Here is a 111,305-nt window from a genome sequence, read left to right as displayed (position 1 = left end):
TTCACTTTGACCCGTGAGTGCACCTTATTCCCAAAGTGATTCTCCCAAATCAGAGTTAATTATGGGCCTATTTGTGTCTGGCCTTCGCAGCATGGGGCTGGCACCCACACTGCGAGAGAGCTGCAGCCGATGCGTGAGGCCCTGTGGTACTGTGATTAAACCGATAAAGAAGAGCAAAATCAAACAGCTTGACCTTTTGGTCCTGACAATCTTTTACTTTCCATTGAGGGAGGAAACAATAGCAGGTCCAGAGACCTTTGACTTCATGGTCACCTGGTCACTGGAAGTCTTCATAGACCAGTATTGTTTATCTCATGGCCAGGAACAAAAGAGGTGGACTGATAAGGGTTTAGGATTCAGGACTTCATTAAGATGTGCCTCTACTGATCCGTAACTGTTATTTTAATCGTTCAATTGACACCCAAAAGGATGGTTAAAAGATCAGAGTGCTCCATCTACACTGGTCTAAAATCGATGTGACCTCCGTGGGGAAAATGTTGATCTAACGGGAGGATCCCGGATTAGCCCGTCTGGAAGCAGGACAGATGCTGAGAGAGAGCCATGACACAACCACAGAGCGCACATTGGAAGTTGTGTAAGCACACATTCTTGTCTAAATACTGCAAGTTATCTTTTGAAATCTGTCATTTAAAGACTTGAATACCTACACGCACAGACACAGGGAAAACGTAAACTCCACACAGGCCCCAGTCATCTACTCTGATCAGTTATCTAGTTCTTTGCTTACCTTGCATTATATCCTGTAAAGGGGGGAAGTCCCGTCCCTTCACATGTGTCCCATGGACCTTATTTCTAAAATCATTTGCAGAGCAGTCAATAGTGAGAGACAATTCCACTTTTTGATTTCATGTAGGTGCCATGAATTACACCCCCTTAGCAAAAAGTAGTATACTTGAAGTTCATTTTATTAAGTATGCTTGAGTATAAGTATAAGTATAGCAAGTATACTATGGACCATGTACTTGTAGCATACTAGAAAGTATACTAATTTAATACTTCTTCGGACTAAATTGGAACATTTCAAGTTTATAAAAGTATAGTTTAAGTATACTTTATAAGGTCATTTTAAGTTTACAGAAGTACACTTTCAAGTATACAACGAGTACACTCATCCATATACTACTAGTGTACTAAGTATATATTTCTAGTCCACATTTTAATTTAGTAACATGTAAGTTTATAACAGTGGTAATACCTTAATGCAAATGTGTGTAGTGAAAAACATTTTTATTCTGCTAAATAAAATGTATGCACAAGTCAATGACTTGATCTTAATCTGTACTTAAATCAAGATATACTAAGTATTAGTACTTGTAATTTGGCAAACTCTAGTCAGGGACTTACCATTTATTACCACACACACCCACAGCTTAACAGACTGGAAGTCTCTCCCAGAGTCACTCACGGTGCCAATATTTTTATCATCTTTGTTAAGGTGACACAATTTAACCACAGAACAAGGATGTGAAATAACCCGGAACTGTCTTTACACATCATCTTATTCACAACCACATTCATAAACCATAATTACACCAACAACAGAATACCCAAGAGTGTTTGCGCCACAGTCAACAAAGGGCGTTACAGTATACAGTATAAGTGTAAGTCTAAGTATTAATGTACTTAGTCTTAGACTATTCTTTAAACTTTTCAGTATAAGCCAAGTATACTTCACTATACTTTAAGTATATAAAATATAGTAGATAACAAGTACACTTCAAGTATACTGCCTCAGTTTTAGTATAAAATAAGTGTACTTGTAGTACACTTGAATAAACTACTTTTTGCTAAGGGCCATGATGTCAAATGCCAATTTAAAAGATCATTTTGCCAGTCAAGAAAGCCTCAGCTTCTTGTAAAGAAAGTGTAATACTTTGTAGTACAGTGCACTACATCATCTTGCTCAATATACGCCACCAACGCCAACATACACAGAAAAATGTGTGAAAGGAGAGTCAGCCGGTTTTGTGAGCTGGCAACGCAGTCGAGTGTTAAACAAGATGACGCTTTGTTGCGTGTGTGTAATTCATGGCACAATTCAAACAGGATAAAAACAATTATTCCTCTCTCTCAGGTATGTTTCATTTAAAATGGTCTCTCCATTCTCTGCTGAACATATATTTTTTTTAAATAAGTTCCCATGGGTGGTACACCTGAAGGGACGTGCCTTTAGCTCTCTATCAAATATATCTGATGCTTTCAAGTGAGACAAATCCAAGATGGCAGCATCACATCACGTTACGGTGCATTTCACCGTAGCTAAACAATGAAAACAACTGTGAATGTACAAATGTGAGTCTACATCCATGCTAGTTGCTCTGTGATGCTGCACTTAAGCTAAATGCTAACATGATAGCACTGTGAAGTGCCACCAGCGCTGATGTTCATCAGTTACAATGTTTATCATTTTCACGTTTGTTAAGCTTGTTGGCAAGCTAACATTTGCTGATTAGCTAAAATGGCTGAAAAACTGTAACGAAATTAGCAACTTCTCTTTTAGCAAAATCTTAATGTGGAGGCATAATGCTCATTATCACATCTCTAATGGCTGTAATTATAAAAGGTTTTGAATATCTGTCCAATCTGTAGCGTTTACGGTCATATAATCTCTTCAGCTGATTGATTGAAGTGAAAATGGAGTCAAGGTTTAAGACGTAATTATTTACTGTGCCATGTAATGGTTTAGAATCTGGGTCAACGAGGGCTGCACTTTGATCCGCTGAGGTTTTAAGGGCAGCCTGATCGGGCAATATGGGCACCTGATCATATAAAGGAGGACAGGACAATGGCTTAACCTGTTTAACAGTATGTAGGCTGGAGATAGGAAGGAGCTGGCCTCTTTAATAAAGCAGTAAATCGGTATGGCTCAGCATAGGCTGGCAAACACCGCGAGCCTCAGACCTGTGTGATTAAGGTCATCACATCACAGACCTACTAACACTGAGCCGTGCTGAAACCTGATCCGGACGGTGTGTGTACATACTGTATGTGTGCCTATTCGTGGGGGAAATGTTGGGTCTTTGTAAATAAATGAATTAGAGTATGGCGTAGACTTGCTCCAATTGTAGAGTGGAATGATGGGACTTTTATTGTGAATTGGCGCTAAACAAATAAAGATTGATTGATACTATGTTGTATTACCGTAATACGGTGCACTACACTGAACTGTACAGCATTACGGCTGAAATCTCAGGGTTGTAGGTCAATATGTTAATCCCAAATTGTCAACACCTTCCACTGTCTGCGCATAACACGCTAACACCCGGGCTGATTAGATTAACAATTGGCCTGGAAAATGGCACTGGGGCAGCAATGTGACGCAAGGAGCACCGTACAGTATATGCATATATTTACAGTGTACGTTTTCACAGCACCGCCAGCATTTTGCAGCCTGTCAGATTCCTGTAAACACTCGGCATGATTTCACCTGACAGATCTTCATTCATGCAGCTCATGAATTCCTGTGTGTGTGTTCAGACGAAACCAGACTCTTTTTACGTCCGAGCTCCCCCCCGAGCTAGAGGACCGCCACATACAGTGCAGGCATACATTACGCATGACATGTGGGATGTATGGAGGTTTGCTCCCCACCCTGCAAAAAGCTCAAAGAGACCATGATCGACTATTCTCAGCACGTGAACACACCATCTGTTTGTTTTTTTTTCAATCAAAAAGGGTCTAGACAGGTCCGGACCACAGTCTCTGGTGTCACTTTGGACATCAAATGTCCAAGACATATTTATATGTTTTAAGTTCCAAGCCCTCTAGCCAAATATAGGAAAACGTGACCATGAGGACAAACAGATTTATTTAAAGGTAGTATTAGGGTGCGCCAAATACATTAACGATCATCCAGCATCCATCCATCCATCCATCTGTTCTTGATTGTGCTTTGAATCCACTCAGGGTGAAATTTAAGCTTTGTATGGCTAAGTAATGCCACATCTACAGTGTGGTCTAAGCCTGTGGTTGCATTGGGACACAGGAAATGGTCTTAATATAGATATTTCTACTAAATTATGGGTGGAAATAGAATGTTCGTTTCAAACACACAGACACAGTTTGAGCACTGAGAAGGAGCCTAACACAGACGAAAGGTTTTTAGCCATATTTAAGAAGATGGCATTGTGATAGGACAGCAACAAAGTGTATTATACTGTAGGAGTGATACAAGACATTTTATTGGCTGTTTTGATACTTCTAACATGAAGTTTCATTGGAAGATTTTCAAAAACAGAAACTACAGCGTTTCAAGGGGGAGCTGTGTAGTAGTGGAGTTGAAAGTCACAATTGTAATATTTACAATGATAATGAGGCAATAATTTGAACTCAAAAAATGTAGCTGTTCAGTGACTGAGTGAACAAGCTGTCAGCGTAAGATATCGATGTATCTTATCTGTGTCCAATGTAGAACGCACAACATGTCTGCCTCATGTATGAATAGGGTCACAGAGCTCAGACTGTCTGGTGAGCTGCTGAATATGAGGTAAGGGAGACCAGTATTGGTCTTGACAGTTGTAGAGCGCGCTCAGAGATCAATGCACAGCAGATCACATCCAGCCTACTCAAAACACGGGACACTTCCTAATCCCATTTGAGCACTTGCTGACGCTGGGCACTGACGGCAGTATCGACGTCTGCACTCTACTGCACACTCAGGCACTAAGTGAGTGGTTCCCAATCCTCATATTTCTCCCAGACGTACCCCGGCCTGATGAACTACTGCATAACTATCAGCTGACTAGGCTTTTCATACCATATTATCTTACTTTAAGCTAATATTTTGATAATTTATTCATTATCTTAGCCTACTTTGAGCTGCCTATTTCCAGACTCTATCCATTAGCCTACTTTAAGCTAACATTTCCACCATTTTTCCACAAGGTTTTTAGCCATTTATCCGGAGCATACTTTTAGCGAGGTATTTACAGACGCTACCTATCACTTAATATTTTAATAATTCGTCCTTTAAACTAACTCTATACATTAGCCTTCTTTAAGCATGGCTGCTATTTTTATCCATTACTTATAGTTAAATATTTTCACCATTTATCCATTTGATTTTTAGCTAATATCTAGAGAATTCATCCTTTACTTTTAGCTATTTATTTAAACTTCATCCATTATGTTTAGCGAATGTTTGAATCATTTATTTATTTTCCTAGCCTATTTGGATTTTTTTTAAATTATTCCAGACTTTATACATTAACCTACCTTTAGCTAACTGTTTCCACAATTTTTCCACTAAGTTTTAGCTAACCATATAATCATTTATCCAAAGCCTACTATTAGTAAAGTATTTCCATCATTTACCCATTACTTTAAGGTAATTATTTCATTCTTTCATTACTTCTGGCTAACCATGTATCCATTAGCCTCTTAATCTTTGGCTTACATTTGAATCATTTAGTCTATTCATTACTTTTAAGAAGAGTCCATTTTATTTACATCCGTGTCTTTTAGCTGAAGTCTTTCTCCCATTCATCCATTAATTTTAACTTGCTGTTTGAGCTTCTCTGCCAGTGTTACAGTAATGTGGGAAACTAGATGGGGAGGCAGGATTGGAGGGGAAAGGATCCCTTAAGGGTCTTCTCTCAAGCCCTACAAGTTTTTTTATGTACCTCTGTATCATTATTATTTCATCCCTGTGTTGCCATGTCCCCTATTCTGTTCGATACTTTATTTGTTATGGCCTTGATGTTGCCATCTTCCATTATTCTTCTTTATGTCGCTGTATCGTCGTTCTCTGGATCTCTGACATCTCTTTTATGTGTCTTGGTTAAGAGCTCATTTGTAGCTGCTTTCCGACGTGCCACGCAAATAAATTATTCATAAAGATATCACCGTTGTTTGTGTTGCGAGTCAGATATTAAAATCCGAACATCTCTGCTTTGTATTTCACATCAGCCGTATAAGTGCAAACTCGGTGAGCACTCACTGGCCTCTCCTCTCCCCCTCCGATTGAAATTCCCTGGCACGGCTTACAGAAATTCACTTCAAATGCAACTAATGATTTTTCTCATTCATGCAAACACATTATGCATTTCCATTTCCTATCTGCTCCGCTTCTTTGAGCTTTGAAGTGCAAAATCCCCTCAGTTTTAGCCTAAAACATTTACTTTCATGGCAGCTGGCAAATTTCTTTCATATATGGATTAGCCTGTAGTAAATATATTCATTTTCATTCTATTTGATTAACGGGGCTTTCCTTTTTTTTTCATGAATGTTATATTTCCATTTAAAAGCATTCCGATTTCTTTGCATTGCTCTGCTGCTAATTAAGAATGTGCTGCTTCTGCTGTTTACGTAAGTCATCACATCACACTGTTGACTTGTTGGCATGTTGACGGAGGTGCTTTCACTGACTTCTTCTCCTGGCTTTTCTAACAAAATGGTTAACATGATCAGTGTCACCTTCATCAGAAGTTATTCTCAGGAAAGAAGAGCTAATCCACTTAAATGTTTTCCTTCTGTTTTTTTGTTTTGTTTGTTTTTTCGTTTTCTAGTTCACACTTTCTCATTACAGCAATAAATGGGCAATTTGTCCTTTTCATTGTTGTTTGCAAAAACCTATTTCTGTGTTTGGTATCTTACCAGGGGTGCTGGGCATTTGCCTTTGTGTGCCAGTGTTATGTAAGACTTTAAGAAGCCAGCGTGCTGAACTAATTGGACACCAGGAAGGATTTTCTAAAGGGCAAATCGACCTGAATCTCATTGTGCAGGCGTTTGTCGTCATGAGGCGTTTCTCGAAAACATTTTGAAGAACTCTTTAAGTCTTGTGCTCCTCCGTCGTAGAGGACAGACGCTTAAGGGAGAGGCACTTTTTTGTATTCCTTCCTATGCATCGTTTTTTTCTGCAGTTCTGTTACGCGAAAATCATATTCATGACATTTATCAGGTTATTTAACTAAATCCACAGTCTCTAAGATTATTGATTATCCAGATACAAAATCGATTATACATGTAAAAAGAGCTGAAAGGAAATTATTCTATAAAACTTGGATCCTCCACAGCAGAGGATTCCAGGGATTTCTGCTCTGAGGTGTCACATCAGAACACCATTGCCTCATCCATCCACCTATTGAAACGTGTCATTTAAGATTTCTCACACTTCCATCCACATGTGGAAAAAAAACAATTTCCCCTTTTGACTCTCACTATGGGCCAGTGCACTGTAGGTGTGTGGTAGAGTGTTATTCTCTGCTTGCAAACGCTTTAGCAAACTGTCCCCCGTTTCCTCTGATACTCCTCAGCGAGTCTTTAAAAAAATTGGGATTGCAGTGCATGGATGCAGAACTTTTCACAGAAGAGTCCCAGCCATAAAATCCTGTTATTTTTCGCCTCGCAGACTGACGCGAGCTGTGAGCTACATGCGCAGCAGCAAGTATGTGGGTGTGCAATTATTAATATGCCATATTTCATCCAGGCAGGAATGAAAACACTGTGCGAAAGGAAAAGGAAGGAGGCAGTGGACAACTCCTGCAGCCATTACAGGAGTGTCCGAATATAAAACAGGAGAATAAACATTGAGATTCATGTCGCAGAGTGTATGCCGAATGCTATTTGTTGAAAGCCGACCTCAGCTTTGAAGTTGTATGAGTCGGAATTGGAAGCAAGGACAAAATGAGAAATGGTTGATTCCACTGTTATTTTCTAAATGTGAAAACTTGTGTTTGTCCGGTTGAACAATGTTGCATCAAAATCCATCCACACAACGGCTGTTTGTAACAACCACTGTGTGCGTAGGCCTGACAGGGAGGATGATTGGTTTCAATATGAAAGGAAAGAAAAGGAGAGAATATCATTGGCTGAAATTTAACACAGGAATATCACATAACCTTGAAGAAACATGGAGACTGAATGGAGAGAGGAGGAAAATGAGTGCAGATGTGACCCCGGCTTTGATATTAGATGACTCAGATGAGTTGGATCAATCAGTGATGGAGAAGAGGAACAGCCGGATATGGTAAGTTTTTACTTTTTAACAGGGAAAAGCATCTTGCATTTAATCATGTGTTTGTGATTGAGTACATTTAAAGGTTCCACAATCCAGATTACAGGCATGGATGTAATAATAAGCACCTGGTCTTAAAGGAATAGTTCAACATTTTGGGAGCGGGGAGTTAGATATTATACCTGCCCATTGAATATAAACATTTTGCTTAGCTTAGCACGAATTCTGTAAACTTTAGCCTCACCGGAAACTTTAAAGGTGCTATATGTAAGAATTAGCTACCTGTTTAATTCATTCCTCAAACATACCAGAGTAATCACTTACTGCTGGGACTGGGAGTTGAAAGCACTAGGGAAATGATGGTGTTTACTGGGCTTCCACAAGAGTTTTGGACCAGGCCGAGGCCAGCTGGTCAGCATTCTAACTTCAGTATATCTCTGCAAAACTAGCATGATGTCAAAACTGACATTCCTTCACACTCTGTGGATAATTTCAGTAAAAACATTTTTTTTTTTTTAACTAAAACTCTTAAAAAAATTGTATCTTTAAGGTTGAGTGATAAACATCTTATATCTTGTTTGTTAAATCCATGCAAAAATTTTAATCTTTTTTTTAGCTGGGGATTGTGCATGCAAACGACAAGGTGTTCAGAATCTAATGTGAGCTTTAGAGGTGCTGGAAGGTGGCCACTGGTCAGTGCCGTACTAGCCATTTCCCCCAGTTTTCAGTGTTTCTGTCAAGTGAAGCTAACTGGCTGCTGGCCTCCTACACATGGGAGTTTTTTTTTAGTTTCTCGTCTGACTCCAGTCCAATAGAAAAAAGAAATCAAACAGTGAAGAGATAAAAAAAAAATTGCTGGTGTACAACAGGCAGAGAAACAAAACCTTTTCGCTGATTTTTTTTTTTGGCCACATCAAATTTCAAACACACGATCTGAAACACAGTTTACAACAGCATGAGACTGAGGAGTGAAGAGTCTCGCTGAGGAGGCAATCAGGCCGGCTGAGGGGATGAAAACAGAAAGTCTCGGAAAGTTCCAGAAAAGATGGACTTACAGAGAGGACAGGAAGAGGCTTACCCTCCTGCCCTCCTCTTTACTTGGAGATGAAATAACACACAGAGCAGAGAGGAAGACATGTTGGAGGTGTGGACTGATTATCACGCAGGCTTAATAAATATAATTACATGGATGTTCCAGTTGTCTTCCTCCTTCTTTCCAGCCTACTGTGTATTTTGCACGAATTAAACGCACCTGCCTTCACTCATGACTTGAATTTGAATTGAGTAGTCCCTGAGCAGACTGTGACTTAGCTGCAGTGAGGTGTATAAAGAACCAGTTAATGCTTGTGGTGTGGGAATCAAAAGGAGACACATTTTCTTGCTTAGAAAAAAGAGCGATAATCACACAGACTCAGAATAAACTTGACCTGACAGGGGAAGCGTTTGGTTTTTCATCCTCCTGAAAAGCGAAAAACTCTCCCTTCACACTTTGGGATGCCCACGTAGTGATAGTAGTTGAGCCAAGAGCTCGGAGTGGGTGTAGAAAGACCGAGAGCACAGGAGACCGAAGCAGTGAAAGTGATGTACAGTAGATCTGAAAACAGAGACGCTGCTGGATTGGGTGAGGGAGCCGGAGCTGTAATCTGGGCTTTAAGGCTTTCACTGGCATTAAGGAAGGACGGTTATTAGATTGGAGCGGTGAGCGTTTTCTCCTCGGAGGAGAGAGACTAATTGGATATCACCAAATCAGAGAGCCTGACGTTGTCATGACACAGGACGAGATGGCGGAGGTGGATGATGCTCACACGGGCTCTGAAGCAGTGGAAAAACAGCCTTAATGGCAATTAACTGATGATGCCGAGGCAAGCCAGAGACAGAAACACACACTAACAGACACGCAAACACACGTAAATCACAAGTGCCTGACACATTCAGCATGCCTGCACGTTAACATATATCTAGGGAAGGAAGAAAGAGGGAAGGAAGGAAAGAAGGAAGGAGGAATAAATAGCAGGTACATTTCAGGGTTTCATGTATACCTTTGTGTTGGCATGCACAACACGTCAAAAGAATGAATCCCTTTTCCTGTAATTAGATTCTTCAATGGCTCCATATCACACAGATCTCAGGCGAGGAGCCTCGCCGCCTGCAGATCAGTGCTGCAAACAACTGTGAGGCAACCAAAGGTGGGAGCAAAAGTGCAAAACAGGTAGAGGATGGATAATGAGTGTCGGGCTGCAGAAAAAAGCAATAAAAGATTAAAGCAAGAGGGTTGAATGGAGGAGAAATGAGGAAGCAAAAGGTTATTCAGTGTAGCAAGTGCTCGGAGGCATCCCTGAGAGGCTTCGCACATGATAAAACACAGTCCCGCTGAGGGGAAATTAGTCCTTGGAGTTGATGTGATGTGATTCTACACTCTGCAGTGTCACGCGGTCTTGTCTCAGTCTTGTATCGCTCGCAGTGTGACTGGAGCTTTCCTGCAGCTTTCCCGCATCTCCGCTCGCTTTAATTTATACATTGTGCTCAGGTTTCCTGTGATTTCTCTCTTCGCCCGCAGACCTGATAAATGCTGCATTCATTTTCTGGATGGAAATGAAAGGGAATGAGACATAAAAGGGGGAAAGAGCTTCTTTTTGACTCTTCTTTCAAATTTCAACAGGCACATATTTAACAAACTGGAAAAAAAAAATGAATGGCCTGTTTGATTACTGACCTTTCAATGTCATATTAACAATAAATGTACTAATAAGGTACTCGCGATGTATTGCTATACACATGCTACTTTTAACAGGAACATCTGTTTTACAGAAATAGCATTTTGCTCAAGGACACACAAATTTCATTGCACGGAGTCTCTCCACTCTCTGTTTCTGTCACACACAAATACACTCCAACAAACACATGTTTGGATGGCTTACAGTGCCTGTTTATGCCACATAACCTGATATATGGCTAATGAACAAGATGAATGCTTATTTATTTGTTGACGTCTTCCGTCGTAGCCCCCCATAAATTCACATTCTGCTCAGCTTCATTATTTAGCACCATGTGTTTACCAGGCAGGAGACGCCCTTGGCTAGCTAAACATCCATTTCCAGCCCACAGTGTAGTAATGTACTCATTAATACTTAACAAAGTCTATAACAATGTGATGCCGCCATCGCCGCTTACAGGCAGTCATTAAACAGCAGGAAGCCGAGGAGCTCACATTATGGATCTTATATGTTATGAGTTTTGAGCTAGGAGATAATAAAACCGACAACACGCTGAGCATTTTAAATTACAAAACAAACCCTGTGACCTTGACTCAACTAAAAGTAGTTGTGTCTGCCAACCAAATTCACCCCAAAAATTTGTTTTTGTTGAGTTTCTTCCTTCATATAACAGTTGCACAGCATACTAAGGATATAATAATATATTAAAATAAAAATAGGATTAGTGAATCACCTTGCTGAGAAAATAGGCCCTGCATCCCTGTCCTGCTCAGGATCCCCATTAGCCAACACCATTACAGCTAGTCTCCCTGGGGTCCAACACAGAAATCACATTTTTCTGTAATATTGTGCATAGTGTGTTACAGTATTTAGTTTAATATCTGTATGGGCAAGTTTATATGAGGATCAGAAAGACATAAGATAACAAAACATTGAAGAAAAGTTACAACAAAGAAGATGCAAAGTGACTACAAAGAGACACAAACGACTATAGACCCACAACACGACAAAAAAGACAAAATAACTCTAAAGAGACTAAATGACTATAAAGCCACAAAACAACAACAAAAAGAGGCAAAATTACTATAAAGAGACACAAGTAACTACAAAGAGACACAAAACAACTATACAGCACCAAAAAACAACAAAAAGAAGAAAAATTACTACAAAGAGACTCAAACGACTGTAGAGCCACAAAACAACAATAAAAAGAGGCAAAATAACTATAAAGAGACACAAAATAGCTACAAAGAGACACATAATTGCAGTAAAGCCAAAAAATAAAAACAAAAACAACTTTAAAGAGACACAAAGTATCTACAAAGATACAGAGAATTATCACAGACAACAAAAAGGAAAACTGGCTGCAAAGGAAGGCAAAATGACAATGAAGAGAAATGGAGCAGCTACTCCACAAATAGACTACAGACGTTGTTATTTTTTTTTGTGTCTGCTGCTTTATGACCGAGCAGCCTTTTAATACCTGTGCTCAGGGGCCCATTGTCTCATGATCTGTCCATGGTTTTGCTAAAAACGTGCTAAAAAATCTGCTCCTGCACACTCCCCACAGAGCCCTTTTTGGCTATTGAAACTGCTTAATATGCCCCAAACGTTTTGCATCAGGTCATCCATCCTGTGCTATCTCTCTTTCTTTTTTTTTCTTTTTTTTAAACCGCAGCAAGAATTTCGAGATCAGCGTTTCCACTCAGTTGTATAATTGTACAGTTTTGTCAAATGGCTTAGAAACAGCTCTGCTACGGTAAAACTGTATGCTGTACACCGCGGTGAACTACGACATCCTCCTCTGCACCTGAATCCCAGCTGTGGGCATGCAGAGCCAAGGTGGAAGCTTCACTTTAGTTCCTCACCCACTCGCACTGTTTCACTGTGCAGACACACGGCAGCAAAGAGAGATGGTGTCAGGACCGGGCCTCAGACCAGAGAGAGAAAGAAGAGGAGGAAGAGGCAAAGAGAGAAAAACAGCGAAGAGGAGGAGGACAGACAAAGGGGAATAAAGAAGAGGTGCTACAGTAAATGTTCAGACGGTGCTGGGAGAGAGGAGAGATTAGGGAATAGCACGTTCCACCCCTCCCCAGCTACCACTGTCAGGGCTAATATCTCATTACTAGTCTTAGCTGGCAGCTCTCAGGCAGTCAGGGAGAGGTCAGGAAAGCTCCAGAGAGACAGACTAACAGTGAGGCTCTCATTGAGCTTAATAGCATAAAAGTCTTGAGACACGGAAAGACTCTGAGGAACGGTCTCAAAAGAGGATCCAGGCGGAGATGCTTTCATGTTGCTAATTGTGGGAACGAAGGTAGATGTAACACTCGCATGAGGACTGCATATTCATACGTTTTGAAAAAGAGCAGAGTAGCCAAGAGTTCGTCAAAAATGAAGACTCCTCCTGCTCATTTGTGTTTCGTCTGTTTTATTTCACGGGGAATGTTTGGTATTTCATTTGCTTTGGCTGCAGAGGAGAACAGATATGGGGGGGCGGTGCAAGTTTACTGGAAATGAAGCTCCCAGTGAAGAATTACACTATTGGCAACAGATTTTGGACCACAAGCAGGAAAAGGAGACAAAGAGACACACAGAGAAAACCAGAAAATGAAAATAAATGAGCGGTCCTCATCAAGAATGAACTCACTCCTCCTGGTTAACAGCTACAACCTCCAAATATGTCACATCTATTCTTTTTTCTAAACATTTCATGAATACATGTTCCAAAAAAGGGACCATTGCCATATGGTAATAGCCCTTTTCCACCTGCAGGGGGCAGATGAGTCTCACTCAGCAGGCTCAGTGTTGCAGCCATCTGCAGGAGGCAACTTGAGTTTTGGTTTTCAGTCAGCATCTGCTCTCTGAGGGGGTGAAAGAGGACAGATAACTGTGGTTTCACACGGCTGTATATGTGACCACAGCTCAGCATCACACACACTTTGTGCATACCATGGTCACCTATGAATAAAAAAAAGTGGGTTTTGCGGGTGGTGTTGTTAGTGTGGACCTCCAATCCTTTGCACAATATCATGTGTGCTGTAGATGTTGTGGACGGAGGCAGTTCTGCTGATGATAATTTATCTATAAATCTATACATCACCTTTCTTAACAGGGTTACAATGTGCTCAAATAAACAAATAAAATAGATCACTATACAAAAGAGTTCAAATGCAAACACACACAGCACCAGAACCTGTAAAATGAAATACAGAGTGAAGTTAAAAGTGCACTTCGTAGTTTTGGGGAAGAAATTTTAATCCGGAGAAAAAGATCATTCATCGGCTGTTATTTTTCATGCCTTAACAAACTAAATACACACACTCTCTTTGTTTTCATGACTGAATAAACTGAATAAACACACTGACCTCCAACACAGTTTCATACCGATTTACTTTGTTTACATGTGGCGGACCCTGCCACCTTTCTAGCTCCAAACACTGTTCTAGGGACTCTCTTTTCCTCTGAGAACAGCTTGTTTGTTCAGTTATGGAGAAAATAAGTATTTCTGAGTTTGTAATTTTACCTCATTATATTTTAAATATAAAAATTCATTGTGTGAGTTTTAATTATTTGTCCAAAGCTACAAAGCGCCCCTTTGGAAATAAACCACACCAAAGCCAGTCATACCAGAACAATGAGAGAAAACATTTACACAAGCATTATCCTCGAAGAAACTGTATTCCAACGTAGCTGCTGCCCCGAGAATGAAAAAAAAAAGCTTTTTTTATAAAAATGTAAAATCAGGAACACAGATCAGATGAATACATGTTATATTTCACTGTGCAAACCTCTAATTAGTTTTCTGGTATACACTGTATACAATCTATGATTGATCAATACCAGTTTTCTATCTTTAGCTCTACTGAAAGTCCGATGTTTATCTATGTTTTTAACTTGAACGGTTCGCTCAAGACAGAAATATCAATTTCTCTGCTTGCTGCTGCAGATGTTCCAAACTGAACACTGTATAAACTTACCAGCTGGTTTCAAGATACAGTATGTAACACTTGTGCTTGAAAATATCTAAAAACTACCTGACCCTGCCCCTTAAAAATCCTGACTAAATGTAACATGTATAAAACTTCTAACCGCTAGTTTGGTCGCGAACGTTTCTGGTTGAGTCACGTCATTAGCGGTGGTCGTTGTTTAACACATAAGACGACAGCTCCTGCATTCGGCTTTCCAAAACGACGAGTGTACAGCCATGTAGCAGCTTTGTGATGCTGAACTTGAGCTATACACTTAAATTAGCATGCTCATGTGCTCTTAATGACATGGCTAGCTTGCTCATGTTTTGTACTATGAATATGCTATGTAGCATATTCCCAATCATGTTTATATTATGAGAGGAGCAGGGACATAATCATCATTCTGGTTGGCATAGCTTTCATTACTATCAGAACAAACAACCATAGCTAGCTTGAAATGTATTAAAGCTGCAATTGTTGATTTGCATTCTAAGGTCATTAAATACCAATCTGTATCTTTTTATCTTCTGTTACCACCGACACAAAACATCTGTATTTGACGACCTCGGAATGAGACTCAACAATCGACCATCTTGACTGTGTTATTGCACCTTTGAAGTACACACAGACAGTTTCCTTCAAACCACAGACGAAGAAGGTTCTCTGGATAGTTAACTCTGAAAAAGTGTGTTTCTTTAGAAACTTAATTTTAAGGGTCCGGTGAGCAGACGAGTTCTGAAATGAAAACTAGGAATTTAAAGTTTGATCTTTAAACTGATAAAGCCTTTCATCTCATCTCCAATTTACAGGGAAGAAACAGGCCACTCAGCACTCACGATTGTGGAAATCTTTCATGGCGCGTCCTGCCTCGGTCATTCAGGGATACGGCTCCTCCACCGAGGTCGTACCTTTTTTCTAGGAATGTGCCTCCCTAAAATAAAATGACAGCTGAGGGGAATATGAGTCTGAATGGAGCTGAAGGGGTTGTTGGGTGCAGTCGCCCGGGCCCCGTGGCTCCCCGTCACTGAACCACTGGCTGCCTGCGTGTCACTAGTCGGTTGCAGACGATGTGTTGGGTCACTGCTTGGCCTGTTGTGTTTGTGGCTGCGTACATGTGATTATGCTGACCGCTTTTGACAACCAAAAAGGCAGAGAAAAGATAGATGGCCTGGGAAGGGAAAGCCGGAGAAAAGAAAAACCAGCAGATAACGAGAGGGCCACGAACAAAAAGTGACGAGATGTTTTATTGTCAAGTCGATGATGAGCGAGAAGGAGGAAATGAACAAAAGAAAAGGTCAGCAAATGCGGGACACAGGAAAGAAAAGGACTGAAAAAGAAAAGTGAGAGGTGCCACTTCACCTCCTAGGCACTGCCCGGGCACCGAACCCCTAACTGCTTGGAGCGCTGACTATGTGGCGGCCTTACTGCTCTGACGTCTCACCACGACTGATACATGTCTGCAGTGGATATGTGTGTATGTGTGTGCATTGTGGTTCCATGTGTACAACAACAAAATTCAGAAGACTGATGTTCCCCAAGTCCATCTTCTTCAGGTTCTCTGCTAGACACATCTGTAGTGACGGGGCTCTCTCTCAATACAGAAAAAAGATGGCCAGAGCCACTGCTCATCTGCTCAGAGCCGGCTAGAGATTCCAGATTAGAGCCAGACCCTGGAGAATAAACACCTGGAGACACTTCGGATTCTGCTCTGAGACGGAGCTGTTTACCGACGGGAGGAGAGCTCGGAGATTACTTTCCACTTTAGGGATTTCTAAGTGTATTTATCTTCACTCCTGTTTATCAACCTGACTGCAGCAGCGATCCGAGGAGCTGAACTCTGTTTCAGTTATTAATGTTTTCGTGACCGGGGACTGGCGCCGAAGGGGAAATGTACTTCACTTAGTCGAACGTGACGTCACAGAGAGGAGAGAACACATGAAACGCATCGTAGCCTTGAGTGAACTTGTCGATTTCTCTGGGTTTGAACATTGCTGAAAACATCTGGGATAATGTAAGTCCATGACTCAACGAAATATATAGCAAAGGTCTTGTAGTTTTACAAGATTTTAATGCAGAATTGCTACGTATTATACTTCATATCCTTAACTCGTAGTACTTCAAGATAAACATTTCATGCTAGCTAGCTAATTCTTGTCTCATTTGCAGTAAATCCGTCAAATTGAGTGCAACAGTATTGCAGAGTTTCCTGCTAGCTAGCATATCTCCCATGTGGGAGGGGTTTCCATAGTCTTTCATAGTACATAAGAAGACGTTTTTTGATCTAAAGTAGAAAAACGTCACGTGAAATCGGGTTAGCGCAAGTCAGCTACAGTCAAGCTTCTCTCTCTTTGTTTTATCTGTAGAGGGAAATTCACCAGGCATTTCTGCGCCAATGCACACCATCTAATTAGATAAAAATGCATTGTAGAGGAAAATAATGAGGGAAATTGAAGCTTGTTAGCATGTGTGCTTAGCTTGGTTGCTAATAGGCTACTAAGTTCACAGTTTATTGTAAAGGGACATTTGCACCTTTGATTTAGGTTAGGGGAACTGTCTGCAACCATTCCTCTTTTATGGAGCCATTAATAATCCAATAGAGGAGGTTAAATAAAAGTGTGTGAGTAAAACTCAGCTAATAAGATAGCCTTCTCCATTGTCTCTGATTCCCCATTTCATCAAAGGTCAGCATTGTCGGCACAGCTTGCCATGTTCAAAGGCACAGATATGCCAAGTTCACTCGAGTTGAACTTAACAAGAAAACTGTCAGCAAATCCACTAATTGCGGCGATTTCGATGGAATAGTTTGCAAAATGTCACTGTTTAAAATGCCGCTGTGTCCTGGCCTTTAAACCGAAGCTCCCGGAATAGCCATATCTTATGTATACATATCCATACAGTTTGCAGCCATATGTACTAGTTTAAATACTTCAGCTGTGCTAGTTCAGCTGTAAAGTTTAAGTTTAGAATCCCCAAAAAGAGACGATATCAAGTCCAAGACTCTGGGCTTTGTATAATGAGCAGGAGCACATGGCCAACAGGAAACGATGCAGAGCAACAGTGGAGAGACACACGGCTTGGTTTTAACAAATGCAGTGATGGAGATGGGTGATAAGGGAGATAGAAAAGGGAAAAGGAATGAGAGATTTTCTAAAAAAGGAAATTAGAAGGCAAAGAGAAACCTTACATAACATTCTTATTCATAGATGAGCAGATTGTTGCAGTTACCGTGTTAGCGGTCATGCATAACAATCATCGCGGGGATCTTGGTCGAGGAAATTCCTCCACAGCAGACTGCACGGAGCAGAGCAATCTGCCGTGCTTTAATACGTCGCCCTGCATTTTACAAACCCAGCCGCTGCCTGCGATCGCTTGTTTGTGCTGTCGCAGTGCATTTACCTATGTATGTTTGTGTGTGTGTGTGTGTGTGTGTGTGTGTGTGTGAGATTCCTGACAGGGGTAGGTGGGTGCTGGTCGCATGCCCTGAAGGTCAGTTTGTTAGAGTTGGCACCACAGAAGAGCAGTGGGGCACCAAGGTAAACAGCACATAAAACGAAAAAAGTTGGATGGTGCTGCGATGAGAAATACAAGCAGATTATACTGAGCCATGCAGCAAGACACACATGTACAAACACACACACATACATACTTACTCTCGCACATGTGCAGCATCTCCTGAATTAACCCCAATTATCGACACACTGCTGACATACTTAAATCATTTAGTGTGTGTTTCAAATTTAACAGCACACACGCTGCGGCTTTGGCCGAGCACATCTTTCCTCACACACAAACCCAAAAAAAAAACAACCACTCTCCACCGAAGTTTATTTGTCTGCTAGCGTCTAGAGAAACCTATCACTGAAGATTAAACCCAAAATTATGCAGGACTCAACCTGGTGCGGTTCTCTCGTACTCTCGAGGCGACGCTTTCCTAATTGGACTTCGATGTACTTATGTGATCTCTCTGTAATAACAGGTTGGCTGCAGGAGCGAGAGATTACAGGAGATGGAGGGATGGAGGCGAGACACAATGCAGCTGTTTGTCTTCGATGGCGTTCAGCCAGCTGTCTCTCCTCACCGCATCACCGCTCAGTTTGACAGTTTGAAGATCTGTTTGTGTGAATGTGAGGGGTTATTTGAACAGGATCTGGCTTGGAACCGTGAGTGGAACGCAATCCTCGCAGAGTTTTGAGGGAAGGATAGTCTCGATGATAAGACTGTTCTAAATATTATGAATCAGTTGATTCCGCCAAACATATTTCTCCTCAGTCATGCAACACCAGATATTACATTAAATAAAATGATCACTAGCAGCTGGTCTTTATCACCAGCAATGGTCAGCATCCAAACCTGCACTGGTTAGCACTGCATGTACTATGGAAAAAATATGGATTATGGGCTGATGAGTAGAAAGAGATTCATTGGATACATCCAACATTTTGGGAAATGTGCCCATTTTCAGTACAGTATGGTGAATGTGAAGCTATAGCTGGTTAGCTTAGCTTAATTTTTAAGACACCCAATTATTCCGAACGCACAAAAGTCAGAAAAATGACCCACTGGACCAACATAGTCCATTATTCCACAAAAATGGCAGTTGCTCTATTGTTACTAAAATACACACTCTGGTAGCAGCAACTTTAATTTTGTATTGTACGGTGTGATTATCTGGAGTACAGAGAGGGAGTTTAATTCACTGTAATGTTGAGAAATCTTGTGGGATATTTGATGCGACTTGTGTTCATTGGGACTTCTTTGGATCTTTTTTTGTCAGCCTCTGCGGCTTCCGTAGCCTACTCACGTGAGAAAATGAACAGGAAGCGAGATTTTATTGTGAATTGCTCAGTTGAGTAAATAGACGAGTGGACGGCGGAGCTGGGGATGCTACAGCGCCAACTCAATATGTAAAGTGAAGCGGTGTCACGTTGTCCATTTAACGTTGTTATTGAAAAAAGTAGGTCGAGAAAAAGATGAAAAAAAAATGACTGACTGAAGACGTTCTGTAACTAATGTACTCACTTTAACCTAACTTGCGACTGTTTCACAATGCTCTTATAATTTTTACCAATGATGTTGAAGGTCACTGAAATGACTTTGTCCTTTCCTGCACATCCAAATACACTAGGATAAGTTGAGGTAAAGAAACTCAAGAGAAAGTGTGTATTTTCAAGATAACAGGTAAGTGGGACACTTTTTTTAAACTTTTGGGGTTTCACAATAAAAGGGCTGTTGGGAAAATGGGAAGTCCCCAACATAGCATCTGTTCAAAGGTCCCATATCCACCCACCAGAGGGGATAGTCTTGTTTTTTTGTTTTTTTTAAGTATAATGTAAGACACAGCTTCCCTCACCTCCTGAACAATGTTTGTACAATCCCTAACCAGCCACCGGCTCCAGCTTCGTATTTACCTACAAACATGAAAAAGATATTGATCTTCGAAACTCCAGGACAGAGAGCACAAAGCGTTTTATTCCAAAATGTCAAAACTACTCCCACAATGCATTAGTGTTCTGGGTTTCCTCCCGTCTAGATGAAGGTTACAAAGCCAACCGCCTGAAACAAAGTTCAAATCAAAACAGAATCAAAATGCTTTAGTGACGACCTCTCCTGGCCTCCCCATTTGTTCAGCACAGTGAGCGTGGAGGTGGGGTTGAGGGACGGTGGAGAGGTGACGACTGGACTGCAAAGGGCTACACGGCCCTTGTTCACCACATGCTCAGTCTGCCTGTGTTCCCCCGGATTTTGTTATCAGATGATGAGGCCAAGGAGGGAAGCCAGGGCAAATAAGAACCGACGGGAAAAACTCCTCCTCGGCCTTTCATCTCATCTGACTTCCCGAAAATGAAAGATAACACCAAAAAAAATGTTTCTAATCTTTTGAAATCGCGCATATGTAGATTTCAATCAACAACAAATACGCAGACATGAAGCTGCATGTGTCCTGCAGGTTGACGGTGTTATACAACACACATAAATCCGCGTGAAGCTTCGGTTGGCACGAATACGGCAGAATTCACAGCCGCAGGACGACAGGAGCATCAGAGGCTGAGAGGAGGAGGAGGAGGAGGAGGACAGTCCTGAGTAATGTCTGTCCTTCATCCAGTCTGGCCGGAAACACCCTCCGTCCCACAGATGGAGCGGCGAGGGAAGCAGCTTTCAGCATCACATGATGTTTTCTATCTGAGTCACTCACTCCTTCATGTGTCTGCTGTTTTGCACATAGAATTTTAAAAAGGGGAATCACAGCAATGGCCATTAAGAAAATAAGACCGAAATAGCGTGATTACTGTCTGAACCCTTTTTCGGGGAGTTTTTGTTGGATCAGTGTTCGTTTGCGCTCTGTCCACCCTGACCGACAGAGCCACAGAGCAGCCCGAGGTGCACCTACTCAACCGCTGGAGGGAATACGAGCCTGCCCAGACAGGTTAAAGAATCTGTTTTTGCAGACGTTATTGGGATAGTTTACACACCTGTAGCCATGCCCTATTCAAGCCTCAATTCATGCACTTTACTTGATTTATATATTTATTTTATTAATTCTGTTTGCCAGACACTCATTCTTTCCATGCATGTTTCTTGCAATCAGCCCGAACAGAGCCAGCCTGAACGCAGACCGATCCAGGAAACTTTCCACTCTGTGTTCGTATCACGTCCATCTCTTCCTCCTACCTGCCTCCCTTGAATTGGCCCTTTATCGCCTCCTGCTCCTGTCGTGACCTTTCTCTTCAGTTTGAGCCCAGATGTACCCTGCAGGTGCGCTCTGTTAGTCCACCACGCTCGGCTCCGCCGGGCGTTTCACATCCTGTTTTTCACCTCCCTCTGTTTTTCATTTCTCATTTATCTGGGCCTCTGGCACACTCCACTGCTCGCAAAAAAGATGTTTCTGGCCCACTTACGTGCATTCATTGCATTTCTCAAGAGAGAGATATTTTGTTACACCGCAAAAAGACACGGAGAGGCTGAGGGGGTGGCTGGTCAGAACAGGATATTAACTGCATAAGAGGGAGTAAGAAAAGGGAAATGTACTTAAGTAGCACGGAGGTGAAGAGACGGGGAAGCCCACGAGGAGAACAGAAGAAGTATGACTTAAAAGATGGGCAGAGAGAGGGCATAAATAAGAGAGAACGTTGGGAGGGGAAGGGTGAAGAAAAACACTGTTTGACGGTTTGTTTCCATGCAATCACCCTCTCCATCTTTTCCCATTCACCCACTCCTCCCGCCAGTCTCTAAGTTTAGATCCCAGCTGCTTAACTTAAGTGAAAAATCCCTGCCACCAGTGTAAACATCAGTAAAATCTAAAGAGAAAACAGCCCCCTTGTGTTGGTATCTGCCTGTGGAACTTGCGCATCGAATATCTGCGTTAAAGACCCGAACCGCTGCTTAGTGGTTCCCCAGTTAACAGGCTTATATGACCACATCACTGAATAAGTCTGCGGCTCCAGCGCCAAAAACATTAAGACGCCAACAACATGTGCTTTCTCTCTCTCTGACTCCAGCTGACTTCATCTCTCTGACTTGTATCCCTGTATCTGATCTGTCAGCGGGTTTATCTCGATCGTTATGTCTGACTTTATGTTTATCTGTCTGTCTGAGTCCTGCTGATTTCTGGCAAAGCCTGTCTACCTATTCTGGTTTGTTTGCTGTTGGTGAGGGTCTGCTTTCACACAGCTATTCCCAGAGTGTTTCGACGGAGCCAAATGTGATGCGGTGTTACATAACTCTCAGATATACACCAGGGGGTGTTCTGAGCGACTACAGCATTGACTTTAATATACAGTAGGGGTTCTAAATACTTTGTTTAAATAACTTGTACCTCAGAAACTTTCACAAATATATGTGCTCCTAAAGGGATAGTTACTCCAAAACACAAAAATACAAATTTTCCCTCGTATCCATATTTTTTTTATACATTCAGAAAGAGAACTAGAACTGGATGGCACCTGAAAAATTTATTTCTTTTAAATGTATGTTTTAAAATGAAATCATGACCCAGTTACTTAATAATGATAATAATAATTATAAGATAATCCACACCGACACCCTCTAACCACATTGCAGAAAAGAAGTTAGCAGGCATCTACTCATGGATTGGAGGCTTGTTTTCGTGACCATTACCGACTGCCTCCGTTTGCTAAATAGCTTAGTTATTTAGCTAGTTAGCTTAGTTAGTTAGCTAGTTAGCTCTATGTGTACTTTTCCTTTTAGTAAATACCAGAAAGAAAAGTTTCTGTCTTCTGTTGCTAGAATACCGGCAGTGACAGGGTGCCGCAGGGATGATGAAATTCTTGTTTGCTAACCTGGAAGTTAGCGTCGCTCTGTTTCCCTGAACAAAAAGCCTACGGGGTTTTTCAATTGGATTTTGGGTTATTGAAGAACATTATGCTCTGTGGCGAACACAAGTCATTTTCAGAAAGATAATCATCACAAATGAATACAACTTTTATGATTTTTAAGCATAATTGCAACCGCCCGACGTAAGACGCTAACATCAACGTAAAAGTAGCCACCGCTAAGCTTCCTACGACACTATCCAACAAACAGTTTACTATATATGAATCAATATACAAATTGTATAGTAAGCATGACTTTGTGAGTCTCTGTTTTCGCTGTGGGGCATCAACTGATGTATTTCTTGACGTAGAGTAAGTAGTATTCAAAATCTTTTAAGCCTGTGTTAAAGCGCAAACCTTATTTCGGCATATAACCGAAAACCCATTGAGAAATCCCGTTGACTACCAGACCAGGGAACCGGAAGTGCAAAGACACTAACTTATTTCTACAATTTCTACCTCTATTTGCACTGTTTCACTTTCATTTGCACTGTCTACCATTTTGCACTGTTTACTGCAGCTACTGTTCATTTTATATATATATATATATATATATATATATATATATATATAATACTTTATATTTTATCTTTTATTCTATTTTCTATTCTATTCTTAAGGTTAGGGTTTTTAATTTTAGTTTAATGTATGTTTAATGTATTTCTAATGTATGTTTTGTATTTTGTATGCTACTGGACACTTGAATTTCCCTCGGGATAAATAAAGTACCCATCTATCTACCCACTCCTGCGGCACTCTGGACAGACGACTGACATGGTGTTTTATACTCAGAATCATAGAGTTTATGGTCTGTGCAGTATGAGATCACCGCTTCCATTCATGAAAGTTAAAGGGATAGTCCCTCCTTTAAACAATGATCAGTGGAGTCTGCTCTCCGAAACAACAAACAAAATACCTAACCATGTATCACTGCACATGTTTTCCAAAAGACATGAGGGCCAAAAGGTGGAGTCACTCCATGTTTTGTCTGTTTGCTGGATGGTCTTTTCGTATTGCAAACAGCAGTGAATATTATCATGTACCTGCTACGAAGCAGGTTTGTCGTCCCCTTGCCAGCCTCCCCTCAACTCCCCTCTCTCTCTCTCTGTTTACCTCCCGCTTGTTTTTCGTCTGTTCCCTCTGTATGAAGGCGTGGGAGACGGGGGAGAGAGTGAGCTAATACCCTGGTCCGATTAAATGGTGGAAAAGAGGACTGATAGTATGAGGAGGGAGGAGATGAGGGCGAGGGCTGAGGGGAGGTGGTGGGTAGAAATGAAGGGGTGGGGGGCGGAGAGGTGAGTATATAAAAGCCTTGCTGTGAGGAATTAGGAAATATTCCTCGGGAGAGAATACACACAGATATTTTTTTCAAGACTTCTCGCTCCATAATTGTCTTTTACGGTGAGTACATGGAAGCAGATAATCTCTTTTAACTAACAACAGCTGAAATGTAGACGTAGCTTACATCGTATGAACAAGCCAAACGAGTGGAAAACTGCTGATTTGATGCATTAGCTGATGCTCTAGAGATGCATTTTTGTCATTTTTTTTTAGTATAATGCTGCAGTGTTTAATCCTTACAGCACAATAGGCCTACAGTACTTGTCTGTGTGTATAAAGAGTACTTCATATGTAACCTCTGTGCTTGTCGAGCATCATGCCTGTGGCTTTTTCCAATGAGGTGGGCACTTTCTGCCTGCAGGGAACATGAACCCAGCAGGACCCCTGCTGAGAGTCAGACAGACATTAACTTCATAGACACTTTTGTCAGCACCTCTCTCTCTCTCTCTCTCTCTCTCTCTCTCTCTCTCTCTCTCACACACACACACACACACACACACACACACACACACACACGTCTTAAAGTCATCGCCAGCCTTTGGAAGTTGCTTTTCTGAACCTCAGGCCTGAGGCTTGCTGTTTCTGTGCCCAAGTCTGAGTTCGACTAAAGCCAAGATGTGCCTGAGGGGATGATATTATGAGCTCTGTGTGTGCATGTGTGTTTGTATTTAAGCATAGGCCAGTAAGTTGTATGTGTATGTGTGTGCGCGTGCACGTGTGTGCGTGTGTTTATGTATAATGAAAGCTGCTATTGATGGGGAAGAGGAGGGCTGCCGAAACAGAATCTCGTCCAAATCCCACAAACAGAACTCGGGGATGAAAGCTGTTCTGCAGCGCAGCCATGCAAACACAGCGCGCACGTGTGTGTGTGTGTGTGTGTGTGTGTGTGTGTGTGTGTGTGTGCTCGTGTGTGTCGGGGCTCTGAAGACATCTGGGACTGCTGTTTGTACAGGTGTCACACACCTTACCGTGGGCCACATGTGTGAGTGATTGAGAGCAGATGTGTTTATGCAGAGCCACCTATACAGAATACCTGTATCTTTATAATCACCACTTATCATCCTGCATAAGTCTATGAGTTAGGCAGATATCCTCCTATACTACAAACTGAGCCTCCAGCTGCCGGAAGGTGTTTGTGGACCGGCTCTGACTTGCATCCAGTGCACTGAAAATACCTTTAGACATTTATATCAATACATCCATATATATGTTAATGAATATATATAACTTTGGCTTGTGTTTGTTCCCCCGTCCAATGTACAGATGTATGTATACAGGACAGCTCATTATAGAGCAGTCCTGGCCTTCATATGCACAAAACCACAGGAAACAGATTTAGAAAGTTTGCCACTCACAGCGTGTGGTTCTTTCCTGTTTGCCCACGGTTTCACAATCTCAGCCACTTGCCCTCTCTGTCTTCCCCTCTCGTTTTTCTTCCTCTCTTAACTGCGCGCTGACATGACTCACTAAAGCACCTTTCTCCTGTTTTTCCAGCCCCAGGATGAGGAGCCTTCTTCAGTTTCTGGCACTCTTTGCTGCGGTCTCGGTCTGCCTCTGCTATGGTACGGACCCTCCCCGACATCCTCACTTCTAGATCATCACCATTATCCGTTCATAACATGTAATATATCCGGTTCGCACATTTATGATTAACCCGGTTCCATGTTTTTCCCGTAGAATCTCATGAAAGCACAGAATCCATTGAAGGTGATTAAAAGTTGTCTCTCGTTCAAGGAAAAACATGCATGCACTCCTAACAAATATGACTCAGCTTCAGTCGAACGTGTGTTTAATCCTCGTTTTTTTACCCTCCGCTAACATAACCCCCCCCCCCTTGATTTCACCTGACTCAAATCAGTTGCACGATGGGCATGCCTGACTTGATTCAAATAAGGGCTTTTGTCTAGTAAAGTTCTGTGGTTCCAGATCTGTTTGTGCCCCCGAACCAAGCCAACTCGTTCATCACGCCGCAGAGGGGCAACGTATACAGCCCACCCAGAGGGAATGGCCTCAACAATTACAACCTCATGAGGTGAAAGACACATCCGCAGACGCGCACACACAGCACATTCCTCTATCTTGTCCATGTGTAAGACCACAGAAACAGGCAGGGAAATGCACACTCAGGACAGAAGATAATTAAGACAAGACTTAATTAGACTATTAAACATCCGCATACGCTCGCAGAGCCTGAAGCTGGGGGAAAATGCAGCGAAACAAAGACAAAAAGTCTGCGTTTGATTACATTTTGTCTTCCTTGTCCTCACCATCCTCCCCTCTAACTATCTCTGTCTGCCTGAATATCCGCCCTCCCCTCCACTCTTCTTCCCCAGGAAGGTGAAGTCTCCGGCGGAGAGGCGTGCAGAGACCTGTGAGGACTACTCGCCCTGCCGCTTCTACGCCTATCGCCACGGCTTCCAGCAGGCCTACCAGAGATACTTTGGCGCCCGAAATACACCTCAGAGACCAGCCGCGACTCGCCGATACTAGACTCCTAGTATCCGTCCGTCGAATGCAGAGTTATCTGCAAATGAATGTGCCCTCCTTCATTCCACATATTGCAACTTTTGTGTAATTTATGTAGTTGTTTCTGTGGCATCTCCCGGATGTAAAAAAACCCATTTTATAATCAAAGAGGCATCCAACGTGGCTCATATGTTACAGCAGCCCGTCATTATACACACGTATAACTTCTTGGCTCATCTCTTGTGTAATCTCAGGATAACTTTTATCCACTATTATCACACCTGCCCGGCATTTATCAGCTTGATGGGATGTTTTCCCCTTCTATCCACTAACCATTTTTCACACTATCCGCCCGTTTATCTAGGCCAACAGCGCTGTCAGTGATTATTTCCATTGCTTTGATTTGAAAAAATAAATTTCCCTTAATTGGGTTTTGTCTTAATCCTGTTTGTGCCATCTGTTTACCACATGGGTGTGTGAGAACATGTGGTATTCAGCGCCACTGCCAATTTCACACTTAAAGGCTAGACTGACGTGGTGTACCAGCTAGACAAATATGTAGTCCTTATTTGTTTTCAGGGATTTACACAAAGGCTTGTGAGTTTATACTGATGCATCAAAGCATAAGCAACATTTTTCATACTTCATATAGCATTAGTTAGTGGTGAAATGCAACAAAGCACATTTACACATTTTCTGTCAAAACAAAAAAACAAACTGAGTTTGTAAATAGTTGACTTTTTAGACATACAGGACACATACAGGACCACGGTGCTACAAACATATGATGTTCCCACAGAATAGAATGTGTTAATGTACATTAAACTTCCCAGCAGTATGTTAAGCAGTTAAAATTAACCAGTGTTGTAAAAGAACCCAAAAGTCATACTTGAGTAAATGTAAAGATAGTTCAAATATTACTTTGGTAAAAGTGAAAGTCACCCGTATGAATAGCACTAGAGTGCATATTTGATAGTAAATGTACACAAGAATCAAAAGTACAAGTACAATTATACACATGTTTACATATATTATTATCAATATCCGATTAGATATTCACTATTAGATAAATTCTGAATCAGTTTTCATTTTTAAGATCAAATAAATTCCTCTAAAAATATGCTACTCTGATGGAGCGGACCATCTGCAAAGTAACTAGCAATGTCGTAATCGTATTTGCCTTAAAATTTAAGTAGCATAAAGTAGCAGAAAATGGAAATACTTAAGTAAACTATTCACAATTGGACTTACGTACAAGATTTACAGTAAATGTATTTAGTTACATTCTATAACTGAAATTAGCTCAACTTCAAACATCTACAGCAGCGAAATGTAACATACACATTAGCGCAGCAATATTACTGATCCAAAAACAGGGAACACTTTATTGCCCAGTGAGTACTTTTACTTTTGTTACTGATTACTGATACTGATTATATATATACTTTTACTTTAGAAGGGTGTCAAATGCAGGACTTGTGCTGGAGTATTTAATAGAATTTAAAAAGGGACACAATATTTTGAGAAGTTACAAGGGGACAAACTAGTAACCAATGAGGAACTACTTGCTAGTAAACTATTAACCAATTATATACTGCAAATTTTGATTTTATAGACTTACTTGTGACTAGTTAAAAAACGAGTGAGGAAAGATTTAGAAATGAAAGGGAAAAGAAGACTCGTTCTCTCATGTACAAGTACTCATGAAGTAATGATTCAGACCTCAATAACCACTAGAGACCACTTTACTAGAAGGGAAACAAGTAATGGTACGATAATGATGAGGTAATGAGGGACGACTTAGTATTTACTCAGTATTATGCATGACCACTTGGGGTGCACACAAACAGTAACTAATCTTTAAGTAATGAGTAATGAATAAGTTGTTACTGGTTTTGTGCTGTTCACCAGCTGGTCAGAGTAAATCACGACCACTGCTGAAGAAAGTGGTCAGTATGATCAATTCACTGATATTCATGACTTAATAATGAACTAATGATTCATTAATATAGGATCTCCAGCTCTGCTCTCCAGTTATTAATTATTATCTATGATCAAAGGAAAATAGGAAAGATCAGGGAAGTACTCGTTAATTATTCACTAATTATCATGTTGCTCTTGTTTTGTTTCTCACTCAGTTATTAATAACTTATCATTAACTAATCATTATCTACTCATTAACTAATGCTAACCAGCAGCTAGCAGTCATTCCTCAAATAAAGTAAGAAATCTTTATACTTCTTCCACCACTGCCGTTGGCTATGGTAGCATGGTCCAGCAGTTGTCGGTGGATGATAGATGGTTTGAGAACGTTTTTTTTTTATATGTGATACTTTTACTTTTTGAGACCCAAAGAGACTGAGGAAGAGATGTCTCTTGGGTGGAGCTGCTGACAACATTGGAAACAGCCCGAGGTAAACGCACCTGTAAGCCAGACACGCTGGTTTCAAGATGTGTTTGACTTTATAAGTCTATCATCTGTGTTACATTTGAAATCTGTATGTGCAAAACAACTAGGAACTATATTTGTCAAATACATAGCAGAGTAAAAAGTACAATATCTCTCTGAAAAGTAACATGAAAATACCTCAACTCTGCACGTAGGTAGAATACTGAAGTGAATGAATTGAGCTCTTATCAACCCCTGTCCTGTTGAGGGGTTAAACAACAACACTGATTACTGGAAGCACACAACTGCTGCTGATTTCAATATGCAGTCAAGAGCTTGTTTCCTCTAATGTGTGAAGGAATCTGAGCGATGCACCACACATCTGTGTATCAGTGTCCTCGCTGCTGCAGACAGTCACACAGAAAAGGACAGGTCAGCACATTGTAGATGTCAGCATGGCACAGTGCTCATGTTGGATGCTTGTTTTCCTATGCAGCCACAAGGCCGCAAATGTGCACAATTAAAGTTGTCCTGAGGTTGGATCCATGAAGTCTGTCCTTGAAATAAGACAAGGCACCAGCATTGACCCAGACGGTGAAATTACATACCATATAATACCGTCAGGACCCGTCCAGAATCTAAATGTCCAGTCGGAAAAAACAACATGAAGAGCAGGAGACATTTTCATATCATAAATTAAACAAGATTAAAGGATGGGTTTAGGAAATTTAACAGCACAGTTAAACTGTAATTTGGTATCAACATTAGGAGAATCTACCCCTTACTAATAAACCAAGCAAATACGAAATGATTAAAAAAGATTACACAAACACAGTCTTTAGTGGTGAGTTGTGTTTTAATTAAAATGAAATGACATGTTCCACTCTGCTCTGGTAGCTTTCCGCCACTTTATAGGCAAACCACCCACTTGTTTTGGTAAAAATATCGTCCCACATTTCAAAATTGCCCTCCTACTAATCTTCAAACACTCTGTGTTTGTTTCTAAATGTTGCTTCCTTTATGAAGGAAATCACTGCGGCCTGCAATAAAGGAGAGAGGCCTCGGATTAGAATCATGTCACATGCTGTGGGACGGTGGTTTTTCCCTTTCAGTTTGCATTACACGGTTTTCTCCACCTCATATTCTTACAGACCTACAAGTAAAAAGTCTGTGGTTGCGCTGTAAAACTCTGACCTCTCCAGGCTGCCAGCTGGCATTGCATTCCTAAGGTTTCATCTCACTTTTTATTTGTATCACTTAAATCTCACAGGAAGTATTCTGGTGGTGTTTTAGTGTTGCACGCATGTCTTTACACAAGATGTAGGGGACAGAACATGCAAGCAGCGATTCACAAGGACAATCTGGTGTCGGGTGTAAAACAGTTTTCATTGAAACGCATTCCAGTCTCTGATATTTATGGCTGCGAGTCGCCCAATTTTGTTGTCTCACCACCTGTGCTTTAAGACAAATACCCTCCTTTTGGAAGCGTTCTGTGTTTGTGTGTGTTTGTGTGTGTCCAATGATGCAAACACACATATAAAATCAGCAGTTGCATACATGATGTTTTATGGAGGTGTGTATCTCTGCATCCATGTGGGAGTGTGATACACGATTCCTTAACCAATCACATGCCCATGTCACAGTGAGGGCCACATCTATAAAGCCACTGTGTATTTATGTATATATTTGTGTAAGAGAAAGAGAAAGAGAGGAGTGACAGAGCTGGAAGTCTCCGGTCCGACTTGTTGCTTGGTATAATACAGACGGTGAAGAAAGAAGCTGAAAGATGAAGACTCTGGCCTTCCTGGTTCTCTGCTCTCTGGCAGCCATCTGTCTGACTTCAGGTAGGAGCTGTGTGCATATACAGCAGTGTGTATACAAAAAGCTCTTTATTAAAACAATGTATGATTTGTTGCTTTGCATGCAAACTACAACTTAAGACCCAGCGAAATGACTTTGATTTGTACTGATGTAAATAAAGTCGGTAAGTTGCATCAAACGGAAAAAAAGCAATCATCATTATTCATATGTTTTCCCTCAGATGCCTCCACTGGCTCCCAGCCTGCCAGTGACAACCCTGCTGATGAGGGTAAGACCATGACTTTTGACTTCATCGTCAATGTTACATTAAAGGGGCATTGTGTAGTTTTGGGAATTTTAATATTTACAAAATAAATGAGGTAATAATACAAACTCAGAAATATTTATTTTCTCCATAATTGAATAAACAAGCTGTTCTCAGGGGAAGAAAAGGTTCTCCGGAACACTGTTTGAAGCGAGAAAGGTGGCGGGGTCCGCCACATATAAATCAAGTGAAGCAGTATGAAACCGTGTCGTCCTTTAAGGTCAGATTGATCATTCAGTTTGTTCAGTCACGAAAACTGTTTTTTTTTATTTGGTTTGTCTAGGCATACAAAATCAGTTAATAAAGATCTTTCTCCTCTGATTTAAGTTGCTTCCCCCAAACTACATAGTGCACCTTTGATCAGAGTCAATTCAACACGACTTTAAATACTGAACTTGAAGATTAGGTAAGAAGGTTAGAGATTTTCCAAAGGTTTTCAGATGCCGCCTTTATCAAATATACCACAAGTAACTTTTAAGACTTTCTGAAACAGCCCCACCTAAAATCTGATCCTTCTGTTTGACCTACATAAGCAAAGGAGACCGTCGGCGAGAACACTGGCTGTTTCTGTAGAATTGTTAGAGATATTCCTGCTACTTTTATGGCTGAGTGCAGAGGATGAATCGAGGGCTCTCACAGTCATCTGGTAGTACTGCACCTAACAAAGTTCACTATCGTATTATTATGTCCAAAGATGTCGCCAAAACCAAAAAAGGAAAGTTCCTGATCATTAGATTCTAAACACTAACCCAATATTTTTGTTTAATACCAATCTGATTTGTTATAAATAATAAAAACTGTTATGCACACTGCAACATCTTGATTTCAGCTGATTTGCTTTTCATTACTGTACTTACTGACTTTACTTGAGTATCTATTTTGCTCATAGCTTTTTACTTGTATTCCCTTCATCTTAACACAAATAGCTGTGCTCAGTTGTACTCTGTAACATTTTCGAAACAGGCTTGTTCTTACTTTAGTTATTTTGATGCATCTCAGTGATCATCTTTATTTTGAGTCATTGCAGGCCGCCTTCCCAGCAACACCTGACTGATTTTAACAGTGCAGGTGACGTACGGCAGGTGTAGCCAGACGAAACAACGCAAAGGTTAAGTTAGTTTTGTACAGAAAATGGCCGATAGAAACGTCTTTCAGGGGGGCGCTTCTTAGTTTTATACATTTGGGTCTGTACTTCTTCCTTACTTTTACTTGGGTAAAGAAGTTGAATCAGTTCTTGTACCTCAGTGTGTACTTTTTCCACATCTGCTAATTAAAACTGGAATTTCGTTTGACAGACATCTTGTGTGTTGCCATGATGAGACAAAGTTGAGTTAACTGTGCATGATGTGCAGGTATGTTCGTGGAGAGGGACCAGGCCTCCGCAGTGGTGAGACAGAAGAGAGCGGCTGGACAGCTGTCCCTCACTCAGCTGGAGAGGTATTTTCAAATCCCCTTTGTATTCACATCACTTATAAGATTAAACACACAAGTGCACTCACATATCAGAACATGAAACAGCATGTACAGCAGAGTCCCCTGATGTCCTCATAGTGTTGCCGGGTGATCTCTTGAGACGAACATCAGATTATACACGACTTAAAGCGGTACCAAGTGGAATAACGTGATTAACGTCTACCTCTTCCTCTCTCTCCACTCAGCCTGAGAGAAGTGTGTGAGCTCAACCTGGCTTGCGAGCACATGATGGACACTGAGGGAATCATCGCTGCCTACACGGCCTACTACGGACCGATCCCCTACTAGAAGCCTTACTACTTTTTTTATTATCATTATTATTAGAATTATCACCTTTGAGCTCTACTTTTTCCTTTATAGTCAAGCCCAAAGCACGTAAGCAAGCTAAAAAGTGTGTGATGTGGAGCAGGAGGAATAATATCTTCATGTGAATTTATTTTCCACCCACTGTGATTCGATCATTTCCCCTAACCCGTAGAGTAGCGTGATGAAACTGAATAAAGACAAATGAACCTGTGCTGTGTGTTTGCTCATTCTGATCCCGAATGACTGAGCACTATATTTACTCTCTAACTTACTGCTTTGACGAGTTGTGGCCACTGGGTGTCCCTGTTGTGACATCCAGTGATATGAAGAGTCCTTCGGCTGTTTCATTGAATGAGTGTGCCATGCATACAGCCATGGGCTGACAAGACACCACAGTTCATACAGTAAATGGCCAATCCATAGTGTATTATATACATTTTCAAACAATGCAGCTTTCACCCCCCACAGCTCACATAATCTGTTTCCCCCCTGATTATTATACCACTTCTCAACCATGCAACTTACTGTAGGATCTTTGGCTTCCAGATGAAATTGATGTGAGATTCCGGGCACACGTGTCTCTAATTTCCATGTTTTCCAAAAATCAATGAAAGCTCATTTTTTAACAGTCGCGTTTCTCTGCACCGCTCACCACTGAAGTCACGGGATGGATTAAGAGCGACTTGGCAATGTCAGTCTAGCTGATGTTCAAAGAAGTGGATTAGTCATAGTTGGATGTGTGTCACAGACATAGCTGGAGAAGGCCCTATGAATAACTGTGTGTTGAAATGAAGTGAATGAAATATGGCCGGAGCTTACTGGTCTGGAAAAATGAAGCCAGTGCTGAAGTGTAGGGAGGTGCATCTCTTCCTTGTATGACCATTCGATGTGCGTCTAGATACAAATGCTCCGATACCATTCAGGGATGATAGATTCTTAATAGGGGCCGATTCAGTGCGATCCAGTCTAATACAGTTCTTAACATGGATGAAGGATAGAGAAACATGTGGAACAACATCTGTTCTGTTCCTCTTTTAATCAGAGCTCCTGCCTGACAAAGTGTTCCTGGTTCATCAGTTACCATATTTGTGCTACATGTGGTAAATGTGGCGAAAGATTTTTCTTTCCTGACACTGTTTACTGACCTGTATTTGTGACAGCATGACTCTGTGCCCACTTAGCCTTGATGTTTACAGTGCTGTCAAACAAGTCTATTATGAACTTAGTCTCAGGTGAAGCTACTTCCTCGTCCCACGTCACTTTATCTGCGGCCTCTTTACCAGTGCAATCTGACAGATAACGGAGAAAAAGAAATAAGAGATAAGATTAACAAACTATAACAACTGTCAACAAAACATAAACTAATGAGACCACCCTGCTGAAAAAAACAGCATGGACCAGCACTAACCAGCAACAAAACACAACGTATGCTGGTCTTGATGGGAACCAGTCACTAGCAAGACCAGCATATGTTGTGTTTTGGTGCTGGTCCATGCTGTCTTTTTAGCAGGGTAGTTACAGCTTGCAGCCTGTTAGTTTAGCTTAGCACACACAAACGCTGAACACAGGCGGAAACAGCAGGCCTAACTTGCTGTTTCACTTGAAACCCCCAGTAAAACGGTGACGTGTAGTTCATGCCAGATGAAAGCCAACAACCTGGAGCCTCCACTGGTTTACACACTTTAGTTTGCCACACATGTTAATTAGTCCGCGTTAGATGGGCTGGTTGGTTCATTTTGTCACAGAGCCAGGCTAGCAGTTTGCACCTGTTTCCAGTCCTTAAACTACTTAATCAGTTTCTATAACTTAGACCAGATGAAATTCTAGACTGTGAACCAGCGCCTGTGTTCAGCCCGCATAACCCCTTTGGAGTTCCCCTTACATTATGACATGGGCATGTTTGCCAGACATTGTATAATAGTCCCACAGATGAGCAGGAAATGATGATGACAGAAGGCATGCGGCTGTTTTAAGGCTGGTTTCACACTGTGCTTCTGCTCCGGTTAGGTTTACACACACACACACACACACACACACACACACACACACACACACACACACACACAAACACGGTGAGGGTCAGGAAAACATCATAGTTTGGCCCAAAATACCAGTTTTGGTCGCCATAAAAGCAGCTGCAAATGTCTCCTTATATCCTTAAATATCCAGTGATGTGGCCGTTCTGTCAGTCATCCCCTCCACCTTCTGATGTGAATGGTGGCTAATAAGCATATATTGTGAGCTTGATATGCCACGTTTGGTACAAACATCCACCTGGGACGTATCTCTGGTTCGCCGAAAACTGCTCACACTGTATCCTGGCAACTGGCCATCATAACCCCATTGGTCCAGATGGAAGTAGGCAATTTCAGTAACTTCTGGACTTGAACTTTGGTACTGACATTCATGTTCCCTTCAGGATGGATTGTTATAGCTTTGGTCATCGTCTGACTTTTCATGTTGACATGATCTTCCCATAAGCCTCAGCTGTAATTTAACGTTGTGTTAATTGCTAAACTACTTTTGTAAGCATGATAAACATTCTCCCTGCTAAATATGAACATGTAAGCATTGACATGTCTAGTTAGCACTGAGCTCAATGTCCCACTGTAGCTATAAGTATGGGCTCACAGCTGCTAGTCTAACTTTTGAGTCTTATAGGAGTGGTAAGTATTTCATAAATAGCAGCGTGCAAGATTCAACATTTTACAAATAAAGTGAACTTCAAGCATCAAAAAGTTCTCATGAAAGTCATCTTTTGAATATTATTTATGGTTTAGGAGATGCTTCATACGCTGCTGGTTGTTTAATCTACAACAATGTACTGTATAATACAAGTTGATATGCTTTGTATGCAAATACATTTTCCAAAAAGTAACTAGCAGCTGTATCTGATAATAGAGACAAAAATGCAGGGTTTGCCTCTGAAATGTAGCACAGTAGAAGCATAAAGTAGTCGGCTATAAAAATGCCAATGCTCAAGTGAAGCCCAAGTATCTCCAAAAAGTACCCAAGTAAGCTTTGCTTTCATTGCTTTCTCTGAATTTCCAAGGGGAGCCTTTTATTTTGAACAAAAACAAAAAAATCGAATTGTGCTTCCACATGCCTCTCCCTCTCTCTCACTTCTTGTACAACGTGTTTGTCATCAGTCTATATTTGGAAAGTCCCACTTTGCGTCATCGGACAAAAAGGCCTTATATAAATCCACTCCGCCTTCTGCAGAGGGCACTTTGTTCAGGTATCAGGTCACCGTGATGGACCTGTCGACATTTAACAAGGAGAACTATGAGCGGATCAAGGCGGTGGAGAGTTCGTTTGGTGCATCCGGGAGGCCTCTGTCCAAACCAGGTCGGGTTTTGATAGGACGGGGCCGTCTGATGAAGCAGGGCCGTCGGAAGCCACAGCCGAAGGTTTTCTTCCTCTTCAACGATGTGCTGGTGTACGGCAGCATCATTGTGAACGGCCGCTGGTACAAAAAAATGAAGATCATCCCTTTAGGTAAGCAACTCATATACCTAATTACTTCAAACCACCGTTTCTTCATAAAATATGATCCAATGTTATTGGTAAAATGGTTGCTTAAAGTTGCTGTTGTAGGAAAACACAGAAATTTGACTCATTGGACGTGCCATTGGACGATCCATAAGCTTTTTTGCATTGTTTTCATTATGCCATCCTCACTGTCTTTTCAGAGGACATCCAGATGGAGGACATGGAGGACGGTATGGAAATGAAGAACCAATGGCTGATCCGTACACCATGCAAGTCCTTCTTCGTGTCCGCCACTTCAGTGGAGGAGAAGCAGGCCTGGATTGAGCACATTGAAGACAGCCGGTCGAGCCTGCTGCAGGGCGGCAGCTGCCGACCTGGCTCCAGCTTTGCTGTGACCTGGATCCCAGACCAAGCCGCCCATAAGTGCATGCGCTGTTTCAAAAACTTCACACCGACCAAACGTCGACACCACTGCCGAAAATGTGGCTTTTTGGTGTGCCGTTCATGCTCCAAACACAGATCAGTGATTGAGCACATCCATCCATCTAAGAAACTGAGGGTCTGCCGAGTCTGCAACACTAGGAACAAGATAGAGGAAAAGTCTCGTCTGAGGGGGGACAGCACTGGACTGGAAAGCTTAGAGGATGAACGTGTGGCAGCGTCCAGCGAAGAGGAGGACGCACAGGGGATAACTGAGGATTTCCCTCAAAGCAGCTGGCTGGACTCTTGCACAGGCACATGGGGAGATGAGCACATCTATGATTACCCAATACCAATGCATCTGCGGCCATAGATGAACATGAAACATGACCACATCAAGACTGCTGTACAGTACCGCTCCCACACATGTGACCTTTCTCCCCTTTTTGTCTCCACCAGCATATTATATGGACATAGATCTGGTGATTGGGGGTCTCTCTTGTTAAAACCACCTATTTTGTTGTTGTTGTTGTTGTTTACTTATCGTTAACTATAAGTCATCAGATCAAAGTTGATTGCTTGTGTCACGCAGACATAACTGTTTTGTAAAGTTTTCCAGCATAAACCATCATACTAAACTATTAAGTTGTAACAAAGAGTGTTGGAAATCACAACACAAAGCTGATCCGGTTAAATGCAATAAGCATGTTGGTAGTCTAGTGTGAAATGCTGTCATAACTGTTCTTTGTACACTGTGCACTAGGCAATCAAGTGAGTATGTGTCATTGGCTGTTTTCATGTGAGAAAATATTTGCATTTATATCTACGTACATTTTGCTTGGAAATGATAAATGAACAGTAAAGCACTTGCAAAACATGTAAAGGTTTTCTGCTGCAATAATTTGGGTACTGAGAGTCATGTTGGATGATAATCTTAATCATAATCATAAACTTTATTTATGTAGCACCTTAAGGCGCTGAGTTTACAAAATGATTCGACAAACAAGGAAAAGCAACTTAGGAAGACAATACTACTGACTTAACACTCAACAGTCAAACCAAATACAAGGAAATCAGGGAAAATCCAAGAGGATCACAGGCAAGTTAAAAGGTTTAAAAGGGGTGAATTCATAGGCGTTTATAAACCTTCCTTCATACATAAAATACCATTTTAATTTTTAAATGTCCTTATTCAAATTTAGCTGGTACCTTATATTGGCCATGATCCTCAAAACACTTGCATTAATATTTTTTTTATTTCATGCCACTTTTCATTACAGAGGTGAATCAGGCCCCTTAGCAAGTAGCTAACAACTGAGCTCAAGCTAAGCTCCACAACTGCTACCATATTTAGCCAGTTAGCTCTTGTTAGTTATAGAAACAACGTCAAAGTAATTACCCTTAGCAAAAAGTAGTATACTTGAAGTTCATTTTATTAAGTATGCTTGAGTATAAGTATAAGTATAGCTAGTATACTATGGACCATGTACTTGTAGCATACTAGAAAGTATACTAATCTAATACTTCTTCGGACTAAATTGGAACATTTCAAGTTTATAAAAGTATACTTTAAGTATACTTTATGAGGACATTTTAAGTTTACAGAAGTACATTTTCAAGTATACATCAAGTACACTCATCTATATACTACTAGTGTACTAAGTATATACTTCTAGTCCACATTTTAGTTTATTAACATGTAAGTTGAGGGGTAATACCTCAAAGCAAATGTGTGCAATGAAAAACATTTTTATTCTGCTAAATTAAATATAAGCACAACTAACTGACTCAACCTTTTGCTGTACTTATATCAAGATATTATAAATGCCAACACTTGTAACGTATCTTTCCAGCAAGAGATTTACCATTTATTCTCATACATGCCCCATGCTTAACAGACGGGAAGTCTCTCCCGGAAAACACCCCTTCACTCACGGTGCCAACATTTTTATCATCTTTGTTAATTCGACACAATTTAACCACAGAACACGGATGTGAATTAACCCGCAACCGTCTTACACATCATCTTATTCACAAACACATTCAGAAACCATAATTACACCAACAACAACAGAATACCCAAGAGTCTTTGCGCCACAGTCCACAGTATACTAAAGTACAAGTATAAGCTTTAGTATTAAAGTATAAGTCTAAGTATTAATGTACTTAGTCTTAGACTATTCTTTATACTTTTCAGTATAAGCCAAGTATACTTCACTATACTTTTCTTAAGTATATAAAATGTAGTATATAAAAAGTACACTTCAAGTATACTGCCTCAGTTTTAGTATAAAATAAGTAAGGGATAATGCCCGACGAGGTGTCCATAAACAGAAGTTAATGGACGACGCGGAGGCCTAAGAACCGTCCGACGCGCAGCGGAGGACGGTTGGCTCCGTATATATCCCATATATACCCCATATATATACCCCATATATCAGGGGTTAATGGACACCCTGCAGCCAATCAGAATCGAGTATTCCCCCAGACCATGGTATAAGCATACTTGTAGTACACTTGAATAAACTACTTTTTGCTAAGGGTAATCATCAACTTTATACCATGGTCTGGGGCAATACTCGATTCTGATTACTTCGCGGAGCCTCCGCGTCGTCCATTAACTTCTGTTTATGGACACCTCGTCGGGCATTATCCCTTACTTAACTGCTGCTTTGATTAAGGCAGCGTAAGGACAGGAAAACACACAACTTAGCATCTTCTTTTACTACCAAGGTTGTGCATGCTACCTACCTGCCTCGATAACTAGCTAGCCTTGTTTGCTTGGTTTATTAGCTAGCCTACTCAGCACCAAAGTGAAGAGACAGTGTTAATGACAGCAACTTCAGAGGTACCTTGGCAGAAATGTGATTCTAAAGACGTTCCTCAGATGAAGAAATAAAAGTCTGTGAAGAGCAAAAAGACGGAACTTGGTAGCTGAAGCTTACAGAAGCTAACCGGCTAAATTGGGTGTAAGTTGTTGAGCATGCTAGCTTAGTTAGCTGAAAGGTGAGAGGGCGACGACTGTTGACAACATTTTGAAATAAAAGGTGACATTACGAACAATTTGAATTTTAAAATCAGCATTGATGCAGTTCAACAATATAAACGAGTAAGGCACAGTGTGGAAGGGTTTTCATGTGATGTAAAAATTTAGCCATTCAACACAACATTTAATTAATAGAATAAAACAAGTAAATAAATGCTTGTAAATAAATGCATTCAAAATGATACTGATGCACTTGGTGTATTAAGATGTTGAATAAAAGAAACTGAATTAATATCTATTCAGATCAATACATATAGGTGGGGTGTTTATGCATCTGAACGGGCGTGACCTGAGCAATCAACTATTGGAGCATATTTTATTTTGAAGGGAGGACAGTACTTGACTAAGTGATTCTCACACTGGGTTAAAAAGGTCCCCTCTTTAAACAAGGACTGCTGGTATGCATTTTGATGTGTGAGATGGAGCTGGCAGGTGTTCAGGTGACTTCTGTTGACGGTGGCTTTGCCGGTAATAACAAAGAGGTGTGGATGTTTGCCAAAGGAATGCTCCGGAGTTTCTTTTGATAATGATGTCAGCATACCAAACTGGGGTTGCTCTGTCTTCCTTGATGTGTTTGTTAGGTCCTAATAATCCATAATGACAAACATAATTTAACCAACCTCAATCACTGTTTCAACTTTGCAATTCCGATCCGAAGGGCTGATTTAAACATTTCATCAGAGGTTTAGCAAGCTTTTATAAGACGTGGTTAAAACTGGACCAAAGCCAAAACCTCTCCAATGACACAAGACTCATTTATAGGAGAGTAATGTGAAACCTGTTTGTCTGTTCTCACAAGGAACAAGGAAATGTGGCCTATTTTTCTGTTTTTCTTTGTCTGGCTGATAATCCCCCTTCTGGAGATTGCATTATCACAAAGCTGCAGACAGGGCTGTTTTTCTAAGGTCATGAAAAGATGCCTTGCTGTAGATGAAACCACCCTCAGATAAAGTAGTTAAAATTTGCTCAACCTTACCGTAAGGGTTTGAATGCAGCCCTTAGACACATAGTGGAGTATTTTCACAAGGTTGTATTAATACTTTTACTTGGAAAAAAAGGATCTGAATGCGTATTACCAACAATATATATTACTCATCAATCTAGGTGTTAAAGTGCTGGTTATTAATGGGTTTCTTTAAGACATCCGTGTGTTTGGACAACTGGAGCACTCTCAGTGATTCTGCAGACAGACAATGTGAACGCTTCTTCAAGATAACGTCCACTCACAAACCAGAAAAAACACATCCGGTTTGAGAGATCCAACTTTAGCTGCCACTGAAAATATGATGCTGATAGTCACTTCTTTACTCTTCGCTCATTCTCACCTCAGACTGCAGGTACTTTCAAAAGGTCACGGAGGGTGAACATGTTCTCAAATTTCTTTGGTGCTGTGGAAAACAACTCGATATAGCGACACCTGCTGACTTAAAAATGGTATGAGATTGCAGAGTATGATTAAATGCAAGACTCAAATAGAAGAGTCATTGCATGGTGTTTTTCGGTGTTTTGACATCTTGCTTTTGAAAAGTTTCTGTCAATGTCTCTTGTGATCTGTCTCAGGTCGTAACTCTTTGTTCAAGAAATCATGTGTCATCACTCTGTGTTTTACTGTTTCGTTGTGATCTACTAAGATAAGAGTGTGTGTGTGTACAGATGTGGTCTCCTAACAGCACTGCTTGATGTTTAGACTCATCCTGCTCCAAATGTTTTTCTCACTGGAAAATACTGGAATCTGCGTTGAGAAGTAAAAAGGCCTGAGAGTCGATTACAGTTGACAGGACGCATCGTGAGTATCTGACAGTCACCGTGAACAAATGATCTAACAGAGGGGCTTGGCAGTACATGGGGCTGAAGTAAAGTTTTGTGATCGAATGCAGTATTTCATGTTTTAAGGTAAGTCAGAATGAGATGTGCATCAGTTAAGCATTGTTGAAATAACTGATTTGTAGTACCCTTATGATAAAGGGTAGAATGGAGGTTTTGATTTGTGTTCCTCTCTCAAACTTAGAGACCCACTTTATGTGCGTCCTTCATCTCAAAACAGCCCACTACAGCATGTTCCTGACCTTTGACTTCTCTATTGCAGGAAGGCAAGACAAAACAGAAAGTCCTCTAAAAGGATCAATAACGCATCAGCCTACATTTTCCTGTTCTCAACAAATTCTTTCAAAAAAGTCCAGCTGGTGACAGGTTGGTGTTTAATTTTGCCAATACTACAGTCTGTTTGTGTGAAAGCATGGAGCACTATGCGCCTTCATACTGTCTTCTGCAATTGTGAACGTCTCTGCTTTACTTCTGTTCTAGGAAAAAGCAATATATTTTAAACACGAATATTCATTTGTACTACGAAACAAGACAGTGACAGCTGTTACGGGGGCTTCGATGATCCAGATGTTTTTACTGGATAAACCTGGAAACTGTGTGAGACAGCAAAACCCCTGAAAGTCAATGATAGTTTGTAATCTGACTTGGCCTTTGACATTTTTTTCTTGTCAATATTACCAACCTAGGTACTCTGTTAAAACACTGCTGTGGGAGTACAAACTATGGTATCGTGAAACAATGAGTTAATGCTGGAGCTCACACCTTTAAAGAGGGAAGAAAAAAACACTTTGTCCCTAACTTCAATAAAAAAAAAACTTTATTTGTCCCCAGGGGACAATTTGAAGGCACATGAAGTAGTTCTACACAGACACAAACGAGTCAGCACGTTAAGTCCTGTAAGAAGCAGGGCCAGCTGACTGATTAAAAGGCTTTATTTTTAAAGAGAGTTTTGGTCATTTTGAAATACAGTACTATGGGTCCTGTCAAATTTAACTGTGAAGACGTTTGGCTAGCTATCCTTTCAGTACAGGCAGTAAAATAGAGACTGTGAGCGACACCAAACATTCCAGTTTTACAGTCGAACTTTATCACTTGGTTACCATATTTATTACTTATTACCATATTTGTAACAACTGCTGTGAAGCCTTGAAGAAACCTATAAAAGTCATGTTGGCCACAGTGGAGAAATTATTCAGAGAAAATAAAACACCTGGTGCTAAGACAGTCCTCTCAGTTTGCTGGGAACTAGCAAGCTCTTTCACCAACACTGCAGCTCAGCCAGAAGGAGCACAGGTCTGTTCCCTGTAGGCGAGGCGGGGGCTACAAGGATGGAAAGACGACTGGTAAAGCATTCGTCGGTCGATGATTGAAGTATGACTGCATGAGACAATTCAATGGATTTACATGATTGTATTGCAGACAAACTTTTGCTTTGTGAAACAAACACCGCTAGAAGTGTTTTCGTGAACTCTCGCCTACGGTGAACAGAGAGGACTGTCTTAGCACCAGGCGTGCTTCACGGTCTGATTCTCAAGTTCAGTTTTATTTTCGCTGAACAATTTCTACACTGTGGCCAACATGACTTTTACAAGTTTCTTCAAGGCTTCACAGCAGTTGTTACAAATATGGTAATAATGTGAATAATCTAGTGATACACTGTGAAGTGAATAGAGTTTATTGTTTTTTATTGAACGATGCAGCATTTTTTTTCAGGAACTCTTCCACCTGCTGAGCCCCTCATACTCCTGAGGTACCACACTTTAAGATGTTTTTGTAACTCTATCATTAAGTGTAGGCGTGCCCCAGATTTGTCTTTTGTTATACAGTCTGTAATAAGAATATTTACACATGTCAATTAGAATAATATGTCACTAATATTTTCCCTTTTCCCTTTTCATCCTTTTATTCTCAGCTGGACTGTCTGCCTTTGTTCCTTTACCAGCACTCATGTCAGTCTTTCTTACACCAACATCAGCAGAAAGTGTGGAGTACTGGCACTGAGAGGCCGGCCATCACAATAGTATCTACACCTGCAGCAACGTTTGAACAGAGTACTTTTGCTAGTAATGTTAACTGGAAAAAAACGCACTCCTAGCCACAATAATTCCTTCTGACAAATAAAGCAATAGTGTGTGATGTTTTAAGGGTTAGACATTTTGTGTGTGTGCTTTTGCATCTTTCATCAAATGATTCGAAATCATTGCAGACGGCACTGTAAGCAACGCGTCTGTTCATACAGGAAGAAACGATGCAGATAAGACAAATGTATGTTTCTTGTGAACGCCCTGCTTTGAATGTTTAATTTTCACCAAGGAAAAGTCCTCAGAGATGTTTGCAGTTTTCAGACACATGTCTCCATCTCATCACTGTCATTAAAATAAATGAAAGAAGATGTCACATTGTTACCACTTGTCTTTAGTTGTGGTAAACATTTTTAATTGTGCCTACACAAAAGTGTCCAATTCAGATTTTCCTCCAGTGGAAAAGCTAATGTAAAATCTCTGCACCTGATGTCACACAGATGTTCTATTACTTGTGGAAAATTCCGTTTAGAAAGTGACTAATTAATGTAAAATGGTTACAGAGCCCCTTTTAGTTTAAGGATGAAGTTGTTTTCATAGTTTTGTATATGTCATTTGCTATGATTCCTTGAAGTGATGATTGTCGCCCCGCTGTGGTCAGCTATATTTCAGCACTGTCCAGGTCTGATTTGGACTGATAATTACTTTTCAGTTGATACTTTTCCGTGTTGGAGGTCGCGAAGTGCGATTGTAGTTAACTAATTTGACCCCTAGAGGCAGAAGCACCTCGCGAGTATCAAGGTAGCTATATAATAATTATTATTATTATTATAACATATTACACAGTAAACAGTTGCAAACACATCATTGGTGAAGATCTAAAATACCAATATTGTTTTTATTCGTGCTTTATAAAAAAGTTCAAATTTATTCGCTACTGGCCTGACTTCTTTTGATGACGTCAACTGAGCCTCATCCGGTTTGGTCACTCGCGGCAGTAAACATGGCGACCGGCTAATGCAAACGTTCATTCAGACTGGATTGATTTCTTTCTCAGAGTTTAAACTACACGTTTTACTTTCATTTTGGTGCCCATAGGTTCGACTGTAGGGCGTTCCGCTCTGCAAGTTTTTCTTGAATAAAAAGGTACATTCAAGTTTTACCTCCTGCGCTATTAACGCGGCCCTAGCTACAAGTGAAAGCTAACTAGCCTGCTAGCTATTTTTCAAGTAAAATGCTGCATGACTACATGAGATTTAGACATGTACGACGTGGAATTTGACCGTCTTTGTTGTTTTTTTCGGGCCACCTCAAATATTTTTCGATTTGGGTTACGGTTTATCTAACACAAAGTGACGTTTCGTGGTAGAAATTGTTATTTTGTTTTGCGTTTACTGTCAACTTTATGCTAACATGTTAGCTAACGGTACGCTAGCCGTCATACTCAACGAGGCGTGCAGCATTTGTTCATCTAAATCAACTATCGTTAGTTTATATCTTTCAACCATAAAAGACTGTTTTTGTCACTAGTGTATTTGATTAAATTGAACGGCCTGTCCTTTCAAGCTACCAGGGACACCGTAGAATTGATTGTGATTTGCAAATATATGCTGAAGCTGTGCATGGATGGTTTCATTTCACTTGTCATCATTTGTGGGATTTTAATCATCTCTAGGGTGAAGGAGACGAACCAGCACAATGGGGCGACGTTCAACCTCCTCCACCAAGAGTGGGAAGTTCATGAACCCCACCGACCAGGCCAGTAAGTAAAGACCACAACTAAGCTTCTGGGTCCTGTCACAACCACCTGCTGGAGAGCACTTTGTCGTTGCATTCTTTTGTTATCATAATGATAACTTATGTGTTATTGTTTTCTTCCTTCCCCGCAGGAAAGGAGGCCAGGAAGAGGGAGTTAAAAAAGGTACTCATTGTCTTATAACACAGTGCTTCATCTTCTTCAGTACAACAGTAATTTTATTTTGTTGATCACACTTTCCTTTGTCAATACTTCTGCTAGAACAAGAAGCAGAGAATGATGGTGAGGGCGGCGGTGCTGAAGATGAAGGACCCCAGACAGATCATCAGAGACATGGAGAAGCTGGATGAGATGGGTGAGGGGGCTGAGTGTCTATACAACTGTTGAAATGGCTTTGGTGCAGGTTCAAATGTGTCCGTGGCTGTCCATGTCTTTACTGTTCTCTATTTATGCCACTGCTAAATTAGGTAAAGTTCTTATAATATTTTCACAACATTTGAGGCATTTGAAGCTATTTTAATCATCACTTGCAATTTTTTCAAATCACTTTCTAACCTTAACCTTTTTCTAGAAATTAAAGCTTTTCTGTAACACCTTCAACAGAGTTTAACCCAGTCCAGCAGCCCCTGCTCAATGAGAAAGTGTTGAGGGACAAGAGGAAGAAGCTACGCGAGACGTTCGAGCGCATTGTCCGCCTGTACGAGAGAGAGAACCCCGACACCTATAAGGAGCTACGTAAACTGGAATTGGACTATGAGACCAAACGGGGGCAGCTGGCTCTGTATTTTGATTCAGTCAAGGTGTGTTTGTGTGTATATTGATTCGGATGCATATGTATGTCTTTTCTATTTCTCCTCCAGATTGTTATAGTTGTATTTTAGTCAGAGGACGTTATTACTGTGTGGTAACTCTTGATTTACTTTCTTGTCTGTTACGTCTTCTTTTTCAGAATGCAGAGTCAGTGGAGGTGGACAGTATCCCTTTACCAGATATGCCTCATGCCCCCTCCAACATCCACATCCAGGACATCCCACTACCAGGGGCTCAGCCTCCCTCCATACTAAAGAAGAGCACCGCATTTGGGTAAGCGTTATCTTGTTAAATGTTACAGCAGGTTAACTCGATGAGAGATGCGGCTTAAAATCACTTTGCCTTGGAAGTAATTCTGTTCTTATTTATTGCTCAGTAAAGGACCTCTGTCAGCATCCTCTGGACCGGTTTTGGCAACAGTGCCAGGTGTGCCACGTTTACCTCCAGGGAAGAAGCCTCCTGGGCCCCCACCTGGACCCCCACCTCCACAGGTCCTGGCACTATATGGCATTCCTTCTCGACGAGCTTATGGCACAGATACAGGTATTGCACAGACTGTTCCCTGAATGCTGATTTTCCATATAATGATAGTAGGACCTTGATTTTAGGATTACATTGCTGCTTACCCTTCTGCTTGTTGCCCTGACTCGTTCTTCCCTGATCAGAGCCTACCATTCCTGGTCTGGAAAAGGACACCATCATGGACTTAGGAAGAGATCGAGACAGCGGCAGTGACAGTGACAGAGATCGGGATGATGTGGATGACGACGAAAGCGACTCTGAAGAGGACAGTGAAGAAGAGAGAGATGAAGGCATGGATGGTGATCAGAGATTGAGTGTTGACAGGCAGGATGACGAGAGGGACAGAGACGAGGATAGAGACAGAAGTGACAGGCATGCAGGTGAGTGTTTCAGAAGTGCTTCAGCAATCTTTTATTATGTTCTTTTAAATGTATGTACTATTGGTTTCTGATCTTCTTGATTTTGTTTTCATAAATGTTATATGGTTAGGTATATTAAAAGTTTTTTTTATTATTACAGAGAGTTGTGCTTTTTGGGAAAAAGCATCAAAGTTGGTTTATGCATGCAAAGTTGAGATTTTCTGGTTTATGTGGAGGCATTCTATTCTTAGATGCACAATGCAAATGTATGCACATAAGAATATATGTTCTTCTGATGACAGTTTTATAATGTGTAACGTCTTTAGGTCGCAGTGTACGTTTCGCTGACATGACTCCAGAGGCACCGCGTGAAGGAAAGCGCAAGAAAAAGAGGCTGGTGAAGAGGACCAAGGCCATTACCCCTCTGCAGGCTATGATGTTAAGGATGGCAGGTACTATAGCACACCAGTGTCTTTGCTACATACTTACTAAGCTAGTACATCTTCATTTTTATTTCTGATGACATGGGTTGTGTTTTTGTTTTTTTAATTTACAGGTCAGTCTGTTCCTGAAGAGGAGGAAGAAGAAGAAGTAGAGGAGGAATACACAGATGACTCAGACGGCTCAGACATCGAGGACAGAGGCCCACCAGGGGAAAACCAGCCCCACCTTATACCTAATCAGCGTCTGCCACCACCTGCCGGGCCAGTGGGACAGCAAGGACCTCCACACTTGCAAGGCCCACCGATGACTGGGCCTCCACCTCTGGGTCCACCCCCAGCTCCTCCAATGAGGCCTCCTGGTCCACCCTCAGGCCCACCTCCTGGCCCACCACCAGGTTAGATGATGGAATGTATTGTATGCTCCAAATCTTGATACTAGAATAAATCCCTGGATGTGTTGTTTAAAGATGTGTTCATCATCCATATGACACTATGTTATATTATTTCATGTTCAGGTGCTCCTCCATTCTTGAGGCCTCCTGGTATGCCTGGAGGCATGAGGGGTCCAATGCCTCGTCTTCTGCCTCCTGGACCTCCACCGGGTAGACCCCCAGGTCCTCCACCAGGCCCTCCTCCAGGCCTCCCACCAGGCCCACCACCACGAGGACCCCCTCCCAGACTACCACCCCCAGCACCACCAGGTAGGCATATGTGTGCAACCACATGTACGTAGCACATAAAATCAGAACATAAACTGTATGAGTTTTAAACTCCTTATATTCTTGTCCATGCTTGAACACATGCCGAGCGAACACGACTTTACCTCTTGTTCAAACAGAACGATTTCGATTCTTTAGGTCACAATTCGATTCAATTTCGATTCAATATTGACTTAAATGCTTCGATATCGATTCAGTAATAAGTAGTAATAAACAAATAATTAATTAGAGTACCTGTTAATAATTTTTTAATTAAAAAAAGTCATCTTAAATTATAAATCTTTCCTCTAGGAAGTTCTAGTTCGAATTGAAATGTAAACAAAGGTACTCAATGTGTTTAGGTATAAAATAGTGCAACCATAGTTAAGCTGATAAAGTGCCATTTTTTCTGGGACTGCATGGTACTTTTTTTTCTGACATAAACATAGACATGACCTCCGCCCTCCGGCTAGACACGAGGGGGTAAAACGTTGACACTGACCCCCCCTCCCTCCCCGGAGGAGAGTGCTACTCGCGGGCGCATGGTGCAGCGGCCAGTGTGAGACTGGCTGCACTGGGAGTTTACTGTCTCCGAAAGAGCGGTGCGTCAGACATCGGCTACCCGCCTCCGCAGCTCCGACAGTGTTTCCGTGGCGCATCACCCTCCGACCCTCGAGCGAGGTCACGGGCGAGACGCTTCCAGCTGCTTGAGGCAGGGACCGAGAGGTCCGGCGAGGGACAGCAGGTGGTCGCTCGTCCGAATCGATTCAGAGGATTTTATGAATCGATATTGAATTGGGAAAAAATATATTGCAATGCATTGATGAATCGATATTTTTACCCACCCCTAATGACTGGGCATGCACCTGCATGGAGGAAGCAGCAGATTGTAGGCTCAGAGGGTGATCGCTTAATAATAAATAAAATACTACAATACTTACTTTTACTTACTCTTCACTACTTCCAGTAGTACATATTAATGGTACTAGGGCTGGTACCAAGGCAACAGGTAATCTTTCCTCAAAACAGGACAAAAATGTTGAGGTGGGGAAACATGACTGCCCTTCACAGAATCCTCCTTGATAATGCTGTTTTAAGCAAATCATTGTCCCTTGTCTGTTTTTTTCTTATCCATCATTGTGTTTTCAATATCCATTAGTCTTCCTAGATTAAGACAATATAACATCCATTCCATCAATGTACAAACTCAAATAAAGACCAATACACTTTCACATATACCAGTGATGCTACATAAAATGATAGGAAAAAGAAGTCTGCAGGCGTCATCATTTTCAAAAGTGTTTTCCACCATCCAGATGTGTATGCACAGAAAAAGTTATGTTTTTTAAATGTGCTAACAAGGCCGTACACATCATTACATATACATGTCTGTATAAACCTACATTATATTTCAAATCTATCAAGCTCAAAGATGAATGTCTCATAAATTGCTCATCAAAATGCATCTCTCGTGTCTTTTCTCAGGTATACCACCTCCTCCCCCAAGAGCCGGAGGGCCCCCGCGTCCACTCGCCCCACCACTGTCCCTCTTTCCTCCACCTCTCAACTCCAATGTGCTCAGTGCTCCTCCCAACATTGTCCAGCGACAAAAAGGCGCAGGATCCAACCAGGATGGTCCACAGAGCAACATGCCTCCTCCAGCCATGCCTATGCCCATGCGACCTGGTGTCATGCAGATGCCTCCTCCACCAGGGACAGCTGCCGCCGCCACAGGCCCAAATGCTGGCAACAACCCACCAGGCCACCACCACACAGCCACCATCGAAAAGCGAGCAAACATCACCTCCGTTGCAGCAGCTGGAGGCAGCCTGGCAGCAGGTGCCGGCTCTGGTGGTGCCACCATCTCTGCCAAACCTCAGATTATCAATCCAAAGGCGGAGGTCACCCGCTTCGTGCCCACAGCACTGAGGGTGCGCAGAGACAAGAGTGGAGCAATGCCCGGGGCAGCACCTGGGCCTCTGGAGAAGTCAGTGGGGGGAGTTGGAGGAAGGAGGGGTGATGATGGTATGGGAGGTGGACAGGGGCAGAAACAGCAGGCCGCAGCTGCTCAGATGGGATTGGTCAACCCAGTCCAGATGGGTGCTGTGTCTCAGTCCAACATGAAGACTAAGGACCAGGTTTATGAAGCCTTTATGAGGGAGATGGAGGGACTCCTCTGAGACTCAAGAGGGAGCTGGGGCGCTCTGAACGAAAGGAGTGTATTTGTTTTTGTGTTTTTTTTGTGCAGAGTTATAGAGGTAGCTTTCTTCAAGGCTGTCAGCAAGATCAGTTTGTCTTCAGTAACAAAGGAAAAACTGCTACACTCTCATCAAACTCGTCTTCATTTGATCTGGACTTTTATTTGTCATATCAAAGAGAATGTGAATTTGATGTACGTGAGAAATCAGATTCTATATAATTGGAAAAAAAATGTTAGGTTGCTAAAGAACACTATTCTCTGCACTGGAAAAAAAAAAAACATGTGCTCTTTGTCTCCATTCTGTTTGTTTTTTTTTCCTCCGGCCAGCTATTTGTGAATTTCCTTTTTTTGTATTATTTTATGACTGACTATTTTATCGATGATCTGCTAAACCTGTACGACATACAAATTTGAGGTGGAGAATGTTTGTTAACCACTGACAAAATACATGTCTGAAAGTGTTTTCTGCAGCATAATAAACGCGTCATAAACTGTTTTCACCTCATGTTTCATTGTGATGTGATTAAGGAGATAATATAGGCGGGGTAATTAATGAACCATTCAGTCACAAGGCTGTTCAAAGTTCTGTTACAGAGAAAGACATTAAAATTGCCTTTTAAAGATGGTAAAAACAACCAAAGACAAGTAAATTAAAAGTTAGAAATGTTAAATAAGTTATGTATTTGATTTATTCAGTTATGAAATGTAACCAAGTACATTAAGTCAAGTACTGTATTTTTCAGGTAGTCCCTTTCACTTCATTTTGGAGAATTTCTTTTTTACTTTTAATACATTACATTTATTTGAAAACTTTAGCTATTAGTTACTTTGCAGATTTTCAGGCTGCATCAGAGCTAACATATCTAATTTAATGTAGCTTATTAAATTAGATTTAATTAGAAATCAGATTTCAAAATATATTAAGAAACTGACTTTGAGGAATCTCAAATAGGAAACATATTTAGAGTTATTTAACACTTTTTTTGTTTACTACATAATTCCTTATGTGTTCATTCATAGTTTTGATGCCTTCGGTGAGAATCTACAATGTAAATAGTCATGAAAATAAAGAAAAAACATTAAATGAGAAGGTGTGTCCAAACTTTTGACTGGTAGTGTATATACAAAAAGTGTGTGCGTGCTGGCAAACAAGGACACGCTTAAAACAACAATTCCCGCCATCCATTGCGGCGCGAAGCTGTTTCCGCATTTGCGCATTGAGGACCTGACGACACGTTGGGGCGAAAAGCATGGCGGACGTTGAGGAAAACGTGAAGCCAAACACAGATGAAACACTCGGCGGTTCGGGTAGTGATGATGATAACAGTCAGTCTGATGGCGGTGAAGTCGATGAGACGGTGAAGAGCTTCAAGGACCTGGTAGGTTCATCTCACAGTGAAGAGGAGACGCCATTTTAGCAACGTCAACAAGCAGCAGCATAGCAGTTTGAGCTAGCTGAACTAAGCTAGTTAAGCCCGTGTGTTTATCATATGAAATATACCTCCAGTCTGGCTGTGGTGAAATAACTGTTGTAATTTGGTTTTAAAACATTATCAGCAGCTGACAAAGGTCTTTACCCGGTGTCTTTGTCGTTCACAGGGTGTCACTGAGGTTCTCTGTGAGGCTTGTGACCAGCTGGGATGGAAGACTCCAACAAAAATTCAGGTGGAAGCTATACCTGTAGCCCTGCAAGGTGAGTGGCATGTTTCTGGCAACTGAGTCTACCAGAGAAGGAATGCTGCTGCTGATGTCACTGTGTTGTTTCTGTGTCAGGGTACCTGTACCACAGTGTACCAGTACTCCGTTAGTCCTGCGTGCACAACGTTACAGGAGTAAACACACTCACATGACAACACATAACTATCAACTACATGTGCCTGATTATGCAGAAGTGTTAGCCTTGTCAGCACTACATCAGTACATTACATTATTATATTGTTATCACCGATACATTAAACATTTAAGCTGCATTGCAATGTTGTAGCTGTTGGTTGCAGTGGACATAGTTCTACCTATTATAGTTTAATGAACTGCGTGACAATGCATCATTTTTTGGAACCGGCCCTCTAAGTCTACATCTTTAGTGATCGACCGTGTGCAGGATGTTTTTGTGTTTTTCCCAGTCTGTGTTTTTGTTCCGTGTGTTGTTCAAGGCCTTCTAACATTGTTTTTAAATTCTCAATCAGCAAGCAAACCCTTTGCAATATCTGCTGAATAAATGGGTGAATAAAAAGTACGCTGTATCGGGTACTTTTGTGATTATTTGATTAGCTTTTTGGTCTGTAAAATGTCAGAAAAGACAAAAAAAAAAAAAAAAGTTGGTCAGTAAAGAGGTAAAGAAACGAGAAAACGAACTTCACTAAAGTCTTTTTGTGCCTTCTTCTTGAACTACAGGCAAGGATGTTATCGGCCTGGCAGAGACTGGTTCAGGAAAGACGGGTGCCTTTGCTCTGCCTATCCTCCAGTCACTGCTGTCCTCACCCCAGAGGCTTCACACCCTCGTCCTCACCCCCACCAGGGAGTTGGCATTTCAGATCTCTGAGCAGTTTGAGGCCCTGGGCTCCAGCATTGGTGTTAAGTGCGGTACGTGTCCAATCAAATGGTTTACTTAGATCCAGATGGTATTCTTCAGCTCTGTGCCTGAAACTTGTCTCATTTGTGTTGCAGCTGTCATTGTCGGAGGAATCGATATGATGTCCCAGTCTTTGGTGTTGGCTAAAAAACCACACATTGTTATTGGTATGGCAATGATTGAAACTGTAATGAGTATTTCATTTAATTTACATCAACACTGAATTCATGGTCTTCTGCATGTGTGTGTATTTACCTGCGCGGAACTGATGTGTTTCAAATAATGACCAATATTCAAGTTATTCATGCTAAAATTGAAAATCCCTATTTAATCTTACCAGCACCCAAAGCAAGCAAAAGTATTCATTTTACATATAAATAAACAGTATTGGATTATGTTTGGGAGAAGAAAGACCTGCATTTCCCTTTCCCTAAGCCTAACCCACAGAAGTTAATGAACTTTCTGCCAGATCATAAATTGTGTAGTGATGCCTGAAACTAGAGCTGTAATACCTCCCTTCACTTTGTTATAGGAAACATTAAAGGTCTGATATTATTTTAATTATCAGGTTTATATTTTTATATTGGGTGTCTACTAGGAAGTGTTTATATATTCTTTAAAGTTAAAAAAAAAACAACATTACTTTTATAATGGTAGCTATTTCAGCAGCACCTCTGTTCTCCCTCTGTCTGATCGCTCCCTTATAGTGCATGTCTCTTTAAGGCCCCCCTCCAAAAAAATCCTAGTCTGCTCCCATTGGTCAGCTCCCACAGGCCTGAGCCCACACTGACGACTTGTTTGAAGGCTCGGTTTCTGTAAACAGGCTGTTTATCTCTCAGTGGATCGGGCTTTTTAATACTTACGTAGTATTTATGTGGCACCTACACCTGCGTTAGACATGGAAATCTCATTTAAGTGAATGTAATGTGTTTACAGCCACACCTGGTCGGTTGATAGACCACATGGAGAACACAAAGGGCTTCTCCCTCCGAGCTCTGAAGTACCTGGTCATGGATGAAGCAGACAGAATCCTCAACATGGACTTTGAGACTGAGGTAGGTAGTTAGAAACTTTCATTGTTTTCATTCAGGGCAATATGTTCCCACTATATTTAGCTTAATTTCCTTCAATTCTCTGTATTAAAATAGGAGGAAACACAGTCACTGAAGTGGAAACGTTCCTTATTTTTTACATTTCAATAAAAAAAAATATGAAACTTTTCCTTCCAGGTGGATAAAATCTTGAAGGTGATTCCCAGAGATAGGCGCACCTTCTTGTTCTCTGCCACCATGACCAAAAAGGTAGACATTAGTCCTGCTTTGTTCTGTGTCACTGGCTGCTGGTGCTGCAAGTACACCAGGTGGCAGAAGAGTACTGACAGTCTCTGATTTATTCTACAGGTCCAGAAACTCCAGAGGGCAGCTCTGAAAGATCCTGTGAAGTGTGCGGTATCCACCAAATACTCTACAGTAGACAAACTGCAGCAATATTACGTCTTTATACCATCAAAGTACAAGGTAGATCACACTGAAATGCACATTCTCTTATCATGTGTTAATGTCTGGAAACAAATCCTGTAAATAAATAATGCTGATATTTCTGAAAAGCATATTTAAGGTTGTTGCCTTGTGCCTGTTTCCGACAGGACTGTTACCTGGTCTCCATCCTGAACGAGCTGGCAGGCAACTCGTTTATAATTTTCTGCAGCACGTGTAACAATGCCCAGCGGGTGGCGCTGTTGTTGAGGAACCTTGGCATCACTGCTATCCCTCTTCATGGCCAGATGACTCAGGTAGACAGCCTCTGAGGAACACACATACACACATACACACACTCCCTGGAATCACTTGGCTCCAGGAATTGCAAACATTTGTCCTCTTAGCTCTGCTTTGTTTTTCTCTGTTTACACATTTTCCAAAAACAGATTCTGGTCTTCTCTGCTGAACCACACCATCATTTATAAAGCCTGTCAATAATTGTGCAGAGCTGTCCTCTGCATTTTCTGCAGCTTACATTAAAAATCAAATGTTCCAGAGTTGTACTGATGAATAGACCAATGAAACGACAGAAAGTTTTAGATAATTTTCTTTTTTTTTTTCTTTTTTTTTTAAAAGCAAAAATGACAGTGTGCTGGTTTCTAAGTTCTACTTATTGTCTCGTAAACAGAATATCATTCTTGGATTGTTGATCACACCTTTTAGGATATTTTAAGATTTTACTGTGCACTTCAGGAAATAGTGACAAGATCTTTTCCATCTTCAGTTTTCACTGCTTTCATGTCTTTACTGATGAGCATATCCATCAGTCTTTTATTCCTCCCTTTTATAGTAAATATAAGATGATAAATAAAGTGCTGTGGACACACTAGTGCAGCCAAACTACTCTGCATAGTTCTTCTTAATTTACTGTTATTATCATTAGTAATTCATGTGATGTTATTATGTACTTTGAATACATACACTCACATACTGAATGAAGCTTTTTAGGAAGAGTTCCCATTCGTGCAAAACTTCTCTGCAGTGTCTGTTTTGCTGTCTTGTTATTCACTCTGGCTTCTCCTCCCTGCGTCGGGCAGAACAAACGTCTTGGAGCGCTGAACAAATTCAAGTCCAAGTCTCGATCGGTGCTGCTGGCAACCGACGTGGCCTCCAGAGGACTTGACATTCCTCATGTCGACTGCGTCATCAACTACGACATCCCCACGCACTCCAAGGTACGTCAGTGCTGACGTTCACATTCCTGGTTATTTGATGATTGATTGATTTGACTTTAATGTATCTTTGGATCTGTCTGCCCTCATAGGACTACATCCACAGAGTCGGACGAACAGCCAGAGCAGGACGGTCGGGGAAATCCATCACTTTTGTCACTCAGTAAGCCCGTCCTCTCTGATGTCTTGAGAATTGATTAGATCCACATTTTTTGAATTATTCTGACTTTATTGTTACTGTTAAACTTATTGAGCTTGTTTGCCACCTTTTTATGATAGGTTTCTGTTTATGTGCCAAGTAAATAAGTGAGAATGAGTTGACTTCAGTAAACTGACACATTCTGTTATCTCAGATATGACGTGGAGCTTTTCCAGCGAATCGAAACTCTGATTGGAAAGAAACTTCCCGCCTTCCCGACCCAGGAAGAGGAAGTGATGATGTTGGTGGAGAGGGTGAGCGAGGCCCAGAGATATGCCCGGCTGGTAAGTCATCTTTTCCGTCCAAATAACTGGAACATCCTGTCAGACAGACAAATCAAATATTCTTCATTGTTAGAAATAGACTGAAAGGACATATTGACAGATAAAACACGTGAATAACACATGTTACGATTGAGAGTGATGGAAAGCTAGTTGGCAAGTGAGCAGAAACATTTACAGCTGCTCTGTTGTCTAGTGGTGTGGCAGCTTTATACTTTTGTACAACTGGCTTGTAACATAATATTTTACGTTGCCCTTGCTACCAAGCAATACTTTGCTGTGCCTATTATTATGAAGATATTACATCATGTCTTTTTATTATACTTAACAAAATTACTGTTATCGAAGGGGTTTTTCTTGTGTCCTTCCTGTAAGTTCCTTGTAGCTGCTTTCCAGATTTGGGAGAAAGAACGGATGTCATATCTGTATTGTTTACTGATTATTATTTTATTTTTTTAAATGTAAAATTAAAAAATTAACATTAAATTGTTCAAACAAAATCTCGTCTTCCTCAGGAAATGAAGGAGCAGGGTGAGAAAAGGAAACGGCCCAGAGGAGGAGACGGAGACGAGGATGACACAGAACAAGCAAGCGGAGTGAGGAAGAAAGTGAAGGGTGGACCAGGAGGAGGAGGAAGAGGAGGTGGAGGTGGAGGTGGTGGAGGACGAGGAGGGATGAAGAAGCGAGGTGGAGCAGCGTGGAGGGGAAGACGCTGAAGCCTCTGACACGAACAGACTGTACATACCCACAACATATGATGCCTCTCTTGTTTATTCAGTGTCCAACTTGAGCATGTTTTCCTGTATTCAGTATGGAAGAAAACTAATTAATTATAGAAAACATACTTTTTGCTGCCCCTGTATGAGAGTTTTCCATTTGTAATAAAAAAAAATGCCTCAGTAAAACCCAAAGACTGTTTGCGTGTTGAGGGTGAAACGGTGCTGTTGCTGCTTTCAGACACAAGGGGGCGGTGTTTCCCGTCTACAGCGTTTTAAAAGGAGAAAAGCCACACATCGACATAATTTTGTTTTATTGTTTTTTATATTTATGCAATTATATTTGAAAAAGAATGCGAGATACCAAATGAATGTTCAGCAGTGATAATGCGAGTTATTTTAGAAGTCATGTAGGCAAGCAACAGTTGCAATATATTTGTTATTTTTCATGCATGTTATTGATTGGCAGCTAATTGGGGGGGTTGGTTCATTCCAGCCAATCACGGCGAGGGAAAGAAGGGGACCGCAAAGTGAGAGCCCAATTGTCTGTGGGCTGCATCCAGTGGGTGTGAGCAATGCATAGATATTTGGGGGATAGATTTTAAACGTGGATAATCACACCATAATATCCTGGGAAAAGTGATGATTAATGTGTTTGTTCATGAGGTAAAGCGTACCATGACTGGCCTGAGCGCACTCAGCCCACATCACCGCCCAGGTGAACCCTCCCACGCGGTGTCACAGTGGGTGTATTGATGATCTGCATGGTCACTCTCTATGTGAGCGCACAGTCCATCGTAGGCGGGGAGCCGCAGCAGCAGCAGCAGCGGTCAAGTGTGCTCGGGTTTAGGAGGGGCTCCAGTGTAGAGGCAGCGCTCACTGTGCCTGTGCTGCATACCAAAGCCCAAATACATGCCTGCATATCAATTGTGTGTGGTAGCTAGTCGCACACAGGGTCGCAACAGGGGGATATCGGAGCGCTCGGTGAACAGGATCTGACCGCTGCTTCGCTTACTGACACCAGGTGAGTTATTATCACTGTTGTTGTTATTATTCTCATTCACAACGAGGACACGGAGGAGAGAGAGCATGGCGGGGAGGGGGGGAGTTGGACCACCGGTGTTGAGGATGGAGGATGGACGGTGCCCTGGAAACTTAGTTCGGCTGTTTGGTTAGTGAGTTCAGAGCCCACCGTTTGTAATTCTCAGGTAGGTCAACGTTAGCCTGACTTGCTGACCTGTTCGTCACCCCATACGTGTTATGGAGGTGTCGGTGAAACAAAGTGCTAAAGCTAGCCTCACGAGAACTATTTAATTCGAGCTAAACTAAACTTGACACCTTCCCTGAAGATAGGTGTTTGTTTGTTTTTTGGCTTATTCTTCTGGTAATATACATACTTTTAGCTGACATTAGCGACCTTATTTATCATATCCTCGTATCAAAATGAGCTTAATTGGTTAGTTGCGCAGGTGAGTTAGCGCAGATATTAGCCTAATGTAAGTAAACAGGACCCCTCCTCCCGGACTGTTTGTTGACTCTGCTTTCTGGGGACTTGCCAATGCACAGTCACCGTATCTGTTGTATAAGCGCCATCTGTACAGACGAGTGCGGGTTGTAGATATTATCGGGGCGATACGGTGCTGTGTTAACAGCGGGGTATTCCCTGCTGCGGGGCTGACAAGCCAGTAACGGGCCATTCGCGACGTCCAGTTCGATCCGTCGTGAGCGCGGAGCAGCCTACGCAGTATGCGCATCAGTGTCGTGCGGCTCCGTTCAGCGAGAGGAAGAAGCGCACACCACCAGACCCGCACTAAAACCTGGCTTTAAAATGTGGCCGACTTTTAATTCGTGTGTCATGCTCTGAGCTGGTGTCATACGGTGTGCCCTGCGTATCACTCTGTCATTCCATATATCAGGGGTAGACCGATTGTCAGCCCAGGCCGATTTTTTCCAATTATTGGTGATTTTTTCCATCAGATTGCTGATAAAAATGTACTACTTTGGCTCCCATGCAGCACCATCTCACAAAATGTCACACCGAGGACAGTATCTGATGTGTAACATCTGTCACAGTAATAAACACTGAATAATCGGAATCAGCAAAGCAACGAGTGGCAAGCTGTATCAAGTAAATGTTGTGGAGAGGAGATATAAAGTATAAAGAAGTACCTGAAAATTGTGCTCAAGAACTATACTTGAGTAAATTCTACTTTTTTTGTAGTTTTTTTCCATCACTTAATGAGTATCGGTCCCAAATATCGGTTTTCAGTGTCCTTGATTTCTAATCATCGGCATCGGCCCTAAAAAAGTCATATCAGTGGACCCCTACCACATAAGACTGCAGGAGATTTATTTTGTCACAGTCCCCTATCATACAGAATGATCTGAGTGTTTATATTACGATTTGTCATATATGTATTGCATATTTACAGTTAATGTCATTGTTAGAAATCGACTGAAAGGACAAATTGACAGATATAACACGTGAATAACACGTGTTATGTTTGAGAGTGATGGGAAGCTAGTTGGCAAGTGAGCAGAAACATTTACAGCTGCTCTGTAGTCTCGTGGTGTGGCAGCTTTATACTTTTGTACAACTGGCTTATAACATAATATTTTACGTTGCCCTTGCTACCAAGCAATACTTTGCTGTTGGCCTATTATTATGAAGATATTACATCATGTCTTTTTATTATACTTAACAAAATTACAAATAATCATAAAGTGAAAGTCCACTATCCCTTTGTTGAGTCTGTACTGATCACAGACGGTGTGGTGGGCTGTTAAAGAGTTTTAGAAGACGCATGACACGTGTATGTGGTGTCTGATATTTTGTATCCCATATAAAATGTCTAAAGTACCACTCCCTGTCTGTTCTAGGTGGCCACGTTGCTCTGGTAAACCCGCAGCTAAGATGTCTCATCGGAGTGGGCAAGAGGACCCAGAGCGGTACCTGTTCGTGGACCGGGCTGTGGTTTACAACCCAGCCACGCAGGCCGACTGGACGGCCAAGAAGCTGGTGTGGGTACCCTCAGAGCGCCATGGCTTTGAGGCGGCCAGCATCCGGGAGGAGCGCGGCGAGGAGGTGCAGGTGGAGCTGGCTGAGAACGGCAAGAAGGTTGTGATCAACAAGGACGACATCCAGAAGATGAACCCGCCCAAGTTCAGCAAGGTGGAAGACATGGCTGAGCTCACCTGCCTGAACGAGGCGTCTGTGCTGCACAACCTGAAGGACCGCTACTACTCGGGTCTCATATACGTGAGTGACTTCAACCAAGACCCTACGAAGATTGTCTGTTTTTCTTACTGTGTATACTTTCCACAGTGGGGAATGATTAACTTTAAATCTCAAAGACCCCCTGTGTCTCACAGCTGTGGATTGAATTTCACCCGAAGCTTTTATCATTTTGAAATGATCTGCAGTGTTGTTGCTTGATGCACACCAGTCTTTACTTTGAGCTGTCTTTTGCATTCTTATGTTGCAGTAGGATCTGATGTGTCAGTGTTTGTTTGGGAACAGAGAGGGCACTGAGCTTTTTGCTGCTCTGAGTGAATCCTGACCACACAGACACACAAATATTTGCACACAGTATGAGTGACAGGCCTCGCTGGTCTTTAAACATTGCCAGACTTTAACCGCCGCTGAATCATCTCTCCTTAGAGCCTCTAGGTTATAGATTGTTACCTCCCATCATGGTTTCCCTCTCACCTCAGCTCAAAGGCAAGCCTCCTCCATAAACACGACTGGTTTCAGTTTGTTTGTCCTGCCCCGTGCTCCTACTGGCAGGCCCTTTTTGATCACAGAGATGGCTTGACCTCGCTCTATCTTTTGCGGCAGACCTACTGTGCAAAAATAAACAAATGTGGCCCAACGTATAGGGTGCAAAGAAGGATTCAGTGACCTAAGGTTCACTCAGATCCATAAGACCAACATATTTAAATGTAATAATGCATTTGATTTATTAGAGTTCTTTGGAAAAACTCCCTGAAAACAGCAATTGTTGCATAGCCACTGTCCCCATAATCCAGTTTGACTACAGATGGAGCTGCTCTGTGATGTTCTAGTTGTGATCTTGACCCATTTAGTGACATGTTTTCCAGGAATAGAATGTGGGTTGGCTATCACCTGAGAGACTCTGGTTCAGAGACTGCAGGGGCAGTTGTTGCACTGACAATATATCTCCCCATCACACATCATGATAGAACACCATCACTGGCTCTTGATGCTTCAGCGAAGGTGTTATTGTCGATTTCCCATATATGCTTTGAATTGACAAGTCGGCCAGTTCTCTCTTTTTTTTCTCTCTCTCATACCATGGTGTCATGGTTTCCACGTCTTTGTGGTTCAGATTTGGCTTTGGAGCTTGTTAATTTGCCCCATGGCCAAGAGAAATTGAAAACATGTGTCTGGCTGTTTTGGTTTTCTATCAGGAAGAGAATTTTCCCGTTCAGTTCGCTCTTAGAAGAAGAAACCCCCAACTTTTTCCAGTGTGTTTGACTTACCCCCCAAAGTTCAGCTACATCCACTGCAGACATAATATAATGCTCCCCCAGGCTGTGTCCTTAGTTGGGGTGGATGGAAGGAAGGACTTCCCTATCTGAATCATAGATCTGCTAAAGTCTGCTGCTCTGCTGCCCTTTTAACCGGTATGGTTTTACTGGGTATGCATACTGCAGTCTGTAGTTTACTTCACTTTCAGATATTCAAGTGGCTCCTCTGCCCTCAGTTACTTTGCAATTAGGCACATTTTTAAAATAGATATAAGTAAACTGGTTATTTTGAATCAAAATCCAACAAAAAAATTATAACAAAAAGATATACCACAATTCCCAATACTGTAATAATGCAAGTTGTTGTTTTCTGATTCTCCACTGAGGTCCAAACACCCACAAAGATTAGGGAAATTAGACACACCATTTTTGCACTCAGCTATAAAACAGTGACTACAAACTGGACTTTTGCTTCTGTCTTCTGTCGGTAGCTGAAAGTAAATGCTGCGAGGGCTTGAACTATCAGAAATGTTTAGCGCTGCAAGCCAAACCCCCAAAGTTCTTGTGTTTATGGAAAGTCAAGCATCGGAGCGGGGACTTTTTGAGGTATCGTATAATGAACTTTAATTTAGATCCTGGTCCCTGCGGTGGAAAAGCACAAAGTTCCTTCAAAGGTTCCTCATCCCTGGCTAACACTGATTAATTACTTCATCAACCACATACCACAAACATACAATACATTCATTACCAACAGAAATCCTTATTTTGCCACTTAAACATCTGTCCACATCTTAGTAATATTGGCAAAATTGTGATCATGTTCTCTCTCTTTGCCTGTTTTTTTTTTTTCTGTGAATTGCGATCGCACACCTTTTGAAGCTAACTCTGCAGTTTAGGGCCTTTGTGCGGTAGCTATGATTGATTCCTCTCTCCCATGCCGGCTCCTTCTGTGGCCCTCTGCCCATCTGACGGCTCCATCCGTGCGAAGTCAGTCGGCGTGTTTAGCCAACTCATTTATTGTAGCAGCTTGCTATCTGTGAGGCGGTGAGTCAGAGGCTAGCCGCAGCACTACACACAAGGCTACACCACACTAGCGGGGCTACAAGCAGGCCTTTGTGTCGTTAGATAAGCCTCAGCTGTCAGAAAGCCTCAGCATTCTTCCATGGCAAAAAGATCGTCCGTCTGTCTGTCTCCCGCCGCCCACTTCAGCTCTGCTGCTGCCGCTCAGTGTCCGTCCTGTCTTCACCAACTCGTTCCCACACTCTCTCTCTCTGTGCCTCGCTGCCCCTGGACAACAGTGACATGGACTCTGTCTGTCATTCATCTCGATCTCACCTAATTCACTTTATGACATCTCGATTATTTCTGTTATGAGTGCTATTTGTGTGCAAAGCCGAACTTGCCCCATTTTCCTACTCAAATGTAGTTCTATTTTTTAATGCTGGGTCTGCTGCAGGGCAACAGGTAAAGCAGCACAAATGCAAATAAAAGTGCACAGTCATGCTCCTTCTCATATCCCTGTGGCTTAAAGTCACTTGCAACCTTCGATATCTGTTCGCTTTTCTCATGTCCCCATGATTTTGGAAAACATAACCATGAATTTGTGAGTATGAGTTAAAAATAAACTCCCACTGATTCATGCTGCATTGTTAACATACTGCGGTATAATGGCCACCCTGCTCTAGAATTCAGCAAGCAAGAATTTCCAACTTATTAAAGCTGCAGAAAAGCAGGTGTGCCGTCGACGTTATTGGATACCAGGCATGTCAGTGTATTGATCATATTTCAAAAGCCCCGTCGGAAGTATTCACCAGCTTTGTTATGAAATCACTAGAGTGAAGCAGTGTCAAGGGAATGGTCAAGGTCTCCTGTACTCCACACAGATCAGTGGCACCAAGGCTGCCTCTGCACTCCAGCCTCTACAGTGGAGAAGGGGCCTATCAACGTACTGTAGGCACGCTGCCTCACTGATCAGAGATGGCAGATGGGGTCGGCTGTTGTGTCTGCTGTTGGCTGTGTGTTGCTCAGCTGTTACTAGGCCACGGCATCCCCTCCCCTGGATCTGATTACACAGTGGAAATATCACCTTCTCTTTCCTGGACGGGGCCAGACATGTCGGTTTGGCAGGCGGTGTTGAGTTAGCCGTATGTTCTGGGAGCTGGCAACAGCAGTAGTAAATGTTCTATATTCCGCGATGATCCTGCAGGATTTTTTTACTGTGAGTGCAACAGCAAGCATGCAAAAAGTATGACTTGCTTTTTGATTTTTTTTTTTGTTTAATTGACCACAGATATGGGTGGATAAAGAAAAGGACCTCTGACTTTAACTGCGGATAAATGCCAGACTCAAATTCAACGACTGGATTTATTTTTAGAGATCAGACTGACTGACGCACAGTTTCAGCTCTGTTCAAAAGAAGACACTGTCCAGTTTTAACCAAATAAAATATGCATATGAAGACATGGCGCAGCAAATTCCAATGCCCACTTTAACCCTTCAGCTCCCCGGGTGCTTCCACCTACAGTCCGGGCATCTCTGTGCAGCCTCCCCAGCTGCCTCAGTGCAGAACCCTGTCGCAGAAGTGAAGCGAACAGAACAGACACCCTATTTATAGCAGCTCCAGTTTTGAGATACGGGTGAATTAATTTTGCATTAGCCTCGAAAATGGAGAGTGGAGAGTTCGAATTTCAGCAGGCCCGCTGTCTCTCTCCGTCTCCGAGCGCTCTCCTCCGCTCAGGTTGGGACCAATTTACTGCAAGGCTGAGAACACGTTTCGCTGTTTGTTACACCTCAGCCTCTCAGCTGGATTGGACCTAAGGGAGCCCCGTCAGCTGTATCAGTGCACCACTCTTCATTTCTGTCAGCCTCCCTGCTCTTTCCAACCCCTTCCTGCTTATTTATTTTATATCAGCAATACAGAGCATCAGTTGCTCAATGCTGCTGACTGTGGGTCCAAACTGAACAGTTACATAACAGCAGCAGTCTTCTGTCTGGGACCTGCTTTGTGAACCTATGGCTGCTGAGTCACTCGCAGCACGGTCCCTCATTCGGCCTTGTTGTAGTTTTAATTAAGTGATGTCACAATGATTGATACCTTGATATAAAAAGACCTTTTTATGACAATACACACCATAGATGCTATTTATTGACAGAAGGAGTTAACAGAGGAGAAGAGCAGAATGAACAGTTCTTGAAACAATTACAACTCTTTAAAACAGAGGCGCAGTCATTTCTTACAGCCTCCGTAGAGAACTCAGGCTTTTTAATGATCTCCAGCTCCTGAACTTCATCTTAAAACATTAAGTTAAGCAAATTTTTTCTCTCCTATATCCTATATTTTTTTAGTTTTGTAATGCAAGTACTGCCACACTGACCTTGAAGTCAACAGGGAGCCAGCTGCCTCTGATCCCCAGGGCCTCCCTCTGACCGGATAGGCTCGAGTACTTTGTAGCATCCATTAAACATGTGTCTCATGTGACTCTGTAAGAACCTCACGATTCAATTGGATTCCAAACTAGAGGGCTACGATCAGATTATAGATAATTAGCAGTGCATCTCGATGCATTAAAACTTTTGATGTCTATAAAATGATTTTTTTAAATACAACTTTTAAAACATGTTATATTTGTAATGATCCATAATTAGAATAAACAGATTAATTGATTTCCATTATCCTCGCTCATGCTTTTCTATCCTCACCAAAACTCATAAGTAGCCTAACTGAAACCAAAATGCAATGCACATGTTTACGTCCATTACAGGGATGCCAATTTTAAGCACTTTCTATAAAGGATAGACGGATGACCCAACAATAGATCATCATCTAATCGTTAACAATATATGAAATATGTTGGACTTTTTCCATTAGAAAAAATCTTTTGACCACTGAAATGATATATGCTCAATATAAAATCAGTAAGCGTCATTAGAAGTTCAAAGAACAAATAAATTCAATTCATAAATTCAATAGCTGACGCAACAAAATCCTATAGTGATGCTGCTAAATGGCTAAAATGTAATGTAAACATTTTGTAAAGAATGTATTTTTAAATCAGATACATTTTGGTGTACTTGTGCCCATCTCTGATTGTCCATTGATACTTTCTTCATCAGTTACAATCTTAACTTTGATTAATCAATTAATCACTAACAAAACTAGTCCATTACGTTTCACAATCCAGTGGGTTCAGCCCGAATGAACGAACAGTCGGCTTTTACAGAATTGTTTGTGCAGATCAGAATGTCAAGTATCGGGTTAAAATCTTTTGATTATTGACTTTTCTAAATCAGTGTTTCAGGAGAGAATCACAATGCTTAAGAAACTGTTTTTTTCCTCAACCTCTAACTACTATTTTATTTTTAACTATCTAACTGATGTCCAGTTTTAGCTCTATGTTCCTTCATATTGTTATGAGTCTCTTCCACTCTTACTGAATTAAGGTCCAGATAAATATGTATACATTTGCATGTAACTGTTTAGTAGTTATGTTCATGTTGTAACAAGTATGTACTGTGTGTGGGTAGATAGTGAGGTAAGTAGAATTGGGCATTACCATGCCAGTGAAGTCACACTACTGGTTAGCTGTTTTGTCTCTGTGTAGTCTACAGCAACATCTGCAGAATGAGAGACAACCATTGCCCCACCAGGGCCTCTCACTCACTCCTGGCTGCCTCGCTGCCTGGTCGTTTCAGCCTGCAGCATAGCTGAGAAGTGTTCATACCACACACACTCCTTGGGGAGAAATCTTCGGGCTAATTACACAGCCGAATGCAACACCATAACTCAGAAAGTAGGCTAAACGTTTGCAGCACAAGCTCCTTGCTGCAACATGAGTCTTTATAATGTTCATACCCTCTTTTGTGTAGCGCTGTGTTTGATTTAAAGACTCAGTGCAATTTGATGCTTCAGAAAAGACAACAGACTGTTAAGTGTTTCATTTACTCAGTCCACCCTGTGTCCATCGCTATGTTGCCTGCCAGCTACAATGATGTAAGCTCCTAAAAAGTGGGTAATGACAGCTCCTGCTACACTGACAGAATGCAGACCTGATGATTTAAAACACTAGTACTTGACTGTTCCATTTTAATGTGAAAGGACACTGATGTTTCAAATTTTCTCTCTTGCAATTCTGGCTAGTGAGAGTTTATCCTGCCTGTTTCCAGCAGGATTTGAAAAACAGCCATGGCTTTGTTAATATGTTTTATCATTTCTTGAAAATAAAGTGATTCAGATGTTGAGCCGAAGCTTCTCTTTGTTCCTTGCTGTGTAATCATTTCCCGTGTTCATCTGTTTTGTATCTTTACAGACATACTCTGGCCTTTTCTGTGTGGTAATCAACCCCTACAAGAACCTGCCCATCTATTCAGAGAACATCATTGAGATGTACAGAGGGAAGAAGAGGCACGAGATGCCTCCGCACATCTATGCCATCTCTGAGTCAGCATACCGCTGCATGCTTCAAGGTATGTCAGGCACTTGTTTTCCTCGAATCAATCTTTTAATTTTCTTTTTATTAAGCTCTTATTGACAGTGTATTGTGATGATCGTCCATTGTGTGATTTTTCATTTTTCAAGATGGCATTTACTTGAGTTGTATGTATTGTGTATTGTATTTTTCTGTCATCTCCAGGGAGATACAAATACATTTTTTGTTTCTGTTGGAAAAATTGTGGATTCTGGCAGCATCCGATACAGTAACGCCGGAAACTGTTGTTTTTTTATGCAAGTGTGTGCACATTTGGCAGGGAGTTTAGCTCACTTGGAGGCAGCCTGGGGTTTGGCTGCATAGCCCAGGAGATTAGTGTGTGAAGAAAGTGTGTGAAGTGTGTGAAAGGCCATAAGGTCAGAAGGAATTGCAAGTTCAAATTCAGACACAATTTCAGTTCATAGTAATGATATTATTTTGGGATGAATTTGTGCTGCCAAACATCCAAACTATTTGTTTGCTTCCCAAAATTCTAAAGAAAAAATATAATGCAGAGACACTCTTAAAAAGTTTTGTTTTTATTTTGAAAATCTGTGTTTGAGTGTTTCTGAATTACTCAACAGCTCAACTAAAAAGTACATTCTTCTTCGTGGATTTCTTAATGATTTATTGTGTCGCTGTCTATTCGGTTTCTACAGTGTATCAGCACTCTCTCTCTCTCTGTTTAGAGGAAGCAAGTAGCGAGGGGCAGACAATTCTGAGCTCCTAATAGCGTTGGTGTTGAGAGGCTTGCCTGCTAGAACTGATGCCCTGTGACAAAGAGATATGTAGAGAAAGAGAGAGAGAGAGAGCAGGTTCAGCCAGCGTCAGTCTTCAGGTTGTCATTAACAGATCCTGTAGAGGCGTTTTCATCCTGCAAAGCTGCTTCATGCTGTGAGCTGCAGCTGTTGCATGCTCAATTTGTTAACTTGTTTACAGTTTATATTTTAGGTACATGTCAAAGATAGTCCAGATTGTTTGAATGAATGAAGTCTTAGGAGAATGGTTGTGCAACAACCTCCGAGTTGTCTGCACCTCGCTGTGTGTGCATTATCAAGATCTGAACATCTGAGCAAGTTGAAAAAGTAAAAGAGCCACAAGAAACAGGGACTGTGACCCACTTTGGATCTGACTAATTGTTTTTGAATCTCTGATGTAGAAGAACCGCTGTGATAAGCAGAACCTTTATCACAGTCTATCAGTGTTTAGACAGCCTCAGCCTCTCCGCTGTGTGCTATCAGTGTCAAACCGTGAAACAATGGCATTACTTTCTCCCTTTCGGTTTTATATTCACAGGAATTGATTCTATAAATAGCATGTTTGCCAAGGTTCTCCATGCCTGTTATTATAATATTTGTCCCAACATACATTAGCCTTGATGGGACATTGTCGTTGATGTTCTGGTTGACCTCTGCAGCTGTAAAGCTCCAGGGTTTGTGCGTCTGACTGATGTGCTGGAGGCTCCCTGTCATTACACACCCTCAGGCTGTGTTCTGGGCTCTGGATCTCCACACAGCTGAGACTTTAACTGGAGCCATGGGCTGAGCAGAGCCAGAATGCGGACCATTGATTTTTAATGTTCGGTTCTGGACCTTAAAGTGTGTATTATGTGAAGATTAGAGCTCCAAAGTCTTGGAGAACTGTATTTGTAGAGAAAAATATAGGGCTAATTTTTCCCAAACCTTCTTAAGTCACTCCATTCCTGTTGGCATCCCTTTTGTTGCACTAACCATATGTTCCACACTCTAAATATAGCTTTATTCAGTACCACGCACTCCACCCATACTATTATCACTATGCAAGATGTTTGTCTGGATATGGGACACCTCCGCTGTGCCACCATTCTCTACTCTTACCCCCTTTTCCCTGTCGGCGGCGTTCATTCTTTTCGGACTGCTGTCCCTCACAAGCGAGGGGAGGGGCGGGGGGCAAAGCAGCCCTTGGAATGAGGTCATCGCTGTCCCAGCTCTCCATACCATGCTGTGCTAAATTCTACAAGCTGAGTCATCGTCAATTTGTCACAATCGTCCGAGCATCCCACTACCCTCTGCTGGGTGAGCAGGGGTGCGTCACCATGGATACCTGTGTGTATCTGTGTGTGCGACCAGAATAACCTTCTCCTGGGATGTCTGATAGAGGTGTCACTTGGTGAGAGTGACAGTATTTAAACTGGCAGCACTGAGGGGCTTTTTTTAAATGCAATTCACTGAATCTCCTTCAGTCTGTTTCTATTTCCTGTTCAGGAGGAGAAAAGCTGTGTCTTTTAACGCTCCAAAGCTATTTAGAATCTCCTACTGGTTTATAATTGCTTTCTTTCTTCTCTCAATGACTACCCCTTTCTTTGCTTTACTCACTAGTTTGTTCAGACTTCTTCTTTCTTTCTTTTTTTCCCTTTATTTCAACCAGAATGTTCTGGCTTGGAAGACGCTGAAGAGGAAAATTCCCCACATCCTTGAAGGCATTTTGGTCGCCTTTCACTTAACATGAAAAATACAAACCGCAGCTCTGCTGGAAGCTTTGTGGTGGCTCAGTTTGCTTTGTTCCTTCCCTCTCCTGCTTTGATCAGGAAACACAGGAGGACAAGTGTGTGGAATGTCCACCTTCTCATCGCTCCTCCACGTCAGGGTGTAGCCAGGGTTGCCATGGTTAGGCCTCTGTTTAACTAACAACGCTGTGTCCCCATCTTCTCTTATTTCACCCCTCAAACAGTCAGACCACAAAGTTTATGCCACATATTCAGATTCCTAGAGACTGTGTGTATGCATTTGTGTTTTCTTTCATTTTTTTGCCACTCGTCTGGCTAATGCTGCTGTTTCTTATGAAGACAGATAAAGCAGACTTGCACCTAGGTGGCAACTGCATTATACAGTAGGGTTGCTGCAGCTCAGCTTACTCAAGAAACCACAGGGACTCACCGGGCAGGTCCTTATTATCTGAGGTGAATGCCACAGATGGCTCCTCTGTACACATACGCTGTAGCAGACTTCTCTTCAACAAAACATTCAAAACACTATGCATATATGCATGTGTGTAAGTCAACATTAAATTGACAGACTATGGTTTTGGATTTTGGCAAAGAGATATTGGAAAATTAAATATCACAGTGGAATTTCTTTTGATTACTGCCTGTCTTGCAACTCCACCCCATGGTCAAAGTTATGGCTGCTTCTTTCACTTAGATGCAAAAGTTGTGCAACTCCAAAAATGTCAACCACACAGATGGCACTGAATGGTAAAACATGTTCAGAAATGGCGGAACAAACCCCTTCAGGTGATTTCATTTCTCACAGGAGGCTGTGAATAGGAGAATCTTCCGACATTGCTGCTTACGCGCTCTAAGCTTCATGCAGGTGTTTGTTAGAAGCGTGAGAAAGATGAATGGCAAGTTTTCTACATGGTAGGTCCACATCTCGCACAGCTCACACACCTGTCACACAGATGATACCAGGTGAAAATGAGGTCTTAGAGAACTTATGGAAGTTGCAAAAAAAAATGGAAAAAGGCTGGAAAACGGTACACTCACACAAGCGAAAAAGTGGGTTGAACTACCCAGAAACTACATTGGTTCCTAACTACCAAGTATGAGTGATACCTAGAGCCGCTGTCTGCACATCGGCTGCTCTTTGGCAAAAGCTAAAACTAAACTCATCCTCTACACTCCACCACATATGTCCTCAAATAGTATAAATGCCACAGCAGAGAGAGTGACATTGTAGACAATCATTCAATCATTCTGCCCCACATGAACTACAGATCCTCTAGACATGACTTGTCTCATATCCAGCAGCACAGAGGGGGATATAGGAGGTGAAACAACAGTCAGAGAAGAACAGAGAAGTGGAAAATGTCTTGGAACTCAGAGGCGAGAGGGAGGGCCACGCTGGGAGAGAGACAGGGGGAGAGACGAGGGTTCATTGAAGGCCTTGATATTGAAGGGGGATAGTGGGGGAAAGGGCTGAGTGAGGATAAAAGAGGGCAGACCCCTACAGACACGACGCAGGATTGGTAGTGGAGATTTAAGCATGAAGAGGAGAGAGAGTAGAGGAGGAAAGAAGGTAAAAAAAAAAGCAGAGAACGAGGGAGTCAGGCAAAAGCAAGAGGGGGCAGAGGGGACAGAGTTATGGGGGAAACAGAGCAGAGGGTACAGGGGAAAGGCAGAGGGGGCGGCCAGCATTGTGCCTCACAATGGGGTCTTTGTGCAGTCTGAAGGGGGCTGGGACCAGGGTGCAGTGTGTGTGTGTGTGTGAGAGAGAGAGAGAGAGAGTGTGAGGGTCCAGATAGGGAGGCCTGGAGCCACAGAGCTCTTCCCTAAGAAATGAGGCCTCTTGTTGGGGCAGTGAGGACTGGAGAGGAGGCCGGGTGAAGGGCACACCCAGGTCCTGAGTGACAAGACAGGTGTGTGTGTGTGTGTGTGTGTGTGTGTGTGTGTGTGTGTGTGTGTCTGTCTGTGTGTGTATGTGTCTGTGTGCATGTGTATCTGTGTGTGTGGGGGGACTTTTTCCCGGTTTTCAAAAAGACTGTCTGTACTCACTACATGTTCAAGGGATGACTTTCAGACAAATGGGGAAGCCTGTTTAAACAGTATGTTTGCATGAGTGTACTGCAAACATTCTCTGTCTTACACACACACAAACACACACACACACACACACACACACATACACACACACACACACAAGCACACACACACATACTACATCCAAATACATACAGGCTGATGAATCTTAAAGGACAGACAGCTGTGGAGTTCATACAGGATAAAATCATATTTCTGTTGGGGATCATAGATCTTTTCTGATTAAATTTTCCCTCCTGACACTTCTTCTATCTAGCCTGGATAGGGCGATGACTGGGAGGGCTGTTTTGTGTCAGCTGTCATGTATATGTACAGCATTTACTGTTAAATGGAAAGGAGCCTGAATCTTTAATTCTCAGTTGGCACATTTTTAATTTACATTACATGTTGATCGATTGCAGAGACGTGGCAGAAATCACAGAATAAGTATGAATGTTAAGAAGACCATATCTATTCCACCCAAAGCTATTACAATAATGATTTAAGGATTGTATTAATTTCAGGGCATAAAGGTAAAACAGGAATTTTAGGTCATTTTCTAAGTCTAAAAAAATTAGACAGGTATTCTTGGTATGTAGGTAGGATAAGCCACAGTCCACCTGTATATAAGCCAGTCTTGTTGACTTTGCGTGTGTTTACACGGGTAGTGAATAGTCAACACTCTTCACTGCCGTAAAGCCAGGTCCTGACCCACAGTGGTCTGTGTGACTGTCAGAGACATTCATAGAACTGAGATAGGATGATTTAAAGCTTCTGTCATGTATTCCCCTCGTTCTTGGTTGGTGTTGTCATGAGAGACACATAGCATTGATACCAGAAGCCTGAGTAGGACAGATTGGGTTACCTGACTGATGCTGGGACTGCCCTCTCTCTGACACCCACTGCAGGCCAGGGAGAGAAGCAGCTGGCTCACTGGTGCTGGGTGTCACTGTGTTGAATGAGCAACTGATGACACACATTTATTAACGCATTCACAAAACTCAGTCACCTCTCCAAAAACTTTTTTGAGGCAATTTAACGTTGTTTCACCTCTTCCCGGCCCTGCTGCCTAGTTGTGTGACCCATTCTGTTTTAGAGCTGCCCCAATTCATCAATTGATTACTTGTCAAATCATAAATTAATCAGCAACTACAATACTTTTATGATCAGTTTGAGTAACTTTTAAGAAATTAAGTCAACATTCTATGATTCCAGCTCCTTCGATATTAATATTTTCTGGTTTCTTTACTCTGTTCTGACAGTAAACTGAGTATCTCTGGGTTGTGTCCGAAACAAGAGATTTGAGGATTACATTTTGGACTTTAGAAAACACTGATAAACATTTCTCTAATTTTTTCTGTCATTAGACGGACCAAACAACTAACTCATTGAATCTAGAAATTAACAATAGTTATTCAACAATTGAAACAAGTTAAATTGCAGCCCTTTTTCACTTGAATAATGGATACAAACATAACACTCTTGTAACATTTGATCCCTTTTTGATTTAGTTTATTTTATATTCTCTCTCTGACTCCATTAGATTCAGTTGTGCACGCCACACTGATACAGTTGCCCCTGTGTGGCTGGACCCCTGCTCCCCCTTGTGTGTCTGGATTCCTGTGGGGCTACAGAGCTTAGAACTGCGATATTAGTGGTGCCAGCATAAACACACAGCACACGAAAACAGCCTTGTCCTGCTGGATTATGGCAGGCCTAGCCATCACAAAGAACCACTGTGGGCCAAACAAGCCACCCGACGGCTGCCATCTGCAATCGATTACCTTGCCAAAATACTCTCTGCCATATCTGCCGCAACTGCTTTCTCTCCCCTTTCATTGGCCTTAAGGCAACACCCAACAGCACAAGGCTAATTTTACACTCTTGGAAAGCGTGCTGTTGTGCGTAAACAAAACTGCTTATGTGTAAGACTTGTAGTGCAAAGTGCTACTCAAGATATCCACTGTCTTAGTGGTTAACTCCCGCCAAGAGAAGTGTGTAAAATGTAGTGTTGGCCTTCGAGCAGCAGTAGAGATAATGTGTGTTATATTTCCATGGGACACTTAACAGGTAATCCATGTTGACAGTGTAAGACGTGGACAATAGATGGACATGATGAGGTGTGACAGCAGCAGGCGAGCTGGGAGCTTTCCATGATGCTTCATAGGAGTTGTTTCCAAACAGATGTGATGACAAAGTAGAAAAACAGAGTGGAGTTCTGCTACTCTCTCCTCGTGTAGTGCTTTCATTGCATTTTTACAATAACACCTAAACTCTGCCAAAAGGTAGAGGTCTTCCTGCAGTTTTGGGCCATCGATTTGTGACAAAATACAGAATTTTCATTTGGACCATCGGCTGGAAAAGAAGAGCTGTGAGGAAATAAGATTAACATAGCCCACAGAGAAAGTAGTGGCATTGTAAAAGCATCAACACAAGATACATCAAGTATAAATAGGATTGTACTGTATGATTGTACTGTGCCTGCAAATTATATTTTCCAGACATGATAGAATATAATTGTTTGATAAGGACCCCAGCAAAAATCACATCAGTAACATCACTGCAGTATTATTTTTATTGCATATTGTTCAGCTGTAAACAAAATGAAATTCAGAATCACTCTGTTCAGAATGTTTTTCTGTCATGTAACTTTGATAATGAGATAATGTTAGATAATGAGCATAACATTGTGTTGATTTGGAGTAGTTCTTGGTTATGAGTTTATGACTGGGATGTAATTAGAATTTGCATAGCCAGGCTAACCAACAACAGTCTGAATCGTGACAGAGTATGTTAAAAGCAGAGGACTGAGCCAGCATCCTGTCACTATTGTGGGAAATGACAACATAAGTATGTCTCTGTGTTTCTGTGTTTGCTATTTTGAAGCTGTTGGTACTTTGTCTGGCACCATGACCGCTGTGCTCAGTGAACCAAAAGGCACAGTACGCCTCACTGTTGCCATGTGTCACTCTTCCCCATGTACTACACGGTCACTTATGCATGCTGCTATTCCTCTACAGCAAGCATAAGCTACAGGTAGTACAGCCTCTCAAACTGCCTGAAACTGTCTCACTCCCCCCCTCACCAGATGTTACAGTCCCACTCACCGACTCCCGACTGGGAATTTGAGCCATGGATACCAGTTCCATTGCAGTATGGTTATTGCAGGGGAATAGACATATTGGATTTCAAAGACTCCTCTTATTATTCCAAGAATGTTTACCACACCAGTCCAGCACCTCTCCATGAAAAACACGTGGGACCTGGTCCACTACAACCCTCTATCTCTCTCTTTCTCGATAGTATCGCTCTATCTATCTCGATACCCCGCTTTTCCCCTAGCAAGATTTTTTCATTTCACCCCTGCATCAGAAACATTTGAAAAATGTGCTTTGTGGGACTTGAAAAGGGAAAGACTCCAAAAGCCTGTCTGAATGCTCTCTGTGGAGCTCAGCTCAGACAGTATAACGCAAGCCTTACGAGCCAAACACAAGCCCACAGGACATGTGGCTGAGGAGCGGAGTGTAACAAGCAAGAGACTCTAACAGCCATATGTGTTCAACACTTCTCTTAAATATACTGTTTAATCTATTACATTCCATTTCTCTTACCATAGTTAGCCATCATCAACTCACAATTTAATCATGAAGTACTTGAAACAGAACATATTTAACCTTATAGGTTTTTTTTTGTCTACATACAATTGAAGGAATGTTTTCTTGGGGGGGGGGGGACAAAGATAATACTTGTGTCGTGTACAACATGTGTGTAACATATCAGCTCACGTATAGATCTGCAGCCAGCAGCCAGTTAGCACAAAGACTACCAGCACTTCTAGTGTTCAGTAATTAGCACGGTATCTATTGTTTGTAGGAATTGTCCATAACCTCCAGCCTGATGAAAAAATTCACAATTTTACGAGGTGTTTCTGTTTCTCGGCTGGGAACAGTTGCCATGCAACCAACTGAGGCTCCAGGAAAGTTTCTGCAACCAGCCAAAAAATAGTCCAGCACATAACCCCCCTTAAAGCCCCCACTGTCATGATCTGTCCATATATTCAACAGACAGAAATGAAAGATATTGATTTTCTCCTCTGACTCAAAAAGTGAATTATTGTATCAAAAGTTTGTATAATCCCCCAAGCTTTTCCTTTGAAGTGGCCCCAAAGCCGAACATCTAATGAAGACAGAGAGACACTGCTAACCCATGGAGCCCTCACTGTATACCAAATTAATATATCTGTGTGCAAGTGCATCAGTATGTGTGTATGGACTTAATTTTCATGAAGATTCAAAGCCAGTGATGGCACGGACAAGATTTTTGAGTTGAGTCAGTTTTTCTTGGCTTCAAACAGAGTGAAGAGGGAGTGCTCAAGTGTTTTATTAGGATCAGGTGATGCAGTGTTTGCTATGAGATAATTGTGTTTCTGCAGTTTTTTTCTCTTTTTACAACAAAATATTTTGATATTTTTTTTAATGGCTATTAAGGCAGAGTATCTAATGGGTTACATTAAATGAATGTTGCTACTAATAATCGTGTCCAATACTGTTGTTGTTAAGCATTAATAAGCCATACATCACCACTGTAGTCTGTATCTAAGCACTTATCTCCCACCTCACTGTAATCCTTTAGTTGTTATCAAAATGCAGGTTCACACTTTTAAACCAAAGCTGAGGAGTGTTGACCCGCATTAAACAGCTTAACATGCTTCAAGTGAGAGAACTCAAGGTGTAAATGATGATAACAGCTTCCTCTCCGCCTGCATGTGTGTGTGTTTAATGTCTGTCGACCCTCACACACTCACTCAGGTGCTCCCTCACACGCTGCTGTCATTTCCGCAAGGGTGGCGACATTCACTAACCCACGATGACAATCTATTTCTGTCTGTGATCTCAGCTGCCAACTATAATCACTATCCGGGAACTGAATCAGAAGTACTGAAGCACACTTAGGATTTCATCTGCAAGTATGGCAGCAGGCGACACAATGGTATTTATAGCTTTTTCTGACTCCCATTTGCCATTGTGATCTTTCCTTCCGCTATCACCATTTTCCCTTGATCATTCTCCTATCTGGCCCCTTCTGACCACACCCTTTTCGCCTCTTCTCACCAGCCTGGGAAGTATTCGCTTGTGCCAGATGCACAGGGGAACATCCTGTGACTGGCAGTGGGATCAAGTACGATCTCCACCCGTTTGTTTGTTTGCTGATGGCGTAAAAACGACGCAGCTCCCCTGTATGACTGACCTCTCTGACTGATTTGCACAGAGGGGGCTGTTTTATTTGTGGCTGATGAGGAAACACACAAGGTAATAACCATAAAAACAGACATACCCCAACTAACTTGCCCCTTGATATCACCTCTGTTGCACCACCAGCTTGCTGAAAACAACGCCTGTTCCACACCCAAGAGGCCCCAGTGCTTGTAGGGAGGGAAACTATGGGCATCAGAATTCCAACACACACACACACACACAGATTGGTACACGCAAATGGCCAGTCAGCTCAGGGGGACTGTCTGCCCTTCTGTTCGTAGGCTCATGAATGCCTATGAATGCCTCACTGGCAGCTGGTTCAACAGCATTACAGTGAATAAAGCAGCAGTTGAGCTGTTAAGTCACTCAGTGGTTACAACCGTGTACTGTATGTACAGAGAAGTACTTTGTAGCGACTCAAAAAAGTTTGATCTGTGAGCCAAAATGTTAGTTTGTTTTCCACAGCTGATACCATGAATTGTTAAACTGCTGACTTTGGAACAAGTTGCTACAGATGTCATTTTTGTACTCATTAGAGAATCGTGTGACTGCTGTGATGAGAGATTTTACAACTCTTTTATTTGTCATCTTTTAGCCTTACATATAAAACACTCACTGTGGTGGTAAAAGATGCGGAAGTTGAGTAAGCAGGGTGGCTTTATCAAAGATGCTATTGAGGTGTGTTATTGGAAGTGTAAGCGTCATTTTTTGCATCTCAGCATAAAACAAAACAAAAGTGTTTACTAAGTGTTGTGTGGGGAGGGCCTGGTAGAGCAGAGGGCATAGCCGGTTCATATTGAGACTTGTTGTAATTGCTTTATGCTAAAGATTTCCTCCAAGTTTGTAAATTGGTCATTCATAGACACCAAGTACTATATGTGCAAATTAAAAGTATCCTGTGATTGTTCAGGGTAATCTACTGTCTGCTTGTAGCCAGGTTTCTCCTTTGCTCTATTCCACACAGTAGAGGACATGACTATTAGTATAACCTTAATCACTTTTTGAGGATTTATATTGCTTCGAAGTCTGTTTATCTCATCAAAACTTCAGTTGGAGGATGTAGCCTATAGCTCATATTCAGCTCTCTACTTAACTGTGTTTAATTTGTGTGTTATCATTATCGTCCGGAAGCTTGGAAGTGACAGTTAAACACTGCAGGTACCCACAGACCAGAACACTTCCCAGATCAGTTTGCTACTTCCACTGTCTGGGAATGTGAATGAGCTCTGTCTCACTGATACACACACACACACACACACACACACACACACACACACACACTTAAGGCTTTGTTCCTATGGTTTTAAGAAGCTCTGGACTGTGTTCTGTCTTTGCTTTAGGCCTTTATGAGTAAGCAGGCTGCCATTTTTATATTACTTCTGCACTAATACAATCACCATATTCTACTGGGACGAGGGAGCTGTGTGTGCACGACTGTGTGTGTTTGTGTGCAGATCTCACCACATTTAAAAGCAGTTTATGAGAGAGCAACTCGCTGGCAATCACTCAGGATTTCTTATGTGTGTGAAGTGGTTCCCATGGCACTAGAAGTTTCACTGTGTGCAGTTGCATTTTACGACTCCTTTTATGAAGCAAATTGTGAGAGCTCACGCTGTAGTGTGGAAAAAATGTGTTACATCCAGTTTGCAAAGACCCTCAAAAGGTTGAAAATCACATTTTCAAGCCAACTCCCTTTTTTTTTTTTCTGCTTGTTCCTAATCAGTAGGTTGTGATATTGCTCCTTTAATTGGCAAAAAAAACTGGTATCATTTCTAACTGTAAGTTAACTCTGCCAGTGTTTTCACAGGATTAATGAGAATACGTGAATTCAATCATGGATTGTTTGACAGCTAACTGAATCACATGCGCAGAGCTAGAATTAAAGCAGTTTGCAACAATTTGGAGGGCAATTTGTGGGTTCAACTTCTTTTCTCAAACTGCATTGAACTGTAGCCACATCGCTGAGGACCATTGACAACAAATGGACATAATTATGATCCTCGTGCTAAGAATGTGCGTGGACACCAAGGTCTGGTTTGAGCGTTGTGTGTGGAGAATGTTTTAGGTGGTCATGACCATGGTCAGGAGTCCTCCAAACTTTTCAGTCTGGAAATGGGATGAGAAATTTTGTTCCGCACTCATACGCTTGCTCATTAAAAACAGACCGACAAAACAATATAAGAAATATGAAATATAAGTTTCAAAGGCATACCGTAGCGATACAGGACCACCACACATTTTTTCCAATGAACAAAACAGTAGTGTGTAATGCTGGCCCATTTTGCGATTTTGGATAGCATGTCATCATTCCACAAGCACCAGAGGCGTGACATCTAACACAACAGCGTCATTTATTAGTTTTACATTTTAAATACGTGATGGGCAGCACTTTCTTAACAATAGCATTGCTTGGCAATTACTGACATTTATGTGTTTATTTGTTTTTTTGGTGATAGTTGATCTCATCCTCTGCTCAGAAGACCCTATTCGGTGGCTGTTCCTCTTTGAGTTCGCTGCTAACTACTGCTCGCCTCTTTTTTAAATCTCCTGTTTGTGGGTCGCACAACATCGTCAAAAGACAACACCCCTTTTTTAATCGTGCCAGTTTGCTAGCTCATTCTTTTATGAATGGATTCGGCATTGTTACTACCTCCGCTGCTGAGGCGGGGTCTTCGTACCTTTAACACAGGGCAGTGAGGTGGAATAACAGTGGAACACATCCACCTTGTACAGGCTGTGTTAAAGGGGCTATAGATTATTCAACATGTTTCCCCACCTTCCAGTATATTGTCCTAATCTCTTGGCCTCTCTTGTGTTTTATTTACTAAGAACAAGGAGCTCCATATAAGGAAGGGGGGAACAGTTTACAGTAGATTACGTTTATGGGTATGAAAACAGAACAATTAACAGAGTTACAGACGTACCGAGGCTGCGTAAGGTTGAATGAGGTCGGTAATAAGGGGTTATGATAACGATTGGGGCTTTTGTTGAGACGGAGGGAGAGCGGGGGACGCTCTGGAATGTGAGGAATGAGGGTTTGTTTAATCCTCGTGGGGGATAAATTATTAGCAGCAAAGGGAACCCTGCTGTGCAAGACAGGCCCGTCTCCTACCTAGCATGGGAGTCCGAAGTGAGATCATGTGTGTCAGTTTTTGTACACACGAGACAGACACCGCGCAGTTGTTTAAATTGATTGAAACGATAGGTGAAATTTACATCAACTTCAGGAAATTGGTGTCACCGTGGAGCTGGAACTTGCTGCTACATCAGTTGAAGGTGTTGTTTTAGTAGAACTGCCTGCTCTCAATCTCGAACATGGAGTAGAGGTGAAGCATTTCACCCTTCAGTGAACCGCGCTGTGACACTGCTCCAGTACTGATTGGCCTGAAAGCTGCCTTTTCCTGTGCTGTCATTTAGATTCACATTTAGCTCGTATCCAAACAGAGACTGAACTGTGGTCTAACCTAAAAGTTGATGAATGAATGGGCCAACTTAATTTCCATGTCCCATCAACATTGCCTAAATGACTGGCTGTGAGTTGTTGTGGTGGAAATAACAGAGCAGCTAAAACTTCTGACGAGGTGTTCAAATTGAAAACATCTGTTGATGTGGAAAAGTGATTTTGTCGTCAGTACTCTTTAGTGGTCTGAGTAATCTGGCTTTACACCATTCATGGGGGGAAAAGGGGAAATGAGAGCAACAGAGGGAAAGAGGAAACACAAAGGGGGTAAAGATTTAGTGAGGCAGTAATGAGCTACTGGAAGGGAAGAGCACATGCAGTTTGATTGGTCCACCTACGCCAAGCCAGCATGGCATCCTGGGTAAATATGACCCAGCAGTTAGTTGCCGCGGTGATCGAGGAAGCAGCAGCTGCCAAGGTGGGAGCACGGACCAGATGGATGCACGCACACACCCACTCAAACAGCACAGGCCAAGTTAGACAGTTCAAAGGGGATTTTCGGAAAAAGATCCCTAAATGATGTAAAAGTTAAAAAATTCTAGTCTAAACAAAGAACACATCTTTATAATTACCAGGCTATCAAAGTTCACGACTCAGAACAATTACATTATTCAAGAAACTGTGCGCTCTACTTGATAAGTAAGTATGTGTTTGATGGAAGAGAATGCTTTTACAAAACTTGCCACTGGTTCTGGTGAGTGGAGTCAGTATCGACTTTATGTTGTCTGACTTTACAGAACAATAAAGTCATAAAGTAGGTGGTAGATTAAAGCTGTGAGTGCCTGTTGTGCAGAGAGCTCAGGGGGGAGGTAATGGATGTCCACAGAGGAATATGAGGTCAATGAAAGGTATGAAAAAGGAATCAGAAGCAAGCTGGGTAAATAATAGATGTCTGATGGGCAGCAAATGAAGTGAGTGTGGCTCTGATATATGTTCAAAGGAGTGTGTGTGTTTGCTGACCCTTTATTTTCTTGATCGAACTTTGGTGAGAGTCCTTTGAATGGGATAAGGATTGAGGCTCTGTACGTGTTATATATCCACATACACTCCCAGACATCCCAACCACTCTTTCATAGATCCATCTGTTTTTTTCATCAGTGATCAGATCAGTCAGTGAGGGTCAGCCGAGGTCATCTCATCTCCCACACTGACCAGAGATTTTTTTTGTAATGATACACAGGCACACATAGAAATGTCTTAAAAAGATATGACACATTTTTCTGAATTTTCTTTTCTTTTGTTGCTCAGTTTTTGTCCGTACAGCCATGGTATCTGTTAGTGCTCATGCTGCTACAATTCCAAACAAATGACTGCTGCTGCCAGAGGGAAAAAACACTGTTCTTGTACACCAGAGGGAACGCTTATCTGTAACATGGTGTTTATTAAGGCACCAGAACAACACTTGAGGTAACTGTATGGGCATTTGCGCAGTTGTGGGCAATTGTCGGACCAGAGTGACGTAGGTTTTTTTTTTGTATCTGTAGATACAAAAGATTGCAAGCAAGTGCTAATTTCATAGACGTGAGGTCACACTTGCAAACTGGTTCTCCCTTTAATCACGCAAAGCTGTTCAGTGAGTGTGTATTTGGTTTTCATAGTCACGATAGCTTACACAGTGTTGCATGCCTCAGCTCAGTGAGGCTGGAGATGTGATGTCTTGTGAAAATCAACATAAGGTGCATGTGATTAGCGTCAGGTTTATGTAGATGTGGCTGTGAAACACGCACAGGAAGAGTAATCAAACTTTGACCCGTGTCTCGAAGGCTGCCTCATCATCGAGGGAGAGTGGACCGCTTAAAGTGAGCAGCTCATTCATCATTCCCACCGTCACAGTAACGTCCAACACAAGTGTGCATACATTTGCTGGCACGTTCATGATTTTTTGGACGAGAGAAAGCAGACTCTCGCTGGAAAGAGAAAAGAGCGCCACTTTCAATGACGTCACGTTTCCAGGTGCAAACACACACAGACGCACACGCAGCCAAACTCATTTGTCACCTGAGGGAGGTTTACGTTTTAGTGCAAGAACAAAAGTTCATATTTTGGTGAAAGATAACACCTTAAAGACTGTCTTAACTGGCTGTGAAAACTGACACACAACAAACTGTGGGTGAATGGGTTATAGGAGGCAATTAACCCCAAAGTGGGTGGCTAATATTACCCATTAGAGGATCTGACTAATCATGGTCTTTAGCTGCACTGGCTAAAGAGAACAGCGTCAGAGAATTTTGAACTATTCCTTTAGCAATGCATCTCAAAGTTGTGTGAGATGGGAGTGTTTACGCTTGGCCCCATTCCTTTCACTTTTATTAAGTTTAGGAATTTGAAGTTGTTCCCAAATTTGTCTCTCTCAGGAAATGAAAAATCTCCTTACTTCCTGCATCAATTGAGGGGCAGCGGGAGGACTCACAGTGTGACTGGCAAACGACGTATTGCTTTAAGATCATAATCAACCTTCTGTTGTCTCTGTTCCTCAATCAAGTCTTATGTGGAACCCAAAAGACCTTAATCTCAGCTCAACGAGCCTGTTTCGGACACACAACCGTTTGCTCACCTAAGATGTTTTAGCCTCTGGCCTGTGTTTTCGACCCACGAGGCAAGGTCATTTCAGCTATGTCGTCTATCCACTAAAGGTTGCTGCGAGGTCAGGGTTCATTTTTCACACAGTACACTAGGAGGCAGTTTTGGGATTTGTAGTCACGCCTGTAGGTTTCACAGTGAACAGCCACTATGCTACATGTGGTATTTATCAGACGACTCTTGATATATGGAAGGAGTGGGTTTAGTCAACAGTTTTGCATGCTTGTAGTTGTGGCTGGTTTCAGAATATGTGTTGATGATGAAAATAATAAAGCAGGTAGTTTCAGCACAATACCATGAAATGAAATGTGTGTATGATAATTAATAGTGTTAGTGCAGTAAAACCTGCTACATTTAGCTCATCCATCTATATATGAGAGGAACGTTCACAAGTGGGTATGGTAAATTAGGGCAATGCTCTGATGGTGACAGTTTCTGTTAGCTGATAACTGGTCGGTTCCCTCTTGGTTCTGATCTTTGTAGTATTTCTCAGCGCGCCGCAGAGCCTTCAAAGTTGAGGGGTCACACACTTCAGTGAGCATGGCTAATCCTGTCATCTGGTCCTTGGTCTGAATTCCTCTGTGATGAAAGGTGTTAGAGCTTTGGTTACCAGTCTGGGTGTCACTTTATTGCCGTTACACAGCATGGCTCTGCAGGGCAGTATGCATGAAGGAGGCTGAGGAATGGGCTGTTGGCTGTAAAATGTGCTGTTGACACACACACACACACACACACACACACACACACACTGGATTTATGTGACTTTAGTGTCCATGGAGCAATATTTCAGTGTTTCCTGTTATTTTCTGAAGCATTCGATGTCGATTATGTTCATTTTACCACACTGTGTGATCTCTGGTTAAATTACATTGCATTTGACCACATAAGGTAGTTTAAATGACGGGTCAGACCAGGGAGACGACGAAAAGATGCTGACTGTGTTTTTTCGTCTTTTCTTTTATCAACAGATCGTGAGGACCAATCAATCCTTTGCACGTAAGTGCTGCAACTCTTCACTCTCTTATTAATCCTCCCTGTTTCCTCCACTCTCCTGAGGTCATTTCTCTGCTGGTTCTGTTCATAAAGCAGCTTGATTGGCTGAAAAATGAAACTGTGTCGAGATGATGATTATATTATATAGCTGCGCCTTTATAGGGTTGTTTCATATGAAGGCAGGGTCTTTATGTCTTGTTTTATACACCTTACAATAAGGAAGAAGAAAATAAGCATTGCAATTGTATTGTGTCACATACAATGAGAGTAATTTATATGGATCACCACTTCTGAAGTACTTGTACTTGTACTAGTTATGTCGCTGTGAAGAACTGTACCCCTGAGTCAGTTGGCCAGCTCCCATCATCCTGCTGTTTTATTTAAAGACTGGTTTTAAATAGCTTTTTGCGGACGCTGGATTGTGCAGCAGCTCTACCCAGTACTAAGGGAGTTATGAGTGTGGTTTGGTGCCCTGCCTTCATCCTCTTTGGCAGAAAGTAATTAAGTGCCACACTCTTTCAGTGTGGCTTGAGTTTACGCTGCCAGTGACTAGGCAGGAGTGGTTGCATAATCCGTCCTAAATTCTCAAAACAACACCCCCTGTTAGTGACAGTGGTGACATATAAGCTGTGTTACCCCTAGGGCTGTAATCAACCAAAGAAATCCTTGGTCGACCGAGGCCGTGAAATTTCAACTAAAAATCGACTAATCGTGGGGGGGGGGGGGGGCGCTCTTGGTAGCCTTCTGCTTAATTAATCCAAAATAAACATGAAGACTATTAGTCTGTTTGCTTTAGATTAAATCGTTTTTGACCCTATTATTTTGCACCGAAATTTATTGATTAAAATTTAATTAATTAATTAATTAACACACTCGAGTCTGTCGGCACACAGACACTATCATTTTTGTCTATGATAGTGTTTGTGTGCCGACTGAACACAGGAGCTCAGCTTCGTGGCTGAGACACAAACTATTAACCTAAAACTTTTACTCTTAAACACAAAAGGCAAGTCCACTTTAAGAAAAAGTAATTGTTCATATACTTAAAACGTTCGGAGCAACCTGACGCACACAAGTTAGTTTACCGTTTTTAGGTGATATGCTTCAAGTCGATCTACCTGTAGTGGGTTGGGCTAATCCAAAATCTAATCCAAAAACTAGTCTGAAAACACCCCATTAGCACTTGGTGCTTTCCTCCTGATGAAGTCAATGCCATATGCAGGACACACAGCATTGGGATGGAGAGGACCCGCTGCGTGTTTACTCACTGCCATAGCAGCATGTAATTAACACGCCAAAAATCTTAATCAGAATTTTGGTCAAGCCAGAACGTATCGACCAATAATTCGACCAGTCGACTAGGAGATTACAGCCCTCGTTACCCCAAGTAGGTAGGTCACCCAACCATGAGAAGCTGCTTCATCAGAGCCCAGATATCTGTGTATTGATTTTAGTATTGTAGACATCAGATGGAAGTGTGTAATAATATTAATTCAATAAGATATGGAGAAAGATTTTTGCTTTTCCACCAACATACAGTAAAGGATCTGCAAAAGTTATCATAGGCCCATAAAAATGGAGGAAAGAAGTAGAGACGTCACAGTACGTGGAAAAACAGACCCTCTCATTTAGTTTCCCAAAACAATCTGAACATAATGCAGAATGATGGAATGGATTTTCAGACCTCGGTGTAAATACAGCTACAAATGCAAGTCCTCCTCCAAAGAAAATGAAGCCTGGAGAAAACACTGATTTTAAAAAAATCACAGGTTACCTCACTGTGTTGTGCAGGCCAGCTCACAACCTGTGTTTATACATGTCGGACTCTATTTAGTCTGCATGAACTTTGCAACAACCACTTTTAATCCAGTTAAAATGCCACAACCCTATTTAGCATAGCGTAGAATTATAGAAGCTCTTGTGTTGTAATGCGGTTCAGCTGTGATCTGTTATGAATAACATTAACAGTACTTTACTCATATATGGTACTTATATGAATGATCCACACTTAACCTGTGTAAAGTGTCTTCAGAGGGTGAAGGAAGTCACTGCAGTCAGCTGTCACCGCCCAGGTCACACATGTCTATATGATGTATCACAAAGAACATAAGTTCAGGGAGCCCTTCATGACACTGAGAACTCACACTTAAGATTTGAATATACTGTCAGATGTAAGATAACCATGAGAGACTCATCAACAGACAATGGCAGGAGATATAATGTTCTCAAACTGAGGGGTCCTTCCATAAGTGAACCCATAATCCTGCATCTTATAGATATAATATGTAACATTTTCAAGTTAGAAAAAATGTCTACACCTTTGTTATGTACTTTCTTTTAGCTCTTGACTTAAAATACAAATGTTTCCAAAAGTCCAATTCAGAACCCCGACAAATCCTTGATTTTATTCAAGGTAACGGCTCGTTTTATTTGGTTGCCTGTTGCTGTACCTTCTTGGCAAATACCGGATGATGCAGGAGAGAGTGAGGAAGGAAGTAGGCGAACGTGACTGAATGTTACATCACGTTTTAAAACATCGCCTCCTCCACGACCATTTCTTTGTGAGTCACGTCAGATGGATTTCCATCTGTGTTTGTGGTAGTTCAACACTGAAGATAACAATTCCAATGAGCCACTTCAAAACTTTGCCAAGCTACATCACTCGTGTTTATTTGTTTGATTAAGAGAGCCCTAGTGGCGGAAGGTACTTACGTTGCATTTAACATCAAATGTGGGAAAATACAGTGAATGGTTAGTTCCATGAGATGTGTTACTCCTGTAAAACTATGAAGACATCAAGCCAAACTGGGATGTGTAACTCTATGACCTATATTGCAATGCTATGTATCCTGCATTCGACGACTCGCCCACTGAATTCTAGTGCGACAGCTAAAACTGCAGTTCTCTATGTGTATTGGAGCTAATAGTCAGCTAGACTAAAGCCACCGGTATGTAGCTAGATGTAGTGTTGCTGGCCTGGTTTCGGTTTTGGCTTTGGTTTTCTGGGCTCTGGGTCCTGACTGTGGGATGGGCTGCCTGTACACAGCTATCATTAGAGATGGCCCAAAAAGCCTGGAAACTTTGGAGACTGGCCCACCAAACCACAGGGTTCTCCAGTAAAACAGACTGACCGACGAACGGATGGATTTAGAAAACAACAACAGATGAGCCTGATGGTCGTTCCTCTTCTCTCTTCATCTGTTCTTTACTCTGGATTCATCCATTCACTTGTGACCACCATAATGATGAGCTGTAGTTCTTTCGGTTACGGTTTTACAGTGTTTTGTCTGTACATGGCTAAGCTGTGGACAACTTACACATCACTTCCTGTAGTGTGGCTATGCCTCGAAACTAAAGGCCTGTAATTCATGAAAGCAAACAAAGGGTGTTGTTATTATTTGTTTGAAGAGATACGAGAGGGCAGAAACTAACACAAAAATAAAGTTGGTTTATTTCCTCTCAAACATTCTTAAATCATTCACACTTTTGCTCCATCCAGCTGCCCATGTTTATCTCCATGCTTTTATATCCCATATGATTTCAGAGGTGAATCAGGCGCTGGCAAGACCGAGAACACGAAGAAGGTCATCCAGTACCTGGCCCACGTTGCCTCCTCACACAAAGGACGCAAAGACCACAACATTCCTGTGAGAGCCCCACTGCCTACAGTCTTTCTTCTCCTCTCCTCTGCTCTGCTCTTAAAGACGTCACATTTGAACTCTCATTGCCGATGGTCCACCTTGTCACCTATTAGATTAAAAACTAAAATATCCACATTGGCATAGTTCAATATTTTGGGAAACATGCTTTTTAAAAATTTTCTAGCAGATAATTAACACTGGACAGTTTAGAGGATCGATACCACTCTTATATCGGTCTGATGGACATAAGACCAGTAGCTGATCAGCTTAGCTTAGCAAAAAGACTGCAGATAGTGAGACTGGCTCTGTCCAGCAGTAACAAAAAAAACATTTACCAACACCCATAAAGCTCAGAAATAAACTTAAACACTTAAAAAGATTTATTTTTTTTATTCCTTACATACTATTAACTTAAGACCAATACCAAGAATAGTCTAGAAGATAACCTCCACAGAACAGCGAAATCTCATTTTTACACTTGTTTTTTTGCATGGATTGAATAGACACAATATAATGTGTTAATTAGTGAGCCTTAGAGGTTCTTCCTGTTTCTAGACATCATGCTAAGATAAGCTAAACTACAGATATGAGAGTGGTATCAATCATCTTATGTGTCTCCACCAGAAAGCAAATAAGCATGTTTCCTAAAATGTCAAACCATTCAATCAGTGAATTGTATTGTTATTATGTTCTAGTTCAAACTGAAGTGCATAGTTTAGTTTTCATATTCAGCTGATAACCAGTTGTGTATTAATCCACAGCTAACCTAATAGATTTTAATATAGCTGGACTCCTGCTTCATGTCATCCAGTGCCATTCTGCCAGAGTGTCCCCGATGCCGGGCTAAGTGTGTACTGGTGTTCTGTATCCTGTGGCTTGCGCTTCGGGTTTTAACACTTACATTTGTTTATCCATAACAAACAGCCCGAATCTCCCAAAGCATTCAAGCTCCAGGCAAGTGTTTCTCCCGCTTTCTCAAAAAGAGTGTGTGGTCCGTTTTGATGTTTTGTGTGTGAAGTGCATGCCCCTCTCTCTCAATCTCTGCCGCTTCCATAATGATGTTGATGGACTAATCTAAGCTTCTCTTTTTATGAGGTATTTGTTTGTGCTGGCTCAGTCTTCTCACATTATTATTTGAAGCCCAGTGAATCTGTCATTAAACCCGCAGGCTCATGATCCTAAAACTCTTTGTTTTATCAGATGTTTCAGATTTATTAGAACAGTTAGGAATTGAGACGTCGATTAGAAACACATGTGAGTGAAATGCCAAAAAGTACAGGTCAGACCTGTCAATTAAAAGTGTTCATTGTCAGGCATTAACTGACTCTGTACGGCCTGTCTGTGTAGGTTCATCTGCCCTCTGTTTCTGAGGTTTACCTGTTGTGTAGGATGAGCACACTAACTGTGAAGTCAGACCACAGCCACACTAAACATCTCCCTTAAAACGTTTTACTCTAATTCTTCATCTTTAACATTTTATTAACATAAATATATGATAAATGCCCAGATGTAAAATGAAGATGCAAAGGACGGTGAAACATGATGCTGGTTGATTGAATCTTTCATGTGTTCATGCATGTTTTCCATTGGTAATGCCCTCTAGATGCATGTGTGTATTTGGAAAAGCATTTCAGTTAATAATTCATTGGCCTATTCTTTAGCCTTGGCTATGATAGTATTATTCCAGTAACCAACTGTGTGGCTTTCACAGCCCCGTCAATAACTGAACTCAGGGGATGCTTTAATGTTGGTGTTGTAGCCTCACCTGGATTTTTAGATTTGAATCAATACTGTTTTGTCCCAAAAGTAACACAAATGAGACTCTGCTGCCACGGTTCTAAATTTCCTCCCCAACTCCATCATCTCTCTCTCGTGCGCCCTATAAAACTTGATACGCTCTGGCTCACCTCTTCTCTGCTTGATTTACCCAGTAGCTATTTTTCTTTCTCCCCCAAACCAATACCTGATGTTTCTGTGTCCTCAGTAAATCCAATAGAAGTCGAGTCTTAACTGAAACCTTTAACCTGCGGCTCTGGGCACACGCAATCCGGGTGAATGCCTATTTGATATGCTGCGTTTCAGTAGCTGAGAGTGAGTAGCTGTAACCCACTGCCACGGTGCCCCCCAACCGGAGTACACCATCCGCGCTGACCTCCTTAATGCTGCTTCCCTTCTGCGTTGCATTACGGCTGCCTCTGAGCACAGGCCAGAGGAATGTAGAACCAGGGATCTAGGGAGAGCGAAGATACGGTGGAGGAAAGAGGTTTGGAAGGGGGTGAAAAGGGGGGGGAGATGAAGAATTGGAGAAGAGGGAAAGCAGACCAGAAGGGGCCAGACTTAATATTTCTCTCCTAGAGAAAAAAAGACAGATTAGAACTTCTGTTTAGTCTAAAGTTATACAGGGATGTATGCACTGGGTTTTGTAATATTCAGAGCATGAAACGTCTTTCCTCTCTCTGATTTAATCTTTCCTTGCTCTTTCTCTTCTACAGGCCAAAGTATTTGAATTCTCTCTCTCTGTTTCTGTCAGTGTCTCACCTCTCGCTTCCTGTATAACGACACATCTAAGTAAGGCTATAGGTTTGCCTCGATCGCCGTTTCTGTCTGGATTACAGCATCGGGCAGCAAGTCAGAGCTCACGCAAACCTTACACTGTTCCCCCCCTGGGCAGTCAGAGTCCAGAGGAGTATTTGGAGTCAGATCAAGGCAGGATCTGATCTGCTGTAGGGACTATTTCTGTGCTGTCAGTGCCCTGGATAGAGCAGACTGTGTCATGAATAGAGGAACTAGAGGTTTCAGGGTCCTTAGGGGAATGTCCCAACCACCTATCAACCCAGGTTTCAAGATTTGAAAGGAAGCCATCATTACCATCATCACAGCCATAGGAATGTGCAGGCCGGAAGAAGGCTCTCCCACCTCGAGCCAAAGTAACCACACACTATAGGGCATATGTCGAAACACATTCGCTATATTGCCTTTGTGGTTTCACGAGTTCCGTCAAACTATTTGCTTGTCTTGGCACGTTACCTTGTCGAGTTCCCCCGACAAAAATCACATTGTACTGCAATAGACTAAAGTAATAGCCAACAGAGCCGTGATGAACTGCTGACTGTCTGAAAGATCGGTTTCGCATTTTACCTTTGCTACATTTTTTTTTTCTCGCTGCTCTGTTGGGAAGAATTGATTTTGCCTCATCAGCTTTTGTTTTTGGCAGACACAAATGAAAATTGAATAAATAGTGGTAAAAGATTGATTACCTGGTGCCAGTCGTTTGAAGTATTTGACAGCCAGGATGCTTCTTAACTTCTCTGTCTTTCTCCACAGGGTGAGTTGGAACGCCAGCTCCTGCAAGCCAACCCCATCCTCGAATCTTTTGGCAATGCCAAGACAGTGAAAAATGACAACTCATCCCGCTTTGTGAGTTACGGTTCCTGTTTAAATGATCATTCTTTTGATTTAAACATATGTACTGGGAGTGTGCTGAAGGGAAGCAGATTTATGTAAGCTTCAAATGAACCATCGGTGCAATTTACATTTGTCTTAACAGATATGTGCAAAGAAGTGAACACATGTTAAAGACCCTAAAAGGAAAATGTTTTTCCTCACTCTACGTCTTAAATATAATCATTCTATGGAAAGATTAGCATGGTTATCTATATAAAAGAAGTTATCAGATATATTATCAGGAGCTTCTTTCCCCGTAGCTTTTATGTTTTAACTTTGAACTCTTCTTTTACCCATATTTTAACTTGAACTAACCTGATTTTATTTTATTTATTTAGGATGAATAACAAACTGCTAAATGGTATGCTAAAAATCTTTGTGGTATATATGAAGTCACAGTCAACAACTTAGCTAGCTAGTTAGCTTCAACCAAGGGAAAAACTGCAAACAGGCTCAGTTGGGGGGGAAAAATCCACCTACCGTCACCTTTCAGCTCACTGATTCACACAGGACTCCAAAAAGTTGCTGCTTACCACCAAGAGTTAGTCTGGTATGTACCTCCCTGTAAAACCACAGTACCTTATTTTACATAAGTTTTTATACAGCTAGGCAAACAAGATACAGCATCTCAGTTACTGAGCAGTATAGGTGCTGGATTTTGTTAGCTATTGACGGAGCCAGGCTCACTGTTTTCCCCTGTTTCTACTCTTTATCCTAAGTTAAGATAACTAGCTGCCTGCTGTAGCTTCATTATTACAATACTGTAATGAGAGTAGAATTTGTCTATACATATTCTATACATTTTTCCCAAAATGTCAAACTAAATCTGTAATGAATATTAAAGGATTGGAATTTTGAATTGAATGAGTTAACTATAGAGTATTTAAGAGTAAATTTTTGGAAAATGATTAGTTTATAAAAAAAAATTATAAGCCTTTTTTTCTCTTACAATTTCCTAAAAACTCTAGCATTATAAAGTGGTCTGGTTCTGCTCTTTTGATAGTTTGTTGTCTCTGATCTTGTAATGATGCGTTACAGGAATCACAACAATTCTTGCTCTCAGCATTTTAAATTGCTGTGTGACTAAGTAAACCATGTGGCCGAGATTAACCGCCATGGTGTTCAGACCTCATGAATCACTGGCTGTCTCAGAGGAGAAGCGATGAAGAGCGGTCGACAGATGGGCACACACTTACGTACACACATTCACTGTCAGGAAACCACAGACATGCCGGAGATTCTTTCTGACCTGTTAACCTGGCTTTTCCTAATATAGGCATTCTGTACTCCACTGTGTCTCTGTCAGTCCACAAAGTGGTATTTAAAATACAAAGGAGAAGAAATATATGACACATACAGTACAGTACACACAGATTTGTGCTTTTTAACAAACCTGTGAAGTTTCAGCAAGTTCATAAACTGTTTTTCATCATAAATATATGTTTTGTTTCTTGCAGGGGAAGTTCATCAGAGTCAACTTTGATGTCACAGGCTACATTGTTGGGGCCAATATTGAAACTTGTATCCTCATCACTGGGACAGGCTGAGGGAGCAGGAGGTCAAAGGCTTGTTTCAACAAAGCTAAAGGACAGAGTACACACTGAGTTTAGAGCTGAGGGCAGTGGTCAGGCTACAAGACTCACCAATAGGCTTATGCTTAACCACAAGAATGCCATTCCAATTCTGAATATTCCCTAGATAAAGCTTTAGGGGCCTTAGCTCTAAAGAAACCATGTTTTTATTGTTATTCCTTTAATTTTTACTAAGTTTATTTATGCCTGGTGAAGAAAACCATGAATAAGGCTCCTCAGGATATTATTTCTTTGTTGTAGCACTTGCAGACAGAGTATGGTTCCCCAGTGATTTCTATTTGGATTTATTGATTGTTTACTTGAACTCAAATTCTTGCATTAAAATAGCTGGTATGATTCCTGAAAACACTGAACAGAAAGTGCTTGCACGCAAACTGCAAGTTATAGGGTATGTGGCTAAACTGTTCTGTTGTTCCTCATCAGCATGTGTACATTTTTATAATATTTACTGTAATAATTACAGTGACAATACTAGTTTCCTGATGCCCATGCTTTAATTACCTGGTCAGTCCTTAACCTTTGCTCTCAGACCTTCTGGAGAAGTCAAGGGCCATTAGACAGGCCAAAGATGAGAGGACCTTCCACATATTCTACCGCCTGCTGGCAGGGGCTGGAGAGCATCTTCGAAGTGAGTATCTGACAACCGCTGTAAGAACTAAAGATTGAGAGCGATGATGGTGAGGTCGTTTGTGACAATTTGCTTCAGGCGAGCAGTAGAGCTAAAGAAAGCTGGTTTGAATTAGCACCGGCCAGCTAATCTTTTTCTCTCGTTAAGTTTTAATTAAGCTTGTTAGTACATTGTTTCATGGTGAGGCAGAATGTGCACAGGCATTTCAAGTTGACACATTAGAGCATATTTCTCTTGTGAAATAATGGATTTGAAAAGCCACTGGATCTCTTCCCCACTTATCCACTTTCTCCCTGAGTCTAGACTGAAAATAGATGCAAATCTAATACAGACCATGCAACAGTTACTTCACTTTTTTACTTTTAAGGGCAAAATCCACATGCGGCATAGTTGTAAAAACATTTTATGAATATCAGAGAGTATACACTGAAAATAAATCTTTAAAAATCTTTCTTTACTGTCCTTCTTCAGCGGACCTGCTCCTCGAAGGCTTTAACAGCTACCGTTTCCTGTCAAATGGTAACATTCCTATCCCTGGCCAGCAGGACAAGGATAATTTCCAGGAGACATTGGATGCCATGCACATCATGAGCTTTACGCATGATGAGATTGTCTGTGAGTTGTACAGTACTTCCAGATGTGCCCTGAAACAGTGTATTCTTATTCTCCTTCTCGTTCTGTAATTAAACCCCTTTGTTTCCACTCTTACTTTGCCATTACCTAATTTCCTACCCTGGAGATCAATGAAGTGTTATCTTATCCTTGCCAGGCATGTTGAAGGTGGTGTCTGCGGTGCTGCAGTTCGGCAACATTGTCTTTAAGAAAGAGAGAAACACTGACCAGGCCTCCATGCCTGAGAACACAGGTAAACACGCAACGTCCAGTCAAAGTTAAACACATCCACGCTAGCATCACTCATGATTCATGTATTTGAAACATTTGATGACCACATCGCCTCAGCCAGCAACACAACAGTTGCTTGAAAACAGATGATCATTTCCAAATATATACATACTCATTCTCATTCAATATGAGCTCATGCTATAATACAGAAAACATGATTACAAAGAAGTTTAAATTGTGCGTCTCTTGGTATTTGAATGCTTGTAATATCGTGATGATGTCATCACCAGCAGATGCTCCATCAGTCTAGGCCATGCAGTACTTGCATACCTCTCTTTATAATACTGTAATGAGTGCATGAGTGTCTGTTGTATTGGTGAGAGCAAATAAGTATACAGATCTTAGACTGAATTAAACAAAACCTGACCCATTGTTGGGTTTCAGCCCTGCCATGATATGTAAAATTCGGTCAATAAGTCATATATCCTGGCTTGTTAGGGAAAGGAGTAAGGCAATGTTAGTTTAGGTCTGTTTTATCTTTTTTGTCATTTATTTATCTGAACCTAGCATACATCTTAAATCTAATGCTGAAGATGGTAAAACACACAATTCTCATTCACCATATATGTGAAACGGTGTGGACTCTGCGTTTTTATCAATCTATATATTTCCTTTGTCCTCGCACTCCCAGTGGCACAGAAGCTCTGCCACCTGCTTGGAATGAACGTTATGGAGTTCACCAGAGCGATCCTCACCCCGAGGATCAAAGTTGGACGAGACTATGTACAGAAGGCACAGACCAAAGAGCAGGTAAAGTTTCATCTGGCTCTGTCATTGAGGATTCATTTTGCCTCCAATGATTATATATTATTTTTATGTCTGTGCTAACGTCTTTTTGTCTGTAGTGAAACTTTGACACTACTGTGTCATAAATGTCCTTGTAATGACTTTTCCTGACTGTAGCCCATGGTCTGACATCATAACATGATAAATCACTCCAAACTATAACAGAGCTACAAAGTTTATATTCTTATTTATTCTCTCACGGCTCAGCGGGCTATGTATTATTAATGGTGTTTTTCAAAGTTACTCTTCAAAGTCCTGTGCTCTTTATTTTATCCTCAGGCTGACTTTGCTGTTGAAGCTCTGGCCAAGGCAACATATGAGCGGCTGTTCCGCTGGCTGGTCCACCGCATCAACAAGGCTCTGGACAGGACCAAACGGCAGGGGGCGTCTTTCATCGGCATCCTGGATATCGCTGGCTTTGAGATCTTTGAGGTGCTTTGATATGAGCAAGACGTTGTGGTTTTGTTCTTTTGCACATGGATTTAACAGAATCATAAAATTAGCAACAACAGAACATGTCACCAGTTCTAACAATCTTCTGCCTCCTTTCAGCTGAACTCATTTGAGCAGCTGTGCATAAACTACACCAACGAGAAGCTGCAGCAGCTCTTCAACCACACCATGTTCATCCTGGAGCAGGAGGAGTACCAGAGGGAGGGTATTGAGTGGAGCTTCATCGACTTCGGCCTGGACCTGCAGCCCTGCATCGATCTCATTGAGAGGCCGGTCAGTGTTCTCCATCTGTGTTAATGACTCTATGGGTCTGCTTTACATACATTTGTATCAAACGAGTTCTGTTTCCACAGAATAACCCGCCTGGCATTCTTGCGTTGCTGGATGAGGAGTGCTGGTTTCCCAAGGCCACTGACAAGACCTTTATCGACAAGGTGCTCCAGGAGCAGGGCACACACACTAAGTTTCAGAAGCCACGTCAGCTCAAGGACAAAGCCGACTTCTGCATCATTCACTACGCAGGGCGGGTATGTATTTCAGCCCATTAAGGTTTCTTGCATTCTGACTGCTCTCTTGGGAATGGTGGCTGGTTGGAACTATTACTCAGTACGAATGCTGCTACTCTTAGAAGACAGCTCTTAAAAACTACAAAAAAGACAGAAATCCATCCGTCATGTCCCCTTTATTGTCTCAGAGTCATCCGCGTGTGTTTACCTCATGCAACAACTCTGTTTCTGTCCTGTTTTGAAGTTTTTCGAGGAGGCACAGACTTTGCTCCTCCAAGGCCGTTAACCAGGTCATTGCCTGAAAACAATAGCCCAGTTGTCGGACTGCTGGGTAGGAAGCCCACATCTGGTTCACATTGGTGTGAGATTTAGTCTTCGGTGCCTGGCGGTTACATAACAGAGGTTTTTAACTTTCACCTTTGTGTGTTGGTCTGCCATCTGTAGAGAGAAAACGATACTCCAAAGCATTCCAGAGAAGATGATTGTCAGCCGCAGCTCGAAAGCCAATATCATCCCCTGAGTGATAGTTTCATTAGGTTTACCTGTCTCCTTTTCCTCTCCTGCATACATGTTTATGAACACACTGTCTAAACATCAGTCCTGGACAGGAGCCTTACCGCGATAAACAGGTGAAAACCTCAGATTCATCCACAATTTGATCCTGGAGCCAGTGATAAATATGAACTTCATTAAATAAATCCAGCTCAACAGAGTGATACTGAAGATGAGAACAAGTGCGAGCACAGTGAGTTTGCTTTTCCAGGATTCTGATGAGACCCATCTGGAGGTCTTACTTTCCTCATCTCAGGTTGCCGACCGTGTCAAATACTTATTATGTTCGGATCTAATCCAACGCTTTTCATAGTGGGTTAGACGTTTGCAAAACACATGTAAGTACAAATCAACATCATGTTACAGAGACTAATTCCATCAACACAGTATGGTGCAGTAAGAACTAACTGTGCTGGCAGTCAGTTATAAAGAAGTTATATAAAGACTTTTTTGGCTCCCTGTTCAAGGCTTGATGCCGAAGTATCTCTGTATTTCTGTTTTAAGGTCCAACATGACCATGCGGTGACATAAAGGCTTCCTAATAATTTAAATAGAGTTTTCTGGTGATTTTTATCCATAAAGTCTTTGTTTTTAACCTAGTGCAAGAACCAGGTGGGTGAGATACAACCCAACAGTGATGCTTATGTCAGGATTGTGTGTCATTGTTTGGTGAACTATCTGCCGTCCGTCATGCATTGAGCTGAACATCTGGTGCTGCCTGTGAGCTAAAACAACTGGGTGGTACTTGGAAACACTACAAGAGCTGTCAGTTAACTGAGACTACATTATTTGCTGGCAGGTGAAGCAACAGACCAGCGGTCATTTATCAGACACTGGAAGCCAGTCGTCTCAAAGTGTATTTTTAAAGCATTTTTTTCTTTATGCTGTTAACACTGGGATATAACAGTAATGAAAGGAAGACGATCAGATGGCTGCAGTAAGGTTCATGAGTGAAATCTGATTTGATGCAGGGTTGTTGTTTTGTTTTTGCTGGTGGGATACCAAACCTTGCGTAACCAATTTATAACAGAGGTCTGTGGTTGTTATTGGTGTAAACTGTACATTACACCTTAACCTGCCTAGAACGTATTCTCATTTTTATAATTTGCTTTACATTCAACATGTTTACTAGTGCTTTTATTGTCCAACCAGTAAAGTAACTCTGAGGAATGACTGTGTTTCTTCAGGTGGACTATAAAGCTGATGAATGGCTGATGAAGAACATGGACCCCCTGAATGACAACGTGGCCACACTGCTGCACCAGTCGACTGACAAGTTTGTGGCTGAGCTCTGGAAAGACGGTGAGTCTCCCAACATTTTCTTTTGTCTTGTAGGAGCTCATCAAGCTTTGATTTGTACAAAAGAATATTGTTGTATGATTTAATCTGATGTATAAATAAACCTGCAGCTATCCTTATCAGTCCAGAACCATGTGACACTGCAAACCTGTTGTGGAGTGAACAAAGGAGACACAGGAAGAAAAGGATTTAAAAGCAGTTTTGATATATGTCAGATCAGAACCACAGCCTTTGGACTCATTATTTTGATTTAACATTTGTTTTTTATTGAATCACACAGAGTTCAGATGGAAACTAACATGGTTATGTAACACTTTGTGGTCTAATCTCTCACCTCATTAATACTCAGCTATGATAACCCAACACTAGCTTTGAACAGTGTACAGTGAATTAACCGACACTTAACTCTTCAGTCTTCTTTATAACAGCTAATCAATGCTTGTGAAAGTTTTGTATGTGTGTGGGTGTATGAATGACGGGTGTATGTGTCTGCATGCCAACTTTTCTCTCTCTTTCTCTCACTCTCCTGTCTTCTTTTTCTGTTCGTGTCTCTGTTGCTGTAGACATACAGACGTTTCAGAGAGCCTCTTTCTATGACAATGTGTCTGGGCTCCATGAAGCTCCAGGTGAATCATAGTAACACTTAACCTTCGTGTACCACTGGCTTCTCCTCATCCTCTGCACTGGAGGGATCACTGGTTCCCTGTCCTGTCCTGTGATGGCTGCAGTGTGCGCCCCTGTAAAAGCTCCCCTCTGGCTTTGCATGGCTGTAATCCAGTTGTAAAACCTTTGATACCAAAACATTTCATTCTGCCATGAATGCTGGAGGCATATTTACCTTCAGACTTACTGCCACAGTAATTATTCCAACATCTTGTGGGTTAAAAGATAAGCCAGGTAAGGCATTTCTTTTGTAATTGTGCAAAAAATAAAGCTTTGTGTACAAAGTTAATTCACTCATCAGAAAACAAATCAATACAGTGTTTTATGAAAAGGCAGATGTGTACAGGAAATATTTTAATTAAACTTTTACCTGGTCAGGTGGAGGGATTTTAAGACCGCTTTGTACTTTTTTGTTAACTAAAAGGGTTACAATAAGGAAATGTGCTCAGAGAAAGTGTTGCTAAAAGGGCACATTCTGGGGATATTTAGTTTATGCAAAGCTACACTGATTGGTTGTCCACTGACACAGTTGCATAAAGAAAAATATCTCAGTGACAATACAATAACTTTTTGCATTCACCAGACTTAAACCAGTGCATGTGTTTCAGAGCTAAGATGGAAAGAAATAGCAGTGCCCAGATTCATTTTGAGGAAAAAGTGGATCCAGAATTGCATTTAAGGATCTGTCTAGTGTCGGTCTGAAAAACATGGAACAACTGAGGAACCTGCATGCCAGACATCTGATCCAACTCTGTGTCATTAATCTTTTTTATTAAAAGACAGCTGAGCTGAGAGACGTTTGTGTTGCTGTCATGCAAATGCGAATGGGGTCATGTCCTTGCTTTGAGTACAGGTTCACTTATAAACAGGTGGAGGTAACTCACCTAGATACACTGCAATGGGCTGCAAAGCCGGGGATGAAGAAGATTGCAAGCTAGTAAACATGGATGTAAATAATGCAAGATATAAAATACTAAATAGATCTTTAAATGCATTTGAAATATTTTAAGGATGTTTTGGTGAGTAACTGAATGTAAACATAACTTTTTTTTGTTAACAAGGCATAGGGCTCCTTTAAGTTTATTTCTCTTTGCTTTTATTGGATCGTTGACAGAAGAGTGGCTGGACAAATTAACACTTAGGGATGAAGTGAAAAAGGTTTACTGGACCGCGAAGATGCTCCTGAAGCAGGAAGTTCAATTTAAATGCATATTTGTACCTAACAATGTGATAAATCAAACAAATAATTTATGCAAATTGCTTTTCTGATAATATAAAACAACCTGAAAAGCTCCCTCTTTTAGTAATATCCTCAGGCAGATCCTGCTTTAAAACCACTTTTGAATAAAGGATTGCTCATTAGTAGGCTGGCCGAGGGAAACCAGCTCTGCGTGTTTTGTTGCCTGTAATATCAAACCAGCTGATGGTCTCTGGTCACAGCTGGTGTGACATCATGTCTGTCTTCATGCTTTTTCAAAAAATTAGAAAAGAGTAAATCCTGCGCAGTTGAACCATTATTGGTAACAAAAAAAATTGGATTCACACACCAAGGAAAGGTTAAAAGTCATTTTGTTGGCTTTTCTCTTTTCTAAATTCATATCAAAAAGCACTTTTCTTTGGAGAGCTCTACATTTATCAGTAAATGAGTGACCTTTCCTTACATTAATACAGTCATCTTTCTCTTTGTCTTCATCTCAATCTTCATCACCAGTCGATCGAATCGTGGGTCTGGATCAGGTTGCGGGCATGAACGAGACAGCGTTTGGTGCCGCCTATAAGACCAAGAAGGGCATGTTCCGCACTGTGGGACAACTGTACAAGGAGCAGTTATCTAAGCTCATGGCCACACTGAGAAACACTAATCCCAACTTTGTCCGCTGCATCATCCCCAACCACGAGAAGAGGGTGAGTTTTAAAATGGTCATACCAACCAACTGGTCTGGGATCTGCTCCACTAAATCTGTTGACCTATCAAAGGTTGAGTTTTGGTTTCAAATACACCATCTAGTTCAAAGTTTATATCTAAAACTTTACAGAAATATATCCTGGGGTTAGGTTTGGACGAGAATCACCTCTTCATCATCGATGTCTTTCTTCTCCCTCCTCCCCTAGGCTGGCAAATTGGACCCCCACCTGGTTCTGGATCAGCTGAGGTGTAATGGTGTGCTGGAGGGGATCCGCATCTGCAGACAGGGCTTCCCCAACCGTATTGTCTTCCAGGAGTTCAGACAGAGGTAACTGGAGCTAGTTTGGTATAAAACAGCATGGATTTTATAAAATAAAAAGCGCATTATTTCCATAAGTAAATACACATAGTTGTCAGAAGTAGATAAATATTTCAGAGATGGTGAAAAATAGTTTTTTAATAAGTCAGAAACTTCTTTCTCGGCTCTTTGTCCAGGTATGAGATCCTCACTCCTAACGCCATCCCCAAGGGCTTCATGGATGGCAAGCAGGCCTGTGAGAGAATGGTAAGGACAAATAATAATAATCTCGACTGCTGCTTCAGAGTCTAATGATAGACAGTGGCATGAAATTATCAAAATGTGATCAAAAATAGTCTAAATAAGGTATTAAAAAGCTGTTTTATCTCCCTTTCTCGCGCTGTACCCTTCAATGTGTCTCCCTGTCTTTGGTAGATTCAAGCCCTGGAGCTGGATAGCAACCTGTTCCGTATCGGCCAGAGTAAGATCTTCTTCAGAGCGGGAGTCCTGGCCCACTTGGAGGAAGAGAGAGATCTGAAGATCACTGACATTATCATTTACTTCCAGGCCGTCTGTCGGGGATATCTCGCACGCAAGTAAGGGTTTCTCTCCTGCTGCTGTCTGCATTTGAGATCTACTCAACCCTAAATTGAAATTGAGTCTTTTATATGTATTTGATCACAAAAAAGTAGATTCTGCTGTTGTTCCACTCAGTCTTTTTCCCTCTTCTTCTCGCTGTAATGCTTCAGGGCCTTTGCTAAGAAGCAGCAGCAGCTCAGTGCTCTGAAGGTTCTCCAGAGGAACTGCGCTGCCTACCTGAAGCTGCGTCACTGGCAGTGGTGGCGACTCTTCACCAAGGTATGTGCTTGCTTGTATGTCATCAAGGGTATTTGTGTGTTTGCCTCTAGAGGTCACTATTCTCCGTAAATGGAGAGATTTATCAGTGGAGTTAATCCTCCATCTGTACCTTCAGGTGAAGCCCCTGCTGCAGGTGACCAGGCAAGAGGAGGAGATGCAGGCAAAAGATGAGGAGCTGGTCAAGGTGAAGGAGAAGCAGACCAAGGTGGAGGGAGAGCTGGTTGAGATGGAGAGGAAACACCAGCAGGTCAGCAACACTCTGAAATCTGAAGACATTATGTAGTTTTTTTTAGGATGCATCATTTGAGGTTTTAATGGTATGTATGTGTAGTTGATGGAGGAGAAGAACATCCTAGCAGAGCAGCTCCAAGCCGAGACCGAGCTGTTTGCAGAGGCTGAGGAGATGAGAGCCCGCCTGGCTTCCAAAAAGCAAGAACTGGAGGAGATCCTTCACGACCTGGAGTCCAGGCTGGAGGAGGAAGAAGAGAGGACCCAAGGCCTGCAGAACGAGAAGAAGAAGATGCAGTCCCACATCCAGGTGTGTCCTTCAAAATGTCTCCAAGTAGAATTATTTAAATTCAAAAAACATGTAAATTGTGTTTGCCTGTATGATTAAACTGCGTGTGTGCCTAGGACCTGGAAGAACAGTTGGATGAAGAGGAGGCTGGCAGGCAGAAGCTGCAGCTGGAGAAAGTGACAGCTGAGGCCAAAATGAAAAAATTTGAAGAAGACATTTTGCTGCTAGAGGACCAGAACTCCAAGTTGCTAAAGGTGAGAGCAAGAAGAAGGCTCTGAAGGTCTGCATTCAAGCTAAGGGTTAAGGATGGACAGAGGGAGAGAGAAAGTCTTCAAGAAGCTTTTTTGATATACAGCCTAAAGGTTGAGATCATTCAAATATGTAGATGCTGGGTTGAGACACTAGCTATTCTCTTACCTGTCTGTATCTCTTTCCTGTAGGAAAAGAAGCTCGTGGACGACCGAATCAATGAGATGACCTCGCTGTTAGCCGAAGAGGAAGAAAAGGCCAAGAACCTGAGCAAGGTCAAGAACAAGCAGGAGATGATGTTGGTCGACCTGGAGGGTAAAGGACTCATACGAAATACAGAATACACAGAATAGTAAAGTGGAAAGTTGCTCTGTAGAACCGTTTGACTTGAGTCTACGATGAATAGACGTTTCTTCTTCTTCTCTTGTTGAACTATTGTGGCATCTTTTAATTTAGAGAGACTGAAGAAGGAGGAGAAGACCCGTCAGGAGCTGGAGAAGTCGAAGAGGAAGCTGGACGGGGAGACGTCTGACCTCACGGATCAGATAAGCGAGCTCCAGACCCAGATAGAGGAGATGAAAGGTCAGATGGCCAAGAAGGAAGATGAGCAGCAGGTGATGCAGGCGAGGTAGGAGGAACCGGGACCACCGCAGGGAAGAGTGGTGACAGCACGGCTCAGTGCCAGTTAAAGCAGATCACCAACAACATACTCCCACATAACTTTGAATGAGCTAAATATGGATGTTTGAGCTTTGATATGGAGCCAGTGAGGTTATGCATCATGATGTGAGTCAGTCTGAGCTAAGTGTTACATAGCTGTGCAGAACGGTCATCAAACTAAACACTGTAAGATGCACCCACACCTGCCATTTTATTGAACTGGTCACACTTCAGACAGGTGCACAGCAGTGATCTTATCATCTTGTAAAAAAAAAAAAAGAAGAAGGAAAAAAACAAAAATAGCCTTTGAGCTTTTACTGATTGTTGTGCTTCCGTCTGACACGCTGCCGGTATCTACTCACTGATTCTCACATCGCATTGGAATGTGTTTGCGCTGACCGTATCATTGGTGCGCATGTTATAAGTGCGGTATTAATCAGCCTTTACAGCACACAGCTCCTTTAAGAGTGCGTGTCAGAGGATAACAGCCTGCATCAGCTGCTCTATGAAACAGCGACTATGCTGCCACCCAGAGTTCAGTCAGGAACATTAAATGCATACTATGAACAATTAGGTATTTCCAGTGGTGGAATTTAACTCAAAACTGTAAATCAAGTACCATAATTAAACACAATCTTGAGGTAAATATACTTTACTGAGAATTTCCAGTAACTCCACTACATTCTGGAGGCAAATATTGCACTTTTTACTCCACTACCTTTGTTGAATAGCTGTAGTTACTACGTACTTAACAAGACTTTTTCTCAAAATATAAATCAACAAATAAATATTGATATTGTATACATTTTTTGGCTACCCAGCAGAATATAGAATAATCACAATTGGCTCCACCTTTAACAGCTGCATTATTAAAGTGATCTAAACATTAATGCATCAGTAATAATCAGTTATTATAATCTAAATTATAAAGATAATACTATATGATATAATCTGAAACGATTATTCATAGTATGTATAATAGTTATGATTATCTTTGGTATATTATTAAGTATATTTTGACTGTATTACCTTTCGACTTGTAACATGTTTTTACATGGTGGTATTGCTACTTTTACTGAATTACATCTTCCACACCTGGGTTTGTCAACCTATGTAAAATGAACAGGTAGCTAAGTGAAATAATTGTTCAAACACTAACAAAATAACTTGGCTACATCTTATTTCAGTGTATTATAAGTAATTTATGTTCTTCCACTATCGTACCATCACAGTCACAATATTGTGTCCACTTTTCACCTGAGGTTTTATCAATGCTCTTCGTTGTTCTCAATGACAGGGGTGAAGACGAGGTCAGCCAGAAGAACAACGCTCTCAAACAGGTGAGGGAGCTGCAGGCCCAGCTGTCGGAGCTGCAGGAGGACCTTGAGTCAGAGAAGCTGGCCAGGAACAAGGCTGAGAAACTCAAGAGGGATTTGAGTGAAGAGCTGGAGGCCCTAAAGACAGAACTGGAGGACACCCTCGATACAACCGCTGCTCAGCAGGAACTTAGGTACTGTACTCTGCATTTTAGAGATATATCATAGACTAGGGGGGGGCATTAATTTGAAAATATTCTTTTTGCTAACTTTGTAGGACCAAGCGTGAACAGGAGGTTACAGAGCTTAAGAAGACCATTGATGAGGAGACTAAAAACCACGAAGCTCAGATCCAGGAGATAAGACAGAGGCATGCCACTTCTTTGGAAGAGCTTTCTGAACAGCTGGAGCAGGCCAAGAGGGTAACACACCGCTCCACAGTCTAATATTTCAGGATTATCAAATCCAGCAAAAAGCGTCATCATTTGACCACACTCATTTTTGTTGATTATGTCTAGTTCAAGGCCAACCTGGAGAAAACCAAGCAGAGCCAGGAGAGTGCCAACAAGGAGCTGGTCAACGAGGTGAAGGCCCTGCAGCAGGCCAAGACTGAGTCTGAACACAAGAGGAAGAAACTGGAGGCCCAGCTGCAGGAGTTCATGGCCAGGGTCACTGAGGGAGACAGGGCCAAGTCAGAACTGTCCGACCGCACACACAAGCTGCAGGTGAACATGTGATTTGATACAGTGGAAGCGTTCCAACTTTTTGTTTTAGTGATGAATATATTCAGAAATAGCTTGGTGTAGGTTAGTTGTTGTTTTCCCCCAGAAATATTGGATGGATATGGATTTCGAAGATGAAACTCGCAACTATTATGGAAAATAAGATACTTAATGATTAACTCCAGTCTTTACGTAAAAAAATTCGGGTGACACTTAAATGCATCATACTTTTATAAAAGCCACATGCAAAAATTGACTTTGTACAGTTGCAGATGTGAAAAAAACCACATCTCATTGTCAGATTTGGCCGTTGGATAAGATCAAATTAAAGATAGTTTATTGATTCAACTATCTGTGTGAATGTGTTTGACAAATAAATTTTCTTTGCGTCGATTACTTGGTGTAACTCTGGTATATCTCTATGCAGACTGAGCTGGACAACGTGTCAGCCATACTGGAAGATGCAGAGAGGAAGGGTATCAAGATGACCAAAGATGTCGCTGGACTGGAAAGCCAGCTACAAGACACACAGGTCATTATTGTACCTTTGAGCATTAATCATCAAGCCACAGTTACTGCATCCTTTCTGTTAAACTTACTGGAAATATTCATTGTCATGTAGGAGCTGCTCCAAGAGGAGACACGTCAGAAACTAAACCTCAGCAGTCGTATACGCCAGCTGGAGGAGGAGAAGAGCACTCTGCAGGAGCAGCAGGAGGAGGACGAGGAGGCGCGCAAGAATCTGGAGAAACAAATATTGACCCTGCAGGCTCAGGTAGAACAGGTTTTAGATTTTTTTTTTACCATTTGTTTAAATACTATTTTCCTTGACTTTAATTCAGATTTATGTTTTTTCTGTTATTGTTCGTAGCTGTCAGAGAGCAAGAAGAAGCTGGAGGATGACAGTGGAGCAATAGATGGCTTGGAAGAGGTGAAGAAGAAGCTTCAGAAGGACCTGGAGCTGACCAGCCAGCGTCTGGAAGAGAAGACCATCGGCTTTGAAAAGATGGAGAAGACGAAGACCCGTCTGCAGCAGGAGTTGGATGATATAACTGTAGACTTGGATCACCAGAGGCAGATCGTCTCCAATCTGGAGAAGAAGCAGAAGAAGTTTGACCAGGTGAGATCGCACTTTTTACCAGGAATATCCTGCTGGTTTTCGAAGACGCTGAAAAACAACTTTGGATGGAATGAGTTTGCAAGTTTGTCAAATATTTATTTATAAATAGTCCAACTTAATGACTTAATGAGTTTTACAGTTTAGTTTTTTTTACAAATAACATTTTCTGAACCTCCTGATCCACAATGTGATGCCTTCCTCCTGTGTAGATGCTGGCTGAGGAGAAGAGCATCTCGGCTCGGTACGCTGAGGAGCGCGACCGTGCCGAAGCTGAGGCCAGGGAGAAGGAGACCAAAGCTCTGTCCATGACCAGAGCTCTGGACGAGGCGCTGGAGGCCAAAGAGGAGCTAGAGAGGGTCAACAAGCAGCTTCGTGCTGAGATGGAAGATCTGATGAGCTCTAAGGACGACGTCGGCAAGAATGTGAGTGTTAAGATTGATAAAGCACCAATGATTTCCTGTGACATTTCAGGGGTAGTCTCACCAGTCATCCTCTACTTATCTCCTCCCTGTCAGGTCCACGAGCTGGAGAAGTCAAAGCGTACTCTGGAACAGCAGCTGGAGGAGATGAAGACTCAGCTGGAGGAGCTGGAGGACGAGCTGCAGGCCACAGAGGATGCCAAGCTGCGCCTGGAGGTCAACATGCAGGCCATGAAGGCCCAGTATGAGAGAGACCTTCAGGGCCGGGACGACCAGAACGATGAAAAGAAGAGAGCGCTGGTCAAGCAGGTGCAGAATAACACATAACATAACAACATACACTGTTAAAACAACAATGTATTCCCACAAAACTAACAACTTGTCTGGCTTCCCGTCAGGTGCGAGAGATGGAGGCGGAGTTGGAGGATGAGAGGAAGCAGAGAGCTTTGGCTGTAGCTGCTAAAAAGAAGCTGGAGATGGATTTGAAGGATATAGAGGGTCACATAGAGGGAGCCAACAAGGCTCGAGACGAGGCCATCAAGCAGCTGCGCAAGTTACAGGTACGGATGCAATGCTTCAGTTTGAATTAGTTACACTTACTACAGTGAGCAGCCTTTCTGAGAAATATGTTTTCTCCTTCAGGCCCAAATGAAGGACTACCAGCGGGAGTTGGAAGACGCCCGAGCTTCTAGAGATGACATTTTCGCCATATCCAAGGAGAACGAGAAGAAACTGAAGAGTCTGGAGGCTGAGATCGTGCAGCTTCACGAGGTACAGGATATCGGTTGTGTTGCAAGGTTACAATCTTCGCAGTGTGGGTTGGAGGCTGTTAATTTTCATGTTTTTTAGATTGATGTATCAGCTGTATTATCATGAGAAAGCATTGAGTGGTGCCTCTCAATAGTAGAAGTTCTGACGACCCGCTCTTTCCGCAGGACCTGGCGGCGTCTGAGAGGGGCCGGCGCCACGCTGAACAGGAACGGGATGAGCTGCAAGATGAAATCTCAAACAGCACTTCCGGAAAGTGAGTTTGCCTCACCGATTGAACACAGATCTGTCGAGAAATGCATCTTCTTAATATGCAAACAGATGTACCATTAAATCAGGACACATCTTTCGTACTAAACATTTTTGTAGCTTTTTGCAGCAAACCTCAGCTATTTTATTCTGCTTTGTTAAACATATTTTACATCCGTTTTTGATCCTCGTGATGAAGCAGGTAAATAAAGTGAATAAAAAACATAATAATAACCAGAAAAAAAGGGGGAAATCATAAATAAGTGAAATAAAATAAAGGCAATAAGTCATAATTTTTCTTTAATATGTCATATTTCTTTAACATTCACTTCCTGAGGTCAACAAGCCCTCCTGATAATAATTTTTGGACATATTTTGGGGTTAAAAGCAACCTTTTTATAAATATTTTGTCAAGAAAACTTCCTCCTCCATCCTTAGCACATGCAGTGAAGCAAAGAGATTGTGTTTGTTAGGTCTTTGTCAACACATAGACGCGATGAATGTCGTCACAATTTGAACTGTTTCCCTTGTGCCAGGTCTGCTCTGATGGATGAGAAGAGGAGGCTGGAGTCTCGCATCGCTCAGCTGGAGGAGGAGCTGGAGGAGGAGCAGGGCAACATGGAGCTGCTCAACGACCGCTTCAGAAAGACAACTATGCAGGTGGGGTGTGATATTTGATTAGTACTGTGAGACGGTTCATCGTAGAGCTTTATTCATCCCTTTTTGCACAAGACTAAGAATTCTTAATAAACCCATGCAAAATGATAAATGACCACTTATTAGCAGACACGCACAATGCAGATCTTCACTCCACCTCCGTCCATTATCTCCTCCCCTCCATCTTGTCCCTCAGGTGGACACTCTGACCACAGAGTTGAGTGCGGAGCGCAGCACAGGCCAGAAGAGCGAGAACGCTCGCCAGCAACTGGAGCGTCAAAACAAGGAGCTGCGGGCCAAGCTGGGCGAGCTGGAGGGTTCTGTGAAGAGCAGGTTCAAGGCCTCCATCACTGCCCTGGAGGCCAAGATAGCACAGCTGGAGGAACAGCTGGAGCAGGAGGCCAAGTGAGAATTCAGTACACTTCTCCTCGCATTAACTAATGAACATTTGTATGAAAAAATATAAGCCGTGCTCAAATCTGGGATCAAGGTTGAGTTTTAGACGATTAAATCCTGCTTTGTTTGTTTAACCTTCGCTGATGTCTGTTAAAGGGAGCGAGCAGCAGCCAACAAGATTACGAGAAGGACCGAGAAGAAGCTGAAAGAAATCTGCATGCAAGTGGAGGATGAGCGCCGCCATGCTGACCAGTTTAAAGAACAAGTATGTCCGACACTGTTGACGCTTTAGTCAGTTAGTGTTCAGCCCCACATTAGTTTTAATTAGTTCCAATCCTCTGCCAGTATATCTTACACAAACCTCCTCCACCCTCCTACAGTTCACATCAGAGAACTACCCTGCTGACTTTTGAGCACATTTTCTATTTCTTTGTAATGTATTTATTTGTGTTTCTGTGTGTGTGTGTGTGTGTGTGTGTGTGTGTGTTCGCAGGTGGAGAAGGCTAACTCTCGTATGAAGCAGCTGAAGCGTCAGCTGGAGGAGGCCGAGGAGGAGTCCACGAGGGCCAACGCCTCGCGCAGGAAACTGCAGAGGGAGCTGGATGACGCCACCGAGGCCAGCGAGGGTCTGAGCCGCGAGGTTCACACACTGAAGAACCGCCTCAGGTACGACGTAGAAAGAGAACGCATCCACAATGTGACATTCACAATTCGTCATTTTATTTTATTTTATATTTATCGTAAATTTCTATTTTAGCCTAAAAGCACTAAAAATATCACTCCTTGTCGCTGGCATTGGGGAGAGTTTTCAAAGATTTGGCTCCTTGAAATGAGCAGATGTCACCTTTGAAGATATGTTGGCTTGATCAATGACCGACCACGAGAAGTTATCAGTCCTTTCCTTTTCTGGGTTTTGCTGCTCTTTTACCTTTGTCTCTGATCAAATACCTCCACCGCTCTTCCTCCTGCAGGCGTGGCGGCCCCATCAGCTTCTCCTCCAGCCGCTCAGGCAGACGTCAGCTCCAGGTGTCGGAGGGAACCTCTCTGGACCTCCTGTCCGACGATGAGCTGGAGAACAAGATCACGGACAACAATGCCAATGAGACACCAGCGCCTCAGCCGGAGTAGAAGAGAGGAAGCCTTAACTTTTCGCTCACAGCCACAACAAGAAATACTTAGACCCTCCCAGCTTAAATAGGGACCCTCTTCTTCCCTCTAGCTCATGTCTGGATAGATCTGTTCTCTCCAAACACACACGCAGCATGATCTGAAGCCCAGCATATTCTTGACCTTACTTCTGAACCCTTAACCCTAGCACACACCAGCAGTTGGAACCCCAACGCTCCCCCCGCCCCCCCTCTACTCAAGGTTGTAATAAGCACTACTCTGCCTTACCCCTCCTTGTCAGGCTGCAGGGCTGTTTAATTGCAACTTCCGTCATCAATGAGCATAAAAGACTTCAGTAACACGAACAGGAGATGAGCTGTATCGCAGATAGGAGTGCTTTTCTTTAAAAAAAAAGCACATAAATTGCACATGTTAAAAAAGCCCCTTAATCCAGTCATGCACACATTAGAAGAAACCTCAGTTGGACCAGTATTTAGCGGTTTAAAATGCCTCCAAATGCTAAAGTAATAGCATTGCAATATTTAAAAGGAGCAGATCAAGATGAGAGAAAAAGAGCCTCTGACTATATTTTTTCATCAGTCTACAGTATACAGTCTGTCCATCATATGACTCAGTTTAGTTATATAAGTAGTAACTGTAACTAAATAGTATTTTTCCAACCCTATGTGAGGATTGTTTGCTTGCATACAGATATAGAAATGTGACTGTAAGCTGCCTTGTTGCCTCAGTGCTACAACACGTTGCTCTTTCGACAGTATTGGTTTGACAGTAGGTCGGTGTTGACTTGTAATTATACAGTGCTGGGCTGAAAGCGGCAATCTCATGCATGTCCTGTTGCTTTCTTCTTCTTCTTCTTCTTCTTCTTCTCCTTCTTCTTCTTCTTCTCCTTCTCCTTCTTCTGTGCCTTTTTCTTGCTCCCAAAACTCCAAACCCATTTATGCCACATATACTGTTCATATATTGAACCATGCCTATTTTCATGAAGGTATTTTCATAAAATATTCATACATTTGCATATGTAATAAGATCTTAGTTGGAAACTGATATTCTTTGATCTGTATGTTCTGCTACAGCTTCTCTGTTACCGCGATGATTGATGAGTCAGGCCGTGCGGGATTCTTTGTAGATGGGTGCTATGACTTTTCTTATGGATAACTTTTATACTTTTTGAGTTATTAAGATTTAAAAACAATCCAATAGACATCGACTGTATTTATATCTCTGCTGTTGTACACAGTGCAAACTCCATTCGTGTCTCAAAATGCTCAGTGTTGCACATCGATCAACTGTACCAATGCTCATTATCGTGACATGTACAGTTTATGAGCTATTAGGAGCTATAAAATACAATAAAGTCTATGGAGCCCAATCCACTCACACTGTTCTCATAAGTCGCCTGTTTACATTCAGAAGTCAGTGCCCGGGATATATTCAGTGTGCCTTACCCCTCCTTGTCAGGCTGCAGGGCTGTTTAATTCAACTTCCATCATCAATGAGCATCACAGACTTCAGTAACATGAACAGGAGATGAGCTGTATCACAGATAGGAGTGCTTTTCTTTAAGAAAAAAATGCACACGAATTGCACATGATTAAAAAAAACAGTATTAAGGACCAGTAT

General features: G+C 41.8%; 6 protein-coding genes across 11 annotated transcripts; all 6 read left to right on the top strand.

Annotated features, from left to right (window-relative positions):
* Positions 1 to 24,247: 24,247 nt before the first annotated feature.
* On the top strand, positions 24,248 to 27,236 carry mgp (matrix Gla protein). 2 transcript variants are annotated; one of them, XM_030406578.1, is made up of 5 exons: positions 24,248 to 24,388; positions 25,823 to 25,890; positions 26,006 to 26,035; positions 26,255 to 26,360; positions 26,662 to 27,236. In XM_030406578.1, exons 2-5 carry the CDS (start codon positions 25,830 to 25,832, stop codon positions 26,816 to 26,818), a joined length of 354 nt encoding a protein of 117 aa, XP_030262438.1. In that variant the 5' UTR covers positions 24,248 to 24,388; positions 25,823 to 25,829; the 3' UTR covers positions 26,819 to 27,236. The 2 variants fall into 2 exon arrangements, with proteins under 2 accessions (XP_030262438.1, XP_030262439.1); XM_030406579.1 differs by lacking the exon at positions 26,006 to 26,035 and having other exon boundaries at positions 24,260 to 24,388.
* A 3,626-nt stretch (positions 27,237 to 30,862) lies between these two features.
* On the top strand, positions 30,863 to 33,298 carry bglap (bone gamma-carboxyglutamate (gla) protein). The gene is made up of 4 exons (XM_030408441.1): positions 30,863 to 31,027; positions 31,225 to 31,272; positions 32,661 to 32,745; positions 32,967 to 33,298. Exons 1-4 carry the CDS (start codon positions 30,970 to 30,972, stop codon positions 33,067 to 33,069), a joined length of 294 nt encoding a protein of 97 aa, XP_030264301.1. The 5' UTR covers positions 30,863 to 30,969; the 3' UTR covers positions 33,070 to 33,298.
* Positions 33,299 to 36,311: 3,013 nt separating this feature from the next.
* LOC115575936 (pleckstrin homology domain-containing family F member 2-like) lies at positions 36,312 to 37,876 on the top strand. Its single transcript, XM_030408367.1, has 2 exons — positions 36,312 to 36,585; positions 36,780 to 37,876. The coding sequence occupies exons 1-2, from the start codon at positions 36,342 to 36,344 to the stop codon at positions 37,370 to 37,372; spliced, it is 837 nt and encodes a 278-aa protein (XP_030264227.1). The 5' UTR covers positions 36,312 to 36,341; the 3' UTR covers positions 37,373 to 37,876.
* Positions 37,877 to 44,855: 6,979 nt separating this feature from the next.
* Positions 44,856 to 51,174, top strand: wbp11 (WW domain binding protein 11). Its single transcript, XM_030408121.1, has 12 exons — positions 44,856 to 45,036; positions 45,566 to 45,652; positions 45,780 to 45,811; positions 45,908 to 46,001; positions 46,250 to 46,446; positions 46,596 to 46,729; positions 46,833 to 46,999; positions 47,122 to 47,358; positions 47,664 to 47,789; positions 47,894 to 48,175; positions 48,296 to 48,481; positions 49,964 to 51,174. Exons 2-12 carry the CDS (start codon positions 45,589 to 45,591, stop codon positions 50,656 to 50,658), a joined length of 2,214 nt encoding a protein of 737 aa, XP_030263981.1. The 5' UTR covers positions 44,856 to 45,036; positions 45,566 to 45,588; the 3' UTR covers positions 50,659 to 51,174.
* A 700-nt stretch (positions 51,175 to 51,874) lies between these two features.
* On the top strand, positions 51,875 to 57,351 carry ddx47 (DEAD (Asp-Glu-Ala-Asp) box polypeptide 47). Its single transcript, XM_030408122.1, has 12 exons — positions 51,875 to 52,057; positions 52,278 to 52,371; positions 53,073 to 53,261; positions 53,346 to 53,417; positions 54,187 to 54,305; positions 54,480 to 54,551; positions 54,651 to 54,767; positions 54,896 to 55,042; positions 55,826 to 55,963; positions 56,053 to 56,123; positions 56,314 to 56,443; positions 56,956 to 57,351. Exons 1-12 carry the CDS (start codon positions 51,929 to 51,931, stop codon positions 57,154 to 57,156), a joined length of 1,479 nt encoding a protein of 492 aa, XP_030263982.1. The 5' UTR covers positions 51,875 to 51,928; the 3' UTR covers positions 57,157 to 57,351.
* Positions 57,352 to 57,793: 442 nt separating this feature from the next.
* LOC115575237 (myosin-10-like) lies at positions 57,794 to 111,062 on the top strand. Of its 5 annotated transcripts, none has more exons than XM_030407104.1 (43): positions 57,794 to 58,180; positions 60,037 to 60,415; positions 66,954 to 67,110; positions 83,931 to 83,958; positions 87,500 to 87,602; positions 88,521 to 88,550; positions 90,921 to 91,013; positions 92,498 to 92,561; positions 93,162 to 93,260; positions 93,732 to 93,875; positions 94,030 to 94,125; positions 94,795 to 94,913; positions 95,229 to 95,381; positions 95,502 to 95,675; positions 95,756 to 95,929; positions 97,648 to 97,762; positions 98,323 to 98,385; positions 100,134 to 100,327; positions 100,535 to 100,656; positions 100,824 to 100,893; positions 101,062 to 101,222; positions 101,376 to 101,484; positions 101,600 to 101,731; positions 101,816 to 102,022; positions 102,118 to 102,255; positions 102,442 to 102,565; positions 102,707 to 102,878; positions 104,208 to 104,420; positions 104,504 to 104,648; positions 104,745 to 104,951; positions 105,376 to 105,480; positions 105,571 to 105,723; positions 105,820 to 106,068; positions 106,278 to 106,490; positions 106,584 to 106,796; positions 106,886 to 107,047; positions 107,130 to 107,258; positions 107,423 to 107,511; positions 108,041 to 108,164; positions 108,358 to 108,566; positions 108,714 to 108,822; positions 109,051 to 109,223; positions 109,529 to 111,062. In XM_030407104.1, the coding sequence occupies exons 2-43, from the start codon at positions 60,071 to 60,073 to the stop codon at positions 109,683 to 109,685; spliced, it is 6,036 nt and encodes a 2,011-aa protein (XP_030262964.1). In that variant the 5' UTR covers positions 57,794 to 58,180; positions 60,037 to 60,070; the 3' UTR covers positions 109,686 to 111,062. The 5 variants fall into 5 exon arrangements, with proteins under 5 accessions (XP_030262964.1, XP_030262966.1, XP_030262967.1 ...); XM_030407105.1 differs by lacking the exon at positions 57,794 to 58,180 and adding an exon at positions 58,269 to 58,364; XM_030407106.1 differs by lacking the exon at positions 88,521 to 88,550.
* The last annotated feature ends 243 nt before the right edge of the window (positions 111,063 to 111,305 follow it).

The sequence above is a fragment of the Sparus aurata genome, chromosome 23, assembly GCF_900880675.1.
Source record: "Sparus aurata chromosome 23, fSpaAur1.1, whole genome shotgun sequence".
Taxonomy (NCBI): Eukaryota; Metazoa; Chordata; class Actinopteri; order Spariformes; family Sparidae; genus Sparus; species Sparus aurata.
This window is presented reverse-complemented; position numbering and strand designations above follow the sequence as displayed.

Coding starts and splice junctions, on each gene's coding strand:
- mgp (XM_030406578.1), top strand. CDS start 25,830: ATGAGGAGCCTTCTTCAGTTTCTGGCACTCTTTGCTGCGGTCTCGGTC. Junction 26,036..26,254: donor AAGCACAGAATCCATTGAAG/GTGATTAAAAGT, acceptor CTGTGGTTCCAG/ATCTGTTTGTGCCCCCGAAC. Junction 26,361..26,661: donor AACAATTACAACCTCATGAG/GTGAAAGACACA, acceptor CTTCTTCCCCAG/GAAGGTGAAGTCTCCGGCGG.
- wbp11 (XM_030408121.1), top strand. CDS start 45,589: ATGGGGCGACGTTCAACCTCCTCCACCAAGAGTGGGAAGTTCATGAAC. Junction 46,447..46,595: donor TGTATTTTGATTCAGTCAAG/GTGTGTTTGTGT, acceptor CTTCTTTTTCAG/AATGCAGAGTCAGTGGAGGT. Junction 48,176..48,295: donor ACCTCCTGGCCCACCACCAG/GTTAGATGATGG, acceptor TTTCATGTTCAG/GTGCTCCTCCATTCTTGAGG.
- bglap (XM_030408441.1), top strand. CDS start 30,970: ATGAAGACTCTGGCCTTCCTGGTTCTCTGCTCTCTGGCAGCCATCTGT. Junction 31,028..31,224: donor AGCCATCTGTCTGACTTCAG/GTAGGAGCTGTG, acceptor GTTTTCCCTCAG/ATGCCTCCACTGGCTCCCAG. Junction 31,273..32,660: donor TGACAACCCTGCTGATGAGG/GTAAGACCATGA, acceptor CATGATGTGCAG/GTATGTTCGTGGAGAGGGAC.
- LOC115575936 (XM_030408367.1), top strand. CDS start 36,342: ATGGACCTGTCGACATTTAACAAGGAGAACTATGAGCGGATCAAGGCG. Junction 36,586..36,779: donor AATGAAGATCATCCCTTTAG/GTAAGCAACTCA, acceptor CTGTCTTTTCAG/AGGACATCCAGATGGAGGAC.
- ddx47 (XM_030408122.1), top strand. CDS start 51,929: ATGGCGGACGTTGAGGAAAACGTGAAGCCAAACACAGATGAAACACTC. Junction 53,262..53,345: donor CAGCATTGGTGTTAAGTGCG/GTACGTGTCCAA, acceptor TTTGTGTTGCAG/CTGTCATTGTCGGAGGAATC. Junction 53,418..54,186: donor AAAACCACACATTGTTATTG/GTATGGCAATGA, acceptor ATGTGTTTACAG/CCACACCTGGTCGGTTGATA.
- LOC115575237 (XM_030407104.1), top strand. CDS start 60,071: ATGTCTCATCGGAGTGGGCAAGAGGACCCAGAGCGGTACCTGTTCGTG. Junction 102,566..102,706: donor GATGTTGGTCGACCTGGAGG/GTAAAGGACTCA, acceptor CTTTTAATTTAG/AGAGACTGAAGAAGGAGGAG. Junction 108,165..108,357: donor TCAGAAAGACAACTATGCAG/GTGGGGTGTGAT, acceptor CTTGTCCCTCAG/GTGGACACTCTGACCACAGA.